The sequence below is a fragment of the Macaca nemestrina genome, chromosome 1, assembly GCF_043159975.1.
Source record: "Macaca nemestrina isolate mMacNem1 chromosome 1, mMacNem.hap1, whole genome shotgun sequence".
In the NCBI taxonomy this organism is placed as follows: Eukaryota; Metazoa; Chordata; class Mammalia; order Primates; family Cercopithecidae; genus Macaca; species Macaca nemestrina.
In genome coordinates this window covers 209,041,573-209,183,676 of record NC_092125.1, presented here as the reverse complement: position 1 = coordinate 209,183,676, position 142,104 = coordinate 209,041,573, and the positions used below count along the sequence as shown (strand labels likewise).

At 52.0% G+C, this 142,104-nt stretch overlaps 1 protein-coding gene and 1 long non-coding RNA gene across 2 annotated transcripts; one reads left to right on the top strand and one right to left on the bottom strand.

The window, feature by feature from the left end:
- Positions 1-31,286: 31,286 nt before the first annotated feature.
- LOC105494458 (RUNX family transcription factor 3) lies at positions 31,287-97,668 on the bottom strand. Its single transcript, XM_024796778.2, has 6 exons — positions 97,178-97,668; positions 62,412-62,674; positions 60,370-60,526; positions 51,957-52,061; positions 38,967-39,125; positions 31,287-34,411 (listed from the first exon to the last, which is right to left on the bottom strand). Exons 1-6 carry the CDS (start codon positions 97,233-97,235, stop codon positions 33,864-33,866), a joined length of 1,290 nt encoding a protein of 429 aa, XP_024652546.1. The 5' UTR covers positions 97,236-97,668; the 3' UTR covers positions 31,287-33,863.
- On the top strand, positions 85,126-88,833 carry LOC139363767 (uncharacterized). Its single transcript, XR_011624680.1, has 3 exons — positions 85,126-85,145; positions 88,024-88,167; positions 88,446-88,833. It is a non-coding gene; the product is annotated as an uncharacterized lncRNA (long non-coding RNA).
- Positions 97,669-142,104: the final 44,436 nt, after the last annotated feature.

Here is a 142,104-nt window from a genome sequence, read left to right as displayed (position 1 = left end):
GCCCAGAAAAGCCGTTCAGCAAGGCCAGGGCACAGCCCACACCCAGTTTCTCACCTGGCTTTACCCTGAGTGTACCTCTCTCTAGGGATCCCACTGGTTTTGTTTTTTCTATTTCTTTTTAGTAACAAAAGAAATCATGTTTGTCTCTAAAACTATAAGCAGCATAGAAATGAAGATCCCGGCCGGGTACAGTGGCTCATGCCTGTAATCCCAGCACTTTGGGAGGCTGAGGCGGGTGGATGACCTGAGGTCAGGAGTTCGAGACTAGCCTGGCCATCATGGCGAAACCCTGTCTCTACTAAAAATACAAAAATTAGGAGGGCATAGTGGCTCGTGCCTGTAATCCCAGCTACTTGGGAGGCTGAGGCAGGAGAATCGCTTGAACCTGGGAGGTGGAAGTTGCAATGAGCCGAGATGGTGCCACTGCACTCCAGCCTGGGAGACAGAGCAAGACTCCGTCTCAAAAAAAAAAAAAAAGAAAAAAAGAGAGAGAGAAATGAAGATTCTTTCTCCCCTTTGGTCCCAATGCTCTCCCCACAGGAACGAGACCTGCATGATGTGCGGAGCAGCTGAAGACCTCTCATCTGCCTCCGTGAATGCCAATTGTCCACGGCCACTACTGGAACCTTACTCATCACAGCAGGAGGCCTGGCTTCTGGCCCAGGTGGAATGAATGAAGGAAGGAAGGAACGAATGAATGAAAACAATGAAACTATGCAGAACAGTCTGTCTCTGAGTGGGCAGTGGATCCTGGAAAACGCATCTTCAGCCATCCAGCATGGGAAGATCTAGATTTGGGATGTAGCCTCTTCCTCCCTGTGTGACCTTTGGCAGATGTCATTTACTTTTTGGAACTTCAGTTTTTCCATCCGCAAAAAGGGGATACTGCCTGCCCAGTTCACGTCACAGACCTGTGAAGGTCAAAACAGAAGGCAGGGGGGAGCGTATTCCCTAAAAGATACAGCAGCTGGGCAGAGTGGCCCATGCCTGGAATCCCAGCCAAGGCAGGAGGATTGCTGGAGACCAGAAGTTTGAGACAAGTATGGGCAACATAACAATACCTCATCTCTAAAAAAGATTATCTAAAAAATCAGCTGGGGCCGGGCGCAGTGACTCACCTGTAATCCCAGTACTTTGGGAGGCTGAGGCAGGCAGATCACTTGAGGCCAGGAGTTCGAGTCCAGCCTGGCCAATATGGTGAAATCCCATCTCTAGCGAAAATAGAAAAATTAGCCAGGTGTAGTGGTGCACACCTGTAGTGCCACTGCACTCCAGCCTGGTTGACAAAGCAAGACTCTGTCTCAAAAAACAAACAAACAGACAAACAAAACCAGCGGGGCATGGTGGCTTACGCTGTATCCCAGATACTTGGGAGGCTGAATGGGGAGGATGGTTTGAGCCCAGGAGGTCCAGGCTGCACTGAGCCATGATCGCACCACTGCACTCCAGCCTGGGCCGCAGAGTGAGACCCTGTCTCTACAAAAGAAAATAAGAAAGGAAGGAAGGAAAGAAAGAAAAATAAATAAGTAAAAATAAAAGATAAAGCATGGGGACATCTCTGAGACAAAGAGCTGCGTGGAAGAATGAAGTTAGGACTCAGCAACGCAGGATGGCGATGCTTACAATTTTAAGCCCCTCCTCTATCTCTTTCGATGAGACAAAAAACAGTCCTGGAAATTACTCACCAAACCAGCAGTGGGTGCCAGGAGCTCATTAGCTTTGTGTGTCATTATAATTTTTGTAATTAGAATGGATGTAGCAACTACTTTGGTAGTAAAAATATTTTAATATCCACTTATGAATAAAGTGACATGAATAACAGTCCCCGTTTACTGGGCTCTGACCCTGTAGCAGGCTGTGAGGATGGCTACTGTACTCATTTTACAGACGAGGAAACTGAAATCCAGGCAGGTGAAGTGCCTTGCCCAGGCTCACACAGCAGAACAGGGTGAAGCAGATTCTGATGCCCAGGCAAGACCAACCCCAGTGGGGAATCATGGGTCCCTAAATGACACTGATCACAGCAACAACAGGCAAGACGGGACAAGTGACTCAGAGCAGACTCCTCACACGAGGGGAGATGCTGCCCATGCCGAGGGCACCGGGGTAGGATTTATGCCTTCACCTGGGAGAGCAAGGAGTTCAGAGCCAGAAAGACTGGGGCTTGTGGTCCCAGCTCTGCCACTTTCTGGTTGTGTAACTTCTGCCAGATCCCTTCACCCCTCCGAGCCTCAATGTGCTCGTACGCAAAAGTAACCACCTACCGTGCAGGCTTGTGTGGACTGAGTGTGTGATGGCCATGAAAACACCATGTGTGCTGTAAGGTGTGCTTTATTCATTCCCGAAATGAGCATTTGTCACACACCCACTTTCATGCCAAGCCCTTCTCTGGGATCTGGGGAGACAGAAGCAAACACGACAGATGAGGTCCTGGTCCCTGGAGTTACTTTCAAGTGGTTGGAGTCACATAATCAACCGGTAAAGCCTGACACAGTTCACAGGGCGGTGGGTGTCGTGGAGAACCCACGCTGGACAGCGCGATGGAGCGGCCTCGGGGCTGGGCTGCTGAGCAAGGGAGGGGCGTCTCTGACTTTGTGATGTCTGCACAGAGGCTGAGCGGCGTGGTGCAGGTCACTGATGGAAAGCTGTTTACAGGAAGTGTCAAGGGACAGCCCCAAGGAAGGGAGGAGCTAGAGCGGGTGAGGAACAGAAGGCCGGGGCAGGGAGAACGGGCAGGGGGCCACTGGGCAGTGCCTGTGCACTAGAGGTGGTCTCTAGAGGCGGGAATGTCTTCGTGGACACGTGTCCTTTGCTTGGGACAGTGGAGAGAGGCTTCCAGGTCTGGACAGGTGAGAAAGAGGGAGGAGCTGTCAGGCAGGACCATGGAGGTAGGTGGGAGGGTGAGGCACCTGCTCTGAGCCCTTTCTCCCTGGGCAGGATGGGGGGCAGGAATGGGGCATGTGGGCAGAGCAGAGGGAAGCAGCGGTGCAGGAATGGCCCTGACCTGCACAGATGTGGGAGGAGGTCCACGGGCCCAGAGAGGGGCTGAGGTCACACCACTGGAGACCTGGTGTTGGTTCCACAGGAGGCTCAGGGACACACTTTCAGAATTGTGAGAGCGCCCCTAGCAGAGGCAGGGACTTGGACTGGTTGACCTGGCTTTCCCACGCCCTCAAAACCTCAAAATGTCCAGCGTCCATCCAGTGATCAGGGCGGGTCTTTCTAGAATGTCATTTTCTCCCCAGAGCAGTTGGTGAGAGGCATTCTCACCTCCTCCCTGGAGAGTGGGGCTCCTCCTTACCATTGCCTGGTGGTTGAGCTCTAGTCCTTCTGTCTGGCTGGCCGCGTAGCCTTGGGCAAGCCGCTCCATCTCTCAGTGCCTCTGTTGCCTGGGCTGTAAACAGGAGTGAGCTAAAAGGCAGGTGGACCGAGGTCTGTGACCACGTAGTAACTCATACTCTGTTCCAGAAATATTCGCCCACAGAGGTGTCTGGGACAAGCCTGGAAGGCCGATCACAGTAACCCTCCGGGTGCTGCTCGTGGCTGAGAGAACAGAAGGGAGCCCTGTCCACCGTGGGAAGCTGCTGTTTCCATCACCAGCCTGGGCTGTGGTGCAGAAAGAAGGAAGGAGAGTCTGGGTGGGGCGAGGGAGGCAGCAAGGGGCCCGGACCTTCGTGGGAGCACGGACACACAGGGCAGCCATCGTCAAGCTTGGACTGACCCTACTTAGTGACATTAAGTTCTCAAAGCTCCGAGAAACAGCAACTGAGTTCTTGAGCTCAATCTTCCCACCAAAGAAAATCATACACAGGTCCATGCGCAGGGCTTCGCGGCTCAAAGCATGGTCTGTGTCCACATCTACTGGGATGGATCAGGCCCCACTGCAGTCCTGAGCCAGCTCTGCATTCCCGCCAGAGCGCCAGGAGATCAGATGCAGGGTGGACTCTGAGAAGCACTGCTCCAGCGCACAGGCGGGCTCACTGCAGCCTTGTCCCTGGCGGGAAAACGCACTGGACCTGCAGCAGTGGGCACCCTGCAAGCTCCAGGAACAGGCAAGACCTGAGACATGTGGAAGCAGGAAGAAGGAGAACCCAGCACAAAACTGATGATGCATATTAAAAACATGCACATGGTGGCCGGGAGCAGTGGCTCACGCCTGTAACCGCAGGACTTTGGGAGGCTGAGGTGGGTGGATCATGAGGTCAGGATTTCGAGACCAGCCTGGCCAAGATGGTGAAACCCCATCTCTACTAAAAATACAAAAAAATTAGCCGGGCACGGTGGTGGGCACCTGCAATCCCAGCTACCCGGGAGATTGAGGCAGGAGAATCGCTTGAACCCAGGAGGCGGAGGTTGCAGTGAGCCGAGATTGCACCATTGCACTCCAGCCTGGGTGGACAGAGCAAGACTCCGTCTCAAAAAAACAAAACAAAATAAAACAAAACAAAAACACATGCACATGGTGCAATGGAAGCTGTATTGTGTCAATGTGAACTCTTCTGAACGTGATTATTGTTCCCAGTTATGTAAGAGCAGATCCTTGTTCTCAGGAGGCCCATGGGGAATGGTCCTGACATGTGTAGATACTTCTGTATGGCTCAGCAAACAAAATTTATGCAGATACTCGGAGAGAGCCTGTGGAGCAAAATGACAATCTGTGAGCCTAGGTAAAGGGGATATGGGAGGTTTTTGTTTGTTTGTTTGTTTGTTTTGTTTGTTTGTTTGTTTTGAGACGGAGTCTCGCTCTGTCACTGAGGCCGGAGTGCAGTGGTATAATCTCGGCTCGCTGCAACCTCTGCCTCTCAGGTGCAAGTGATTCTCATGCCTCAGCCTCCCGAGTAGCTGGGACTATGGGTGCACGCCACTACACCTGGCTAATTTTTGTATTTTTAATAGAGACAGGGTTTTGCCATGTTGGCCAGGTTTGTCTCAAACTCCTGACCTCAAGTGATCCTCCTGCTTTGGCCTCCCAAAGTGCTGGAATTACAGGTGTGAGCCACTGCGCCTGCCACAGTGCAGCTGGGCCCAGGGTGGGACGGTGTGAAGTCCCTCACTGGGAATGTTTCCAGCTCAGCTCCTGGGGGCTCTTCCCCTGTCCTCTGTCCAAGGCCTCATGTCAGCCCCTTGAAGGCGAGGCAGCCATTCCCACAGCCACTTCTCTATTCTGAAATGACCAAGAGGCCTAGCTGGGACGGCAGGTCTGACCACAGATTGACAGATGTTTCCACATGTGGAAGTGAGGTTTGAGCCTCGATGCGCTGTTCCTGTGGTTCCCTTTTCACGCTTTCCTTGGGGGATGTGTCCAGACATGGTCTCATTGCCCTAATACGTTTCCATGTCTGTTGTGCACAGTCCTTAGATTGTTTAAGAGTCCTGTTCACGGGTAGAGCACTGCCCAGTTTGCACACAGCACTTTCTCATGCATTGGCTCAGTGGCTCTTCCCAACAAGCTGGGACTTGGGTTCATTTGCAGGATGGAGGCTCAGAGAGGCTAAGTAACAACAGTGACAACAATTAGTTGCCTTTTGCAGATCTGTCATCATGCCTCGCTCAAAGACAGACAGAAACTGCCCTGTACACAGTGTCTCACTTGGTCTTCACAAGAGCCCTGCAAGGTAGATATTATTATAATCCCTCATTGGAAGTAGGGAAACTGAGGCTCAGAGAGAATAATTGACTTGCCCAAGGTCACACGGTGGCAAATCCAGGCCTAGAACCCATCTCTGGGTCTTGACTCCTGGTTCCGTGTTCTAACCAACTCTTGAGAACATCCATCAAACTTAAAAATATATATGACTATATTTCAACAAATCTATGACATCATTGAATATAGATACACCGCTCTTTTATGTACCCCAGGAAATAGAAATGCTGTCAGCTACAGTAAGACACTTCTCATCACTTAGAATTTTTTATTTTAGACTAATTAAAAGCTCTTTCATATCCATATGCATTATATATATATATGTATATATCACTTGTCCGTACATAAAAGGAAAATTTATCCGAAAATAAATTTATGTGACATGAGATGGATTTATATGAAAATAAACTTCTTCACGTCCAAAATCTGAGTAGCTGGGTGTGGTGGCTCATGTCTGTGTCCAGCACTTTGGGAGGCCAAGGCAGGTGGATCACTTGAGGCCAGGAGTTTGAGACCAGCTTGGGCAATATGACAAAACTCTATCTCTACAAAAAATACAAAAAATTAGCCAGGTGTGGTGGCACAGGCTGTAGCCCCAGCTACTTGGGAGGTCAGGGCAGGAGAGTTGCTTGAACCCGGGAGGCGGAGGTTGCAGTGAGCCAAGATTGTGCCACTGCACTCCAGTCTGGGTGACAGAGTGAGACTCTGTCTCAAGAAAAAAAAAAAAAAAAAAAAGACAAAATCTGAGTGAGCAGTAGAAACCCAGCTCTTTCCCACAATATTGTTCTCCACACCAGCAAATGTTGGTGATGATTTCCCCCTCTCTCTTCAAAAATATGTTAGAGAGGAAAACCGTGTTTACATCTAATAAAGTACATGCATTCTAAGTACACTTTATGAATTTTTATCCGTGTTAATATTCATCTAGACTCACTGGCGGCTTGGAGCTGGCTCACATTAGGATTGTTAAACACTCAGGAATTTTGCAAACTGGTTTTTAAATTGTTGGTCACTTGAAATCAGCCGCGGTCCAGGCGCAGTGGCTCACACCTGTAATTCTAACACTTTGGGAGGCCAAGGCAGGAGGACTGCTTGAGCCCAGGAGCTTGAGACCAGCCTGGGCAACACAGGGAGACCCTGTCTCTACAAAATATTTTTTAAAAAATTAGCCAGATGTGGTGGTGTGTGCCTGTAAGTTCTGGCTACTTGGGAGGCTGACATGGGAGGATCGCTTGAGCCCAGGAGATTGAGGCTGCAGCAAGCTATGACTGAGCTGCTGCACTCCAGCCTGGGTGACAGAGCGAGACCCCGTCTCAAAAAACAAAAACAAAAAACAAACCCCAGCCGCAATGGGAGTATTTTACATCATGGAAATTGGCAAATGCTACACAATTCAGGGCTGTTTTTTTCCCTTCAGCGGTCTGGTGTACTGGCCCGCCACTGAGTGTAGCTACTACCCAGATCAGGAGAGATTCCCAGCATCCTGGAAGCCTCCTCTGTGGCTGCCCGAGCCCCTTTCCACCAAGGGAACGACTACTGGATGCATTTCCTAGAGGTGGCTGAGGGCCGCTGGCGCTGGGCTCCTGTGCCGGGTGTGCCATCGTGCGGGGCTGGCCCGCTTTCGACGCCCATGGGAGGAATGCTGCTAAACACGTCCAATTTACCACCTTCTCCACCCTGTACCCACAGCCATTTGGTTCCTAGAGGTTAAGAGAACACTCCTCTATTGTCTCCAGGATTTCCTTCCAAGCCACAGAATCCCATCGTCGATGTGACGGTGTAAGCGGGCTACGACCACTCCCTGGAGAGGGCCTCCTGCCAACAATTGTTGTAAGACACACCCCGATTTCAGAGACACTAAAATGTGAAAAATCAAGCCTCTTAGAGTCACCAAAATACAGTGTATTGCCTTTTGAAGATCTTTACTGAAGCAGTTTCCTTTGAGAAGCAGTGTGTCTTCATCATTAAGCCCCGGAAAGCAGATGAGCCTGCATTTCCTCTGAGCTAGTTGTCTCAGTGGTCACTTCACCCCCAAACAGGTAGCGTCTGCCCACTTCTGTCATGGGGCAGCCAAGTGTTACTACCTCTGGCCCCAGCCTGGAATAAGCAGGCCAGCAGGCCGTGGGAAACCTCAGCTCTAATACCAGGCCGCTTCTGTACAGTCTTTTCTGGGTGTGGATAAAGACCAGGCTTGTGCTCTCTGGGGACTGTTCAAAACCATCTTCAGGGTCAGACCTCAGACACATTCCTGTGACGATTGCTTCAGGGTCCTAGTGAGTTACTTTCCCAACCTGACTGTGAGCTTCTGCAACTGTGTGTGTTTGTTTGTTGTCGTTGTTATCTTTTTTATATTTTTTATTTTTTGAGACAGAGTCTTGCTCTGCTGCCCAGGCTGGCGTGCAGTGGTGTGATCTTGGCTCACTGCAACCTCCGCCTCCTGGGTTCAAGCAATTCTTCTGCCTCAACCTCTTGAGTAGCTGGGATTACAGGCGTGCACCACCACACTGACTAATCTTTGTATTTTTAGTAGAGACAGGGTTTCACCATTTTGCCCAGACTGGTCTGAAACTCCTGACCTCAAGTGATCCACCCACCTTGGCCTCCCAAAGTGTTGGGACTACAGGTGTAACCCACCGTGCCTGGCCATGCAACTGCGTTTTAATCACCTTTGTGTTCCCAAGACCCTGACATGGAACAAGCAGCCAGTAAGTATTTGAATGAAGGAGCGAATGAATGGCCAGGAAGGGAGAGCCTTTATTCTGAAGCCTGCCTGCCGGGCTGCCCTTGGGAAAGCCACCGTCTGCAAAAGTCAAGGGAGCAAATGAGACAAAGATGCAAAATGGCTTTGCATGAGCTGTGAGGGGTTAACTGTGAATGTCTTCAGGTGACCTTCTTGGAGACCTCAACACCACCCCTCTGTGACTTAGTTCAGGCTGCCTTGCCATGATGCCTGCTGGGGTCAAGGCCTGGGTCCCCGGGTGGGGTGGGGCGGGAGTGGCAGCAGGAAGGATCCGGCTGAGACTTGCCCTGGGGGGCCAGGGAAGGAGGGCGGCAGGAGGCAGACTCCACAAATGAAGTAGATCTGGAGCCAGGCAGACCAGCCCTTGGATATAATCTCAGAAGGGGCTGGGAGAATGGAAGGATTTTGCTGAGGATGGAGTGAGAGGCTTGGAGGGTTGGGTATGTTCCTGAGAGCATGTCCCTGTCTATGGGGAATTCAGAGAGACGCCCACGTTCTCCAGGCCAGTGGCAGAGCCTTCAACGTGGAGCTGGAAGACCTGGGCTTAAGTCCCACCTCTGCCATGTCCTGTCCTCCCTCATGACTCCCAGTAGTTACTGCCTTCTCTGGGCCTCAGTTTCCCCAACTGGAAATTAAAGAAAATTACCCTGTTCCTGCATCAGATGGTTGGTTGTGGATATCACTGAAATCTCCTCATGTGGTATTGAGCCCTTGCTCTTGGCCAGACACATCAATTTACATGCAATGATTTTCGAAGTCTGGTCCAGGGACCAGCAGTGTCAGCATCACTTGGGAACTTGGCCAGAAATGCGAATTCTTGGATTCCACCCCAACTACTCTAAATCCAAAAACAATTTTCATTTTTATTTTTATTTACTTCTTGAGATGGAGTCTTGTTCTGTCACCCAGGCTGGACTGCAGTGGCACAATCTCAGCTCACTGCAACCTCCGCCTCCTGGGTTCAAGTGATTCTCCTGCCTCAGCCTCCCGAGTAGCTGGGATTACAGATGTGCACCATGACACCCAGGTAAGTTTTTTGTATTTTTAGAAGAGGCGGGGTTTCCACCATGTTGGCCAGGTGGTCTCGCACTCCTAACCTCAGGTGATCCACCCGTCTCGGCCTCCAAAAGTGCTGGGATTACAGGCGTGAGCCACAGTGCCCGGCCCCAAGGATAATTTTTAAATGATATAATTCATATCCCCTAAAATTAACCCTTTAAAGTGTGCAATGAGGTGACTTTTAGTATTATTCGCCGGGTAATAGAACCTATTACCACTAATTCCAGAATGCTTTCATCGCTCTCAAATGAAATCTTATACCATTTAGCAGTGACTCCCCTGTCCCTCAGCCCTGCATTCACAAACCTACTTTTCAGCTCCGTGGATTTGCCTATTCTGGACACTTCATATCAATGGAATCATAGAGTATGTGGTCTTTTCTTTCACTTAGCATAATGTCTTCAAGGGTCATCCATATTGTAATATGCATTAGTACATGTTGTACTGATGGAACATATATGTTGTAGCATGTTTCACCCTTTTTAAAAAAATCTTTTTTTAAATTAAAAACATTTTTAAAATACATTCAAAAATTTTCTTAGAGTAGTTTTAGTTTCACAGCAAAATTGTGAGGAAGGTATGGAGAGTTCCCTATGTTCCCTGCCCCCACAACATACGCAGCCTCCCATCATCAACAGCCCCCACCGGAATGGAAAAATTTTAACAACGGATGAACTGATGTTGACACATCATTATCACTGCAAATCCATAGTTCACTTTGGGGTTCACTCTTAATGTTGTACATTCTATGGGTTTGGACAAGTGTATAATGACATGTATCTGTCATGATGGTATCATACAAAGTATTTTCACTGCCATAAAAATCCTCTGTGTGCCACGTATTTCTTCCTCCCATTCCCCTAGCCCCTGGCAACCACTGATCTTTCTACCATCTCCACAGTTTTGCCTTTTCCAGAATGTCATTCTCTTAGTCCATTTTCTGCTGCTATAACAGAATACCACAGACTGGGTAATTTATAAAGAAAAGAGACTTACTAGCCTCGTGGTTGGGGAAATCCAAGATTGAGGGGCTGCATCTGGTGAGGGCCTTCTTGCTGTGTCATAACATGGCAGAGGGCAAGCGAGCACACGGAACAGGGAGAGGAACTCAGACTGAACTCACCTGTTTATCAGGAGCCCACCCCTGCGCTAACTGACCCACTCCCCTAATGATGGTATTAATCCATTTAAGAGGGCAGAGCTCTCATGGTCTAATCACCTCTTGTTTGTTTGTTTTTGTTTTGAGACAGGGTCTCACTCTATTGCCTGGGCTGGTGTGCAGTGGCACAACCATAGCTCATTGCAGCCTTGACCTCAAGTGATCCTCCTACCTTAGGCTTCCAAGTAGCTGAAACTATAGATATGCATCACCATGCTTGTTAAGTTTCAAACTTTTTTAGAGACGAGGGCTTGCTATGTTTCCCAGGCTGGTCTTGAACTCCTGGACTCAAGTGATCCTTCTTCCTCAGCCTCCCAAAGTGCTGGGATTACAGGTGTGAGGCATTGCGCCTGGCCCTAATCACATCCTAAAGGTCTTGTCTCTCAACACTGTTACAATGGCAACTAAATTTCAACATAAGTTTTGGAAAAGACATTCAAGCCATAGCATTCCACCTCTGGCCCACCAAAATTCTTGTCCTCCTTGCATACAAAATAACATTCATCCCATTCCAGTAGCCCCAAAGTTTTAACTCATTCCAGCACCGACTCAAAAGACTGAAGCTCAGAGTCTCATCTAAATCAGATATGGATGAGACTCAAAGCATGACTCATGCTGTGGCAAATTCCTTCCAGTTGTGAGTCTGCAAAATCAAAACAAGTTATCTACTTCCAAAATACAATGGTGGGACAGGCATAGGATAGATGTTCCCATTCCGAAAGGGAGCAACAGGAAAGGAGAAAGGAGTAACAGGCCCCAAAGAAGTCCAAAACCCAAAGGGAAAACAAGATTAAGTCTTAAAGCTGGAGAGCAACCTCCTTTGACTCCACAACCCGCAACCTGGGCACACTGGGCAGCCCTGCCTCTATGGCTTTGCTAGGCTTAGCCCACGCAATTTTAACAGGTTGGGATCTCATGCCTGCAGCGTTCCCAGGTTGCCATCACACACTGGCAGCTCAACAGTTCTGTGGTCTGGAGAGTGGCCCCTCTTCCATGGCTGCAGTAGGCATTGCCCTAGTGAGGGCTCAGTGCAGTGCCTCTGATCCCACATTTCCACTCGGCATTTACCTAGTAGGGCTTTCTGTGGTGGCTCTGCCCCTGTGGCAGGTTTCTGCCTGCGCCCCCTTTTAAATCTAGTTGAAGGTAGCCATGCCCCCACAGCTCTTGCATTCTGTGAGCTTGCAGACTTAATGCCATGTGGATGCTGCTAAAGTTTAAAGCTTGTACCTCCTGGAGTAGCAGGTTGAGCTGCACCTGGGACCACTTAAGGCACAGCCAGGGAAGTCAAGAGGTGCTGCACTGGAATGAGGGGGGCAGAGTCCTGAGATGGCTCTGGGCAGTGAGCCTGTGTAGGATATCCCAGGCATGTCCCCTGAAACCATTCTGCTCTCCTAGAGCTCTGGGCCCGTGATAGGAGAAACAGCCTGGAAGATCTCTGAAATGTCTTTGGAGTCTTTCCTCCGTTGTCTTGATGAGTAACACCTGGCTTTCTTCTATCTGGCCTGATCTTTTAAGCAAATGGTTGCTTGGCCACACCCTTAGTATTCTCTTCCAAATGTGCTTGCTTTTCACTCTTTAGGTGGCCAGGCTGTGAGTTTTCCTTTGCTTCTCTTTTAGCTATAAATTCTGCTTTAAGTCATTCCTTTCCTTTTGCATCTCACTGTATGTGGTTAAAAGGAGCCATTCAGCAACCTGAATGCTTTGCTGCTTAGCTGTTTCTTCCATCAGATATCCCGGTTCATTGCTCTTGAGTCCTGCACTCTATAAAGAAGCCCTTGGACATAAACACAGTCCAGCCAAAGTCTTTGCTACTTTGTAACAAAGATGGCCTCTCCCCTTAGTTTCCAATACCTTGTTCCTCATTTCTGTCTGAGACCTCATTAGAATGGCCTTTACTGTTCATATTTCTACCGACATTCTGGTCATGACCACTTAAATAATCTCTAAGAAGATTTAGGCTGTCCTTAGTTCTGGGGCCTTCTTTTGAGCCCTCAGCAAAATTGCCCTTAATGCTCCATTCACAGAAATCTAGGCTTTTTCTAGCCTGCGCCTACAAAGTCTGCCAGCTTCTATCCATTACCCAGTTCCAAAGCAGCTTCTACATGTTCAAGTATTTGTCATGGCAACAGCCCCTTTTCTCTGCACCAATTTTCTGTCTTAGCCTATTTTCTGTTGCTATAACACAATACCACAGGCTGGGTAATTTTACATATGTATAGAATATATATATATAATATATAGAAAAAATATATATATGTATTTTATATAATAATACATGAGTGTTGACTCATGGTTCTACAGGCTGGGAAGTCCAAGGTTGAGGCACTGCATCTGGTGAGGGCCTTCTTGCTGTGTTATAACATGGCAGAAGGGCCAAGAGAAAGAGAACAGAAATCAGGCTGAACTCATTCTTTTTATCAGGAGCCCACTTCCTAGATAACTAACCCACTCTCACAATAACAGCATTAATCCATTCATGAGGGCAGAGCTCTCATAACCTAATCACTTCTTAAAGGTCTCGCCTCTCAACAGTTACTATGGCAACTAAACTTCAACATCAATTTTTTGAGGGGTCATTCAAACAATAGCAGTCATGTGGTTGGAATCACACAGTATGTAGCTTTTTCAGATTGGCTTCTTTCACTTAGTAATATGGATTTAAATTTCCTCCATTCTTTTCATGGCTTGATAGCTCATCTCTTTTTAGCGCTGAATAATAGTTCATTGTCTGGATGTACCACAGTTAATCCATTTACCTGCTGAAGGACATCCTGGTTTCTTCTTTTGGCAACATGAATAAAGCTGCTATAAACATCTGTGTGCAGATTTTTGTGTGAACATAAGTTTTCAACTCTTTTGTGTAAATACCATGGAGTGTGATTGCTCGATCATATCACAAAAGTATGTTTAGCTTTATAGAATGACAATTCATCTTTCAAAGTGGCTGTACTATGTACTAAGTGGCTGTACTATTTCACATTTACATTTACAACAATGAAATGTAACATTACATTTACAACAATGAAGCAAAGTTCGTGTTGCTCCATATCCACCTCAGTGTTTGGTGCTGTTTGTTCTGTATTTTCACCATTCTAATAGATATATAGTATCTCGTTGTTTTAGTTTACATTTCCCTGATAACATGTGATGCAGAGTATCTTTTCTTATGCTTATTTGACATCTGTATTTCTTTTTTGGTGTGGTGTCTATTAAGGTACATGGCCCTTTTTTAAATTGAGTTTTTTTTTTCTTATTGAGAGCTTTAAGAGTTCTTTGTGTATTTTGGACAACTGTCTCTTATCAGCATGTCTTTTGCAAATATTTTCTCCCAGTTCATGGCATGTCTTCTCATTCTCTTGATATTGGCTTTCCCAAAACAGAAGTTTAACATTTTTTTTTAATGAATTCCAGCTCATCCATTATTTATTTCAGCAATCATGCTTTTGGTGTTATACCTGACAAGTCATCACCATACCCAAGGTCATCTAGACTTTTTCCTATGTTGTCTTCTTGGAGTTTTAGTTTTGCATTTTAAATTTAGATTTATGAGGTACTTTGAGTTAACTTTTGTGGAATGTATAATGTCTGTGTCTAAATTCAGGGTTTTTTTTTTTGTATATGGATGTCCAGTTATTCATATTTTTTAAAAGACTGATTTTTGCATAATATTTTGAAAAGACTGTCTTTGCTCTATTGTATTATCTTTGCTTCTTTGTCAAAGATCAGTTGACTATATTTATGTGGGCCTATTTTGGGCTCTCTATTCTGTTCATTAATCTACTTCTTTATTCTTTTGCCAATACCACTCTGTCTTGATTATTATAGCTTTAAGTCTTGAAGATTACTATAGCTTTAAGTCTTGAAGACTACTATAGCTAGTAAGTCTTGAAGTCAGGTAGTGTCTGTCCTCCAACTTTGTTCTTCTTCAGTATTGTGTTGATTATTTTGATCTTTCCCTCTCCATATAAACTTTAGAATCATTTTTCAATATCCACAAAATAACATGCTGGGATTTTCATTGGGATTACACTGAATCTACAGATTAGGTTGGAAAAAACTTGTATCATGACAATATTGAGTCTTCCTATCTGTGAATATGGAATATCTATTTATTTATTTAGTTCTTCTTTGATTTTGTTCATCAGAGTTTTGTAGCTTTCCTCATATAAATCTTGTATGTATTTACTTAGATTTATACCCAAGTACTTTCTTTTATTGGGTGCTAATGTAAATGGTATTGTGTTTTAAATTTCAAATTTTACTTGCCCATTGCTGGTATATAGGAAAGTGACAGACTTGTACAACAACCTTATATCCTACAATCTTACTATTATCACCTATTAGTTCCAGAAATTTTTGTGTTGATTTATTTGGATTTTTCTACATAGATAATCATGTCATCTACAAAGGCAGTTTTATTTCTTCCTTCCCAATCAGTATAACTTTTATTTCCTTTTCTTGCCTTATTGAGTTAGCTTGGACTTCCGGTATGATGTTGAAAAGGAGTGGTAAGAGGAAACATCCTTGACTTGTTCCTGATTTTAGTGGGAAAACTTCTAGTTTCTCACCATTAAGTATGATGTTTGCTGTAAGTTTTTTGTAGCTATTTTTCATCAAATAGAGGAAGTTCTCCTCAATTCCTAGTTTACTGAGAGTTGTTATATTAATGAGTATTGAATTTTGTGAAATTATTTTTCTTCATCTATTGATATAATCATGGGGTTTTTCTTTTTTAGCTTGTTCATGTGATGGTTATATTAATTTATTTTGAAACCTTGAACCAGCCTTATATACCTAGAATAAATCTCACTCGGTAATGAGGTATAATTCTTTTTATACATGGCTGGATTTGATTTGCTAGTACTTTGTCGAAGATTTTTGCATCTGTGTTTATGAGACATATTGGTCTGTAGTTTTCTTTTTTGGTAATTTTTTTTCTGGTTTTGGTAGTGCTGGACTCATAGGATGAGTTAGAAAGTATTTTCTCTGCTTCTATCCTCTGAAAGTGATTGTAGAGAATTGGTATAATTTCTTCCTTAAATGTTTGGTTGAACTCACCAGTGAACTCTTATCTGCCTGGCGCCTTCTGTTTTGGAAGGTTATCAACTATTTATTCAATTTTTTAGTAGATATAGGCCTTTCAGATTGTCTATTTCTTCTTTTATGAGTTTTGGCAAATTGTGTCTTTCACAGAGTTGGCCCATTTCACCCAGGTTATCAAATTTCTGGGAATAGAGTTCATAGTATTCCTTTCTTATTCTTTCAAAGTCCATAGGATTTGTAGTGATGTCCCTTCTTTAATTTCTGATATTAGTAATTTGTGTTCCCTCTCTTTTTTTCTTAGTCTGGCTAGAGACTTATTGATTTAATTGATCTTTTCAAAGATTCAGCTTTTGATTTCATTATTTGTTAATTTTCTTTTTTCAATTTCATTGATTTCTGCCCTAATTTTTACTATTCTTTTTTTTCTTCTACTTACTTTGGTCTTCTTTTCCTAGTCTGTGAAGGTGGAAACTTAGATTATTGATTTTAGATTTTTCTTCTTTCCTAATATATGCATTTGATGCTATAATCTTCCCTCCAACCACTGCTTTGGCTGTATCTTACACATTTTAAGAAGTTGTGTTTTAATTTTCATAGGTAAAAATATTAAACATTTTTTTGAGATTTCTTCTTTGACCCATGTATTATTTAGATGTGTGTTAATCTCCACATGTTTTGGAATTTTCTAGTTATCTTTCTGTTATTGATTTCTAATTTAATTCCATTGTGGTCTGAGAGCAGATGTTGTATAATTTCTACTCCTTTTAATTTGTTAAGGTGGGTTTTATGGCCCAAAATGTGGTCAAATTCATTCTGTTTTATGGCCCAATAATATTCCATTGTGTAGATATACCACATTTTGTTTAACTACTCATGAGTTGGTGGACATTTGGGTTGTTTTCATTTTTTGTTAATTCCATTGTACACTGAATATACAATTCAGTGGTATTTTGTATGCTCACAATGTTGTGCAGCCATCACCTATATCTAACTCCAAAACATTTTCATCAACTCAAAAGAGATCTTGAATCCATTAAGCAGCCACTCCTCATGTCTCCGCTCTCAACCCCTGGCAACCACTAATCTGCTTTCTGTCTCCATGAATTTAGCCATTTTGGATATTTCATTTAAATGGAATCATATAATATGTCATCTTTTGTATCTGGCTTCTTTTACTTTTCATAATATTTTCAATGTTCATCCATGTTGATAGCATTCCTTTTTAGGGCTAAATACTATTGTGTTGTATGGATATACTATGTTGTGTTTATCCATTCATCTACTGATGGACATTTGAGTTGTTTCCACTTTTGCTGTGTGAATAGTGCTGCTATGTATTTGTACTCATTGTACACATTGTGTACAAACATTTGTTCGAATATCTGTTTTCAATTCTTTTGGAGAATTGTTTTTAATTCTAAGAGCAGAATTGCTGGGTTATATGGTATCATTGTGAGGAACTGCCAAGCTGTTTCCCAAAGTAGCTGAACCATTTTACATCCCCACCAGCAACATATGAGAGTTCCAGTTTCTCCACATTCTCACCAGTGCTTGTTTTCCTTCCCTTCCCCTTCCCCTTCCCCTCCTCCCTCCCTCCCACCTCTCTTTCTTTCTCTATTTTTTTTCTTTCTCTCTCTCTCTCTCTCTCTCTCTCTGTCTTTTAAATTATAGCCATTCTAGTGGATATGAAAGAGTATCTCATTGTGGTTTTGATTTGGATTTTCCAGATGACTAATGATATTGAGCATCTTTTCAGGTGCGTCTTGGCCATTGTATATCTTCTTTGAAAAAATGTCTGTTCAAGCATTTTGACCATTTTTAAATTGGATTATTTTGTCTTTCTGTTGCTGAATTGCAAGAGTTCTTTAGATATCCTGAATTCTAGACTCTTATCAGATATATGATTTACAATACAAATATTTTCTCCCATTATCCCATTATTCATTGTCATTTCATTTTCCTTCTTTTTTTTTTTTTTTTTTTTTTTTTTTTTTTTTTTTTTTTTTTAGACAGGGTCTCACTCTGTCACCCAGGCTGGAGTACAGTGGTGCAACCTTGGCTCACTGCCACCTCCACCTCCCCGGCTCAAGCAATCCTCCCACCTCAGCCTCCCCAGTAGCTGGGACTACAAGTGCACACCACCATGCCCTGCTAATTTTTGTATTTCTTGTAGACATGAAGTTTCACTGTGCTGCCCAGGCTGGTCTCGAACTCCTGAGCTCAAGTGATCCTCCTGCCTCAGCCTCTAAAAGTGTTGTGATTACAGGTATAAGCCACTGTGCCCAGCCTCATTTTATTTTCTTGATAGTGTCTTTTTTTTTTTTTTTTGAGACAAGGTCTCACTCTGTTACCCAGGCTGGAGTTCAGTGACATGATTATAGCTCACTGTAACCTTGAACTCTTGGGCTCAAGCAATCCTCCTGACTCAACCTCTCGAACAGCTAGTACAACAGGTGTGTGCCACCACGTCTGGCTAACGTTTACATTTTTTTTTGTAGAGATGGAGTCTTGCTGTGTTGCCCAGGCTGGATCTTGATAGTGTTTTTTTTATTTGTTTGTTTTTTGTTTTTGTTTTTGTTGTTGTTGTTTTTGTTTTTGTTTTTGTTTTAGATGGAGTTTTGCTTTTGTTGCCCAGGCTGGAGTGCAATGTGCAATTGAGTGATCTCGGCTCACTGCAACCTCTGTCTCCCAGGTTCAAGTGATTCTTCTGCCTCAACCTCCCAAGTGGCTGGGATTATAGGCATGCACCACCATGCCTGGTTGATTTTGTATTTTTAGTAGAGATGGGATTTCACCATGTTGGCCAGGCTGGTCAGGTGATCGCCTGCCTTGGCCTCCTAAAGTGCTAGGATTATAGGCGTGAGCCACTGTGTCCGGCCTTGATAGTGTTTTTTGATGAACTATATACTTTTATTTTGATGAAACCCTGAGACATGGCAAAATGTGTGAAGATGGTACTTGAGTGAGTGAAGTTTGGGCAATGTTATTTCTAGCAAATTCTTTCTCCTTGGTTTCCTCTGGCCTGTGGATATACTTTATTCAGCAAAAGATGCCAGGGCTGAGTGAGGAGATATGGCCTCTGGTCTCCCACCCAGAGGGTAAACTTGGCAAGATGCCAGTCAGGCTCCCCCTCTTCTGCTGTTCCTAAACATGCATTCATGGACAAGGGGTCTCTGGTGCAAAGGAGAGTGACTCCTTCCCTCTCCCGCAACCCTGCCACCACTTACCGGCTAGCCAGCCACTCCCTCCTCTTTCTGTAACTGGGCATTGGTCCAGCTGCCAGGCCCGGCGACTCTCCCATTTAGCCAGATGTAGTTCCAAAAACAACTGCAGAATATTTGGATACATTTTCCAGCCTGGACTAGTGGTGTTCCTGTCCATAGCTGGGACCCAGCTTTGTTTCCTCTGGGTGGGGCTACAGCTCCTTACCTCCTGGAAGGCTATGGAAGTGTGGTTTTCTTTTTCTCCTTTCTCTTTTGGGACGTAAGCATCTTTCCAAGTCCTTCTGGCCAGATGATGATGGTGTGAGCCTGTCGGTCTCCCATCAATGCTGAGGGGCCTCAGATGCTGCCTCTTACCCGTAACCCATATTCTCCCAGGTATGTTTATTTCCTAGAGCTGCCATGACACAGAGCCACAAACTGGGAGGCTCAGAACAACAGGCATTGTTCCTTGCACAGTTCTGAAGGCTGGAAGTCCAAAATCAAGGTGTTGGCAGGGCTGGTTCCTATGGGAGGCTCTGAGGGAGAATCAGTTCCAGGCTCTCTCCTAGCTCTTGGTAGTTGCTGGCAATCCTTGGAGCCCCTTGGTTTGTAGATGTATCACCCCAGTCTCTGCCTTCATCTTTACATGGCATTCTTCCGTGTCTCTGTCTCTGTGTCTTCTTCTCCTCATCTTATTGTCACATTGGATTAAGGGCCTACCCTGCATCGGTATGGCCTCGTCTTAGCTAATTTCATCTGCAGTGACCCTATTTCCAAATAAGGTCACATTCTCAGGTTCTAAGAAGGACATGAATTCTTGAGCGGGATAATGTCCAGCCCAGTGCACCAGGCAATGCCAAGGGCATCGCTAGGTAGGAGGCTGGAGATGACTCCGTTTCTGTGAGCTCCTCCTTGGCTCCTCTGTGTCTTTGCTTCTAATAGCCTGTGCCTGCCACTCTCTCTCGAGGGCTCCCCTTGAGCTATTAGAGGGGCTTTGTGTGCACAAAATTCAGACACACACATGCACACACACACATACACATGCACACGCACACACATGCACATGCACACGTGCACACACACACATATACGCAAACACACAGAACCAGAGTGCCTGGGCATTCATGACCCCTGGAGCTGTCTTACCATGGTGATGACTGACAGGTGGGCGGGGTGCGGTGGCTCACGCCTGTAATCCCAGCACTTTGGGAGGCCAAGGCAGGTGGACCACCTGAGGTCAGGAGTTCAAGGCCAGCGTGACCAACATGGTGAAACCCTGTCTCTACTAAAAATAGAAAAAAATTAGCTGGGCATGGTGGTGCATGCCTGCAACCCTGGCTACTTGGGAGGCTGAGGCAGGAGAATCACTTCAACCCGGGAGGCGGAGGTTGCAATGAGCCAAGATCACGCCATTGCACTCCAGCTTGGGCAACAAGAGTGAAACTCCGTCTCAAAAAAAAAAAAAAAAAAAAGGAACGACTGACAGGTGCACATGAGGAAGTATGGAAGCCCAGATCCCTGGTCAGGAGTTGGGCACAAACTCTGAGGTGTAACTTACACTCCAGAGCCCCCCACAGGTCAGTTTCAACTGACTTCACCCTCCATGTCCAGCTCCCCCTACTCTGACACTGGCTTGTCCTGGGAGCATTTTCTTAAGAAATCACTTCCATGTGAATTCTCTTCTCAAAGTCTGCTTCTGGCCAGCCCAAGCTGAAACAGATCCCCCTACCTGGAGCCTGCTGCAGCCCAGGGAGCCACAAAGGGATCCACCTCCCAGATCTGGGGGTTCCATGATTCATGAATGATGGTGCTCTGTAAATAGCTATTTATCCTGATGCTCTCCCTCCCCACACACCTCCTGAAAGGCCCCAGTGTGTGTTGTTCCCCTCCCTGTGTCCATATGTTCTCATTGTTCAGCTCCCACTTATGAGTGAAAACATGCAGTGTTTGGTTTTCTGTTTCTGCATTAGTTTGCTGAGAATAATGGCTCCCAGTTCCATCCATGTCTCTGCAAAGGACATAACCTCGTTCCTTTTAATGGTTGTATAGTATTCCATGGTGTATATGTACCACATTTTCTTTATCCAGTCTATCATGGATGGGTATTTGGGTTGATGCCATGTCTTTGCTATTGTGAATAGTGCGTTGTAGCATTTCCATTGTACCGTGGGTTGCTGCTGTGCCTGCCTCACGTTAGGATTTGGTGGATGTGGTCATAGCCAGCTCACAGAGGGAAACTCAGCCAGCACAGTTGCTTGACGTCTCATGGCCAGGCTCCGAGTCTCTGTAGGGTTCAGTAGCATATGCCAGCAATTGTTTTTCAAAAGGAGAGTAGTTCTCCACTGCAGAAAATTTTAGAGGTCTGTACTGGGACTCTTCTACTGGGGTTTGTTAAAGGCTCCACCCAAGTTCTTTATCTAGCACCATAAATCTTCTCAGTCTTGTGGCTAGCAGAGCAGCTCACACTGCAGCTTGGACCTATGCAGAGTTCTCTTTTGCTTTGTCTCAGAACTGAAAGCATTCTGAATCGCTTAATAAATAGGTCAGAGTAGTGTTCCCAAGTGTGGTATATGCTGCTTTGAAATTCAAGGAGGACAAAGAAGGTGGGCATAAAACAACAGAAAGACAGTTTCTCGCAGTTTGGGACATCAGAAGTCTGAAACCAAGATGTCGGCAGGGCTGCACTCCCTCCCGGGGCCCGTGTATTGCCTCTTCTTGCTTCTCTTGGGTCCAGACATTCCTTGGCTTGTGGCTGCATCGCTCCAATCTGCGTCTGTGGTCACATGACCTCCTCCTCTTCCCTATGTGCCTCTCTTCTGTATGTCTCTTATAAGGACATTTGCCATTACATTTAGGACCTGCCTGCATCATCCAAGATTACCTCCTCATCTTGAGATCTTTAACTGAATTACATCTGCAAAGATCCATTTTCCAAATAAAGTAATATCCCCACTGGTTGTGGAAATTAGAACATGGACATATCTTTGTGGCGGTGCAGTGGGGAGGGGGGGGGCTTTTTCATCCTACTGTATAGTAGAGGTACTAAATGCAGCAATTTGTCTTTTTTTCTGAGAGGGAATGGCTTGGCATGCCTCAGATCACAGGTTCCTTAAGATCTTCATCAATATGGGGGACCCTGAATTTTCAGAGGATTTGTCTTCCACTCTCTGGTGTGCATACATTTTTGTTTGGTTTTGTTTTGAGATGGAGTCTTACTCTGTCACCCAGGCTGGAGTGCAGTGGCACGATCTTGGCTCACTGCAACCTCCAACTCCCGGGTTCAAACCATTCTCCTGCCTCAGCCTCCCAAGTAGCTGGGATGACAGGCACCCACCACTGTGCCTGGCTAATTTTTGTATTTTTAGTAGAGACAGGGTTTCACCATGTTGGCCAGGCTGGCCTCAAACACCTTACCTCAGGTGATCCACCCACTTCAGCCTCCCAAAGTGCTGGGATTACAAGGGTAAGCCTCTGTGCCCAGCGATATATTTTATTAAGGCATCTTGGGTTCTTGCCACTTCTCCTCCTTAGGTTTAGAACAGCAGGAGCATGGTGGCAACTGTCCAGTGAAGGGGGTCTACTGAGAGGTTTACCCACAGCATCCACTACAGGGTCCTTGATCCTCTTGACACCCCACGCTACCACCCAGGTCCATCATGTTAACATCGTGTGAGCGTTGGCTGCAAACTGCTCACATCTGCCCCCGTCTCTGGAAAATTGCTCTCTGCCAAATAGTAGGCATCTCACCATGGAGGTATGCCCCTTCGGGGGCTTGGCAAGTCTTGCCAACGGACTTACATGAGGAAACAAAAAGTCTGCTCTCTGGAGGGGACAACTTGCTGTAATTCATGCTCCAGAGGAGCCCTCATGAGACCAGAATGAGGCTGGCCTCCAGCCCAGGGATGTCATAGATTACCTTTCTTCCCCTGCTCTGTCCTACTTCCCTCTTTCCACTTCCCCTGAAAGCCCTCCCCGCAAAAATCTCCACCTCTGGATCTGCTTCTAGGGAAACCTGACCTAAGAGAGTCCTTGGGTGTATTAGTCTATTCTCATGCTGCCAATAAAGACATACTTGAGACTGGGTAATTTATAAAGGAAAGAGGTTTAATTGACTCACAGTTCCACATGGTAGGGGAGGCCTCAGAATCATGGTGGAAGAGCAAGGAGTGTCTTACATGGTGACAGGCAAGAGAGAATGAGAGCTAAGTGAAAGAGGAAAGTCCTTATGAAATCTTGTGAGATTTATTCAATACCACGAGAACAGTATGGGGAAAACTGCCCCCCATGATTCACTTATCTCCCACTGGGTCCCTCCCACAACATATGGGAATTATGGGAGATAAAATTCAAGAAGAGATTTGGGTGAGGATACAGCCCAAGCATATCATTCCATCCCTAGCCACTCCCAAATCTCATGTCCTCACATTTCAAAATCAATCAAACCATTCCAACAGTCCCTCAAAGCCCTAACTCATTTCAGCATTAACTCAAAAGTTCAGAGTCCAAAGTCTCATCTGAAACAAGGTAAATCCCTTCTGCCTATGAGCCTGTAAAATTAAAAGCAAGTTAGTTACTTCCTAGATAAAATGGGAGTACAGGGATTGGGTAAATACAGCTGTTCCATATGGGAGAAATTGGCCAAAACAAAGGGATGACAGGCCCTATGCAAGTTCAAAATCCAGTGGGGCAGTCAAATCTTAAAGCTCCAAAATGATCTTCTTTGACTCCATGTCTCACATCAAGGTCACACTGATGCAGGAGGTGGGTTCCCATGGTCTTGGGCAGCTCTGCCCCTGTGGCTTCATGGGGTACAGCCTCCCTCCCAGCTGCTTTCACAGGCTGATGTTGAATATCTATAGCTTTTCCAGGTGCACAGTGCAAGCTGTTGGTGGGTCTACCATTCTGAGGTCTGGAGGATGGTAGCCCTTTCTCACAACTCCACTAGGTAGCACCCCAGTGGGGACTCTGTGTGGGGGCTTCAACCTCACATTTCCTTTCTGCTCTGCCATAGCAGAGGTTCTCCATGAGGGCCTCACTCCTGCAGCAAACTTCTGCCTGGACATCCAGGTGTTTCTATACATCCTCTGAAATCTAAGCAGAGGTTCCCAAACCTCAATTCTTGACTTCCGTGCACCCACAGGCACAATACCACATGGAAGCTGCCAAGACTTGGGGCTTCCACCCTCTGAAGCCACAGCCCAAGCTGTACCTTTGCCCCTTTTAGACATGACTAGAGCAGCTGGGACACAGGGCACCAAGTCCCTAGGCTGCACACAGCAGGGGGGCTCTGGGCCCCAGCCCATGAAGCCATTTTGTCCTCCTAGGCCTCTGGGCCTGTGATGGGAGGGACTGCCACAAAGATCTCTGACATGCCCTGGAGAAGTGTCCCCATTGTCTCGGCAATTAACATTTGGCTCCTCATTACTTATGCAAATTTCTGCAGTAGGCTTGAATTTCTCCTCAGAATATGGGTTTTTCTTTTCTATTGCATCATCAGGCTGCAAATTTTCCAAACTTGTATGCTCTGCTTCCCCATTAAACATAAGTTCCAATTCCAAACCATATATTTGTGAATGAATAAAACTGAATGCTTTTAAAAGTACCCAAGTCACCTCTTGAACACTTTGCTGCTTAGAAATTTCTCCCACCAGATGCCCTAAATCATCTCTCTCAAAAAGTTCCACAGATCTCTAGGGCAGGGGCAAAAATCTCTATGGCAGGGGCGGTCTCTTTGGTAAAACATAGCAACAGTCACCTTCACTCTTCCTTTGTCTTCCACCATGACTGTGAGGCCTCCCCAACCATGTGGAACAGAGAGTCAATTAAATGATACCATGATGGAGGATGGAGTGAGGGAGTCCTGAGGCTGGACCGGGAAGGTGCTCTGCTGTCCTCGCCATATAAACTGCTCTAGTGCCTCTCTGCTGTTGGATATCAGGAAGAAAGGATTTACCAAATTGGTAGCTGCATTCCAAATTCCAGAGACAGTGTTGATCTGCTGTAGTCAAGATGCCACATCTGGCACAGTGGGTGAAACTGGACTATGCCTGGCTATGTTTATGGTAGTCCACAGTCAGCTCCTCTGAGAGACCTTCCCTGACCACCTTATCTAACAATGACTTCCAACTCCCAGTCTTCCTCCATAACATTATCCTTTTTTTTTTTTTTTTTGTAACATCACTATTACTGTCTGCAGCCATGTGATCTATTTATTCGCTGTGGCCTTTCTCCCCTATTAGGGTGTAGGCTCCAGGGGAATAAGTACATTGTGTGACTTGTTCGCATCTGCATCCCAAGCACCCACCACTGTAGTGGATGCCTAACCAATGTGTGTTGAATGAATAAAAGAGCAGAACAATGTTCTTTCGCTTGAAGTAGATAGAGGGGAAGAAATAGGGTTTTCTGTGGAGATTCCAAGGCAGAGGCCATTTCTGGGGGATCACTGGGGTGGGAGAAGGCAGGTCAAGGTGGGCTGTCTTCCAGGCGGTGCGAACCCCCTGGCCTCTGCCAGCCTCTCACTGGCCAGTCTGCTTGTTGGGTCTGGCACTGGCCTCAAGGAAACATAACATTTTTAATAAAACCTCAGAGTCAATAAAGGCGAATGGTCCCGGGTGCCTCTCCTGCCGGCCCCAGCTGTTGACTTTAGAAGTCAAGAGGTTGAGGCATTGCCCAATTCTTGTGTAGTACAGGGAGATATAAGCTGGAAGGGCCTGGCCCATTTTATATGAAAACAAAACAAAACAAAACTCACCAGGCCCTGGAAAGAGTCCACCACCAGCCAGAATCAAAGGTCCATTCAGAGCGACAGACTCCTCACATTTGCCGCTAATGAAAACCAAATTTCTCATCCATCTGAGCATTTCCAGGGGCTACAACTGGAAGGGGCTGCAGAGTTTTTGGCCATCCCTCCCACCACCGAAGGGGCCCCACTGTGTTAAAATAGTTTTATGATAATATAGGCCTTGTATTTTTCTCATTTCAGGCGTCAGTGATTTAGGACGGAGTTGTTTTCATGGAAAAAGAAATAGAACCTGTTTGTGGCAGGGCAAGACTGCCGCCTGGGCAGATACTCCCACTGTGTGCATATTTGGATAGGGGGATGAACCTGCCATGAAGAGGCTCGGACCTAGCTCCAGGGAGGCCTCGTTCATGAAGGGACCCCCACTTGGGTGGGGAAAGATGGACTGGGGGTTCCCAGACAGATTCAGAGACAGTCACAGTGACTTCTGTTTTTTGATTTCATGCTTTGTGAAATCTTAGAATCACAACTCAGAAAGGTAGAGGCATCCCTCTCAGATGCAGAGAAAGGGCCTCTGTTTTTTTAAAAAAGACATTTTCTCATTTCTTTTTCTTTTTTTTCCTCCCCCTTGATCAATCTTTGTAAGCAAGTATGTGTAGCAATGTCACATTTTTTTTTTTTCCCTTAAAGTCAACTTGATTCTTACTTTGAACCTCCAATACTTTTAGTTGGTAGGAGACTTAAACTCAACATTTTCAGCGACTGCTCTGCCTTTGTCAGGATCAGGTGGAATTCTGTCCTTGTTTCTCAGTTTTGTTTTGTTTTGCTTGGTTTTGTTTTCAGATGGAATCTCACTCTGTGGTCCAGGCTGGAGTGCAGTGGCACAACCTCAACTCACTGCGAACTCTGCCTCCTGGATTCAAGTGATTCTCCTGCCTCAGCCTCTTGAGTAGCTGGGATTACTGGCATATGCCACCACACCTGGCTAATTTTTGTATTTTTAGTAGAGATGGGGCTTCACTGCTTTGGCCAGGCTGGTCTCAAACTCCTGACCTCAGGTGATCCTCCTGCCTCCACCTCCCAAAGTGCTGGGATTACAGGTATGAGCTACTGCACCCGAACTGTTTCTTAGTTTTTTCATCTGTAAGATGGGGAGAATGATAATACATACCTCAATGGGCTGGGTTAAAAAATCGCAAAATATTTAGAATAGTGCCTGGCATAGAGTAAGTGTTAACTATTATTATTATTATTCCAGAGAAAAAGAGAAGGCATCAAACCTAGTATGAGGGTATCAGGGAAGGCTACCTGGAAGAGGTGGTGTTTCAGCTAATGACAGATGAGGTAGTCCTTGCATGATCTTGAACTCCTCTGCTTGGACATTTACCAGTCTAGAAGTTTAATATGCTATACCCTGAACAAGTGTGCTAATTTTAGAAAACTATAAAGAAGAAAACAGAAAACAGCCATAATCTCATCTTTGCATTGATTTCATTCTAGATTACTTTTATCTCTATTTTTAACTATATTAATTGATAATCTGTATACGCAGTGTGTGTCTGGCTAGAAAAATGTTATTTCTAAAAAGTATTTGCATATTTATAGGAAATAAATATCTGAATGGGGGAGAAAAGCCTAAAAATATTAACAGTGGGTATCTTTGGAGGGGGGATTATCAGTCATTTTTCTGGTGTGTTTTTTGGTCATCAGAACTGTCTACTTTCCCTCTCAAGATTATATATTAGTTTGTGTCATTTAAAAATGTCATTTAGTCTGGGCACAGTGGCTCATCCCTGTAATCCCAACACTTTGGGAGGCCAAGGTGGAAGATTTGCTTGAGGCCAAGAGTTTGAGGCCAGCCTGGGCAACATAACAAGGCCTTGCCTCTAAATAAAAAATTAGCCAGGCCTGGTGGTGCACACCTGTAGTTCTAGCTCCTTGAGAGGCTGAGGCAGGAGGATCACTTGAGCCCTGGAGTTGGAGGCTGCACTGCACTCCAGTCTAGGTGACAGAGTGAGACCCTGTCTAAAAATAAAAACTAAAAATATTATTTAAAATGTAATATATAGAACTCAGGAACCGCAGATGCAGAGTCTCATAACCTTTACATTTTCAGACCATGAAGGAGAGTGGGGTAGCTCGGCCGGACTCTGAGCATCCTGGACCCACAAGTCTGAGAGGCTGCATGTGACCTCCAGTGTGGTCACACGGTTCTATAAGGAAACCGAGGCAGGACATAAGGCTTCACTGAACACTTGTGAAGTGGCGGGGAGGGAGGGGGCAAGGGCCAACTGGGTGATAACAAAGGCTATTGTTAACACCTTGCCCCCAGTGGCACATGAAATGCCACTAACCATGAGGGACTGAGAGACATTCAAACCTGAGGTTTGGGGCATGGCGCCCTTCCTGTGACTTCAGTGCTAATGATGTCTAAGACACCTCTTAGCTCCTACTTCTGTCTTTCTGCACAGGCTTCACCCTCCTTTGCCCGGACTATTTTAGTAGCCTGTGAACAGGTCTCTGCACCCTCATCCCCAGTCTGCACCGTCGTGGTGCTCCCCTCCTACACATACATCTCCGCTTGGCTCCCCCGTGCCACTGACCCCTGGCATGGATCCTCTCCCGTCTCCCATCACCATTGCTACACCTGTCCCACCATCCTCCCAGCTCAGTGACACCTGCTTCTCCAGGCCTTTGCACATGGCATTCCCTCCTACCACTTCTCTGCTTGGTCCATTCCTACTCATCTTTCCATCTGATCTCAGGGGAGACACGTTTTCTCTGAGGAGCCTGCCTGGTTTGCCCTGATCCACACTGGACTGGCACAACCTGCTTTCCTGTCTGTCTGCCCTGTGAGATCCCCGGGGCCATGGCTGTGACTTGTTCACCTTGTTCTTGGTGTCTGGCACCTGGGGGTGGGGTGGGGCTCTGTGTTTGGTGAATGAGTGAATGAATTCTGGCCAAGGCCTCGAAGACACCCAGCCCAAAGAGCTGAGTGGGGTGGTGTGGCCCAAATGCTGTGTTTGGACACCAGAGAGCCCACATTGCTACCAGCCGTCAGGGTGGGCACAAAGGAGGGTGGTCCAGGCCGGCTCCAGGGCTGCCGCACTCCCTTCCCATGATACGTCCTCCGGGCTGGGCCCAGGGCAGGCCCTTTCTGTGGGTGAATATAAACATATAAAACAAACAGCGCACTCTTAGCTGCAAAACTAAAAATAGGAAGCGCGGAATCCGGCTTCCCAGGCTTCCCCAGCCGCTGGACCACACAGGTGTGGCTGCGGATGTCGGGGCGATGTGGCCCCTCACCCCTCCCAGCTCCAGAGCCCTCATGGGGAGGAATCAGGAGCATTCTGGATTTCTGCCAGGAACAGTTCATTCTTTCACTCTGGCCTCCCTCCTGCCCCCATCCCATTTGACAGCTCATTTCATTTACGACCCCAAAATGAACTGACCCACTGAGGCGTATTCTCTACTCACGTGGTCAGGCTGGGGTGTTTGGGGCAGCTAAGAGCTGCCCTCTGGGCCATGCTGGGGGGCCGCGTTTATGGGGGGTGCAGTCTGGGGCAAGGGAGGGGCCGGGGCTGAGGAGGGAGGCAGGGCTGGGTCTGCAGCCAGCCCTGCCCTCCCCGACAAACAGCACTGGCCCCGCCCCGCACCGCACCATCTCCTCAAGCCCTCACCAGGCCCTCACATGGGAACGTGTCATCTCTGGCCTATAGTCTCACTGCTGGGACACCCACTTCTCAGCATAAAAGCCAGATGCATCCCTATGGCCACAGCCCGACAGTGCAGGGCTGCTCCTAGGGGCCGGCAAGGAGGGTCCATCTGGGCCACTTCACCCCACAGGAGGCCACTTCTGGGAGCTCCCAGGACACCCAGCCGGCTCTCTGGGTCCATCACTGGGTCCTTCAAGCTGTGGGGGCTGGAGAAACTGGAGGGACTCAAAGTCCAGCCCAAATCGACAGGACTCCTAGAGCCTCCAAAGCGGAATTCTGGAGTCCAGGGCTCTCAGACTGTGGAACCAAACGGCTTCCTCAGCCTGGACTGGCTGCTGCATGACCTAAGCTCCTGCTAGTGGCTCAGGGGACACGTGGGACTGGGCCCAGGGTCCAGGAGGCCAGGGTTGTAGGACTATGAAAGTCAACCCTTCCTTCAAGCCAGGTACACCCCTGTCCCAAAGCAGACGATCATGGGGCGTGGGATCCTACTCCACACCTGGCATACAGCCGGTGCTCATTTAGTGTATGGCCAAAAAGGGAGACTCAGAGCGGGACAGGCACCTCCCACCACCACGCAGCTCAGGAAGAGAAAACCTTCCCCACATCAAGACCTTTCGCAGGCCCTTCGGAATGCATCACCTGAGGTTGGGAAGTTCTTCTTAATACCTAACCTCAATTCTTGCTGTAGCTGAGGCAGCCTCTCCTCACCCCTGTCCAAAAGGGATGATGGCCACTCTGTCCACCTGCTGCCCAGTGATGCCGCCCCCTGCCGCCACCTGCAGGCCGCTGTGGCTACTGCAGCGCTTCCTCCCGCAGCCCTGGGACCTCAGGCAGGCCTGAGACTTCTCTGGACCTTGAGTTTCCCCTTGGCAAGCTGGGTGTGCTGGTTCGTGCCTGCTAGGGTGCAGGTGATGGAGATTTGAGTCAGGGACTCTGGTCACAGCTCCTCTCCCATCTGCTGTGGCACCAAAGTGTGCCTGGTGAGGGGTGGCTACCATCCCCTACAAAGTGACCCCAAATAAACATAAATAGAAACGGTCTTGGCCATGTAGATGCCGTTTCAGGACCAACCCTGGCAGAGGCTGCCCAGAGCAGACCCACAGAGAAGTTCTACAGCTGCTGCCAAGGTCCTGTCCAGAGATGGACCTGCTGTCTCTTGGGTGAAAGAGGATGCCGGGCTAGGGAAATGGAAGCTTCTTGTTGGGTGCTGAGTTTCAAGCAGACCAACCAAACTGAACAGGGCAAAGCTTTGGGAGTGATTTCTGAAGTCAGTGGGCATCACTCAAAAATAAGGTCTGTTTCATGAACATTTCCCTTCACAAATCCCAACCAGCCACGCTCTGGGCTGTGTGCTGGTACAAATCTCAAGTGGACCAGGCCTCCTTGCTGGCAAGGTGGGAGGGGGACTGTCAAGTCAGGCCACCACACCATCACACCCAGGCTACCATTGTTGGGCTGTGGTCCCAGTTCAGCCATGGACCACCCCAGGGAGACATAGACCCTGATGACACTCCCTCTTTGTACCTCAGTTGTCTCATCTGCAAAATGGGGGCACTGGAATGGCTGCTTGCTCCCAGTCCCCACTGTTGCTAGCTTGCCACAGATCTTGAAACACGAGCCTCAGAGGGGGGCTCTCACCAAGGCAGCTGGACTCTCCCTCTGCCTCTGCCCCCTCCCCAAATCTGAATCTGGGGAACAGGCAGGAATTCCTCCCACCATGGCTGGGAAGAGAATCACAGCCCGCTCATGATTGGTGGCACTTGGAAGACCTATTTGATGCTCTCCTGGGGTTCCAGTCATACAGGAGCAGGCCTCACCGGCTGTCCTGGAGCCAGGGTGGTCTCTGTGGCCATTCCTGAAGAAGCTGGAAGCAAGGAGATGAAGGCGCTGGGTGTCTCTGTTCCTGTTCCTCCTGGGCGAGAGCAGGAGGTCTCTATCCTCTCCCCAGCCCCACCCCACCTCCATGCATAGCCCTAGAAGCCTGGCACTGGACTCCTTCCACACATCTCAGAGTTATATCATTGTAACAAATCAGTCAAAATTCCATTTTACAGTTAAATAGTACAGAAGACAGTTTACTGTACAAGCAAGTTGTGCATTAAAAACAAACACCAAGCAAATGATAGTGCAAAGCAGTTTCCACCCTGCTCCATCCTCTCGCCAGCTCTGGGATGGTTTTACATGGGATATGAGTGCAGCAGGTGTCATACCTCAGCATGACAATGTGTCACAAAAGATTGGTACCCACTACTGACAGACTCACAGTAACACTGTATCAAAACATCTTCCTTTCCTCCTGCTTCCTATATATCAGTGTGTTTGCCTAGTACAACTTTAAAGCAGCCTTGTAAATAAGGACCTACTTTTACCAGCCCAGGCTGTCTGTACCCACTTTGGGCCTTACAGACTCAGTACGGCTGCCATCACTTTTTGTCAGGGGATGGGGGATGGGGTAGGAAGAGCAATTTATTTCCTATCCCTGCCTCTCCGGGGCTTGGGGATCAGGAAGGGGTAGTAATCTGGGATGAGACTACAAAGTGCTGGGCACTGGGAACCCAAAGGTGCCTCCCACGATGACCTGGGACCAGCTACAACCAGAAAATAGGAGGGAAGAAACTATAAGGACAATGGATTCATCGCTGCTTCCTGAGAAGGTATGGAAAGGCCCCTTGGGTGCAGGGAGTCAGCAGCTATATTGAAGAGATGGAGACTGTTTTTCCAGTGAGGACAGGCCAAGAGGAAACCACAGCAGGAGGGAATGGAATAGGACCACCAGAAGGACTGCCTGACCTGTCGGTGTCTCTGGTGTATGGTTCTGGCCGTTGTGACAAGTTGGGTGGGGACAGTGCTCTCACAGAGACGACCGCTGAAGAGCATTCTGCGGGGCAGATTTCTGCATCCACAGAGGCCGAGGCAGAAAGTTAAAATACCACATGCTGCTAGTCTTTGAGTTCCCTTACACCTTTTCTAAGCCTTTCTAGGGCCAGAGAACTCTGATGTGAGAATCCACGTGGCCTGGCCCTTGGGCAAGCGCCCACCTTCCCGTTTTGCAAAATTCAGGGTCAAGACTTCACCTCGGAACGCAGTGCAGCTGAGCTGTGGCTGGAGAGCCCTTTACGGTGCTTCTGTTCTGCCACGCACAGCCAGTGCTCCCCACCTCTCACATCCTGCCCACCCCCGCACAGCCTCCCGGACAGATGTCCTAGAGCCACAGAGGAGAGTGCCCAGCGTCTCATCAGCATTTCCGTCGTCCTCCCAGGGATGCCTGTGGTGCAGGCTGGTGGGACGCTGCCTGGTGGGGAGTGTAGCCCCTTGAGAAAGTATTGAGACCCTGATAACCCCACACCCTCAGGAGGTAGCTGGGGTTCCGCAGGGGCCGGAGAGGGGGCAAGGGTGGTGCTCATAATCACGGAGCTATACCTGTAGGAGACCTTGTGTTTGAAAATGTTAGATTAAGCTTCTTTTTCTAAAATCAGTTTTAAAAACTGTTTTTTTGCTCAGGACTGTTTGCTTTCAGAGCACAAAACAGGTTAAAGACAGACAGGTGTGTGTCAGGAGTTGCAAGATTTGGCTGGATCCTCCCAGGAGGCTTGGGGGATGAGGCGCAGCTTGGCTGGACCTAGGTGGGACAGGGACATTGACGTCTGACCCAAAGTGACCCCTCACCTCAACGCCTTCTGCTAGGACCTATCTGGCCCCCCGTTTTCTCCACAAATGGAGATTATGAGACCACCTAGGGGAGAGGGGACCTCCTACCCACCCAGCCCCGGCAAGAGAACAAAGGGTGGATGCATTGGGCTGGTAAAGTGCATGGAGGAGTCGGTCTGTAGGTGCTTTCCTGGGTTTAGGGACCTGATGCCATAGACTCATCTTCTCTGGGGCCTGGGACCCATGCGGCTGGGGGAAAGCCAACAGTTAGGAATGGAGGGAAGCTGGGCTGGGGGGACTGGCTTGGATGTGTTCTCAAATCATCTCTGCCAGCATTGTGCTGGGTCCTGCCCCGTCTGTACGAGGGGAACCCCGCTCGAGGGCGGCGTGGGCGGGGGACACTTTCCAGTTCTGACTCAAATCTGTGTAAATGCAGAGAGGGCTGGACCCAGGGGTGTAGGGGCTCCGACGAAGGTGCGGGGTGGGGAGGTTTCCCAGGGCCTGAGGCTTATCCTGTGAGCCAATGCTGCCTCTCTCTGGAAGAGAGATGGCCTCTGTCCCAGGAGACACGGGCCCCATGGGGTACTGGGCATAGCTGGAGACAGTGAGGTCCTTCTGGGGAGCTGGCAGGAGGCTGATTCCCCACAGAAGTGTGGGATGAGATGGCCAGGATCTGGGCGAGGTGGTGTCCTGGGCGGGGGTGGGGGCGGTTCCCTACACCTCTGTACACGGATGTGGTTGGACAGATGCAGCCAGAGCCACCCACCAGCTGGGACCACCCTGGGACCGAGACCACCCTGGAGCGCAGGTCCCATTCCTGCCCGGAGCCTCGGAGCCGGAGCCGGCCCATCATGGGTCTTGAAGGTTGTGAGGGTCCCCGCCTCCAGCGGGAGGAGTCCACCGGGGCGGTCAGTAGGGCCGCCACACGGCCTCATCCATGCGGCCCGGCGTGCTCAGGGCCGTGGGTGAGTTGCTGTGGCTGCCGTCGGCCTCCACGCCATCGCTCTGGCCGCCCAGGCTGGGGTTCATGAGGTTGCCGGCGGCGACAGAGGCAGCGCTGCTGGTGCAAGAGGCCAGCATGCGGGTGGGTGAGCGGTCGCCCCCACTGCTGCTGCCGCCGGCCACCATGGAGAACTGATAGGAGCCAGAGGAGGTCCCATAGTAGAGGTGGTAGGGAGACGGGTTGGTCTGGAAGGGCCCGCTCTGGTTCTGCGGGGCCCCCGGGTAGGGTGGCGGGAGGTAGGTATGGTGGAAGCGGCTGGTGGCCGGCATGCCCGCCACGCTGAGGCTGCTGATGCTCGTGCCCGAGGGCGTGGCGCTGTAGGGGAAGGCAGCTGACATGGCCCCGGGGTAGTGCATCCTGGGGTCTGGGAAGCGGCTCTCCGTGAGGGCTGGCAGCGTCGGGAAGGAGCGGTCAAACTGGCGGGGGTCAGAGAATGGGTTCAGTTCCGAGGTGCCTGGAGGACAGCGAGGAAGAGGTCAGCTGCAGCTCAAGACAACCCCAGGAGGCCTTCCTGAAGAATGCCCTTGGGCTCTGGTTCCCAAGGCCCATCTGGGGGACCCCTAGTTCTAGACCTGACTCTCCTCTTCCTGCCCTAGGCTGCCCAGGGACTCCCCTGCCAGGACTCCGAACACAGACCTGCCGGGGAGCTGGTGGAAGCGTGCCCTGGGCCAGGAGGGGCCACGGGAGCACCCCCACCGGCGGCAGCAGCAGAAGAAGACCGGTGGGGTCTTGTCTTCTCTTTCAATCCTCCTGCCCAGCCTCGCAGAGGACAGGCCTAGGACGAGGCGGTGGGGCTGAGGGCAGGGTCAGCTCAGGCCTCCCAGCAGCCCTGCCCAGGCAAGTTCCTCTCCCCACCGGCCTGTGTTAACAGCTGGCAAGGCTGTGGATGTGTAAAGGGCTCCGATGACCGTGTGAGACTGGGAGTTGGAACCCGCTTTTGAAGACAAGAAAATGGAGGCAGAGAGAGCAAGACTGAGTCTCCGTGGCAGAGAAAGGACTGGTTCTCATCACGAGGCCTCTGCTGGGGCCACACGTGCCTCTCCTGCCCAGGTGCAGGACACGGAGGTTCTGTGCGCTCACACCTGGGTTGTGGGCACTGAGGTCAGAGCAGCTCTGGCCTCCACCTCACCCTGGGCCTTTGTCTCTGGAGCTGACTCGTGGCCACACAGTGACTGGATGCCACCCTCACCTGCCTCGGCAGCAAAGTGAGACAGCAGTCAGACAAACTTGGGGACCCAGACCCCGACCTGGTCACAGTGTCCAGCCCAGACCCTGCCCCTGCTCCCCCGGGAATGTGGCTTCTCAATGGGCTCCAAGGCAAGGGTGTTTCATCCTCTGTCCCCCACTTCTGTCATCACAGACCCCCAAAACCTCAGCACTCAAAAGGGCTCGGGGATTGAGTCTAACACCCTTGGTGGGAAAACTGTGGCCCAGACAGGGTGAGGCACTTGCCTAAGGGTCACACAGCACATGGACCTGGCACACAATCTTAGGGTCTCTGGTCCTGATCCCCAGCACATGCATGAGTGGGAGCTGTCCATCTTTGAGGCAGCACAGGATCAAAGCTTACTGTGTGGCTTCTGGAGCCAGACAGTTATCCTGGTTTGGACACTTACTAGCTTTGTGTCCTTGGGCAAGCCACTTAACCTCTCTGTGCATCAGTTACCCCATACAAAACGCGAGACGATAACAGTTCATTGGGATTCAGTTAATACACATCAAGTACTTAGAATGGCAAGCCACTGTGGCTGTGGTGCTTCTTACTCTGGTTACCCAGGAGAACTGGCTTATTCAGGGCCCTGCCAAGTTGAGGCCCTGGTGTGGGGCCTCCCTTGTACTCTGGCAGCGGGGGGAGGTGGATGAGCCCCTAGCAGTGGTCCAGAGGTGCAGTCTGTCCAGCCAGCAACCCCTCTGTGTCACCCACCAAAGGATAAGGGCCGATGCTAGCCGGGGTGGGCTCTGCCTGCCATGCCGAGGCTTGGCTGAGGACGGAGAGTTATAAGCCTGAGGTGCTGTGTGACTTAGGCTGGGACTTGGAACTTCTCGGGGCTTTGGGGTTTTCCCAAGTCAGCTGGCGTTATGTTTCCCTCAGCAGCGGACTCCGGCCCTGGGCGTGGATCGGAACGGAGCGAGGCTCCTGGCTTAAGGTAAGAAGATGTGGGGACAGCAGTCTGGGTGGCGGGGGCCTTCTGGGATATCTGGGATGCTCCCTAGTAGGTCCCTGCCCCTGGAGGCCGAGAGCCTCCGAGGCGCCTGGCTGCCAGTTTTCATCTGGGGAGCCCCTCGGTGGGAGAGGTCCCGTTGCAGGTGCCGGGCACGTCAGCACAGCTGAGACAGACGGGGTGGAAGTGGGTGCTGGCCGCCTGATGGGAACCCCATTCTCAAGACGAAGGAAACAAACGGAGACCCCAGGATGCAACAGCAGGACTGTGCCCCTCAGAGCTCATGCGGGCTGCAGGGCGCTGGGCTGGGCCTCCCTGGACCTGCCACCGTCCCCTCCAGCCTCTTTCCTGAGGGGCACCACTCCTCCTGTGGGGTGGTGGGGGAAGTACCTGCCCTCAGCGCTCCCTCAGAAGCCCCCAGCAGCTTCCTCAGAGCTCCTGGACCCCCACCCCGCAGCCTCGCAGCCCCAGGAAACCCGAGCTGCCCGGGGCACTGTCGAGCGGCCAATCCCAACAGTGGAAGGAAATGTTTATTTTCTTCTCCAGATGCCCCGGCTGCTGCGTGGTGGCTGAATGAGCCCTTTCAGCTGTGAGAAGCCCCCATTGTGGGCGGCTGCGGCTGGAGGCTGGGGCTGGGGTATGGGAGGGGCCGGGGTCTCTGCACTGCTTGCCAGTGACCAAGGTTGGGGGGTCAAAGCAGTTAACAGGCACCGAGGGAAGTGATAGTGGGGTGTCCCGAAGGGGATCCCCAGGAGGGAGTCTGAGGGCAGAGGGAGGGGGGCCTGTGAGAGTCTTCCCAAGCCTGGGTCTGCCAGCAACCCCTCTTTGTTAGGGACCTCCTTCTCCCCACTTCACAGATGAGAAAACTGAGGCTGGGTTTAAGTGACTTGTCTGAGATCACACAGCCAATGCCTGGCAGAATCTGAATTCCTAGCCTGGTCCAGCTGACTGCAGAGTTCATGCTCCTGCCTGTCCTGGTCATCCAAGGCCCTTTCTCTCACCCAAAGGGGATAGGCCTGAGGACGGAGAGGTCTGGCTGCCTGTGGCCCAGTGCTGTGGGGGGCTAGCAAGGGACGGGGCCAGGCCTCAGGAAGAAGCAGGCAGAGCAGCAGAAGTCAGCCACTGCCCCACACAGGCTGGGGCTCCTTTCCTCCCAGCCCAGGGTGGAAGCAGCAGCTATGCCTGCTGTGGTGCCAGGCACTGATTCCCAAGCTGTGCCCACCCAGCGGTGGATGGGCAGATGTGGGCTCTCCTTCCATGGGGGCTGGTGGACAGGAAGCCACTGTTCACCCCACCTCCTGGATTCTGGCTCCCCCGCTGGGCCCTGATCCCCTGGTCTGGCTCTGTCCATGGCGGGGAAAGGTTGGCTCTCAGGCTACCACACCTCGACAGATGCTGGCCTGTGGGCAGCAGGAGCAGGGGCAGCTATGGGGCAGGGGTGGGCGTGAGCACAGCGTACAGGGCTCCTTCCGATGCCTCTTAAGAACAGACCTCCAACTCATGGGCTCAAGAGCTGAGAGTCTCAAATGCACTAGTTCCTGGGCTCAGAGAGGCTGGGCCTGGGGCTTCTGCCCACCTTGGTGTCTCAGCTGGACCAAGGCCAGAAGTCCTGAGCTCAGGCCAGAAGGGGAGGGGTCCTCTCTTCACACTGAGGGCCTGCATCAAGCCCCCGGCTGCTGCACTATGCCTGGAACAATGTCAGTAGAGGGACCCAGTCGGCCCCCACCTCAGTGTGGCACTGGAGAAGGGGGTGGGGCAGGCAGACCGGTTGGCAGCCCTTTTCCAGGCCCCCTTGTCTGTCCCCTCAGAGGTACAGAAAGTTTTTGGGAACAGGTACTGTGGAGACTCTGGACCTGGTCACAGATGGGCTGTGTGACCCGAGGGTGGCTCTGAACCTCTTAGGCTTCTCAATTCATTCATCTGCCACGGGGTTCTAACCAGGCCCGGGAGAACTGAGAAAGAATGGGCACAGCCAGTGATGGCAGCCAGCCGCCTGCCTCCGTCCACCAGGCCACCAAGCACCCTTGGCACCCCACCTAGCCCGAGGGCCGGTTGTGCACACAGCCTCCCGTGTCCCCAGCTCACTGACTGAGAGAACAGAGGAGAGATGCAGCCAGCAGCCATTTAACGAGTGCCTACTATACGCGCCAGGCACCTCGGTAACTCCAGCAGACCCGCCTGAGGAGTGGCTGCAGCTGTGCTTGCTGTATCCGTCTAGGCAGTGGAGATGGAGACCCCGGCTGTGTCTTCCCTTCCACCTCAGCTCCTCCTGTTTGGGAGGAAGCGCTGGGCAGGGCGGGAGACCTTTCTCAGGAATGCTATGTGCCTCTCTAGGTTGGAATGTCACTTAACAGTGTGCAAAGTTTGTGTGAGTGCAGTAATGTCGTTTGAATGCCATCCCAGCCCTGGGCAGAGGCATCTTTCACCAATCCACTTTCGGATGAAAAATCGGAGGCTGTGGGACAGGGGTGGGGAAACTGTACATGGCAGCGGCGAGTCTGTCACGGCTCCTTGGACAAGTCATGCCCCAATTTTAATAGGGGCACTATGGGGTTAACCCCATTTCCCCAGGCGCAGTGAACTCCTAGTATGCAGATTCCTGGGGCCAGGCACCGGGCATGTGCCAGTAACGTCAGTAAGTGTTTGCTGAGTGAATGAATGACGGCCAACACACAGCAAGCCCAGAGGAACTGTCTGCAGGTGCCAATAAGCACCAGCAGCTCCTCCACAAAACAAGGGGGTGCAGTGACTGATCCTCAGACAGGCTTTTGGTCTGGGGCAGATTGGACCACATCCAGGACCTCCACCCCCACCTCGCCCTGCTGCAGCCCTCCCTCCGTGCCGTACCTTGGATTGGGGTCTGTGGCTGGCTGCTGAAGTGGCTTGTGGTGCTGAGTGAGCCTCGGGGGCTGGGCGTGCTCGGTGTCACCCGCATGCGCAGCCGTTCCAGTTCCCCAAAGCGTTCAGGGAACGGCTTGGTCTGGTCCTCCAGCTTCTGCCGGTGCCCTGCAGAGCACAGGGAGCCCATCAGCTGTTGCTTCCTGAGTCTCAGTGGAGACAGAAATGCCTCACTCTGCTGGGAAGTTCTTCCTGAGGTCTGACCTTAGCTCTCTGCTGGGAGAACCCTGAGGTCACCACCGGCCTCTTTCCAGAGGTTTTCAAACGCCTTTCTGAACAGAGAATGGTTGTTATGTCCTGCCCCACATATCTAAACCTCTACAATACACTGTGATCTAAACCTCTACAACACCCGGTGACCTAAACCTCAACAACACACTGTCATCTAAACCTCTACAACACCCGGTGACCTAAACCTCTACAATACACTGTGATCTAAACCTCTACAACACCCGGTGACCTAAACCTCTACAATACACTGTGATCTAAACCTCTACAACACCCGGTGACCTAAACCTCTACAACACCCGGTGATCTAAACCTCAACAACACACGGTGATCTAAACCTCTACAACACCCGGTGACCTAAACCTCTACAACACCCGGTGACCTAAACCTCAACAACACACGGTGACCTAAACCTCAACACACTGTGATCTAAACCTCTACAACACCCGGTGACCTAAACCTCTACAATACACTGTGATCTAAACCTCTACAACACCCGGTGACCTAAACCTCTACAACACCCGGTGACCTAAACCTCAACAACACACGGTGATCTAAACCTCTACAACACCCGGTGACCTAAACCTCTACAACACCCGGTGACCTAAACCTCAACAACACACGGTGACCTAAACCTCAACACACTGTGATCTAAACCTCTACAACACACGGTGATCTAAACCTTTACAACACCCAGTGACCTAAACCTCAACAACACCCGGTGACCTAAACCTCTACAACACCCGGTGACCTAAACCTCAACAACACACGGTGACCTAAACCTCAACACACTGTGATCTAAACCTCTACAACACACGGTGACCTAAACCTCAACAACATACGGTGACCTAAACCTCTACAACACCCGGTGACCTAAACCTCTACAATACACTGTGATCTAAACCTCAACAACACACGGTGACCTAAACCTCAACACACAGTGATCTAAACCTCTACAACACACAGTGATCTAAACCTCTGCAACACACAGTGATCTAAACCTCTACAACACACAGTGATCTAAACCTCTGCAACACACAGTGATCTAAACCTCTACAACACACAGTGATCTAAACCTCTACAACACCTGGTGACCTAAACCTCAACAACACACGGTGATCTAAACCTCAACAACACACTGTGATCTAAACTAAACCTCAACAACACACTGTGATCTAAACTTCTACAACACCCGGTGACCTAAACCTCTACAACACGCAGTGATCTAAACTTCTACAACACACGGTGATCTAAACCTCTACAACACACGGTGCTCTAAACCTCTACAACACGCGGTGATCTAAACCTCTACAAACGCGGTGATCTAAACCTCTACAACACATGGTGATCTAAACCTCAACAACACCCAGTGATCCAAACCTCTACAACACCCGGTGATCTAAACCTCTACAACACCCGGTGATCTAAACCTCTACAACACCCGGTGCTCTAAACCTCTACAACACGCGGTGATCTAAACCTCTACAACACACTGTGATCTAAACCTCTACAACAACTGTGATCTAAACCTCAACAACACCCAGTGATCTAAACCTCTACAACACGCAGTGATCTAAACCTCTACAACACACGGTGATCTAAACCTCTACAACACACTGTGATCTAAACCTCTACAACACACGGTGATCTAAACCTCTACAACACACTGTGATCTAAACCTCTACAACACGCAGTGATCTAAACCTCTACAACACACTGTTTAGCAGAGGAGGAAACTGAGGGCCAGGTATAGTCGCTCACGCCTATAATTCCAGCACTTCAGGAAATTGAGGTGGGAGGATCAGTTGAACCCTGGAGTTCGAGATCAGCCTGGGCAACTATTGAGACCCCTGTCTGTATAAAAATTTGAAAAAAAAAAACAACTTAGCCAGGTGGGGTGGCACAAGCCTGTAGCCCCAGCTACTGGGAAGACTGAGGCAGGAGGATCACTTGAGCCCAGGAGGTGGAGGCTGCAGTGAGCTGATTGTACCACTGCATTCCAGTCTGGGCAACAGAACGAGGGCCCTAGATCTAAAAAAGGAAACTGAGGCAACACACATGAGACAGTGGCTCATGCCCCCAAGGGAGGCAGGGAGAGAACCCAGGAGCACTGCCCACCTCTGCCTCCCAGCATCCCAGCCTGCCTTGCACACTGTCTCCCATGTCTACAAGAACAATGGGAGGTGGCCCCAGGATGGGACTGCAGGCTTTTCCAGCCCTAAGTCACTCAGGGATCCCCAGAACATGCCTTCTCTCTGGGCTTCCGGCAGAAAAAAACTCCACCAGGATGCTGGCCAGAGGTGTAGGGGGCTTGTGTGAGGGACTAGACGGCCATCTGTGCCTGGAAGCTGGGGTCAGGGACGAGATGTCACACCTGGAGAAAACTGCCAGCATTTCCCACTCCCTATCTGCCAGAGCCCACACAGGAAGAATCCCAGTCTCACATCCGAGGGCTCAGCGGTGCTGGGAGGGTCAAGGTGGCCAGGCCCCCACCCTCCTGCAGCCTGCTGAGGCCGAGGGACACTTCTGGAGTGACGTCAAGCTTGCAGGGACCTCCCCTGCCACACACACTTTTTTAATTACTAATTTTACATTTCACAAGCAACATACGAATATTTACAAAAATAAAAGCATTACAGATAAGGCTGTTTCCACCCCTCTAAGCTCCTCTCCAGAGTCCCCACTGTGACCAGTTTCTTTCCAGACATTTTTCATCTTCCAGGAATGGAAAACGCAGAGTAAGTTTCTCATGGAACTCCCTTGAACGGTCTCAGCCTGGGCATGTCATTCTGTAACTTGCTTTTTTAGTAGCACACCTTGGAGCTCAAACTCAGTATCTGCAAAATGGCGAGGATGACGCTGCTATCCCTCCTTCCTGCTGGCCACTGGAGGCACAGTTCACTCCGCTGTCCCCTCCACTCACACTTCAGTTCTTCCCAAGCTTCCCCTTTAGTTCCCTTACACACCATGCTCCCCGGAACGTCCCTGTTCACACCCCCCAAGTGGCTGCGGCTTCTCCAGGGCTGACCTGAGGAAAGGACCGCTCCCTTGGAGGACTGTGCACTCCAGGGTTCGGCTGATCAACCCTAACATGGTCACAACCATTCTGCCTCACATGACTTGGAGGGAGGCTGCCAGGCAGGCAGGGTGGCCAAGCCCTCTTTTACAAGTAAGAGAACTGCAACTGCAGAGAAGCGAGGAAGCTTGTCGGAGGTCACACGTGGAGCAGAGGGTGGGATTTCCTGGACCTGGGACCCTTTAGAAAAGAAGGTGTGGGCCGGGCATGGTGGCTACATCTGTAATCCCAGCACTTTGGGAAGCCGAGGCGGGCGGATCACCTGAGTGAGGTCAGGAGTTTGAAACTAGCCTGGCCAACATGGTGAAACCCCATCTCTACTAAAAAAAAGTACAAAAATTAGCTGGGCATGGTGGTGGGCACCTGTGATCCCGGCTACTCGGGAGGCTGAGGCAGGAGAATCGCTTGAACTCGGGAGGCGGAGGTTGCAGTGAGCCAAGATTGCACCACTGCACTCCAGCCTGGGTGACAGAGCAAGATTCCATCTCAAAAAAAAAAAAAAAAAAAGATGTGGAAGGAGCTGAGGAGGAAGAGAAGGTTTGCCTAAGGCCTTGGGTCTAGAGGAATGTGTGCATTTTCTAGATTGGCAGAGGGAGAAGAGGCAAGATGTAGATGGGAGGTAAAACAGAACTCACTGTGCTTCCTGGGGCCTGGACATGTGATTCCTGGGGATTCGAAAAGTGGGAAAAGACTGTCAACCACTGTAGGGCATGAGGGGACAGAGCCTGAGGCCTTGCGTGGGCCTGATTTCTGATTTTCAGAATGGGAATGCAATGGATTCTGGTACTTGTAGGCCCCCAAGCTCCCTACACATCCGTGTTGGAAGCTTGAACGGGCATCTGGGAGCCTCAGAAAGAAAGCAGGGGGCCTGGGAGCCACAGGGGCTCAGCCAGTCACCAAGAACAGGGAGCCCCACCTTCTCCTCCAATGAGGCCCCAGACCAGGAATCCAAGGGCCACTTGGTGGCAGGAATAAGACCATTTGGTCTCTGGCCAGGCCCCCCACTGCTGCCTCCCGGGACCCTTGGCAACAAAGGGGAAAACATGGCCTGGGGGCGAGTTCAGCCGGGGTCTGCAAACTCAGATGCCCTTGGGGATGGGGCAAGTGGGATGGGTGGGGCCTGGGCGGATGGGGAAGGGGTGCCTTTTGGAAGGCACCTGACTGCTACCCTGAGGAGGGCAGGCCCAGTACAGCCAGAGCTTCCAATTCCAGACCCAGTCTTCAGCCCTAACAGGGCTTGGAGGAAATGTTGTCCTTGCTCCTGAGGCCACTGGAAATGGCAGGGAGATGTGGATGAGCTGGGGGACAAGTGAGCAGAAGAATCTTAACAGGCATGAAGCCCGCCATGTGGATGTGGGGACCACAGACTGATCCGACGACAGCCTGAGTGCAAAGGATCTGGGTGTCTTAGTCAGCCACAAGCTTGAAGGGAGCCAACAGGGCTGGTGCAAAACCTCAGGCCTTGTCACTTTCGTCACAGGAGAATAAAGTCCCCTGTTTCTGAGTCACACAGTGTACACAGAGTGTTTACAGTTACTCCCGCGGCCTGGCGGAAGAGGGCGGGGTTCACAGCCAGCCTGGGTTCGAGGACGGGTCCTGCCACTTGTAGTCTGGTGGTCTCACTCAAGTCACACTCCCTTCCCCCACCCCAAGCTGCGGTGTCCCCATCACACTGTCTTTGTGGGTTGAGGTGCTGGCCTAAGGTGTGGACACTTTCTAGCCACGTGGGTCACCACCATCATGACCATCGCTTTTATCTCTGCTCATGCCCAAAGGAAGCAGAACTATCATCTCCATGCTGGAGACTGGGGTGCGGAGGCCAGGATGCCAAAGTCATGTGAGGGACACAGAGCATGAGCAGCAAAGCAGGATTCATACCCGGGTCCCCTGACTCCAAGCCCAGGGCTCTTTTCCTGACACTTTCCCTTTTGTTCCCATTGTTCAGAAGGGGCCACTGAGGCTTCACCATGAGACCGACGCTGAGCGGCTGTTCCAGGACCCAGGCTGCGGGTCAGGTAATCTGACCCCAGAACCCATGCTCCCGCCATATGCTCCCTTGCCCTCCACAGGGCAGACTTCCCGGAGGAGGGGAGTCCAGCAGCACTTCGGAAATTGCTTCCTTGTTACTGTGGAATGCTGGAGCCACTGCCAGGGAGGGGCAGAGGGGAGCCAAGGCGGCCCCACGTGGCCAGGGCGCCAGAGAGTCTCAGAGCCACGGGGCTGGGGCCCTCACACTGGGAAGAGGACAGAAGTTCCTGTGCCTGAGGAAAGAAGATGGCCTTCAGAAAAAGCCTCTTTCATTCAGTTACCCAGAGCGAGAGCTGCGTGGGGAGCTCTGGCCCTAACCCACTCCGTCACTTGGGGCCCAGTCCTGGTACGCCTCAGTTTCCCATCTGTACAGTCTGCCCACTGAGGCCCCTTCCTTTTGAAAGTCGCTGATTTAAGGTAGCAAAGATCAGTCGGTGGTCAGAGGGGCTCCAAAAAGAAAAGAAGGCCAGGCTGCTGGCCCCAGGGCCCACCCACTACCACTTCTTCCTGCTGCTGCTGTTCCTAGTATTTCTCAAATAGTCTCTGCCCCCGAGTCTTCAGAGCCTCAGCTCAGGACAGCCTCTGCCAGCAATGCTTTCCTGTCCTGTGAAGCCCAGTCCAGGAGCCCCTCCGCCAGGAAGCCCCCTTTCTCCCACAAGAGAGCCCCCATCGCACCTCTGCAGGCTAGGACTGCCCTTTAAAGCAGTGGCCAGCAGGAGTGGAAGTCATCAAAACGGCAGCAGATGCTCCCTAGGCGCTTCCTCCACTGCAGCGTCTAAGCTGCTGGCACGCACCGTCTTGTTTCGCCTTGCAACATCCTCTTAAGTAACGTCTGCCACCATCCTATCATATGGGTGAAAAAACTGAGGCTCTGGACAGCCAGTGAGCTCAAGGTCATGCAGAAGACACATGGCCACCTGCTCTCCCTAGAGCCTGTGTTTTGACCATCAGGACTCCACAATAGGTGTTAGGGCCCCGTCCAGCCCCAGGGCCCAGAGCCGCCGTCTTCAGGCCCAGGAGAATAAGACTTGGGAGAGGAAGATGAGAAGGTCTCAGTGGACTCCACCAGGGGCCCTTCCCTGCTCTGAAGCTCAGGGTTGAGAGTGCAATTTCCAGTCAAACCCTGCTCTAGCCCAAGTCCCTCTCTGCCTCCGGACCACAGTTTCCACATCTGTAAAGTGGTTATCATACTGTCTAACCCCTGAGGGTGCCGACGAGCTGGAGGACAGGCCACATGTTTTTAAAAGCAGAGGATGGAGACAGCTGGGGAAAGCCCCGTGTTGGCCCTCAGGGCCTGTCCTGGCTGCTGTCAGCCTCCAGCTGCTGGGCTCAGATCAGACAGCAACTCCAGCATGGCCTGGATTAGTGCCTACAGCCCTCACTTATGGAGGGCAGACCCCAGCCTGCCCCTCCCAAGGACCCAGCCGCCCCAAGCTCATACCAGGCAGCTCTCACCCACCCGTGGTCATGGTCTTGGGCAAGTCACTCTTGCCCTCTGGGCCTCAGCTGTCTCATCTGCAAAATGCGGATCACACCTTTAACCCCCGAGGGTCAGGAAAGGTTTCAACAATGACACAGCCCGCCAGGCCTTGGCCTTCGAGGAAGGCGTTCTGGGCTCCCATTCTGACTTGGCCATCTGCTCCTAGGCAAACAGCTCCTTTTTGACGCATCTGTGCAGTGGGGGTGACCAACCTCACAGGCATATGATAAAGGCCAAAGAGGGGGCAGGAATGCTGGGCCGCAGCCAGGCTGGGGACTCACCAGGGTCACACAGTGTGGGAGCTAGAGGACCAGGGCTGGATTCTGGGTTGGGGCTCCTTTACCACTGTCCCCAGGGAATCCTTCACCACCACCAGCCTGGCCAGCCTGGGGTCCCACCCCCACCAGGTGCCTCTGGGGAAACCAAGAGACCATCAGGGTTACCCCCTGCCTCCATGCAGGCCCAACACAAGCCTCTATGATAGGAGTGGCAACCATTTTAGCAGGCATCCATGATGTGCCAGGCACTGTGCAAGGTGGGCCATGCATTTTGTCTCCAAGGGTCTCATCCCTCTGATAGGCTGTGACTATCACCCCCGTTTTACAGATGGAAAAGTGGAGGCGCACAGCCAAGGTCACACGGTGTGTGGCACCTCTGAGATTCAAACCCGGAAAGGCCACACACTCTACGGAGCCCAGCTGCTAAGGTCATCGCTTCCCAAGACCTCCACGAGAGAAGAGCTGGGTCACCTGGCCGTAAGGTCCGACAGGCAAGAGGCCAGCTCAGTGTTCAGCCTCTTGGGAGAAGCAGAGTCGGGCAGGGCCACAGGAACAGCATCGTCGGCTGGGGACAGTGTGGGCTCCAATGACCAGGCCCTTCACCCATCTGAAGCCACTTGGCAGCCTTCTTGGCTGCCTGGTGCGGCTGTGACCCAGACACAGCAGCCACTGTCTGCCCAGCAGCAGGGTGGGGCGCCGGGCCCGAAGCTGGCTCTGCGGCCTGTCAGGAGATTTACACCCGACTCTTAACAGCCTCGCGGAATCGCAGGCGGGTGCCGGGCCTGGGGTGGTCTGCTGTGAATCGGCCCCCTGTGAGCAGATGAAAGCCGGGTCGGTGGCTGGGCAGGGAAACGGGCTGGCCGGGGGCCAGCGGGCAGGGAGGCCAGCGGTTCCCTCCCGGGGCTGCAAGTGGGGCTTCCAGCGGCCTGGGGTTGATTAGGAGAATCCGGGAGGTCTGTGGTTAACCCCTTCCCTCCTGCTGGGCAGACTCCCCTCCCCTGCTCCTGGCCCAGCGGACACTCCTGGAGGTTGTGGGGGTCTTGGGAGCCAGGGACCTGGAGCAGTTGCCTCTCCTCGGCCCAGGAAGAAACTGCAGAAATTCTTAAGGCCCTCAAAGGCCCAACTGTGGGCTTAGGGTCACTCCTCCTGCCCACGCCAAGCCCTCGGCAGCCACTCTGCTGGCTGCCCACCTCAGGCCCCTGGAGGCCACCTTTGAAGGTCACCTCTTCAGGCGGCCTCCCCACCCCACCCCTTGTCCCATCCCTTGCACCCTCCACTCCTTCTCCCAGCTTTGTTTTTCTTCATAGGACTTCGCACTACCCGAAATGACATTAATGAATCATTTGCTTATTCATCAGCGATTTATGGAGCGGCTATGAAGGGCTCCTGCCTGCATTCCCGGGGTCTAGCTATACCAAGGCCTGGCAAACCAGAGAAAAGAACTCTGCCCTTGTAGAGCATAAACAATAGAGGGCTGGGCACAGTGGCTCACGCCTGTAATCCCAGCACATTGGAAAGCTGAGGTGGGCGGATCACTTGAGGTCAGGGGTTCAAGACTAGCCTGGCTAACATGGTGAAACCCTGGCTTTATTAAAAATACAAAAATTAGCTGGGCGTGGTGGCGTGTGCCTGTAATCCCAGCTACTCGGGAGGCTGAGGCAAGAGAACCTCCTGAACCTGGGAGGTGGAGGTTGCTGTGAGCCGAGATCTTGCCACTGCACTCCAGCCTGGGCAACAGAGCAAGACTCCATCTCAAAAAACAAAACAAAACAAAATGGGAGCAATGAATAACAAATGAAACAAATTATCGAACTAGGTAGCACCTTAGAAGGTGGTAGTGGTAAGTGCTCGGGGTGACCTTAAAGCCAGGAAGGAAAAGGGGAGAGGTGAGGAAGGCTGTGTGTGTGTGTGTGTGTGTGTGTGTGTGTGTGTGTGTGTGTGTGTGTGTGTGTGTGCCACTTGAAACAGGGGCGCTGCTGAGAAGTGCAGAAGCTTTAGGGTGTGAAGGAGTGGGCCATGCATCTGGGGGTGTCCGGGGAGGAGTGCTCCAGGTAGATAAAAGAGCAGTGCAAAGGCCTCCGAGGCAGGAGTGTCCTTGGCAAGTTCAAAGACCAGCCAGGAGGCCAGGGTGGCCAGAGCAGGGTGTGGGAGGGAGGGCAGGGGGTAACGGGCACAGGCTAGGTGGGAGTGAGGTCCGTTCCCCCACCGTGGTCCATGCCAGACTTGCCAGGTGTCGCAGCCCCTCCTGCTGGGATCCTGGACCCGGCTCAGCAACCTGCTTCTTAACCAGCCCCCAGTGACTCTGAGGGACACCAGCACTGAGAACCTCAGAAACCAAGGCCACACAGGCAGGAAGCCACCAAGCCAGCCTTCAAACCCAGCTGGCCACCTGGCTGCAGGCCGGGCACGCTCTGCAGGGCACCAGAGGGGAACGACCTGGCCACAGAACCCACAGCCGGCCTCAGGGATCTACAGATTCCCAGTCCTTGGCTTCCAGGACCAGCCCCTACTCCCACTTCACCCCACAGCAGGCTCAGATTTCAGAGGGTCGGAGGTGGCAAAACAGGAAAAAAGCCGAGAAAGGAAGTCCAGGAGCACAAAAGGCCTGTAACAACCCACGAAGGGCCGGGCGCGGTGGCTCAAGCCTGTAATCCCAGCACTTTGGGAGGCCGAGACGGGCGGATCAGGAGGTCAGGAGATCGAGACCATCCTGGCTAACACGGTGAAACCCCGTCTCTACTAAAAAATACACAAAACTAGCCGGGCGAGGTGGCGGGCGCCTGTAGTCCCAGCTACTCAGGAGGCTGAGGCAGGAGAATGGCGGGAACCCGGGAGGCGGAGCTTGCAGTGAGCTGAGATCCGGCCACAGCACTCCAGCCTGGGCGACAGAGCGAGACTCTGTCTCAAAAAAAAAAAAAAAAAACACACAACCCACGAAGGCTGTGGGGCACTTCCTGGGGCCAGGCCATGGTCAACCCAGTCAACCTTCACAGCGACTCCCCGAGGCAGACACCAATACCATGCATTTGACAGCTGAGCGCACTGAGGCGAAAAGGCCCTTCCAAGTGGCCCTCACTTCCCGGAGCCCCCGGTCGGAGCCCCCAGGGTGTGCTGACGGTCACTGTGGGCAAGAGGTTTTACGCCCTGGCCTCTATCTTCTCCTGGGGCTGCCCAGCAGAGCAGTTAATGGGGACTTTGCACAGGGCCTGGCACAAGGGAAGAGGTTGCTCAGTGACCAGGAGCCACCGAGCTGGTCCCTTCACTCTTATAGATGGGGACACTGAGGACCAGAAAGGCCAAGGATTTGTCCAAGGTCAAAGACAAAGGAATGGGGCTGCAACCCAGGGTATGGGGGGCACCTGATATCAGGGCCAGGATATGCCAGGGACTGGAGCAGGCAGGTCCTAAGGATGGGGGACCTAGTAGACTGCCCCCCCGGCACCCCATCTCTGCTCTGTTTTGTAAATAAAACCATTGATCCAGCCCCTGCCGGGGCCCAGAGAGGCAGGCCACCTGTTGCAGGTGGTGCAGCAAGCCTGGCCTCTGATGCCACGGGTCTCCAGACCCAGCCTCTGTCCCTCCCTCTTGTTGCCTCATCCTGAGTCACCCCTCTACCTCTCAGCTCACCCCAGAAAGGGCCATCTCAGGTCTGGGAGACCCAGGCAGGGAAGAGCAGGCAGGGGATTCCGCTGGAATCTCCCACAGGCAGGGCTGAGTCTCCACGCTCATCCAGGGGCCCCAGCAGGGCAGAGTGGGTGGCTCTGGGGTGGGCTGAGCTGAGCATGGAGGGCTGTCAGAGGTGCCAACCTTGCTCGGTCCCTTGGGATCTTCCCACCAAGCCTCAAGACCCCTATCCCGAGCATCTACCAACTGGGTGCTCCCCTCTTTCTGGAGTGGCTCCTGAGTGCCACATCCCCACCCTGAGCCCAACTGTGGCTCCTGCCCATGCTGACCCTGCCACCTCCTTCAATGGAGACTTGATGCCTGCAGTTCTATTACCAAGGCAGCCACCCAGCTGCTGCCCATGGGAGAGCTCACCGTTGACTAATGGTGGTGGTAGGAGTGTAGGAAGGGGGCTGGGTACTGAGGACAACAGAACGCTGCGGACCCAGTGACTCATGGGATCCCTCTGTGCTATGGCCATGTGCTGTCCACTCGTCGCCCCGACCTCCAGGCCCGCAGGGTGGGTGGCATCATCACACTTCATGGAGGAGGGAGCTGAGGCCCAGAGAGGTCAGTGACTTGCCCTAGGTCACACTGCAGATAACAGCCCTGGCTAAAGTGACAGATTACCCGCCAACCCCCACCGCTAAGAGATTTCTATAGAGTTAGCCATTGTTTCCTCGCAATAGCATCATGAGGTAGCTGCTTGTGTGAATCTCATTTTTCAGTTCAGGAAACTGAGGCATGGAGATGACTAGCCCAAGGTCCCACAGCCAGGAAGGCTGACTCACAACCTGCTCTCTGCACTATGGTGGTCTACGGCTCACGAGGGCTTCCCAGCCATCACTGCCTTGAGACTCTGGGAGTCACCGATCCAGTTCTCAGATGACAAAACTGAGGCCACAAAGAAGACATGACTTGCCTAGGGTCATGAAGCCCAAGGCCAAGAGCATGGGCTGGTCCATGTCCGATCTCAGCAGGAAGGAACCGGCAGGAGTGTGGTCAGAGCAAGTGCTGGCTGGGAGCTGACCGTGCAGGCCTAAGGATGTGTGCAGGGGCTCAGGGCTGGCAGAGGTGACCCTGAGAGCCCTGGAGAGAGACTCTTCCAGGTCTGCTGGGCTCAGCTCCAAGCCTTTCCCAAGTGGCCAGATGCTGGGATGGGCCCAGGAATTGGATGATGGGGTGCCAGGCCCAGCTGACTCCCAAGAAGGGAGGGGCCAGCCCAGGGCGAGGCCTCCTGCCCCAGGCCTGCTCAGCCTAGAATCTTGTGTCTGGGAAGACTGAAGCCTGGCGCGCTTCCCTGCACCTTGCACAGCATTAGGTCCTATTCAGGTACCCAACTCCCTCAGGCCTGGATTCTCTCCTCACTAGAACTTGGGTGACCCCTCTGGCTCTGCTGTCCCAAAGATCCCATTCAATAGTGACTTCTAAACTGCAAAGGGTCACATTTCTGAGAAAGAGAGGGGCAGGCCAACCCTCAGTGCACCAAGCTGAAAAATGCCTCGGGGAGGTGGATGGAGGAGCTCAGGAAGCTGGCTGGCTCTGTTTCATTCATTCACTCATTCGTTCTGCGGACACAGAGCCTCGGCCTACCCTCCCACTTCCCCAGCCTTAATCTGACCTTCAGCAAGCAGAGAGAATTAAACACAAACTTGCTTTGATGGACCAGAATTCCCTGCTCGTAGGGTCCGGGTGCCAGGGCTCTGGGTGACCTGAGCGAGTCACACGCTAAGATTCAAAGACCCAGTTTCCAAGGAAGAGACCTGGCCTCACATCCAGGCCAGCCCCTGACTTTTGATTACTCCTGCCCTCCACCCATCTCTCAGCCACCGGCAGAGAAGCTGGGGGCACAGTAAAGCAAGTCTGGCCCAAGCTCCATCCAGAAACACACAAGCACCCCACAAATGCCACATCTGAAAGCTTTCTCCATCCTTTTCCTTTCCTGGACTCCCTCAGCAGTCTCCACGGACAGTCATCTCCACTCCCGGCCTCCTCGCTGGCCTCCCACAGACTCATGCTAAGCCCAGATGGTTTAGGGGTTTGCCAGCAGGCACGCAGTGTGTGGGGGCACAGAGCCAAGGACTGCAAACCCCCAGGAGGGCTCCATCTGTCTGACCTAGCTGCCGTCCTTCCCGCACTGGACCCTCCTCCCCCATGCAGGGGCTCAGGGGCTCGGTGGCACTTACGTCTGGGCTCCCGGGGTCCGTCCACGGTCACCTTGATGGCTCGGTGGTAGGTGGCCACTTGGGTGGGGTTGGTGAACACAGTGATGGTCAGGGTGAAACTCTTCCCTGGGGAGAGTGGGGGATAGAGGCAGGCAGTTGGCACCTGGAGCTTCCACAATACCCTGCTTTCCCACCTGTACCTACTCCTGGAAGGCCCTAACTTTCAAGAAGGGGCACTCTGTCCTCTTTCAACCTGGGCAAAAGATAGGGCTCTGGGTGAAGCTCAAGCTGCTGGGCTTGGCATTCAAGGCCTGGGGGGTCTGATGCCAACTTTGTCACCTCCCTGCCCCATGCCGCGGCCACCCTGGCTTATGTTCCCCGCTTCTTGGCCTTTCTGCTGTCTCTTCTATTCAGAAACCCACAGGATTTTACGGCGGGGAGCAGGATGGGTATATTCTATTTTCTGAAAGTAATTGGTGATCTTTGTAGAAAAATTCAAGAACATAGAAAATACAAACAAAGAAGAAAAGATCCTCCCACGGTTCCACTAGCTGGAGATTGACACCGTTACCATTCGGCGTTTTCCCTTCCAGCTCTTTTTGTATGGGTTTGTATATTTACACAGTTGCAGTGCTACTAAAATACAGATTTTCATGCTTTTTTTTTTTATTTAACATCACATCAGAAGTACTTTCCCACGTCATTAAAACTCCATAAACTTCATTTTTAATGGCTGCGAAATATTTCAACTCAAGGAAGCCTCATCTTTTATTTATCTACCTCCTTACTCTCGGGTATTTACATCGTTGCTAATTTCTTATTGATGTGTGCAGCTGGAGCTGAAAAAGGACTGATTTGGGAGCTGCAGACATTTCTTCTGTAGACACAACTGTTATTTCCAGAATGTTGTTCTATTTTTAGATAGACATTTGGCTCCAAAGTCTCCATTCAAAATTCCTGAGAGGGGAAAAAACTTTTAAAATACTGTTTTTTTTTTTTTTTTTTACCATTTAAAATAAAATGAAAGTGACCTTTTGTTTATAAAAATCTTTGTCTGCATCTCTGCTTATTTCCTTAGAATAGATTCCAAGAAGCGGTGAGTGATTTCACGGCAGCAGAGGGTTGGGACATATTACGGGCCCTGATCCCTCTTGGAGGGAGATGACTCTCTGGAGAGATTTAGTCGTCACCCTCGCGTGTGAGGCTGCGTCACACCCCAGGGACGTGTCTATCAAGATGGAAGATCTTTTACACTCTCTTGATTTTGTTTGGCTTTTTTTCTACTACTAGTGAGACTGAAACTTTTTATATGATTATTATCCATCATAATCCAACACATATTATTGCTTCATGTTCTTTTAGTTTCCTGTGAAGGTTTTAGTGCCTTTTAAAAATCGCTATATATTAAGCTTGTTAATACTTTCCATGCTATATTTGTGGCCATCAGTTTCCCGGGGGCACCGGCCTGCACAGTTTGCCTTCGCACGCCGGGCAGTTTTTCATTTTCACTTCTATTTCTTGTTCTTCTGTCATTTTATGTTTAGACAGGTTTCTCTGTGTAGAAAGCAGTTTATGAAGATTTACTTTCAACAGTCTTCTCTCTACTTTCTACAGTGAATTCTCTGACGTGTCTGGGAGCTTACGGGTCTGGGTAAAAGTCCTCCTCTCACCCTATTCTCTATTATGATCCACAGCCTCATGCTCTGTGAGATTGGTGGCAGGGAGCGGGGGAGATTTGCAGATCCCCCAAGCCAGATTTATCCCCCATCCCTGCCTCTGGATCCCAAGTACAGGTCTGGGAACTCCCTGTGGGTAGGGGCCAATGGTCTCACACTCTCACCTGTACCCCAGGGTTGGCACTGGATGGTCACCGAGGGAGGCTGCCCAAGCGCATCCCTCTGGTGTCCCCCTGACAAGCCTCCAAGGTAAGCAGGTAGGTTTCAACATCCCCATGTTGCAGGTGGGAGATGAAGCTCAGGGTGGAGACCAGTATCTCACAGTTCTCTTTGCATGGCCGGGTACTTGTTGGTCAACTGATCAAGTGAAAAGCCTAGACCCAGAGGCAGGAGAATCCAGAACAAAATTAAACCAGCCAGGTTGCCAGGAGCCATGCCACAGGACTCAAGGCCCTCTGAGACACCAGGGGGAATTTAAAGCTCAAGACCCACTGAGGTGTGACTCTAACTGGGAAACGAGGGGTTCTCTGGAAGCCTTTTCCTAAGGCAGCCGGCTGAGGCAGGGATGGAAATTCTGACTGCACTTGCCCCCGGAGCCCCAGGTCAGAACAGACCTGGTCTCCCACTCTCAGGTCACAGGGCCGCTTTGCATGATTTCTGGAAGCAGAAAGTGTAGATGGTCTAGGGAAGTGCCAGGCAGATGCCTCGGGCTCCCTGCCCGACCACCCGCTACTGCCTTTCCTCACTCTGAGGTCATTTCTCTCCTGGACCCCTTCCTCCTGTAACCAGCCCAGCACTCTCCTGGGGTCCCTGAGCCTCTGACCCTGCCAGCATTGTCCAGCACCTTCTTGGTTATGATGGGGAGTTTAGGCAGACAGCCCAGAGCCCTGGGGGCCAGACTCTGTCCCAGAGGACTAATGGGCCCCAGTGCCCTGTCACAGGGCCTTGGGCCCACAGCAGCATTTGAAAGTTTACTAAAATGCTCCTTCAGGTCACCCACCTTCTCAGTCAGGCCTTCCCTGGTCACTTTATCTACTTTATCTGAAGTAGGCATTTTTAATTTTAATTTTTTTTTTGAGACAAGGTCTTGCTATGTCACCCAGGTTGGAGTGCAGTGGCACGATCATAGCTCACTGCAGCCTGGACCTCCCTGGCTCATGATCCTCCTGTCTCAGCCTCCTGAGTAGCTGGGACAACAGGTGAGCGCCACCACGCATGGCTAATTTTTTTTTCCTTCCCTCCCTCCCTCCCTCCCTCCCTCCTTTCCTTCCTTCCTTCCTTCCCTCCCTCCCTCCCCCGCCCCCTTCTTTCTTTTTCTTTTTTCTGTTTTTTTTTCAAGCTTTTACTATGTGCCCAGGCTGGTCTTGAACTCCTGGGCTCAAGTGATCCTCCTGCCTTGGCCTCCCAAAGCTTTGGGATTACAGGTGTAAGCCACTACGCCTAGAAGGCGTTTTTAACTTGGCTCCATAGAATTGAACGAGCCTGAAAACTGGGATAGGAAAAAATTACAACTGTATTGTCCCTAACCTCTAACTGAAATTTAGCATCACTCTCAAGCATGAGCGTAGGCAACAAACCACAGAGGTATTATCAGCCGTACCTGTGACCTTGTCACCAACAGACGTCACAGATACTTACATATCACATTACAGTTGCTGCAGATTTCTCTAAATATTTTTTATGCTCGTCACAACTTCAAAATTATGGTCGTCATTAGACCCAATGCTAGATCTTATTTAATACACTGAACAAAACAGTACATTTACCACAATTTTTAAAGTATTTTGCTATGTTTTAATAGAATTGGTTTCCATTGTAATACTGTGCATTTGATTTTACACCTTAAAAAAATCATTATTCTGAGAAAGGTGTATGGGCTTCACCAGATATCAGAAGGGCCCGTAGGAAAACAAAAACAAAAACAAAGGGCTAAGCAGCTCAACCTGAAGTACCACAGGCCCTCCTACTCCCTTTCTCTATTCCCTCCACCTGCTGGAATTTTTTCACAATGTGTATGCTTTTAATAATCCATCTACTCATTTTGTCTCCTTCTACTAGATTATAAGCTCCCCAAGGGCCCCAGTTTCTGTCTTGTTCATGCGGTGTCTCCAGCCCCTAGGACAGCATCTAGCACATAGTAGGTGCTCAACAACATTTGTTAAATAAATTAAAGGCGGAGATAATGGCTCCCATTTTGCAGATGAGGACACTGAGGCTCAGAGAGGAGCAGTGAGTTGAGCAGGTCACACAGTATCCAGGCAGGACTCAGAAAAGTCAGAATGTGCCGGAGCCTGCCCCTCCACACAGGTACTAAGAGAAGTGAGAAGCCCCCACTCCCACCAGGTAGCAAACCACATGCCACCCCTGAGGTCACCAGCACACCTCAGCCACTTCCACCAGCTTCTGAACCTGTCACCACCTCTGCCCAAGTACAAAGGAGAGGAGGGTGGGGCCTAAGAGGAGGAGTGAGAGGGAGGGGCAGGCGTCGGGACCTCAGGAGACAGGGAGCCTAGGGAGCAGGGTTGGGAGAAAGCTGTCGCCCTGAGTGCCCCTCAGCTCCCCTGGCCCTGCCCAGCTCTCTCTCTGCCCGGCAGCGGCAAACCCATCCATCCCTCTCTCTCAGCGTCTAGATATAACTCCGTGCAGGAGCCCTGGGCAAACCTGCAATCTGTCAGGAGCCCAGGAAGTGTAAATCCAGGCTCTCTGAAGGCTGGCCCTGGTTGCAAGGGAGAAGTCTCGGTCTCGGAAATGGGTTTCCTTTAGGGCTCCAGAAACTCCTCCAGCACCCACCATGAACAAACCAGGGTGGCAGCGTGGCCTCAGGCAAGTCCTTGAGCCTCTCTGCCTGGGTTCCTATGTGTAGAAGGTCCCCGGCCCACCCACAGGAGCTGCATGGGCGGGGGAGGGGACGGGTCTGTCTCAGGGGACCTTGGGGTTTTCTCAACCTCAGCCAAGAAGCCATCCATCTCTCCCCCAACCAGTGGTTTCCCTCAGCCTGCACCAGCACACCGCACCCCGAATCTCCGTGGACGTACGGTTGCTTTTTAACTAGTTGATCACAGCTCAGGAGACCATGTGCTTTTCATTTTCACCTAGGCCAGTGGCCGCCTGCTAGAGGGGCATTTTTGGGATTTGCAGTGGCGTGTGGTCACCACAGTGCTGGGTGGCACTGCCAGCGTTAGGGGTGGGGTGTGTGTATGTGGTGGGGTACGCCAGCACCCAGCACTGCCCAGGGTGGTGAAGATTCATTCTTCCTAGGAGGGAAAAACTTGCTTATAAAAGTCCTCTGGCTGGGAGTGGTGGCTCATGCCTGTAATCCCAACACTTTGAGAGGCTGAGGCGGGAGGATCGCTTGAGTCCAGGAGTTCAAGACCAGCCTGAGCAACACAGTGAAGAACACCCCCATCTCTACGAAAAATAATTTTAAAAAATCAGCTGAGCGTGGTGGCGCATGCCCATAGTCCTAGCTATTCAGGTGGGAGGACTGCTTGAGACCAGCAGGTTGAGGCTGCAGTGATCGCACCACTGCACCCCAGCCTGGGTGACAGAGCGAGACCTTGTCCCAAAAAAAAGTAAAAGAAAAAAATTCTCTGAGTCATGAACCTAATTCAGTTTTACATAAAATAAGGGTTTTTTTTTTTTTTGGTACTTTTAATATCTACTGAATTTTCCAGAAGGAAAGACAGTTCTTTTTCCTTTTTCTTTTTAAATTTTGTTCCGCGCTTTGCCAAGAGTTGTTGACAATTTCAGAAAGTCATGGTGTTGGCCAGGCCAGGTTCAGATTGAGTTCTGCCACCCTGCCTGTTCCCTCTGCTGTGGGCTTCTGTGTAGAGGGCATTCGTCCACCTCATGCAGCCCTCTGGCCTCAACATTTACATATTCAAATCAGGGTTTTATTATAAACTACTTTTCCTTTTCTTCTCCATCATAGCTATGGAATAACGTAGTTTGCAACTGCATGTAAATAGGGAGGTTACATTATTTACACATTTCAATGTAGAATAGTAAGGTTTGATACAAAATATATATTGTATAAGATAGACTCCTTGCGTCTGGCAGGGCAGGGACCTCGGCCCTAATCACTGCAGGAGACAGCAATGACCTGGTTTTCTTCCCTTCCTTTTCTTGGTTCACACCTTCAGCCCTATCGTAAGAGCTCTGTGGTGTTACTGGGTGCATGTCTTTCATGGAAAGCCATCTTCCTGGAATTCAGACAGAATGTAGAACTTGTTTCTGAGGAAACAGGCAGAGGTTTCCACCAGACTTCTCAGTTCTGGCAGAAGTCAGAGAGCCAGGCAAGGGTTCTGGGTCCCAACCCCAGACCTTAAATCCAAAGTGTCCCATCTCCTAAAGTGGCCCAGATTGTCACTGTCAACCGCTGACTGTTCTCTCAGGTGGGAATTTCCCAGTTGGCAGGATGGGCACTGCAGATGTGTGTCTGCATGCCAGCGGACCCGGCACCCTCCTTCCTCCCTGCCAACCGCCTCCACCTCTCCCACTCAGCAGCTCACACCTTCTGGGTTTCCCCCACCCCCGCCCAAACCACACAGTAATCAGAGAATCAGTGGCTGTCACCACTCAAAGGGACCTCAAAGTCCTCCTCCAGTCCCAAGCATTTGAAGTAACAAAATCTCTAACATGTATCCAGCTCTCAGTATGCGCCAGCTGATACACTTGTATCAATTTCTCTAACCTTCCCAAAATCTCATGAGGTAGGTATGATTATCATCCCCATCTCAAAGCTGAGGAAACTGAGGCACAGACTGGTTAAGTCATTTGCCCAACGTCATCCAGCAAGTCATTAGCAGAGCTAGGACTCAAATACAGGGTGCCCGATACTAGAATGCAGGCTCTCAAAGACCTCGAGCCTCTGAAGGCTGAACGCCTCAGCCACAGTTCCTCAGACATCGGAACTCCTCCTCAGATCACTTCCTGCCTCCCAGGACCACTGAGACTGGTTATGGACCACTGAGAGGAGATGGATGAGAGAATGGTTTATAAACTCAGCCTCTTGCATCTCCCAGAGCCACAATCCCTCCCTCAGCCATTCCTGCTACAAGGGTAAGCTCCCAACCAATGCTTTGGAAACCCGTTTCCCTCCCTGCAGGCCTGGGGAGCGGGGCTCAAAGTCTGTGGGTATGAAAACCACTAAAAAAAATCATTCTCAGTGTGCAGAATGGCCAGACAAGGTCTCGGTAACTCAGAAAATCGTCGTCTCTTCTCTTTATCTCACCTCCCAGGAGAGGGAGTGGGAAGGAAGAATCAAGTTCCTGATGCCTTGTTGGGCTCCCCGATCGACAGCACCTTCTGCCTGCCTCGCAACAGGCAGCAGCTATGGTGCCCCTGACACGCACCTGGGCTAGCAGACCTGGCCACTGCCCCGCAGTCAACAGAGCCGTCAGCCTTGTCTGCCACCGACCAGGGACCAGTGACTCTCCTCTCAGGGCTGGGATTAAGTTGCAAAGGGTTTGAGAGATTGTGGATGACAAAAGGGACTTGGAGACTAATTAGGAGCAGCAATGAAAGCTTAATTCATAAAAGGAAACATTTTCCATCCATCAACCTGCAACCAGTTAAGGGCAGCGTTTGAAAGAAATCTGTGCGTGGGGAAGGGAGCCAACAGGAACAGGAAATGTTTGAAAGAATGTAAACTATTTCAGTTTCATAAAAAGTAACAAGTAAACAGTTATTACATGCAAATAATGTCCTGGTTTTAATTAATGCTGAAAAGTCAAAATATGGTTGACATTTGTATGTATACATTGAATGGCTGGAAAGGAAAAAAATGGTGCCCAGCTGCCTATTTCAGAGCGGGACTAGCGGCTCAGAAGGAACTAGAACCTTGAGAAGGTCCTGTTTATTGGTGATGAAAAGCACAGTTCTGCTTCAGCCTGCGTGGAGTTGGGGAGCAGAGGGAACCCGGCTTACTTCTTAACAAAGCTGGAGGCAGGCCTGATGCTTGGGAAGGGCGACTCCCATGTCTCCTGGTCTTAAAGGGCCAGTGGACCCTCAGGCCTGCATTCCACAGGGGCAGGGTTTCTAGGACTTTCCCACCCAGGAGTTAAGTGATGATGGGTTTCAGGTCCCAGAAGCCTCCCGTTCAACAGCCCCCCACCCCTGTCCCGCCTTCCTTCTACTGCCCAAGGTCGGTCAGACAGGCAGGGTGGCACACCAGCCTTGACTCTGGGGCAGGAGATGGCAGCCTTCGAGCTGTGCTTTCCAACATTCAGCTGCATTAGCTTCCATTCCAGACCACCTAGGGCTCAAAGGGGCTGGGAAGCTGGGTCTGGGAGACCACAGCTGGAGAGACGGAGCCTGAGGTGTGGGGGAGATTCTGCCCCCTATGGAGAGGGTGGCTGGGGTGCTTGGGCCCCACCGACCAGGCACTTGTCCTGCAACCGCCTTGCTGAAAGACCTATAAGCTCCCTTTTTGAGCCTGCTAATCCACCATTTCGTGCCAGCATTTTTTGTGAGACCAGGTGTGCTTCACCAGGAAAGAGGGGGTGGCATGAACGGTTTCAGGAGTTGGTAAACCCTAGAAACTGGGAGAAAACTGTGTCTTTTTCAGGCGAGAGACTATAACTTTCCTCACCCCCTCAAAGCGATCTGTAACGTCCTACAGGATTACAAATTGCTGTTTTTACACAGCTGCGTCTAGGGACCTGTTTTTCGGGATTCTAAGGCCCCTCTTTCAACCTCCTTCCCTGCTGCCTCTGCCATTGCCAATGCTGAACTGGCGAGGCCTCCCTTCCACTTACCTCGCCCACTGCGGCCCACAAAGCGAAGGTCGTTGAACCTGGCCACCTGGTTCTTCATGACGGCCGAGGCGTTGCGCAGCTCAGCGGAGTAGTTCTCGTCATTGCCTGCCATCACGGTCACCACGGTGCCATCTGGCACGTCCCCCAGTGCCACCACCTGAAGACATGGGGCAGGGGGGATGCAGGGGGACAGCTTAGAAAGGAAGAGGGAGCCCAGGGAAAGGAAGGGAGGGGCTGGGCTGGGCAGCTCCCCTAGGTCCCAGGCGCACTGCGTATTTCTCCAATGCAGGGTGGAGAAGAGGCTTAAAAACAATAAAGACTTTCCCTCAAATATCACAAAAACAAGAAGATGGAATCTCAGACTTCCACACCAAAATCCTAGATCAACTGCTTACATAAACCGTGTCCCAAGAAATCATCCTTTCAGTGAAATCTCAGCCAGAGCTGTGAAATCAGCTCAGTCACTATGATGTGGGGTGCAGTTCCCCTGTTGTCTTCGGCTGCAGCGAAAGAGGAATCAACATGCTCCTAGCAACGAAGTCTCCAAGCGAAAAAGAGTATCAACAATAATAACAACAGGGCTGCTACCCCCACTCAATTTATGCAAGAGCTGTTTAGGGCATGAAATTTGGCCCTGAAGTGTGGACGAGGACCAGTTTATTGGCCTTTGCAGAGCCTAAATTCGTTATGCAGAGAAAATGCAGAATGCAAAACTCATTGGTGTTTTGAAAAAGGTCACCCAGAAAACCCCTTTAAAGTGAGAGGGGGTCTTTGGATAACGGAAGGATGCACCTGCTGGGAACTGCAGGATGGGGGTGGCGATGTCCTCCTAAACACCATCTCCCCCAAGTCCCCCACCCCCAGGAGCACGGAGAGGCAAATGCCTTTTGAAAAACAATCAGACTTTAAACACAGCCACAACCATTTAAACGTGGCCGCCGCGTGCAGGGACTGGGGATCCATATGGTAAAAATTTCAAGGAGAAAATGTTTGGGATCTGATTAAAAAGGCCAGATTTCCTGTCAACATCCTGTCTTCTTTTAATTTCAAAGACTCCTTTTAAGCTCCAAGTGACAGTAAAACCTCCGATCTGACGATCTGACGATTAAAGTCACACGGGCCTCCCCCCCCCCCCCGGGGAGATTTCCCCCACTGGTATTTTAAGATGTCACCCGAGAGACCTCAAAGAGCCACTCATCCTTTTTTTCCAATTTGGAGTCGTCTTAATGGGAGCAGGGACGGCCTCAGCTGCCAGCGGTCGCCGCTTCCAGCCACCTCGGGCAGCACCACCCCCAGCCGCCGGCCCTTCCTGCCCTGCCCTTTTCTCACGGCAGCTGTGAGAGGTTTAGGGGAAAACCGAGGCGTTTTCGTTTCATCTCGCTGCCCCCTTAAAAAAATGAAAATGAAACAGTCGCCTACTCCCTGGCATAAAGAAAAAGGTCCTCTAAATGGCTGGGGGCTGCCAGAGTTAGGGGTCCCCCAATCTCAACCTGCCATTCAGGACGCAGAATATCCCCCAGCAAACGTCTGGAGAGCAGTGCCCCGATCCCGGCCTAGCGCCGTCCCGTAAAATTTCGGAAGCCCGAGGGTGTGAGCAGGAAGCGTCTGAGAAGCGGCGCGGGAGGAGGGGTGCTGGCGGCGGAGGGTAGGCCCTTTCACCGTTCGCACCCCACCCGCGGTGTCCTTGCCCCGGTCCCGGGATCCTCTTCTCCGTTACCCGCAGGGCTGTATCTGAGCGATCCGGGTGGGGGGGGGGGCAAAACCCCATCCGCCCATTTCCGCACCAACGTCTCTACGCAGGGCGCCCTAAAACCCAGGTGGAGCGGGGCAACCCCCTTAAAAGTCATCCGTGCAGGGCGCATCCAAAACGGAACGCCGTTGTCCTCAAGCCGAGTGCGCAGCAAGACAGAACCGGGTGCCCAGGTGTCGCCGCGGCGTCTGGGGCACCTCCCCTCCCCACTGCTCCGGAGGCTCTGGCTCCCGCAGCTTGGACGCCCGGAGCCCCAGGGCCGGCGCCCTCCCGCCCCGGGTCCCGCACTCACCTTGAAGGCGACGGGCAGTGTCTTGTTGCAGCGCCAGTGCGAGGGCAGCACCGAGCAGAGGAAGTTGGGGCTGTCGGTGCGCACGAGCTCGCCCGCGTGGTCCGCCAGCACGTCCACCATCGAGCGCACCTCGGGCCGGGCGCGCCCTCCGGGCCCCACGGCTGCCTGCGCGCTGAGCGCGCCGCTGTTCTCGCCCATCTTGCCGCCGCCGCCGCAGGGGAAGGCCGTGGAGGGAGGTGTGAAGCGGCGGCTGGTGCTTGGGTCTACAGGAATACGCATAACAGCGACCGTCAGGGCGCCGGGCGGGCGGCGACGGCGCGGCTTCCCCCGGGGGCGGCCGGCGCGGACGCCTCCTCGGCCGCCGCTGCCGCGAGAAGCGGGAAAGCAGAAGCGGCGGGGCCCGGGCCTCAGGGCGCAGGGGGCGGCGCCCGGCCACTACTCGCCAGGGCCCGCCCGCTGCGAGGCCTCGCTAGCCCGACGGCCGTCCGCAGCCTGCCCGGCTAGTCCCGCATCCCCGGCGCGCGGCACCGCGTGCGGCCGCCCCTCGCGGCTGTTCCGGCTGCCTGGGCCGCGGCGGGGCCCCCGCGGGGCTGTGCCGCCGCCGCCGCCGCCTCCCGCCCCGAAGCTCGCCCGCGGCCGCCCCGACTCCGCGGCCGCAGCCCCAGAACAAATCCTCTAGAATCAAGTGGCGGGGCCGTGGCCGCCCGCGCGGGGTTAGTACCCCCGGGGCCCGCGGGGCGGGGCCGGCCCGAGCGACGCGTCGCACAGCCAATCGGCGGAGCCCCCATCGCGGGCACCTCGGTGGCGTTCGCGGGGAGGAACGGGGCCTGCCGGAGGCCGCCCAACGGGGAGGGGCGGAAGGCGCCACCCCGCGGAGGAGGCCCCCGTGCCACAGCCCAGGGCCCCCGAGAGCTCTGGGAGCCCGGGGCAGATGCTAGAAATTTGCTTAGAACGTCCGGGTCCCACAGAAGGCGCCCTTGTCGCCCTCTCCCGGGTCGCATCTCCCTGACGCTGGGGCGCAAACCCTTCGCTCCTCCTCCCCGCTGGCCGCGGCCGGGCTTCCCCAGCTCTTGCTGCTTCGGGCCTGTGACTTCTGCAACCCCGGGCTGGGGGCCGCGGGAGCCCAGGGCCGGTGACACCGCACTGGGAGCCGCCCCAAAGAGGTTACTCACCTCCCTCCTCCCGCAAATTACTCTGACCCAAGAGCCTCCAACCCACATGGGATTTTTGTGCGCCGTCCACGCCCGGCCGGCGGCCTCTGCCGCTCCCAGCCCTGCGCGGCTTTGGTCCCAGCCTCGGTGGCCCCTGTGCCAAACCGAGGACAGGCGGAAGGGAGTCTCCCAGGGACCCTAAGTGGCCTGGGGCCAACAACCCCTTTCCTCTCTACTCTCCCCTCAAAACAAGTTTCAGGATCTCGCAGGCCTCGCGGCGTCGTTCTTCGTTGTGGCGGCCTGTGGCTCTTTGAAAAACACGACGAGGCCTGCAAAATGCGTTTTCCCGATTTTTTTCCTTTACGCATGTAACTACGGTTACATGCGTGAAACGGTCCTGCATCGTGAAACACTACGCGCGTCGGCGACAAAAGAAAAACTGAGCAGTGGCTGCAAAGCTAAGGGCCCCGGCTTTCAGAGGAGAGAATTTTCTTTCTCCATGCGTGTGGAAAGTGGCCTCCGCGGATCCAATCCCACTTCTTGGGCTCGTGCGCTCTGGCTGCGCTGCAGGGACCGCTGACAGTTTCGCCAAGGCACTGCCTGCCCTCCTGGCTCCGCGTCCCCGCTCCCACTCCCAGCCGCGTGGCCCAACCTCTCCCGGGCTTCACTGCAAACAACCCCTTCCTCTCCCGCCTCTTAAGTCAGTCGAGCAGGCCTAGGGGACGGCTACAGCTGGGAGGGCAACGGGAAAGATCAAGCCCCAATCATTCCGAATTATCGCCCCAGATCCCTCCCTAGACTCTGGGGAACGAACGCGTGCTGAGCCTCCCCGCCGCTCTGGAGACTGGGCTATATTTTCGTTGCCTCCGGCTCTCGACAGGTGCAAAACAGTCAATTCCAAGCCTCGGAAGTAAAGAAGCTTAGGATTCGACGGTGGCCGCAAGATCTCATCACGGATCTGACCCCTGCCCAGCGTGCGCCATTTCGTCGTCGCCAAACGAAATCAAGCCCCTCGTGCGCTCAAGGGGTGAAGGACTCTGGCCTCACCCCGACCGTCGGAAGAGCTGGCCCCTGCCCCGCTCGAGGCCTCATATCACGCCCTCAGGCCATTTCGAAAGCAAGAACGGCAAAGGTCCCTTACTGAACCTTGTAAGAGAGCCTGCGCCTGGCAGTTGTCGATTGCGGACCCAGGCCCGCGCACCCTCGGACGCGCTGGCACGAGCAGCAGAACTAGAGGAAAGCGAGCGATCCAGCCTGGGCGCTCCCATCTCCAGGAACGTCTCCGGGAAGGCCCAGCGCGTCGTGGCCAGGTAGGGCCCGGGCCGGGGGCGGACAACACGTGCTGCCCTGGAGCTGTTGCGGGACCATGACCCGCAGTTTCAGGTGGTGGTAAATTCCATTTGTCGAGTGGTTTGGGTTTGCACCGTGCCCTTTGCTTGTTCCTCCGCCTGATTTCTCCCTCTCCCCTTACGGCGGGTTCACAGACGGGTTCCCAGAGAGTGGGGGACTCTTGTGAGCCCTGGCACCTGGCGCAGGGCCCGGCACGGCTCCGGCCCTCCGTAGAGCGCTGGCTCTCCATGGGCACCAGATCCAAGGTACTGGGGGGCGGGGTGCAGGCCCTTGCGTCCGCAGACCAAGGTCTCCCGGCCGCCTGGCAGGCACGGTGGCGGGAGCTGCCGCTAGTTGGCGCCCGCACCCTGCCAGCCGCGGAGGTGCGGGCCCGGCCAGGCTACAGATGCGCGCCAGCTGCGGCCCCGGGTGCAGGCGCGGTGGCCGCCCCCCAAAGAAGGTGCCCTTTCCTTGCCACCAATGCGGCCAGGTCTCTGACAAACCGATGGCTGTGTGTCAAACCAAGGCCGCCTTCCTCACCTCTGATGAGACGGACGCCTTCCGCCTTCGCGTTTTCAGGCACCGGGGAGAAGACCCACAGAACAGGCTAGCTTGTTCCCAATTTCCACCGATCGCCAACCTGCTTCCTCCCCATCCTGGACCGACAAACTTTGTCGTTTGTTTGATGGGAGGGAGAGCTCCCACTCCCCCACCTGGGGCATGCAGACACCCTCGCCCTTCCCCAGCTGGCATCCCCAGCTGGCATGGAGGTCTTTTCTCCCTCTTCCATCAGATCGATGGACAAACAGCCCAGTTTCTCTCCAGTGGTCCCCACCTAAGAGCATCCTAAGTTGTCCACAGCAGGGTTAGGAAGCGGAAGGTCAGGACACTCCCCTCCCCTACCTTGACTTAGAGCTGGGTAAACCCAGAACCCATCCTAGGAAGGGGATTCGTCTTCCTGCAGCATTTAGGAGTGCACTCTAAGTGCGTTCTTGGCAGTGAGGGTGCCGGCTTCCCAGGGCAGGCATGATTCATGGCGACTCTGTGGCGCCTGGGCAGGGATCCCCAGGTATACCAGACAAGGGGCAGGTGTGCCCTGGGAAGCTGCCTAAGAGGTCCATGGGCTGTGGAAGGAGCCAGGGTCCACAGTCCGTCTGCCTGAGCGTGTCTTCTTCCCTCGCCCGCAGCTCTCTAGGCAGAGTTGCCTAAGCCTCTCTGAGCCTCGTTTCTTTCATCTGTAAAGTGGGGGCACTCATAGTGGCCCCCATAGAATTGTGTGTAAAGTGCTTAGCACAGGCCTGGCACATAGAGGGTGCTCCAGCCATGGGGAGCCATCACTGTCATTATGAAAAAATAAGACCTGTCAATCCTTGCTGGGGGCCTTTGAACCACCCCTCCCCTCTCTGGGCCTCACACTTCCATCTGTGAAATGTCCAGTTCTCACGTTCAAAGCTTGCCAGGACTCCAAGCCAGTCCATGCTGTCCTGACCCCTCGATTCACCCAGGGGCTGCCTGGGGGAGCTAAGGACTGGCCGTGACCTACCTCCACGTGGAGTCGGCTCACAGCAGGGCTTCCAGCAACTGTCACAGGGCGGCCGGAGGTGGGTCTTGATGATTGCCCATCTGACCATTCCTCTCAGAACCTCACTTTGGCCCCCACCCAGCTGCCCCCCCCCCCCGTAGGCAGACGTTTTCCTAAGTAGCAACTGGGCCTCAGCGGACGCTGCTAGGGACCCCATTTCCTTCCCAGGAGGCCTCTGTTTCCCATACCCTGAATCGCATAGGAGCCTAGTCCAGCGAAGAGGACAGAGGACTCTCTTCTAGAACTGAAAATTTCTCCCAGCCTGGCCCTAAATCCCCTGTCCAGAGGGACCCGTGGTGAAACCTATCTCCTGCCCCTAGAACTCAAAGGGGACATTCATGCCCCTCACTGAGCCTCAGTTGCCTCTTCTGTCAATGGAGGTCATTCTAACCTCTCCATTTCACAGGAGGGGATTAAGGATTCCCTCTAGGAGGGGAGGGGCATCGTGTTTCACTGTATCTAAATTGTGATCGATGGTTTGAAGAAACAGAAAGAAAATGCTGCTGAGTAAACTAGGATTCATCTGCTTCCTGATTTCAGATCATGATCTCTGAATATATAAGTGAGAAATGTTAATGAAAAATAGCAATATATCTGGGTTGAGGGGTTGTCTCCTGCAGGTCAGGGGTCCAGCCCTAGAGAGTCCAGCTCTGGGGTCGTCTCTCCTGGCCAGCCTCTCTGGAAGGATTCAGAATGTGTGGGAGGACAAATGTGCTTCTCAAATTACAGAGATCTTTCTTCCTTTTTGGAAAGTGCCAGACTTGGAGGGGAGGGAGAAGGAGCAGGGGAGAGCAGAGTGGTGAGGGTGTTAGGACCCAGTGCTGCCTGTGAGGTCTGAGACTTTTGCCTGGTGTCCACACTCCCCTGAGCCTTGGTCCCGTGGGTAAAATGGGAAGAACAGTAACAGCTGAGGGTGCTGAGGCTTTACCTTGTGCCAGGTGCCACACGTGGGCATTACTCATGGTATTCAATCCCCACGGCGTCGTATGTGGTAGGTGTTATGCCCATGTAAGCAAAGCGGAATGTTGTTTGAGGTCGGCCAGGTTGGAGAGGGCCGGACCCAGGTTAAAAGCCTGCTCTGGCTCAAAATGTGGGGCATGAAGGCATCACCTGGCCAAGCATGTCAGCACTCTCCTCCTAGTGGCTGAGTAATGGGAAGAGCTAGCAGCTAGATACAGAGGAAAGTGCTATTGTGATGGGGAGAGAAAGCTGGGGTGGTAAATCCTGCTAAGCAGCCCTGGACTTGGAAATCAGCAGACTCTTCAAATCTGCAGGGAGTCAGGAAGGACTTGCCAGGGTCATTCGGGAGGGTCCTGTGATAGCTGAGGTGCACCCACCACCTGCTGTCCTTTGGCCTCAGAACCAGTCTGTGAAGAGGCAGGATTGGCAGTAGTCTCCAGTTTACAGATGGGAACACTGAGACCCAGAAAGCGGAGAGGCATGATCAGGATCTGGACTGAGCTCCAGCAAGGCCAGGAGCGAGCACCTCGAGACAAAATGCAGTCAGGCAGGACCTCTGCCTTGCAGGAGGCGGCAGCCCAGTCCCGGGCCTCATACACTAGGGCCCCATGCCACTCTCAGTGTCTCTCTCCCAAGGGAAGTGCTAGTCAGTCGCGTTTCCCTCTGGGCCTCAGTGTTCGCATGTGAACGCTGGGGGTGCACTTACAAGCCCCTCTACGTGCCAGGCAGGTTCCCGCAGGACCCCAGGGTTTCGCTGTGACCCAAGACCCCTCCTCCCCACCCACCTCCTCTCCACCTTCTGTGGGGCGCCAGCTCCCTTGCGTCCACATGACCTCGGATCCTTCCACGCCCACCCCCACCCTGTTCTGCAGGTGGGTGGACAGAGGGTGCTCTGCTTTGGGGATGAGAGAGAGAAAGGGAGGCAAGGGCGGAGAAAAGAGACTTCTGTTGCGGGGGCGTGGAGCAGAAAAACTGGCTCCATCAGTTGCCAGGGAAGGGGTTTCTGGTTTCAGATCACATCACTTGGTGGGACCTTCCTACCCCCCTCCCTGCTACTCACTCTTGTCATCTGTAAATCAGGGAAATATTTCTAGAAGACAGTTATTTGGTCTGTGACTTTGATCATTGGTCTATGACTAATAATTGCCCTAATTTTTTGGACACCTACTGCATGCTGGGAGTTTTCCGCCAATTGTCACTCACCCTCAGGTGCCTCCGCCGGTCAGGGATTTTATTCTCTCCATTTTACAGATGGGGAAACCCAGGCTCCGAAAGTAAAGAGCTTTTCCTCTGTGGGCCTCAGAATCTGAGAAGTTCAATCAAGTTCTCAGGAGCCCTTCCAGCACCCCCAGTCCTCGATTGGGGAGGGGCCATCTGCAGTCTGACAGCTGCTCTCAGGGCAGAGATCTCCATCCAAAGCAGCAGGTGGGTGTAGAGCTACCTGCCAGCAGAGCCATCAAACACAGCACTCTTCTATTGGGAGGCACGGAGTGGTGAGAGGGACCTGGGCAGCTTGGAGCCAAGGGGGCTTCTGGGAAACATGTGCTCTTCCCCCGGCCCCAGGGTGGGGTTCAGCCCTGGCAAGCAGGGAGAGAAAGGGCTCTTCTGAGTGGCTATTGCTTTACACACGTTTTTGCTTCACAGTATTCTTAGAAGGTAGGGACAGTTATCACTCCCACTTTACAGGAAAGAAAACTGAGGCTCAGAGAGCTCAAGTAACTTGCCCAAGTTGGCACCACTGGGAAACCACAGAGGTAGGATTCCAACCAGGCAGCCTGGCCCCAGAGCCCACGTTGCTGCCCACTACACTCTATTCTTGTGGACTAAAACCAGATGCTTGAGGTTACAGTCATGGAATAGAATTAGAATCCTGGCAGAAGAACTGTGGGCAGGATTCAGAATTTTACAATGTCAGACTCGAAAGGGCTCTGAGATATCAAATTCAAATCCCCATTTCTCAAATGGCAGAACTGAGGCCTAGGGAGGAAGAGTCTCACTCAAGGTCACAGCCTATGCCAGGGACAGAGTCTGTACCCCTTCCCTCTCCAGCTACCTCCCGCTGACTCTGCACCTTCCTCTCCTGCAGGCCCTCCTCTCTCCACTGCCCACCCAGCAGCTTCTGGGCCCAGCCAGGCCCATTAGGGATTTTCCACCTCCCCGAAAAGGTCCTAATGACTGTCAGTCCTTGTGAAGACTTAATTAATCTCAGAGGCCGATGGCTCAGAGGAGACTGGGGGCTTTGGCCTTACGCAGATGGAGATTGCGGCTCTATTTCATGTGGTGGTGAAGGAACGCCTCAGACATTCCTGCCAGCAATAAAAGCCACATGGCTTTCCAGCGTCGCCCTTGGAAAAGAAAAAAAGTGCAGCCCTTTGCGGAAAGAAAGCAACTATGTGCTGTACGCATGGCATGAGATACAAATGGGCACACGGAGGTGGGGAACAGTCGGTCTTTTATGCTGCCTCTGATGTCCACTGACAGAGGCAGGGCCAGCGGTCACGGTCCCAGCTGCAGTCCTGGGGAGAGGGAGTGACCCCCAGTGTGGTGGGGGAAGCCTCAGCTCCTCCACCTGAACTGGATTTGAGCCACCGCAGATATCCCAGAGGCAGGGCCAGCTTCCTGGCCTGTGACCCATGCAGTCGCACAGGGCCCTGGTCTCAGAAGGGTCCTGAGCTTGTTTTAATGCCCTGCCACCGCTGCCTTGAACTTCTGAATACTTGCTCAACAGAGGCCCTGCGTTTTCATTTTGTACCGGCCCCCCAAATTATATAGCCAATCCTGACCACAATCCTGACCCGCCCATCGTCAGTTGTCACGTCTCTCCTGGCCCCTGCCAAGTACCCAATCCCGGGGAGTAGGGTTTCTTGAGCGCCTGCTGGCCGCTTTGCTTATATCACCTGAGATGAACTTCAAAACAACTCCGTGAATTGGACAGATGTGGAAAATTGAGGCTCAGAGAGGCTTCCATATGGCAAGGAAGCCTAGATTTGAACTCAGGTCTCCCTGACTCCAAAGTGAGTACTCTTAGCAGCTCTACATTCTGCATGATTTCATCTTCATCATGCCCAGGGGGATGGGGATACACACAGTTAGGCTGCTCTATGCCCAGATAACAGAAGGCATAACTGAGGCCGGAGAAGTAAAGGTTCTCAAGTCAGAGTCAAACCAAGGGCCGGGGCACCAGTGGACCTGGGCCTGGATCCATAGGGCTGGGGATGGAGTCCCAGTTTTATACTTGTTTGTGCCACTTGTAAATTTATTAGCTCTTTCCATGCAGGTCACTGCCTTGAGTCTGGTCTGGAATGTGGTTGGAGCCCTGCCCCTTCCCCCTCCCCAACAGCTCTCCATTCTAAACATCTGGAAGTCCTTCCTTGTGTCTTCTTCCACTCTTTCATGCTGCAGTTTTCCTCTGCCACCCTCACTGGTTGGGAAGCAGTTGGATCTGGCACCTTGATAAACTCAAAAGAGTCCAAATTCTTGATGAAAGTTGGGACTGAACAGAGCCCAAAATTGCCATGTCCTGTAACTGGGTCTGGGCCTGAGGCTCATAGAGCCGGCTGCTAGATCCAGGGGAGCCATTTCATTGTTCCCTGCTGGGTAACCTTGAGCAAGTCCCTTCCCTCTCTGGCCCTGAGACTCCCCTTCAGGGAGATAAATGCATTGGACAGTGCCTGAGCCCCAGGAGGCCTCTCTGTCTTCAACATTCTCGAATTCCATATTAATCTACAACAGGTCTGCTCATTTCCCCAGCTATGAGCTGGGGAAACCGAGGCCCAGGAAGGCTCAGAGACTTGCCCAACATCACAGAAGGTGCTTATTGACAACTGGACTTGACTCTGAGGCTCCTATCAGCTGGCCTGGCTGCCTCTGCACAAACCTTCGGAGGACCTGGCCTCAGCATCAGCTCAGCTTGCCCTTGTCCCGCCCCCTCTAGCCCACTTTGGCCTGTCAGGCGTCCTGAGTGTCCAGGCCTGGAAATCACAGCTAAGGGTCCCTGGCATGCAATAAAGTTCCTCTTCTGTGGTTTGAATGTCTCCCAAAAGTTATACATTAACACTTCATCGCCATCATGGTGGTATTAAGAGGCAGTGGGGGGCCTTTTGGGAAGTGATTAAGTGGTGAAGGCTCTGCCCTCATGAATGGATTAGGCCCTCTTTGCCCTTCTGACTTCAGGACACAATGTTCTGTGTCCTCTGGAGGACACAGCCAGAAGACACTGCCTTGGAAACAGAGAGTCCAGGACCTCACCAGATGCAGAACCTGCCAGAGCCCTGATCTTGGACTTCCCAGTCTCCAGAGCTGTGAGTAATAAGTTTCTATTTCTCTATTTATAAATTACCCAGTCTCAGGTATTTTGTTATAGCGACACAGAATGAACTAAGATAAGACATTCTCTTTAGACAAAAGTGGGCCAGGGGATGGCAGCAACCCTTTTCTCCCCAATTGCATTTAGGCTGTGTTAGCGTTTCCATAATAAAGACCCCTTTTCCAGGGGTTATAATTTGGCTGGAAAATGAGGAGGAAAGGCCAGATTCCAGGACTGGAGAGGCATGTGAAGTAGGAGGCTAGGATGGGAAAGTCTCCACTGGACTGTGGGCACGCAGGGTGCACACACACACATCTATACCTTACATGGGTGCACTCACACACAGCACCCATGCTCATGGGCACAGTCTCACACACTCACTGGCAACTCCCACCCGCATGGACAAGCCCTCATGGAGGACAGCATCGTTACAGTGCAGCCACGGAGAAAACAGTTACGTGCACGTGTGTGCAAAGGTACTCCAAGGAGATGCATCTGTCTGCATCAACATGCACGGACCTATTGGTGTAGCTGCACAGATAGGCCTCATATAGAGTGGTGTGGACACACACACGGGCAGAAACCCACATCACAATTGTGTAAACAACAGACCTTTGTGTGGACAAATCTTTACACACAGAGGCAGGCGTGGAGTCAGGGCTTAGAGCTTTGGATTTGTTCTGCAGATCGGCTCTTGGAGGAGTTGAACCCTGGCTGTGGAAGTTTCTGCTTCTCCTCAATTCAGAGGTACAGACTTTCTGGGTGGTTTGCCCCCCCGGGGCTTCTGAACCATTCCTCAGCATCTGAGCTTAACCCGCTGCCTCATTGTTTGATGGGGACGAGGAGAGCTTGTCCTCCCGGCCCAGAGAAAGGCAGTGGGAGGGGATTAGTGGGAGGGTTGCAGCTAGGGTGCCCCACGGGGGCATGGGTGGAAGGGCAGGGCACTAGCCTAGGGGCCCAGAGACCTCAGTTTGGGTTTAGGTTGAGATGCCCTAGGCCAACACATGGCCTCTCTGAGCTTCATTCTGAGCCCCCTCTGTTAGGGCCATGTGACACCCTCAGGGACCTCAGCATGGGGAAGAGCACTGAAACCGTGTCACATGATGAACTATTAAAGCAACTGGAGACTTTGTCCTGGAGGACAGCAGGCTTGGGGGTAAGAGCTTCTCTGGCAGATCTATGAAGAGCTCCCAGGTGGCAGGGACCACATGGATGCTGGGGGCTCCATACCAGGAATAGAAGTATTGAGAGCTGGCTCGGAATAGAAACACATCCCCTCAGAGGTAGAGAGCTCTCCATTTTGGGAGGTATTCAAGGTAAGACCAGGATATTATGGAGAGAGTTCAAGTGTTGGATGGAACAGACCAGATACTAGTGTCTCAAACGCTCAGCTCATAGCAAACACATATTGAACAAATGAGAGAGCGACTGCAGAGCTCCATTTCTAAGCCAGTCATCCGTGATTCAGAGCATACCAGCTCTGGGTTCCCACCTTGCCATCTGCATGACCTTGGCCCTCTCCAAACCTCAGTTTCCTCATCTGTGAAATGGGGAGAACAAATTATTTCCAAGAGCTCCAGCAAGTCACATCCCCTATTGCTGGCCTTTCAGGTCGTCCCAGAATTTCTGCTCTTATAAATAGAAAATGACATTGAAGGCAAAAAGCAGACAGACAAGCAAGAGAATGGTTAATACAAAAATCACAGCTAGGCGTGGTAACTTGTGTCTGTAATCCCAGCTACTTGGAAGGGTGAGGTGGGAGGATCACTTGAGGACTGGAGTTCGAGAGCAGCCTGGGCAACAAAGTGAGACTCTGTATCTACCAAAAAAAAAAAAAAAAAAAATTCAGGAGAGTGGTCCCCACCCCTTGCCATCCATGATGAGTAGGGAGAGGGATGCAGTCAGGGAGGGGACACTGGTGGGAGCCCTGAGGTCTCATTAGTGCTTTGTTTTTTAAAGCCAGGTGGTAGGTAGACAGATGTCTGCTGTGTTACTCTTCTTTAAACAATACTTATATTTTATACATTCTTCTGTACGTGTATTTTACATGTTTAAAAATATTTTTAAAGGACAGCAAAAGATAAAAAATAGAAAAAGTCCCCCTGCCCAAACCCCTGAAAAAAATGGACAGTATGCTCAAATGTGCATAATGTTGTACAATTATTCATGAAGCAGCAAAGCTGGGCTGTGTTTATTCTCAGCCAAATCACTGTTTCATCCGGAGGGTCCTGTGTACCATCACACTCTCAGCTGAATCTCTACAGGCCTGTGCAGCTGTCCTCATCATGGCAGCTCCCACCTAGGTAAGCACTTCTAGGTAACAGCCCCTGCTGAGCACGCTCCCCGAGCACTCCTCATGGCCGCCAGTCGCCCTCCAGGTATGTGTTAGTGGGCCCACTTTACAGGCAAGGAAGTCCCTTGCACCTACGTAGGAAGCAGCAGAGCTGGGATTCGAACCAGCTCTGTCAACGCCAAAGTTGTGCAGCAACCTCACCCCAGGGGCCAGGCCCCTCGATTATAGTAACTAATGTTATGTACACTGACACACGCTGTTGAATCCCCAGAGCCACTTTTGTATTAGGTACATTTATCATCACCCCCATTATAACAGTAGGAAAACTGAGGCATAGCAAGGTCAGGAACGTGTTCAAGTTCATACTCCAGGTGAGTATCAGAGCTGAGCCTTGAACCTCAGCAGCCTGATCCCAGATTGTGTTTCCTGGCCTGGCTGTGTGTGGGGAGCTCAGACTTCATGGAAACAAAACACAGAATGGTGGCTCCAGGGTCCACAGCTGATCCCAAGGGACCAAAGGCCAGCAGGGTGGTTGGCTGGGGCTGGAGGATGCTGCCTAGGAGATCTGCTCCCAGAGTGATGCCAGCCCCCTGTGATGAGCTGAGTCCCTGCCTCCTTACAGGGTCGTGGCTGCTGGGGAGGTGCTGAGGCTGTGGGTACAGCCAAACAGAGCTAGAGCAGGCTTTGGACTCCCTGCCTGGCAAGTCCAGGTGACAGGCTCAGACACTGGGCACTCTGTCATTTGCTGTTGGCGTAAGTTTCTACTGGCAGGAATGTGACATTTATCACATGAGTGGGCTTCCAGAAGCCCACTGAATGTCCTCAGACCTGGGGTCGGGGTCCCTCTCGCTGCCTCACCTCTGAGCCTTAGTGAAATCCAGGGTGGCTGGATGATCTGAAGGCCCTTTTAGCTTGCGGAGGCCTGGGCTTGCACCTGCCCCCATCCGTGTCCCCCGGGGAAATGGTTCCCAGTCCTGCCCTTAGCAGCTCTGAGCTTAGATGAGGGGAGAGATGAGATGGGAAGGAAAAAGAGAAGTAAGAAACAGAGGAAAAAGAGTTGGCACTAGATTCAAGCAGTCAACACACACTTATCAGGCACCTACTATGTTCCAGGGGCTACTTTAGGTGCTGGGGATACAAGCAATGGACAAGAAAGCCATGGAGCTTCTTGGGGCTTTGATTCCAGCAGGTCAGACAGAAGACAGACAAGGAGGCAAATAAGTAAGCACGCCAATATTTGATAGTGTCTTGGGACACTCAAGGAAACAGATGGGGGTAAAGTCATAGAGGGTGACTGGGTGGATGGGGGGAGAGGGGCTCGGTGCCAGTACTTTAGACAGGGTGGTCAGGGAAGGTCTGTCGGAGCAGGTGACATCCAAGCTGAGACCAGGGGGTTGAGAGGGACCCAGGAAGGGAGAAGGGGGCTGGTAAGAGGGCCCACTGTACAGTGGAACTGTCTTTACCCACCTGCCTTCTTCCCACTCCTCTGCACTTCCAGTATCCCCAGTTCCTAAAACTCTTACTGCCCTTTCTCTCTATTGCTCCCCGCACGACAGCCCTGAGAGCCAGATGGGGTGAGTCTAAGTAGCCTGACATGCAGTTGAGGAAACTGAGGCTAGAGTGGGGGGGGCAGCATCAAGTGGTATCCTAATGCCAGGACCTGACCCCGGCTCCCGCCTCCCAGCCTGGTGCTCCTCGGAGCCTGCCCATTGCCCGGCATGTTATTTAACCACCCAAGTCCAGGCAGGCTGCAGCCACTGTGGAGCCAGTCTGTGGGCACCGCTCCTGAGAGGTCACAGGGCTGGAAACGTGGGCAGCTGGGTAGGGTCTAGGAGGGGGCAGCGGCTCAGGACTGGGCGGGGGTCCGGAGCGGAAGGCGCCCAGCCCTGATTGGAACAAGGTGGCAGCACTGGGAGCTGAGCCGGGCGTCATTGATCTTGCCCGGTGTTCCAGCCACCAGGCGGGGCCAGCGCCGGGCAGACTGCCGGTTTTCCCAGGTGTGGGGACACCCTGGGGGAATGGCTTTTCATGTGGTTGTGGGGCAGGCATGCCACCCAGCACGTGGGGGAGACCAGGGCTTTGGGAGCATGCTGGCAGTGGGGTGGAGGGGGGTGTCTGGAGACTCTGAATCCCACAGCCAGCAAATGTGAGGCTCCTGGAGACAGGGTCATGGACTTGAGGCTCCGAGACCCTGAGGATGTTAGAATCTTCATCGCAGTAGCTCCCAGTGATGGAGGGCTCACTGTGCCAGGCACGGTTCTGAGAACTCACACAGCTTAACTCTTTCATCCTCGCTCCGTCCTAAGACGGGGATTCTATGATCATCCCCACTTACAGATGGGGAAACTGAGGCTCGGCAAGGTTAAGTAGCCCGTCAAACATACAGCTACCAGGTTTTTGTCTTAGGAAATAAGAACCCTGGAACAGCTGGCCAGTGCTGGGAGGGCCCTCGAAGATCTTTGAGGCCAATCCCCTTGTGTCGGAAAAACAGGTCTGGAGAGGGGATGTGATGCGCTGGGGCCCAGGGGAGTCCAAGATCAGGACTCATTCTTCCCTCAGGTCATCGTGGGACCTCTGCTGGTCCCTGAATGTCAGGCTCCTGAGGGCAGGGTCCTCAGCCAGGAGCTAGGCTCCCAGATGCTACCAACCCTGACAGTTTTCTGCTAGCACACAGGAAGTTCTTTTAAACATCTAACCTGGATCCCTCATGTTGCAGGGAAAGCCTCTTCCTTCTCATCTTGCAAACTCTTCTAAGAGGAGTTTGGCCTTTGATGTTAGGGAAGATCACCAGTTCCCTGGTGTTGTGGGAGGTGAGACTGTGCCTCTCCCTGCCATAAAATATCTTCTTTACTGTCCATCGCTGGCCCTAAACATTAGCGACTTAGCCCTTGGGGATTTACATAGTTTCTTATTAAAACGTGAGTACTCGTGGAATGCGTGTCAGCTTAGCAGGACAGGGTGGTACTTGCGGGGCAGAGCTTGGGGGCAGTTGAGGAGCAGGAGGGAGCGGATTCTCCCCTTCCAGCCAGCCTTGATGGGATTCTACATGACCTGCCACCCTCCACCTCTCTGACCTCATCTCCTTCCACTCTGCCCCTCCCTCACCCTGCTCCAGCCACCCTGCCCTCAAATATGCCCATGATACTCCACTGCAGGGCCTTTGCCTATGCTGCCCTTTACCTGGAAAGCCCTTCCCATTCTGTCTGCCTGGCTCAGCTCCCCACTTCATTCAGGTCCCTGCTGCCTCCTCCAAGAGGCCTTCTCTGGTCTCCTGTGGTAGACGGAATAATGGCCCCAGAGATGTCCACATTCTAATTCCCAAACCTGCGGCTATGTTACCTTATATGGCAAAAGGGACTTTGCAGATATGATGAAGGATAAAAACTTTAAGATGGGAGATTATCCTGGATTCCCCAGGTGGGCCCCATGTGATCTCACACATGGAATAGGGAGGCAGAAAAGGACAGTCAGAGGGAGATGGGGCATGGAAACTGATTAGGGAACCGGAGAGATGGCAGCATGGGAAAAACGTGGCCCAAAGCTGTGGGCTTTGAAGGTGGAGGGAGGGGCTATGAGCCATGGAAAGCAGGCAGCCTTTAGGAGCTGGACAAGACAAGGAAACGAATTTTCCACCAGAGCCTCCAGCAAGGAACACAGCCTGCCCTGACCTTGATCTTGGCCAAGGGAGACTCAGAGAATTTCTGATCCCTGGAACTGTAAGATTATAAATGCGTGGTTTTTTTTTTTTTTTTAGACACTAAAAGTGGGTTAATTTATGACGGCAGGCATAGGAAACGAATGTCTCTCCCTTCCTTGATTGACAGTTCCTCAGCACATTTATTAGCGCCTGATACACAATAGCTTGACTTATGAATTGTCTCTTTTCTCTCACAGAAGGTCACCTGCAGGAGGGCAGAGATTTTTTGCTTGCTTGGTGTTACATTTGCAGGTAGAGTTGTCAGATTTAACAAATGGAAATATAAAACAGCCAGTTAAATTGAATTTCAGATAAATAATGAACACCTTTTTAGTGTAAAGTTGCCCCAAATGTTGCAATTATTTGTTGTTTATCTGAAATTTAGGAGTCTTGTATTTTATCTGGCAAATTCATCCCCAGCACATAAAACCATTCCTGGGTACGTATTAGGATCTCAATAAATGTCTATTGAATGAGTGAAATAGATAAGCAAATGAATTCACACTAACTTCTAGCTTAAAAACCCTCTTTGGCTCCCAGAATGCCTACAGGGTAAAATGTAAATCATAGCAAATAGTAAAAGCAGTTTCATAGCTGCTTCAATATGCCAGACCCGGGCTGAGTGCTTTACATTTATTAACTCACTCGGTTCTTGCAATAACCCAATGAAGTGGTTAGCCCATTTTCCAGATGAGGAAACTGAGGCCCAGGAGGCTTAGTAGCTTGTTCAAAGTCACATAACCATCGAGCAGCAGAGCCAGGCAATTCCAGGCCTTTGGCAAACTTGGCTCATTGAATGTTCTAATGTTATCTCCCCACCCATTCCCCTGAACACCGTGGATCCTCTCTGTCTAACAGCCCCCGGTTCCTTTTCAGGGTATGTGCTTCCCCATTCTCTGACTGCCCAACTGCTCCTCGTGCATCAAAGCCCTGTCCTACTTCTCCCTCTTTGTGAGACCATCTCTAAAACTCCCAGGAGGACTTGGCCCCCTCTCTTTCCCCTCCCCACAATGACCCCTTGTCTGAATGCATTGTAAGGACTTGCTGTTGTGTCCTTTACATTGCCTGACTGTGACCTCCCTGAGTACGGAGATGGGCCCCTTTCAGCTCTTTGGCATGGGGCTTCAAACTGAGTCTGGGTTTAGGGGGGTTCCCAGAAGCATTTGAGAATGAATGAATGAATGAACGAATGAGTGAGTGAATGAATGGCTGAGTGAATGAACCAATGCTATTTGTTTCCACTCTGGGCCTCAGTTTCAGAGTCTATAAAAGGGGAAGAACAATCTTGAACCCCCCCATTCCTTAAAACAAAACACATTTTTTTCTGATTATAAAAATAATACACATTCATTAAAGAAAAATTGGAAAATAATAAAATTATGAAGAAGAAAATTAAAACCATCCATAATCCTGCCACCCAGAACAATGGTTCCCACTGAGTGTTCTGCCTTCTGCTCTCCTTACTGTATGTATAGATTTAACTGCTGCTGCTCTTCTCCGCCCTCCCTCCCTTCGCTCCTTCCTTTCTTTTAGAGTGTTGGGAACATACAGTATGGGGTCCTTTAAACCTGCTTTTGAAATCCCCCAACATGTGTGTATGTGTGTTCTCCTGTTTTCTTAAAGCCTCCCTGATGGCAGGGGACAAGTGGCTGCTGGACAGGCCTGGGGGGGCCAGGGTGTGGAAAGGCCATCCCCCCCCCACTCATGCACCGCCATAATTCCCTTGTGATGGGCTGTTTAGGGGGTTTCCGGATTTCTGTCAGGGAACACCCTGCGTGAATGTCTTGGCTGCATCCCTGGTTCCTTCCTTAGGACAGATTCTGGGACAGGGGTTGCTGAGCCCAGTATAGACACTGAGAGGCTCTGGACACCGCCCCATATCCTCCCCACAGCTGCTCTCCAGCCCCACTCCCACCGGCCGCCTGGACTTCTCAGCTCGGCAGAAAGCCAGGGGGCAATATTCCACCTCCTCCAGAGAAAAGCCCTGTCTACGCCCGAGGCCTCACCGGTTCCATCCAATGCTGAAAGCAGCCATTTCCTCAGCTATTTCTCCACGTTATGGTCTAAGGTCTAAGGCCCAGATGCTTAGTTCCAACCAGAACAGCCACAGAGGTCACTGTGGTCTGAGGGTGCTCTGGACCTCAGGCCTGTGTAGACATCAGACTTGTCAATGATTAACCCACGGAGCTCACCACGTGCCAGACCCTCTGCGTCTCTGTGTGTCTTCACGGTAACCCTGAAGCTAGGGATGGCTGTCTCCCATCTTACAGGTGAGAACACTGAGGGTGCTCCAGAGAGCTGTGGGCCCTAGGCCTTGTCACCTGGGGGTGCAAAGGCGCTGCCCCAGTACACCGGCTGCTTGCTACCCAATGGGGCGCAGTCCCAACACTACCCAGAAGCAAGGACAAGCTTTGGCCTAAAAGCTGGGCAGCCAGGTCCTGTCCCTGTTTTGACTCCATATGTGCCCTGGGAGGCCTCTGCTGCTCACCCTCTCCGTCTGTGAAATGGGAGAGCAGGGATTCAGAGACGGCCTCCTAGGCCTGTGGCGGCTCTGAGCACAGTGGGTGCAGATACTCAGTGCTGAGTCAAAGGGAGAGAGAACCCTGCCAGATGGACCAGCTCACCACAGGCAGCCAAACCTGGTCTTTGAGGGTTTGGAGTGGGCAGGTCTTTGCCCAAGGCTGAGCTGGGAGGGACCTGACAGCCCCAGATGGAGGCTGGCCCACCCCACCCCAGCAGATGGGTGGCTATTTTTTAACTAACCCCACAGGAAGAAGAGGACAGAAATGATTGCAGGGGGTTAACCTAGGCCCCTGGGGATGCTCCCTGTTTGCATCCTCCTTTCCCCACAACCCACAGAGCTGTGTGGGCTTCACCTGGAGCTCCCTGAGTATTTCTGGAGCTCCCCGCAGATCACAGCCAGCGCTTGGCATGGCCTGAGTGGCCCCTGCCTGACAAGCGAGGGACCCAGAGCCCAGAGAAGTTTGACCACGACTGGCTTCCTCTGCCCTTTCTGCTGTGTGCTTCCACCGGGTGAGGCTGCCTCTGCCGCTTCTGCCTTTCTTCCTGGGGTGACCTGGGGAGGCCCCACCCTCTCCCAGGCTCAGTTTCCCCATCTGTCAGATAAATGGGACCCTCCAGACATCACTGGGGCTTCTCCCAGCTGGGAAACCTCCTTCTGAGCTGGGGCCCTGACTCTGTCATATCAGTCCTGGATTCCTGGAGGCCTCAGCACTCCGGAAGCATCAACCCAGTGGACAGGAGCTCATGACAGGTGTCTGGGGACCCCCAGGAAGAAGAAGGATTTCCTGGCCAGAGATGGGAAGAGCAGCGTGGGTAGGAGTTAAGCAGCCTCCCGCTGCAGCCTCCCTTCGACCACGCCACCAGGTGGCCCTTGGTCCCCCCAGAAGGAGTTCCTGAAAAGTCTGTGTCTGTTGCAGCAGGTGCGGCCTGTGAAGTGTGTGTATGCTTGTGTGAGGGTGCTGTGTGTTCACACGCACATGGTGGGGGTGGGCACACAGGGCGGGAGGCCTGACATGGTGGCAGGGCCAGACTTTGGTTGCTGAGCTGGGACTGCCTGTGACAGAGGCCCCAGCACACCCGCAGGTCTTACCGGAAACCCTCAGCTGGTGCTGGTCTGACCTGAAGGTGGGCACATGCAAGGGAGGGGTACATGCAGGACAGGGGTGCATGTGGGGGAGGGCCATGAGCAGTACAGGGGTGCATGTGGGGGAGGGCCATGAGCAGTACAGGGGTGCATGTGGGGGAGGGCCATGAGCAGTACAGGGGTGCACGTGGGGGAGGGCCATGAGCAGTACGGGGTGCACGTGGGGGAGGGCCATATGCAGAACAGGGGTGCATGTGGGGGTGCCTGCAAGACAGAGGTGCATGGAGAGAAGGGTTAGTGCATGGCACGGGTGCATTGTGGGGGTTAATGCAGGGCAGGCATGCATGTGGGGGAGGGGCATATCCAGGACAAGGGTACATGTGGGGAGGCCACAAGGCCCAAATGCTGTCAGGGCCTCTGGGAAGCTGGGACCCCAGTGAATGCTTGGGGGGAACCAACTCTGCCTGGCCTCCTCTTATTATTGTCTATTTAAACAATATTGTCAATTAATCACATTAATTGAGCCCCCCACCCTGCCCCCTGCCGCTTGCCCCTGTGATACAAATAATATGAGCACAATGGAAAATCTTGGAAAATACAGAAAACACATTTAAAAAATGTTAAAGCCTGCAGTCTTATAACCACAGTGAACACTGTGAGTGTCTTTGAGGGATGGGGGTCTGCAGGTCTTCTCGATACGATCACATTCATTCCCACATACTCGGGCGTTTCCCATGGGCAGCTGTGGAGCTGAGCACTGCAGGTTTTTCTCAGTGAATTCTCTAAAAACCTGAGAGGGAGGTACTGTCATTCTCCCCATTGTACGGATGAAGAAACAGCAAAAAGGAGGTTAAATATCCCCCTCAGGGTGTAAGCAGCAGAGTCAAGATTTGAATCCAAGTCTGGCTAAATGGAAAACGCAGATCGTCCCCAGCGCCCGGGGCTGCACTCCAGCCATGCCCTCTCTGAGCGGACCCCCAGTTATTCATTCCTCCAGGAGCGTTTACTGAGTACCTCCTGTGACTCAGACCCGACCCAGCACCCGCACTGAGGACTTGGCGGATGTGAACGAGACAGAGAGAGGCCCCAACCTGACTCCCCAAAGGGCCACAAGCTGAGTCCCAACCTTGACCACAGTTTGATTTCTAGTCCAAGTTGTCACCGACCCCCACTGGCCCTCATCACTGACTGAACTGGGACCCGGCCTCCTGCACTCCGCAGTGGCCTCTGTGAGTTTTTCACTCCCCATGACATGTGTGAAAGCCGAGGCCAGGAGCCCACCTCACCCGGCCTATCATCCACACGGCCAGGGCCAGGGAGGCCATCGGGAGCCCGCCTGCCACCTCCGGCCTGCCGCTCTGGGCCAGGACTCTCTGGAGTGGGGTTTTGGCCTTGGCCCTTGGCACCCTGCTTGGCAGAAGGGTGGACCTCAGCTCAGCGCATGGGGTCTCCCCAGGAGGGGTCCGCATAGCTGAGCTCAGGGTACCTGTGGGCGGGGCTTCCATGTCCTGGAGTCCTCACACTGCAGCCTCCTCTTTTTGCCTGGGCCCTGGAACCCCAGGAGACCCCAGGAGCTGTTGCTCCCTCTTCTCACTTGCAGAAACTCAACAGGGCAGGCCTCATCTGAGCTCGCACCGTGCCTTCACTGTATTTCTGGGGGCCCTGCGTGTCTCCCCAATCCTCAGGCAGGACCATTTACCTACTTTATAGGACCCAGTGCAAAAAGAAAATACAGGACCCCTTTTCAAAATGCAGGAAAAAAAGTTTTTCCTTTCTTCTGTGGACTCTCAACCCACGATGTTTTTTATTTGCTATTCAATGTCACACATCCTTGGACCTGGGGAGACTTGTGCAGAGAGGGCAGACCCTCACAGATGCTCAGGGGCCACCCCAAAACTTGGTGTGCAGATTCCATGGCCCTCTCCTCCCCACGCCTGCCTCAGTGGAGGGCGGCAGTGCAGGGTATCGGGCTGCTGAGGACCTATCCCTGGAGGCAGCAAGAGGCAGACTGGACCCGGGCTCCAAGTCCCCAGGCATGCCGCATTAGCCCATCAGACTTCACTTACAACACACTAATTCAGAGCGAAAATGATCCAGCATTTCAATGTGGCAACTGCTGAGCATTAAATTCAAATGCAGGGGGTGGGGGGTGGGCAGGTAGCCCTGGAACATAGCAGTCTCATAGGTGGCTGGGCATGGGGTGGATCTCTGTTCTTGGAGTAGAGAGATGTGGAGTGCCTCCCTCTGCTTGGAGTATCTGGGGTACCTGGACAAGCACAGGGGGGCATGAACAGGGCCATGCCTGTGTGCCTGCCCCTCGCTCAGAAGAGGGCACCTGACAAGGGAATGCCAGGGCACATCTGCACCATGCCTGGGCAGTAGGCCTGGGCATGAGCCTGGATCAGGCAGACCTGCGGTAGGTGGAAGGGCCCCAGGAGAGCTGAGGAGCCTAAGGGAGAGGAACCCAGAGGTCCCCGCCAAAGTGCTTGATGTGCTGCCGTAAGAAGGGCAGCATAGGCCGGGCGCGGTGGCTCACGCTTGTAATCCCATCACTTTGGGAGGCGGAGGCGGGCGGATCACGAGACCGGGAGATCGAGACCCTCCTGGATAACATGGTGAAACCCCATCTCTACTAAAAATACAAAAATTGCTGGGCATGGTGGCGCGTGCCTGTAATCCCAGCTACTCGGGAGGCTGAGGCAGGAGAATCGCTTGAACCAGGGAGTCAGAGGTTGCTATAAGCCAAGATCGTGCCACTGCACTCCAGTCTGGCAACAGAGCGAGACTCTGTCAAAAAAAAAAAAAAAAAAAAAAAAAAAAAAAAAGGCAGCATGGGCGCCTGCTGAGACAGAGAGAGAAAGAAACACTTTCCCTGCATGGGGTTCTGGCCTGGCTCCCTAGGGTGCTCTCTGAGCTCAGCTTTGGCCCTGTCCCTCTCTCTCTGTGCCTCAGTTTCTCTAACTATGCACTGAGCGAGGAGAGGACCACCACACCTCAGGTACCTTCTGCATGGGCCATGCACTGAATTCTATGAATCTCCCCTCTCTGTTCCACAAACGATTACTGGTCCATTTCTCAGATGAGGAAACTGAAGCCCAGAGGAGGCAATGACTCACCCAGTAAGAAAGTGGTGGAACTGGTTCTGCCTGGCTTCCCTTCACCCCTTGAGTCGCTCCAGCCTCTCTAGGTGTGGGTGGAGGACGTGGGAACCAAGCTCATGGGGGCACCACCAGCTCTTACCAGAAAGGGGCTGAGAGAAGACCAAGGATGTTCCTTGACCTGAGGAAACGTCCATTAATTAATTCATGGCTACTGTGCTTTGGCGAGCCACACAGGCTCCGGATGCAGGCTGCCTGGGTGTGGGGGATCTGAGCAGATGCCTTAATCTCTCGGGGCTTCTGTTTTCTCATCTATAAAATGGGCCTCATAAGAACTTTTGTCTTACAGGGGTGTGAGAATTAAATGAGCTAAGGTATATCACTTGAGCCTGGGAGGCAGAGACTTTGGTGAGCCAAGATTATGCCACCGCGCTCCAGCCTGGATGACAGAGTCAGACCCTGTCTCAAATACATATAAAAACAAAATGAACAGAGAAATGTAAAGCACTTAGACAGTGGCTGGCATAGAGTTAAGAGCTATGTAAATGTTTACCGCTAATGGAACTATTTAAGAGTTGAGTCATGATTTATATTTTCTAGACAGTCAATTACGAATTTATTCATTTCAATGTTGTACTTTTCTCTTTTGCATTTAGGATCCAGCAAATTTTCCTTTGAAGTTTCGATACAATTTCCTAGGTCCTTGAAAAGGTAATTTCCCCGCCCCCACAGTGCTTGTAGCCCATGGTGGATTCAACAGCTCTCTCTAGAGCAGCTTTCCCCAAAGTGGACTTTGCACACACCAGCCCCTTCCAGATGCATCATCTCACCCCAAGAGATAACTCAATAAACAGTTGAGCATACACTCTTTTAGATCTCCATGGCCCAACAAGGTAGCCATTAGCATATCAAAGGCTCTGACAAGTCCTGCAGCAAAACACCTTCGAATATTGTTTGAAACAACCAATCCCAACCTTGTTTGACCACAGAGCTCCATTATTTCTGCTCACCACCTGATAACGTCTGAACACACGTTGGGAGAAGCCACCCTCATTTCCTGGTTTCTAGGAAATGGCGAGGGGAGTCAGAGCCGTGAGGAACACCCCCTCGCAGGGATGAGCCGTTCCACCCCTACTGAAATCATCCCCAGTCATGCGCAGCATCGCTAGGCCGTTCCTCCTGTTCTCACCTTCCTTGTCTGATTCAGTCCCCACAGCGGCCTGGAGAGGTCACTAGCATCAATATCCCCATCATACAGATGAGGAAATTGAGGTTCACAAAGGTTAAGTGGCCACACAGCCAGTAAGTGGCAGATCCGGTAGACAAACCCACAGCTTCTGATTCTAAACCCCACATTCGTTCTTCTGTACGTTGATTGGAAAAGTAAAAATAGATCTTATTCTAACAGGATCAATCTTCCCCCATCATAGGCTTTGAAAAATCTAAAGTACATTTTTTTTTCCGGTAGCATCGAATGCTTTAAAAACTTAAAATTTTTAGTACCTTTCTTTTGATTACTAAAGCAGTACATGCTTGTTATGTATAAAACTTTTCAAACATTTTGGGTTGAAAAATGAAAAAAAAAAAACCCACAGATCTGTAGAGCCCTACAAAGTAGCCATTAGCTTTTAAATGAAAATATTTAAATGCTATTTGAATGAAAATAATTAAAATGAAATCAGATAAAAAGTTCAGTTCCTCAGTTACAGTAGCCACATTTCAAGTAGTCAGTATTCACCTGCAGCAGGAGGCTACTGTGTTGGGCAGCACAGACAGGGGACATTACCATCATCACAGAAAATCCTATGGGACGGTGCTGTTCTAGTTTCTTCCTAGACATATCCTAACACCTATACAGGTTGATTACCCCTAATTCAAAAATCTGAAATCTGAAATGCTCCAAAATCCAAAACTTTTTTAGGGCCACCATGGCACTCAAAAGAAATACTCATCGGAGAATTTTGGATTTTGGATTGAAGTATAATGCAACTATTCCCAAATCCGACAAAATCAGAAATCCTAAATTCGAATGCTTCTGGTCCAAACCATCTTGGGTAAGGGATGTTCAACCTCTAATGACTGTTAATGTTGTTAATGTGGGGTGTTTTTTTTTTTTTTTTTTTGAGACTAGGTCTCGCTCTGTCACCCAGGCTAGAGTGCAGTGGTACGATCATAGTTCACTGCAGCCTTCACCTCTTGAGCTCAAGCAATCCTCCTGCCTCAGCCTCCCAAAGTGTTGGGATTACAGGCGGGAGCCGCCATGCCTAACCTATTGATATTCTTGTTGAAGTTCTCAGACATATCTGCGTGGCCTCACACGTGGAGGAAAGAGACCCACAGAGGCAAAAACAAGACATGGGGTAAAAATAGACTGGAAGGAAATACACCGAATGATAGCGGTTTTTTCTGGGTGTTGAGATTACCGAGTTTATTTTTAAATTTCTTAGATCCTTCAGGTGTTCTACAACATAAAATGCAGACAAGGTGGGGACGTTGGTTGGATTCATGTTTTCCCTAATGTTCTTACTGGTTCTAAAATCTTCAAGTTATGCTCTCACCCAAGGCTCCACTTATTATTATTATTTTAAAACTGTGGACTCGTGAAGGATGGAAGCCCACACAAGGCCAAGGAAGGAAGGAAAGGCAGACAGAGGTTTATTTTCAGGCCTGTGCAGTTGCACACGGTCCCTTGCTTAGAAGGGCCTCACGCTCAGTTTCATGTTCTGTGGTTGCTGTCCTGAAATTCTCACTGATTTTTGAACAAGGGATCCTGTATTTTCATTTTGCACCGTGCCCTGAAAATCATGCCAACGTCACTAGCCCTGGGATTCTCCCCAGCACAGGTTTCCCTTCGACTGCTCTGAGCCTTCGCCCTTGTCCTCGTCCGACCACGGACGTGGCCATCCACGGAGCCCTCTAAGTGCCTGAGAGCAAGTGCATTTCGGCTGCTCAGATGTGTGTCTAGAGACTGACAAAAATAGGGCTTGTGAGCGGGTGCGGGAGGCCCCTGTGGTCTCTGTTCACACACGTACCTACCCTCAAGGCCTTGTCTACACTGGCCTATTTCAGAGAACCGCCCTGTGCATCATGGGATGCTTTGCCCCACATCACGGCCCAGCTCAGTTCAGTCCCGGACCCCCTTGTCCTGAAGCCATGACCAACCCCAGGCCTGGCCCACCTTCCTCACCAGTCTTCTCTCCCTCAAGCCCTCCACAGGACCCATAATCCTTCCATCTCCATGTAATCCTTTTGTGTGGTCCTTCTTCCTTTGCCCATGCTGCTCACTCTGCTTGTACCAGCAAGGTTCCTTCCTTCCCAGATCTGCCCTTTCTAGACCCATCTCAGATTCCACCCTTTCTAGGAAGCCTTCAGGAAGTATCTGAGAAGGGCCTGAAGATGCTGTGGTTGCGTAGAGGAGGATATGAATCACTTCACCTAGAGGTATCAGGGAGGGCTCCACAGAGGTGGTGCCCTCAGGCCAAGGAAGAGAAGACACCTTCCAGGCAGAGGGGAGAGTTTGATGGGCTGGTTTGATGTCAGACAGACCACAGGATGACTCAAGGTCCTCTTTCCTCTTCTTAAACATCAGTTGCAGCAAGTCCCACCATCTGCCTGAGTCTGTTTTCATTTCCACAATGGAGGTGATGACGCCCAGCACACGGAGCTGTGATGAGGATGTAATGGGGAATCCGGAGCATTTATAGAAGTCCCAGGAGGCCAAGATTCTACACAGGTAGGAAGGACCTAAGCCAGAGGGGTGTGGGTGGCCAGAAGAGAGAGCCTACCTTAGTAGGGCTGGGTGGGCTAAGGTCTGGGCTCAATCTCGAGGCCCTGGAGCTTAGAACAGCATCTGCAACTCTCTGGCTGTGGAAGTTCAGGCAAGGGCTGCTTCCTCTCTGAGTGTCAGTTTCCCCATCTATAAATGGAAAGCTGCGACACTGAAAAACACTGTGGGGAGGATGGTTCCTGAGGCAGTCTCTCTCCACACATCACTGGAATGTCGGCCCCCAGGGAGAAGGCGTCTTTGTCCATGGTGTTCACTTCTGCATCCCCAGTGCCCAGAACAGTGCTCGCATGCAGCAGATGCTCAATAAATGTTCATTGAATGAATCAGCAACAACCAATTCGCCCACCTCACATCCTAAGTCTGCTGGGGACCTAGGCCCACCTCTCCAGGGAAACTGTCTGCAGATTGGGACCACACCTCAGGTCACAAGCATTTCCTGAACACCTATTGTATGCATGGCTCTCTGCAGCCCAGGGTGGACCCTGCTCCACAGCCCGACAGGCAGAGCCAAGGAGGCAGGCGACAGACACAGTGATTTGGGAAGAAGAACAGAGAGCAGGGCGGCCAGCAGGGCCTCGCCTGGGTGGGAGCAGGCCATTCCCAGGCTGGAGCTCAGGCTGACGGGGGCCTCAGCTTGCCCGTTCCTGGGAGGGTGGGGCTGCCTGTTCCTCTTTCTTTCTTTGAAAACAAAAATTGTTTTCCCTTAAATTTATAAGTATTAAAAGTTTGGAAAATACACAGTCATCAAAAGAATGTAAAATAAAAGTTGCCTGCCATAATGGCACACCATACAGCATTAACCACTATCGACATGTCAGTGTTTCCCTCTAGTTTTTTTTTTTCTGAGATGGCCTTGTTCTCAGAGGTGGCTTCCTCTCCCCCTGGGAAGGGATATAGCTGCTCTGTGGGAGATGTGGGGGCACCAGGCTCTCTCCGTGGGCTGTTTATCACTTCTGACTTTGAGGTCCTTTCTCCATCCCTCCTGGATCCAGCACCTCTTCCCGAGACACAGGGGTGCAAAGAGCTGGGGGAAGCGTGTCAGCAGGCCTCACCTCCTGCCCCTGCTTTCCCCACCGAGGTGGAGTGGGACAGAGCTCAGGCTTGAGGAGGGAGCACTGGAGGCCAAGCCACAGGTGCTGGTCCTCAGCCCTGGCACCCAGGCAAGTTGGGTTTGGGAACAGGGGCATGACCAAAATGGACCCCTCCTTTCCTCCCCACCCCTTTCCACTCCGTCTGCCTTTCCCTTTGCACTCTCCAAGTGTTCAATCCCCCAGATGCCCTCTGCTTTCTCTGCTCCAGCCGTTTAACTCCTCTCAACAAAGGCCAAGGAATCAGGCAGACTGTGGACACTCAGGTGTGCGTGACAGGAAGGACCTACATTTACAAGAGCCCCACCCCCACAGGGACTGCGTGTGCTGGTGGAATCTCAGTCACCATGTCCCACGTTGAAGGATGTTTGGAGGGGGGCCGACTTTGGTCACCCTTCAAATCATAAGTTATACGCGTCTGCCCTTTCCACCCACACGTAAGTCTGAACCTTTTGCCAAACACACTTTTCCCAGACTCGAAAGAAAACCCCAAAGAGGAACCTAAACCTTCACACTGCCTGCACCGATTGGACCGGAGTGCTCAGGCTCGCGCCAACACGTGTTTCAAAGAAGAAGCCAGACAGCGAAGGGGGAAGTGAGGGAGAAGCTGGAAACCTCTCAGGCTGACCAATTGTTAGCCCATTCATTCGTCCATCCATCCATCCGTCCGTCCATCCATCCATCCATTCATTCTTTCTTTCCTCTATCCATTTAGTGACAAGGGCTGAATGTCACCTCTGAGCCTGCCCCTGCTCCCAAGAGCACCCTTTGGACCCCTGTGGGGTGAGGAGTGAGGGGCAGCAGTGGCAGAGCACCCCCAGCGCCTGGAGGGGAGAAAGGGAAGGGCTGGGAAGGCTCCCCAAAGGGGCGGCCATGAAGCTGGGCCTTGAGAAGACAGGCCAGGGTTTCTCACCTTCCACATCCTGCTTAGAGTTAGACAGAAGGTTTTTTGCAGAGGAGGAAGAACATTAAATATTAGTAATTTCTGGCATGCCGTGAGGGCTTGTCTGTGCCAGGCCCTGTGCTGTGCACATGATATATGCTATCTCATTAAACCTACCCAACAAGCCTTGAGGTGGGTGCTATTCATTTTCTCCATTTTACAGGTGAGAAAACGAAACACAGAGAGGTGAGGCACCTCTCCCAAGGCCACACAGCAAGGAAGTGGCAGAGCCTGGCTGCAGCTGAGGCTTATAGCTGCATTTGACATTGCTTCCTCTCCGAAGAGTGCCTTCCTTTATCCCGGGAGCCATTGACAAGGGGTCTGACAGTCCCTCTAGTCTTGTGCCTGCTCAGACCTCTCTAGCCCTGAAAAAACCAGGGCTTGGTGCTGGAGAGAGAGCAGGAGGGTGAGATGTGGAAACATCTGTTGAGTGGCAGGGGATCACGCTGGTGTGGAGAGGCCTGAGCCGATCAGGAGGCCGGCCTGTGCCAGGCCACTGCTCATTCTGTACCAGGTGCCACATGCAGGGCTCAGGGCAGGGCCACAGTCACTCCTCCCAACCACCCTTTGAAGTCAGTGTTACTAGCCCATTTTACAGAGGAGGAAACTGTGACCTTAAGAGGCGAATTAACACATTGGGTCACCCAGCTACCGTGCAGTTTAAACCTAGATTGTTCTGACTCCTAAACTGTATGCAAAGCAGATGATTGGACCCCGGAGAGGCAAGGAAAGTCAGTTTTTCTGCTGCTGAATTTGACGTTTTACAAGACCACATGCCTCTTTAGTCCTCAGTTTTCTCATCTATGAAATGAGGAGGGGAACTCTCTGCCTTCCGGCTCTGACATGCTCTTGGACTGATTCACTATTCCTTGTTCTTGTGACTTCTCAAGGCAAGACCAGAGTCCTACTCCCAGCCCCAGGCCCAAGATTCCCATCCCCACTGTGTCCAGGGGCTCCAGGAGGTGCTATTTCAAGGCAGATGACAAAGACCTGGGCTGTAGATCCACTGAGGGCTAAAGGCAATCTTCCCTCCCTCCCTCCCTTCCTTCCCTCTCTTTTCTTCCACCAGGCAAGGTAGGGAATTACTCGCTGAATCTCAGGGCTGGCCCAGGGACTTAAGCTCAGAGGAGGACAGGGCTCCCCAGTGGCTGCAGGTGTCCCAGCAATGACTCCTAGCAGAGGGCGTATTTGGGTTCAGTCTGGAAGACTGGGTGAGATTCCCAAACTACAGGGGGTGGGGACACACTCTGGGTGGCAGATTTGAGGAAGGGTCTGCAGATGAGGCATCCCCAGGAGATGACAATAAGAGCTGGTGTTGGGGCTGCTCCACTGAACCCAGAGCCCAGGCCTCAGTTTCCCCACCTATGGAGGAGTCCAGACTGGCTCAGTGGCAAGGCTCGGGTCAGAGGCCGCCACTCCCCTCCTGCCTCTCACAGCCCACTGGAAGATCAGGTTTTCAGGCTCTGCTTATCCGTCGCCCGGCCTCCTCCCCCCAGGTAACCGAGGGAGCCTCCTCTTTGATGCGGCCACCTCCAGGCCCAGGCGTCAATGAGCCCTCTATATGACCAGTGGGGCTGCGGGGGCCTCCGGCCGGCCAGAGTGGGTGCGGTAAGGCCTGGACACACAGTCCCGCTGTGTGGGGCCGGCTCATGCCTGCCTAGACCCTGTGGGCAGTGGGGGGCTCCCAGGAATGCTTTTCCAGCCTGGGGGGCACTTTGGACAGGCAGGGTGGTCTGAGGAGACGGGTGTGTGCAGGGCAGCCTCAGAAGCCGCCGTCAAAGGGACCTAGTAGACGTGGCGCCAGGCAAGCGCCATAGTGGGCACGGAAGGGCTAGCGGTCAGTCCGTTCCTCTCCCAGGGATGGCGGGGAGGGGGAGGCCCCATGGACACATGTGCTCAGGGTGACCAGCTGTCCAGGGTTGCCTGAGATGAAGGGGTTTCCTGGGACATGGGGCTTTCAGTACTAAAACAGAGAGTCCCCTGTTATTGGAACTTCCTGGACCTTCGGAAAGGATATGGTGACTGACCTCTCTGGTCTGGGCAGCCTCCTCCCTGTCCGGTGACCTCTGAGTCAGACCATCTCAGCCAGACCTGCCCACGGCCATTTTGTCCACCCCCTGCCTCCACACAGACCCACCTCATACCCGAGAGTCCACTTTCCATTTCTCCCAGGCATCTTCAGGGGAGGAGCTGCCGGCCAACTCCAACCACTGCTGGGGGGACCTTGGCCAGAACCACACCATGCTCCCAGCCCTCCCCGTGGCTCCCAAGCCAGCTCATTCTTTCCTGCATCCACACCTTTGCCCAGGACCTTCCTTCTGCCTGGAACATCCTTTCCCTGTCTTTGTTACCTCTTCACCCTTAGGGACCCAGTTTCCAAGTCACCCCTCCAGAGGACTTGTTCTGTCTTCCACAAGGCTGGGCTAGTACCCCTCTTTGAACTCACATCCCTGGTTCTTCTCCCGTAAAACCTTTATCATGCCCCAGGCCCAGGGCAATTTTCTGTTGACCCATCTTTTTCTCCACCTGATGGTGAGCTCTTAGGATGGAGATCCTGACCCAGTCTCTCCCAAGCTCCCAGTACATGGCCATGCTCATAGTGTTCAACAAATGGAAAACGCTTATTGAGTAACTACTCTGTGCCAGGCATCACACTCCTTTAATTCTCTCCGTAGCTCTGCAAGGTTGGTGTAACCCCTACAGATGAGGAAACCAAAGAAAGAGAAGTGAAGTCACTCACGCAGGTGACGGCAGAGGGCAGAGGGCAGAGTCAGGACTTGGATCTGGAGAGCCTGGCTCTGAAGCCCGAGCTGGAATCTTGATAGTCTACACCGCAATAAGTTTTCGGGAAATGACTGACTGAACGGATGAACACCTTTGCCCCCCGAGCCCCCTTAAAGCCTACATGTGGCAGTTTGGGCCCATTTCCTCAGCTTCCCTCCCTGGAGGGGCGCCCACCTCCAGTGTCCCGGGTGAGCGTTTGCCTGTGGGGCTGTGAGTGAGGGTTCAGCAAAGGTGACCTGGTGTGAGGGGGTGCCCCAGGGGGTGCAGAGGAGGGCCTCATGAGGCAGATTCAGAATGAAGGTGTGGCCCCCAACGGAGCTGTGCATGGGCACTCAGGGGTCCTCAGGGCCATTGGCCCATAATTGTCAGATGGGGAAACTGAGGCCCAGACAGAGGAAGGGACTTGTCCCTAGTCACACAGAGTGTCTGCATTACAGCTCTTAGGTCTCAGCTTCCCCATTTGTCACACAGGGGAAATAAATCCCCCTTGTCCTGCCTGGGAGTAGACCCCAGGGAGCCCCTGTGCACTCTCACACCTTCCATTCCAGCTTCTAGAATTCCACCATCCATGCACCAGCCTTGAGAGTAAACATTGCCTTCTTCTCACCTCCTGCTCGTGTCTCTACTGCAGGATGGAAACCAAATGCCTCTCTACCCTTCTCCCACACCCCTTCTCTCCACAGTGAACTGAGGGAAGTTTCGTATCCCTTAGCACAAAATGAATAGCCCTACTCTTTTAAGTCAGAGAAACCGAGAGGAGAGGGCTCGGCGGGAGTCGTGGGAATGTCGTGCACAAGCAGTCGGACTCTTCAGGGGTCTGGAACTCTCCCTTGCTGCCTCGAAGGCCCCTGTGCAGACGGTGGCACTGGCTGAGTACAGGTGCCTGAAGGCAGGGGCATGGAGGGGATGCTTCATTCTCAGCCTGTTTTTGCCAGTGAAGACAAAAGGGAAGTCATCTTCTGTTGGCCTATGGGGAAATTGAGGTAGTAGGAGCTTGGTGATAATTCTAGGGACCACCCTGGGTTGTCAGGTGGGGGAGACAGAGACACATAGGAGGCACCAAATGCAACTCACTTGTGCCCTTTGACTGATGAGAGAACAGGGACCCAGAGATGCCAAGTGGCTCAGACACAGTCCCACAGCACACGGGCGGCAGAGCCAGGTGGGGGACTGGGCTCCCCTGGCAGCAGTCCCCAGGCCTGCCTGAGAGGCACATCAGAATCGCTTTGGGGGATTTTCAAAACCACACCTGCCCAGGCCCAAACCCTAAAGATTCTGATTCCGCAGTCTGAGGTAGGAGCGGGGACTCCTCTGCAGCCTGAGGTGGGAATGGGGACTCCTCTGCAGCCTGAGGTAGGAACTGGGAATTGGGTGTTTAAAACTCTCTCAGGGTGGTGATCTCAGAAAACCCGCTGGCTCCATCACACTTTGCTCGGGGACTGAGGTGGGATGGCATTTGGCGGGCGCAGGTAGGAGGAAGAGGAGGCAGTGGGGGGCGAAGGGAGACCCTTCCCCTTCTGTTAAAAGCCTATGGACGAGAGAACAGCCCGATAAGAGAACGATTCTGAGAACGTGAGACCCGGATGGACCTGGAGTTTTTGTCTGGCATGTAATTTAGGGGTTCTGTGACGCTGGCCAGAGATAACGGTGTCTTTCCTTTTCCCAGCCTCTAGCTGAAATTTAGCATCGTATTCCACGGCGATTTTCCACCAGTGGAAATCACAGGTGCTCTCTGGTCTCACAGGGCTGTCAGGTATGACCTGAAATATTGCTCATGCTCATCACAACTGCATGGCCCACTGCGGGGTCTTGTCACTCAGTGAGTTCTTGAAGAGGCACAGAGCGAGTCACTCACTATGTCACCAGCTTGCTTTCTGAGTTTGACAACGGTATTTCTGTCGCTTTCTTTTCCTTTGTAATCCTTTGGATTTTGTCTTATGCGTTTAAAAACGCAACTCCGAGGAGGAAGCTGAAGGTTCCCTGAGACTGCCAAGGGTCGGTGGCCCAGAGCAAGTTAGGGGCCCTGAAGGGGCAGCATGGGGTTGGCGCCCTGCAGATAGGACCCTGGGGCTGGGTCTCTTTGAGGAAGGAATTGGCAGCTAGAGCCCTGTGAGCCTCCAGGGATGGGATTTGGGAGACAGGCCCCCACGGCGAGCACGTCGTGAGCAGAACTGGACAGGAGAGAGAAGGTTGAAGAGGGGAGACAGGTCTCCATGAAAGCACAGGGAAGGCCCTTGAACCCCGACCCCAGACTCCAAGCCTCCCCACAGACCCCAGCCTACGAGGTGCCTTCTGTACCACTGCTGGCCAGGATCAGCCCATTATGCCTGGTGGCCTCCTGTCTCTGGGCACATACATGACATGTTGGGCCAAAGCCACCTCTCCCATTGTGCCCTTCGTGCTACGGCCAGCCACCTCCCAGGTTCCAAGGATCAGCACCCAGCCCAGACCGACCGGGGCTCTAGCCCTGTCTCCCAAGGTTTCTTTGTTTTAAACCCTACATTTCTCCATCTTGCGCACGGAAGGAGAAATACAGATTACAAAGACCCGGCAAATGGATTTTATAAACTCTTATTTTCTTGCCACAGAACTGCCTTTAATTAGCTCCAAGGACTACAAAGGGAACAATGTTATAATAGCAGCAACTCTGAGGAAGTAGCCGCGGCTCTCGGCTCTCAGACCCGGGGCTGCCCGTTGTCATTGGCCAAAGCTAGGTTTGATGGGAGTGCCCCCACTTCAGGGCACAGCAGGCCCCCTTCTCTCCCTGACTCAGTCCCCATCGGCAGCAGCACAGCCTTTCTCAGCCTCACCAGGGAAGAGGAACAGGCCCCGCTCTCGGACAAGCCTTCCCAGAAGCCTACGGACTCAAACACCCAAATGTGCCTGGGTCCCTGCCCCGAGCCTGCCGCCCAGGCACCATCCCTGAATCACTCGGTCAACCAGCGACAGCGCAGGCCGATGGGCAGGAGGGCAGGCAGGCAGGCAAGCAGACCCACTTCTGCCTCTCTGCTGACTGCCTCGGCTGAGGAAAGGCAGCACCAGCCCCCAACCCTGAAGTTCTAAGTCTTATGCAGCCCCTCTATTCTGGAGGCGAACCAGTCCGCAAGAACCATCCGAAGGCACTGCCCTTATACACAGTCCACCCTCGGCTCAGACAATGAGAATTCTACAAGCAGAGGGGACTCTATTTGGGGCACAGAGGGGTTAAGTAACTCCCCTCCTAAGGTCTCTCAGCAAGGAAGCCACTGAGCCGTGGGACTTGAGCTCAGGGACTCTTGATCCCCAGTCTCAGGTGTCACAGCCCCATCTGGGCTCCTGCTGGGGAGGAGGAAGGCAGCAGGGGGTGTCTGAGGCCAGGGTGCATCAGCCCTAAATGCGAGACAGAGGCAGGAGAAGTCTCCCCATTAGTCCCAGCCCCATTAGAGGCTCCAGGTTGGGGATCCCAGACTCCCTGTCCTTGCTGGGAGACACAATCCAGAACTATGCGTCCCCGCAGCCACCAAAAAAGGCAAAACCTGCCCAGAAACACTTTTTCCTCTTCCGTGGCCAAATCCACGAACTTTCTCAAGTTCTGTCCCCCAGCCCCGTGCCGGTCCAGCTTCAGTGCAACCCAGCTCTGCGCAGTTTTCTACAAAAGCCTGTGGCTTCCTTCTCCTCCCTTTGTTTCTGATACCCCAGGAGTTACACGCAAAATGTGGGCGGTGGTCTTCAGGAAGACCCCTGGATCCCACAGCTCTCCCCAGAAGCTGCCAGCAGTGACCTCCTGAGCCCAGGTGGGGAGTCCCAGGCAGGACAGGGGCTAGGGCTGCAGGCCTAGGGGCCCCGTTAGCGAAGCAGGAAGCCAAGGGTCCCTGAGAGTTCCCCTTGGCCCCTCTGAGGGCTGCACTTTGAGGTCTTGAGGTCTTGGAGTATCCATCGCCTCCCCCGCTTACTGTCTCCACCAGCGGAGGATAAAAGTGCCACAGCGATGTTCCACGCCAAGAGACCACAGAGGCCACCAACCCCTCTTCCCACCTCAGGCTTTCACAGGCCAGCAGATTTAGGCAGTGCGCTTGAGGGCAGCCGGGGCGGTCGGTGGAGGGACGTGGTCCGGGGCCTGGCCACAGCTCCCCACCCACGGCCCTGGGCAATCGTTACTCACCGCGGATGAAGGTTGGCGAGTAGGTCGGGAAGGAGTCGAAGATGCTGTTCGATGCCATGCCCCGCTCTGAAGAAGGCGAGAATTTTCAGCCCTTCGGGGGTTGAGTTGGGATTCGCTTGGTTGGCTGTTGTTTTATTTTTTTCCCCCCAGCTACTTTTGAAAATAAAAAGGGGGGGGTGTTGCTTTTTGTTGTTTTTTTGTTTTGTTTTGTCTCTTCTCCCCCCCTGCTGCTACGAAAAAGAAAAAAGGAAAGAACGCGAGAGTGTGTGTGAGTGAGAGAGAAAAAAAATCCCCAAGGAAAGTAAGTTTCTGTTTGTACCCAAGAATTTGGATTCCCGGTCCCACAGGAATGTCTAGCCACAAATTCTCAACAGAAGCGAATGCAGAGTGTATCATTAGATGGCGGGAAGGGGCTTTCGGCAGCCAGGGTGGAAGAGCTCCGAGGCTGACAGAGCAGAGCAGGCCCCTCCAGTGCCACAGGGAATGAATGAATGAGGCTTACCCTCGACAGAGCCCAGGCTGCGGTGGGTACGAGGGCGGCCGGGGGTGGGGAGCACCAGGAGCCAACCAGCTCCCGCGCAGGGCCCTGGAGGCGGCGAGGGCCTGGCCTTGTGGTTCTGTGGTTGAGGGACCAGGCCTTCCCAGTGTCAACCCAACCTCAGCTCACAGGATGCGAGGAGCCTGTTCACGGCCTGGGCTCATTGGCTGGGCCGCGGTCACCTGGGCCGTGATGTCACGGCCTTTTAGAAGATCTTGTGGCTGCCTCTCTTTTTGGAAAAGAAAAAAAAAAAAAGAAAGAAAAAAAGAAAGAAAGAGAGAAAGAAAAGTGATGGCTTTTATTTGTGGAGCTGGCCTCAGCACGCGGCCCAAGAAACAGAACTGAAAGCAGTTGGAGCAGGCGTGGCTGGGAGGGTGGTTTGGCTCCTGGGTGGGAGACTCCTTCTTAATTAAGGCCAGCATTGGCCTGGGCGGGCTGGGATCCCCGCGGGCCCCTCACCAAGTGCCTGGAGCCCGAATCCACCAGCGGCCGGAGAGCTCCCTGCCATGCCGCCTCGCCCCTGGGCTTCGGCTGACTCCCTGCCATTATCCACCACTATTGTTGCCAGGGACAGGTGTCCACATGTGTGGCTGGGTGGCACCTCTGGGGCTTTTATGGGAGCTGGGACTAAGTACAATGGGAAACACATGAAGTGGCATTGCCAGCACTCACGCCTGGCCTTGGCCTGCCCACCGAGAAGGGCCTTCCTGGTGAAACCTGGTGGCCTGGCCGCACTGGGAGGTCGTCTATAGGGCTGGGGGCTGAGGCCCCAGCATGTCATTCAGGGCTCTTGGCTCTTATTGCCCCCACCTGCACATCCCCTTGGGGGTCTCTGCCCCAGCCTGATGCTCGGGAGCTTTCCTGCCTCCGGGCCTTCGGTCATGCTGTTCCCCTCACCTGAAGCGCCCGTTGTATCCTCATGTCCTTGAGGAGTCAAGGCCCGGAGAGTTTCAAAAGTAGAAAAGTCATGAAGATGATTGAATCCTACACTTGCATGTTCCCCGAAGTCATGTCAGGATGGGAGAGAGGGTGGAGAGTGGGGGAAAGGTGACGGCTTTTACCATTTCCCTTGTAAGCTCTACTCTCCCATTGCACAGGCCAGGCTTCGAGGCCCAGGGTGGTGACGCCAGCTTGTTTAAGGTCACGTGGTATTCTGGGATGTGATTGGAACTTCAGCCTCTGACTCACCAGCCCTGACCTTGGGCATGACACCAGAGTACCCTTCCATGCCCTTTAAATGAAGGCTTCGGAAAGTCCCTCTGCAGCCAGGCCATCACCCCCTGGCCTGTCCCAGGGAGCCCAGGCTTGGGGCTAGACCCTAGCACCAGTCTCAGACTCACAGTGGACTCTGTAGGCCCTCAGGGGTGGGGGTGGGGAAACTCCTGGAGGAGGATGGGCTGGTCCAAGGTCCCAAAGAGACTTGTTTCCGCCCAGGGCACAGGTGCACAAGATGGCCTTGGAAACGCTCACTCTGAGCCTCATCTCGAGCCTCATGAAGATTCAGTCTTCTGTCCCTGAATGGTGAGTCGATTGGTGTTGAGGGTGGGGGTGGTGGGGACAAGAGTTCTAGCTTGGCCAGAGAGGAAGCAGGTTTACGGTGACAGCCACAGAGCTCTGGAGTCAGATTTGGTTTCCAGCCCCAGTTCTGCTGAATCTGAGCGGCCAGAACTTGGGGCAAGTCACTTCCTTTCTCTGGGCCTCAGTTTTTTTCCCTGTAAAATGGGGATAACACCTTCTTTGAAGGGACAGGCACGGAGTGAGGGCATCATAAACATTGGTTTCCTTGGCTGAGCCTCCATGACGCGATTTGGGCTCCGTTATGAGTCAGCTCAAGTAAGGAGCTATGACAGTCATGCGGGGGGAGAGGCTGCCCTGCCCCCACCCTGTGTCGTAAACTCATCAGCTGGCCAGCCTGCGTGGGACCATCGGGGGTCAGTGGCACGGGGGGAACTTGCCAAGGGGCCTTGACCTCCTGGTTGAATCTGATGCCTTTTGGAGTCAGCCATGTGTGAAACAGATTGGAGAAGGACAGCTGGGAAGACTCCCCTCACAGAGAAGCCGAAACTGCAGCCCCCAGAGGAGCAGAGACTCATCCAAGTTCACCCAATGAGTCAGTGGAACCCAAGCCCCTGCTTCCCAGCCCAGGAGCTGTTTCCACTCCACCAACACCGCCTCCAGTTTCGAACATACCACCCTACGTGCTTTGCTGTTTTTTCCACACCTAAGAGTGGGCCCCCCTAAGCCCTTTTAACTTGATCACCCTGAGGGGCTTCCCCATCCCTGGGAACCTGAGTCCAGGCCCAGGAATGGGAGGGAATTCAAGAGGCTGTGCAGGGCCTAGTGACGCATCTGTGCACCGAGTAGTTCAATGCATTCTTGGGGCAATGTGGCAAATGATAGCCAAGCTTGGTCCTTGCCAAGGATCATCCTTGCCAGGATCATAAGGGGTTTATCATCTCTACATGCCCCCTGATAAGTGTGTGCTAAGCTTTAAACAGCCCTGGGGAAGCAGAAAAGACAAGGAGGCTGAAACCAGCCATACCTGAAGCCTGCTTTGTTTCTTATGAACTGTGAGATCCTGGGCAAGAGGCTTTACTCTTCTGAGTCTTGGTTTCCTAGCCTGTGAAATGGGGCCAACGGTAGTGCCCACCTCCCAAAATCATAAAGAGGATTCAATGAGAAAATAATTGTGAGTGTGCTTGGCACATAGTAGGTGCTCAATTTCCAGGGACTCCCTTCCCTTGAAATTCTGATTGCACATTCCCCTGCCATGCAGTGGGCAGCCAGGCTTCCTCTTGCTCGCCACTGAAAAAAACTTAAATCGGGTTAATAAAAAATGTGGTTGAAGAAGGGAATCATAAGAAATATTATATAAAAATAAAAGGGAATCATAAAAATAGTATCTTAAACCCTTCTTTTAGCTTTAAACTTATAAGTATGCATTAAATGGCCTTCCTCTTGTTCTTCTAGCTTAACAATTTCCAGTTTGGGTTTCTTTTTTCTTTTCTTTTCTTTTTTTTTTAGAGACAGGGTCTTGCTCTGTTGCCCAGGCTGGAGTGCAGTGGTGCAATCATAGCTCACTATAACCTTGAGCTCCTGGGCTCAAGCAATCTTCCTGCTTCAGCCTCTCAAGTAGCTAGGATTACAGGTGTGCACCACCACGCCCAGCTAATTTAAATTTTTTTTCTGTAGAGACAGGGTCTCACTATGTTGTTCAGGCTGGTCTCAAACTCCTGGCTTCAGGTGATCCTCTTGCCTCAGCCTCTCAAAGTGCTGGGATTACAAGTGTGAGCCCCCATGCCTGGCATAGTTTTGATTTATTTAAAGTGGAACATGAATGTAAAGACGCTAAGGAAGGAATGAGCATGCGGCATCATCTAGATTTTACTATTTCTTCCCATCCTTTACAATGCCCCACCCGTACCAAATTCAATTTATTTTTTAGCAACTTGCCTTCATTAAGTCTTCCCAGTTTTCATAGAAACAGAGGCTCCTATTTGGCATCACACGATTGACCTCATGGTATTATCATTAATCAGAGTCCAACCAGGAAAACAGGAGCCACATTGAGTCCTGGAAGTTAATTCAGGGAGTGTTAGCAACACAGGTGAGGGACAAGCTGAGAAGCCAAACAGAGACAGTGAGGAGTCCCAGTGCCGCCCTTTGGGTAAGAGGGACACGGAGAGAGGCAGGGTTACCAGGGCCCCCAGCAGAAGCAGGAACTTAGTGGGCCAGTCTGGCATTTGCTAGAGTCACAGGAGAGACTTAGCCACATGGAGACATCACCTGAGACAAAGAATAGAGGGAGAAACACCCCAGCTTTTCCCTTGCTTTCATTTTTCATCTCCCCTTAGTGTCTCCCATTGGTTGAATGTAGCGGGGACCAGCTGGCCAAGAAGCTTGGGGAATGCAGCCCGTGCCATCAAACACTTGTGTGACAGAGCCAAACAGGGGAATGGGCAGAGCTGATCTGTGGGCAAACTGGCCCAGGACTGGCATAATCTCCAATGACATTCTGTAGCCATGCAAACCCAGCTGGCACCAACCGTTTGGGACGCATTCCAACTCACATCTGGTAAGCTGACAGTTCAGTGGCTGGTGGGAGGAGATGTGGCATTCCAGAGAAGGGCCTGCCAGATGAGGGCATCCATTGGCATTTTATACGAGAAGTACAGGTGAATCCTGGGAGATACCCGGGGGGTCAATTAAGGAGGCATCTTCTGTGAATGGTGATGATATTCATTTCCCTAACCTGCATGCAGGGCTGAGGTTACGTCACCACGAAGAGCACTGGATGCAGACCCTGCCTCTGAATGTTATGGTCACGTAGACAGCACACCCCGAACCACCAGATCCTCCCAACAACCTGCAGGACAGGTGTGGCCCTCCTCACTTTTCAGAGGAGGAATAGACTAATCCGGGGATTAACCCCAAGATTTAGCCTCCAGGAGTCAGCCCGGTCAGCTTGGACTGGGCAGGTAGCAGATTTGAGGTGGACACTGGCCTTGGAGTTCAAATTCTGGCCTTTCATCAGCAGATCCTGGTGTGAGCCCAGGGAAGCTGCTGGAGCGATATCTGCTGCGGGCTGGGGGTGGGGGTGGGGCACTTTCAAGGGCTAGCACAGGGACACTAAGATGCTGCCACTCAGCCAAATCAGCCCCTCCTCGGGGGTAGAGAATGGGGCCTGCAGGGCCATGTAACCCATCCCGGACCAGGACACCCAGACCAAGCCAAGGGATCATCAGCTGAGGACCTACCATGTGGGGTTTACATGCTAAAAGCTTTAGGCATGGTCCCTCCAGGGGTGGGCTCTGAGGACAGGGCACCACACGCCTAAGCGGTCTGACAGTCAGTCTCTGGGGGAGAGCTGGAGAGGTGAAGAGACCTGCCCAAGGCCCCCCAGCTTGCCAGTGGAGGAAGCAGGATTCAAACCCAGCCCGCCCTCCGCTTCTCTTTCCTGTTGTTTTGAGAAACTGCTCTCGGCGCCCCCTTCAGAAAGAGAACCACCTGTCCTCACCTCCTGCCTCAGGCCCTGCTCTTGGCCGAGCCTCGAGCTGCCACCTCATACAGCTGCTTCAGTGTCTCTTGTGCCACAGGGGTGGTGGCACCGAGGACAACCTAAGGACTGTCTCCACCCGCAGCGTCTTCCTCACCAGGGACCCCAAGAGCTCCACCTGCTGCCTCTCCTCCTGCCTGAAGTTCCCTCAGTGCATGTTCGGGTTTGAATACGTTTCAGTGAGAAGTCCTGTGTTTAAGAGGCAGATGGAATTGGGAGAAGGAGCAGCGTCGCCCCAGGGAGATTAGCTGACCGAGTAGGGAGAGTGCAGGCTGGGATGCGTCCTGCTCCCCCAGGAATGGGCTCACAGCCTCCTTCTGCCCAGTGTCATCTTTGCTTAAATAATGATCAGTGATGCTCCTCTCACCCCACAGCCACCTATGCACAAATGCCTCCTACGGGAGTTTCCAGAGCAAGCTGTTTGGGAGGTAGACAGGGTGGAGATGACTCTCCCCAGTGTCCAGCCCCGGAACTGAGGCTCACCGGGAACAGGCCTCACACACGGTCACACAGTGAGTCAGAAGGATTCACCCACAGGTCTGCTGCAGCCACATCCCGTCGTGTCCCCAAGATACCCCTCCACTCCCTGTTTCTCCCTGAAGTCCCTTCCAGGGGGGTGGAGGTGCTGGGGCCGTAGAGTCGAATGGATGAGCCAGGTTTAGATCCCAGCTCTGGCACCGCCTAAGGGTGTGCTAGTGTTTGGGGCTATCAGAACCTCACTGTTCTCACCTGCAAAGTGGGAAAAATAAGCCCCTGTCATCTCCCAGGGACCTCCTGGGAAGAGCATGCAGTGGGCACTCGGCCAGGGTGAGGTCGTGTCTCTGTGTGTAGGGGTGTGTGTGAGCTTGTGTGTATGAAGGTGTGTGGGCACACGCATGTGTAGGGGTGTGTGTGAGCTTGTGTGTGTGGTGTGTGGGCACGCTCATGTGTAGGGGTGTGTGTGAGCTTGTGTGTGTGAAGGTGTGTGGGCGTGTGCGTGTGTGTAGGGGTGTGTGTGAGCTTGTGTGTGTGAATGTGTGCGTGCGTGAGTGTGTAGGGGTGTGTGTGAGCTTGTGTGTATGAATGTGTGTGTGCGTGAGTGTGTAGGGGTGTGTGTGAGCTTGTGTGTGTGAAGGTGTGTGGGTGTGCGTTTGTGAGTGTGTGTAGGGGTGTGTGTGAGCTTGTGTGTGTGAAGGTGTGTGGGTGTGCGTTTGTGAGTGTGTGTAGGGGTGTGTGTGAGCTTGTGTGTGTGAAGGTGTGTGGGTGTGCGTTTGTGAGTGTGTGTAGGGGTGTGTGTGAGCTTGTGTGTGTGAAGGTGTGTGGGTGTGCGTTTGTGTGTGTAGGGGTGTGTGTGAGCTTGTGTGTGAATGTGTGCATGAGTGTATAGGGGTGTGTGTGAGCTTGTGTGAATATGTGTGTGTGTCTGAGTGTGTGCAGGGGTGTGTGTGAGTTTGTGTGTGAATGTGTGTGGGTGTGTATGTGTGTGTAAGTTCATGTTTGTGTGCATGCACGTATGTGTGAGCATGCATGGGTGTGAGTGCGTGTGTGTGAGTGTGCGTGTGTATGAGTGTGTGAACTTGTGTATGTGTGCATGTGTGTGGATGTGTATGTGTGAGAGTGTGAGCTCGTGTCTGTGTGCGTGTGTGTATGTGTGTGCGCACATGTACACATGCATGTAGGGGAGGACAGGGCAGAGGTGGGTGGTGGAAGGGGGCGTGTGTCTGACTCACCACTTTGCCAGGATCTTAGTGTCCCCCAGCAGATTCCTGCCCTCCCACTCACTTCCTCCAAGGTCTGCTGTGAGGGGCACTGAGCTCCCGTGGTTTCTGGAGGCCGACCCCAGCCAAGGGCTGCCTGAACCTGGGTACCAGACTGCAGGATGAGGTGCTGGAGAAGTCACTGGGTGCGACCTCCCTGAGATGCTGTTCAGCTCAGGGGCCTCTCTTGTGTTCTTTGAGACCTGGAGTCTTGCCCATAAGATGCTTCCCTCCCTCAGAGTTCCAGGCCCCTCAGAAGAATAAGAAAAATCCCAAACTACAGCCCTTTTGGCTCATAAAATGATCTTTCTCTGGGTCTTTGGGTGGAATAATCTATTTTTAGCATCAAAAGGTTCTGCCACGGGCTTAGACCTGGTAAGGGAAGGGCTTTGTGTGACCACAGCGTGGCTCAGAGGCAGGCACTCCTCAGCCGGGATGGGGCAAGAGGGCGCAAGGAAGGGAGCCCCACCCTCAGGGCAGGCAGAGTGGGGAGAGAGCCACCGAGAGCCCCACTCTCTGGATGCCTGGCCCAGGGCTCCTTCCCATCCCATTCAGTGAGCATCTGTTTGGGGCCAGGCCTTGTGCCCTCACCGTTTCCTCTTAGTGCATTCTCGATACAAACCTAGTAGTAATAACTAACAATAATCACAAGCTAGCACGTCACTTCTTTAGCACCTACCACGTACTAGGGACTCTTCTAAGAACCTTGCATAAATCCACTTAATTCATTTAACAGATAAGAAGACTGAGGTTCAGAGAGGTCAAATCACTTGCCCAAGTCCAGCTCAGAAGGGACAGAGCCGAGATTTGAACCCAGACAGTCTCTATTATTATTATTAGTCCCATTGACAGCAGAGGAAGCAAAGGCTTGGAGAAACTGAAGGATTTGCTCAAAATAACCTAAAACAAATGTCTAATCAGGATCGTGACAGGGCTGTCAGACCCAGAGCCCTCTGAGCTCTCTCCCATCTCCCAGAGCCCTCTGAGCTCTCTCCCATCTCCCAGAGCCCTCTGAGCTCTCTCCAATCTCCCAGAGCCCTCTCAGCTCACTCCGATCTCCCAGAGCACTCTGAGCACACTCACATCTCCCAGAACCCTCTGAGCGCTCTCCCATCTCCCAGAAGCCTCTGAGCGCTCTCCTATCTCCCAGAACCCTCTGAGCGCTCTCCGATCTCCCAGAACCCTCTAAGCTCACTCCCATCTCCCAGAACCCTCTGAGCTCACTCTCATCTCCCAGAGCCGTCTGAGCGCTCTCCGATCTCCCAGAACCCTCTGAGCTCTCTCCCATCTCCCAGAACCCTCTGAGCTCTCTCCCATCTCCCAGAGCCCTCTGAGCGCTCTCCGATCTCCCAGAGCCCTCTGAGCGCTCTCCCATCTCCCAGAACTCTCTGAGCTCTCTCCCATCTCCCAGAGCCCTCTGAGCGCTCTCCCATCTCCCAGAGCCCTCTGAGCGCTCTCCGATCTCCCAGAACCCTCTGAGCTCTCTCCCATCTCCCAGAACCCTCTGAGCGCTCTCCCATCTCCCAGAGCCCTCTGAGCTCTCTCCAATCTCCCAGAGCCCTCTCAGCTCACTCCGATCTCCCAGAGCACTCTGAGCACACTCACATCTCCCAGAACCCTCTGAGCGCTCTCCCATCTCCCAGAAGCCTCTGAGCGCTCTCCTATCTCCCAGAACCCTCTGAGCGCTCTCCGATCTCCCAGAACCCTCTAAGCTCACTCCCATCTCCCAGAACCCTCTGAGCTCACTCTCATCTCCCAGAGCCGTCTGAGCGCTCTCCGATCTCCCAGAACCCTCTGAGCTCTCTCCCATCTCCCAGAACCCTCTGAGCTCTCTCCCATCTCCCAGAGCCCTCTGAGCGCTCTCCGATCTCCCAGAGCCCTCTGAGCGCTCTCCCATCTCCCAGAACTCTCTGAGCTCTCTCCCATCTCCCAGAGCCCTCTGAGCGCTCTCCCATCTCCCAGAGCCCTCTGAGCGCTCTCCGATCTCCCAGAACCCTCTGAGCTCTCTCCCATCTCCCAGAGCCCCCTGAGCGCTCTCCGATCTCCCAGAGCCCTCTGAGCGCTCTCCCATCTCCCAGAGCCCTCTGAGCGCTCTCCGATCTCCCAGAACCCTCTGAGCTCTCTCCCATCTCCCAGAGCCCTCTGAGCGCTCTCCGATCTCCCAGAGCCCTCTGAGCGCTCTCCGATCTCCCAGAGCCCTCTGAGCTCTCTCCCATCTCCCAGAGCCCTCTGAGCTCTCTCCCATCTCCCAGAGCCCTCTGAGCGCTCTCCCATCTCCCAGAGCCCTCTGAGCGCTCTCCGATCTCCCAGAACCCTCTGAGCTCTCTCCCATCTCCCAGAGCCCTCTGAGCGCACTCCCATCTCCCAGAGCCCTCTGAGCGCTCTCCGATCTCCCAGAACCCTCTGAGCTCACTCCCATCTCCCAGAACCCTCTGAGCGCACTCCCATCTCCCAGAGCCCTCTGAGCGCTCTCCAATCTCCAGGCTTCCATGGCGTGGTGCCTATAACCTCCGCTGATTCTCTTAACAAATGAGGCATGTGTATGTGTGGAGGGAAAGTCCTTCTATCTTGCCCTCCCTCATATTACTGAGAAGGAAACTGAGGCCCAGAGAGGAAAAGGGCCTTGCCTGGGCTTGCATAGGTAGGAAGTGGTGGATTCGATGTCTGAATTCTGCTGGAATTCCCAAAGCCTTTGCTAGAAGCTGACATATCAACCCGCAGCTCCCATGCCGCTCCCAGTCCCTACTGCTTTCCTTGAGGGATTGGGTCCCAGGAAATGTCAGGATTGGGTTGTAATTTAAAAAAATAATTTGATCTTCAGGGTTTTCCCCCCTTCTATCTCACTCTTTTTCTTTCCCTTTCAACAATAATGACCCTGTTTGCAGGGGTGTGCCGGCCAGCAAATTCGCTGACCCAGGCAAAAGGAGGGGGGATGTCATTATGTGGTTGGGAAATGGTGGGGCATTTTGTATGCCACCGACTTAGCATCCCAGGAATTCCAGCAGCCCTCAAGGAAATGACAGAATGAGTTACCATCCAGGATTGTGGCTTCCCATCTCTCTCTGTGTGCATTTTCCTGACATTAAACTAGGATGCTTTGAGCATCTGCACATAAGAGCGTGTGGGAAGAGGAGCTGCCTGGTGTGAGGAGAGAGCCCTGGCCAATGAGTTTACAGGCTGAGGCTGACACTTGGAGGACTCAGGCTCAGAGAGGGGCAGGAACTTGTCCTGGGCCACACAGCTAAGGCCAAGATCTGCATCACCCGACTCAGTCCAGTTATCTTTCTACAATGTCAGGTTCTGGGAGTAACCTGCTGTGTGCACACAGAAAAGTTCTTTTCTCTCTCTGCATAATTTTCCTCATCTGGGAAAGGAGAACTGAGATTGGTGTCTTAGTTTGAGTTCCCCCACAGGCAGACCCTAAGTCTAAACAGTTTATCTGGGGGGTGATCCCAGGAAGCAGGGGTCAGGGAGGGGGGCAAGTGATGAGTGACACAGGGAAGGGAAGGCAGCCCATACAGGGTGCAGGATGGGGTGGCTCACCCTCCTGGATATCTGGAGCTCAACCCCCACCAGGGATGCTCAGAGGGACTGTGTGGAGTGCAATACAGAGCTGCTCCTCTGCGGCGTGGGAGCTGGGGTATGTATCCACCAGCTCCCATGTCTCATTGGTCGAGGGTTGCTCTGGCAATAATGACTCTCGGCAATTCTTGAAGCTCACTCAAAGCCAGAAAACATGCTCAGGCCAACCTGTCCTTATGGGGAGCTGTTGGTTTAGGGCGTATGATTTATCTTTTATCTTTTGAAATAAAAATTAAAAAATTAAATCAATTTTTAAAATAAATTATTTAAAAAATTTTTTTAAATTAAAAAAAGGAAAACTCTGGTTGCCCAGGCTGGAGTGCAGTGGTGCAATCTCGCCTCACTGCAGCTTTGGCCCCCTGGGCTCAGGCAATTCTCCCACCTTATCTTTCAAAATAGCTGGGACTATAGGCATGAGCCACCACACCTGGCTTTTTTTTTTTTTTTTTTTTTTTTTTTGGTATTTTTAGTAGAGACAGGGTTTCAACATGTTGTCCAGGCTGGTCTTGAACTCTTGGACTCAAGCAATCTACCCACCTCAGCCTCCCAAAGTGCTAGGATTACAGACATGAGCCACCATGCCCGGCCAGGGCATATGATTTCTAAGACGTCTCCCAGCTCTGACAGGTGAGGACTCATCATTTCATGTGCATCTTCATTAACATCCTAACTCAACCCTTCTGAGCTGCCCTGCCACCAAGAACGTGATGTGTTGGCACAGTAGATAGGGGACAAAATCACTCCCTCACCCCTGGCCCAGGGCCTGAAATTCTCCTACCCAAGCTTCAGCATGTGAGGCCTTGGTTTTTAAATAGTGTCCCCTGGAACCCTGGGAGGCAATGCTTCAGGGTGCCCCCAAGGATTAGGCTGGATGGGGAAAGCGGACTCTGTCCGCTTCACCACTTTAACCAGAGAAACCTGCTTTGTCTATCTTTTCATTTGTATTTTAGCTTTCATTTTCTACCTCAAAGTTATACATGCTCATGGTTTAAAGAGTCATATATTTCTAGAAGGCTGTCCTTCCCAGCCCCAGAGAAAAATCACTTTCAATTCTTTGAACTGTTTCTTTTAGTATTTCCTTGGTTTCTCTAAATAGCATGTTTCTCAAGCTCATTGTGATTTTTCCATTTTTGGCGTTATCTAATGACTTTCCACCATGGAGGAGGATTGGGCTGCTTTTCACCTGGCTCCCTCCTTACCAAGCACCTTTCCATCCTCACTGGATAGTTATAATTTTGTTTAGATTAACTGTTAGTATTTCTCTTTTTACAGCTGGGTAAATGCTTCCCACAGCTGAGCCATGTAGTATGCTCTGATTTCATTTCCTTCCTTGCATAGCTTTGTTTTCCCTAGAGTTTTTATTTGTTTAGTTTTTCATTGGCATGATTTTCTGTGTACTTACCACTAATACATCCCTACACTCTCTGCTAGCTGTCCAAATCTCCTATTAAGAAATTCATGGCTGAGTACAGTGCCTCATGCCTGTAATCCTAGCACTTTGGGAGGCTGAGGTGGGAGGATCACTTGAGTCCAGGAGTTCAAGCCCGGCTGGGCAACATGATGAAACCCTGTCTCTCCAAAAAAAAAAAAAAAAATTAATAAAAATTAGCTGAGGGTGGTGGCACACACCTGTAGTTCCAACTACCCAGGAGGCTGAGGTGAGAAAATTGCTTGAGCCCAGGAGATTGAGGCTGCAGTGAGTGTAATAGCACCACTGTCCTCCAGCCTGGATGACAGAAGCAGACAGATGGGAGGAAGGAAGGAAGGAAGCGAAAGGGAAAGGGAAAGGGAAAGGGAAAGGGGAAGGGAAAGGGAAAGGGAAAGGGAAAGCGAAAGGGAGGGAAGAAATTCAATAACTTCAGGTATTCTATCAGTTTCATCTTTTTCGAGTCCTCTCTCCTGGAATCCCCTAACTCGATCCAGTCTGTACCGATTGCTCTGAAGGAATCTGTCAACTTGGGAACTCCCTTCACTGTCATCCTGAGGTTCTCTTTGCCTTCTCTTACACTGAGCCCTCTGTTTTCTGGATCCTTTCTCTTTCTTGGTTTACTACCTTTTTTAATGGAGCATATCTTCTGTTAGCTTCCTGAGAAAGCACACATGAGAGGCAGATATATTTGGGAGTTTGTTGCATTTGATGTCTTTGGTCATACATCATAGATAGTTTGGCTGGGTATAGAAATTACGATTGAAATGATGTTTCTTCAGATTTTGAAGATATTTCTGTATTGCTTTCTTGCTTCTTGTGCTGCTGTTGATAAGTCTAAAGACACAAATTCTTAATATCTGAAAATAGCCTACTTTTTCTTTCTTGAAGTTTTGAAGATATTCTCTTTGTCTCAAGTGTTCTGAAATCCCATAGTGAGATGCCTCCATGTAGTCCTGTCTTCTCCATTGTTCTGGACATTCAGTTAATCTTTTTGATCTGGATATTTATAGTGATCAATCCTGGGTCATTTTCATAATTATTTCATTGTCATTTTCTCCCGTGCCTTTTCATTGTTCTCTCTTTTTTTAGATTCTGAAGAATTCTAAAATTCTTGTTCTTTCTTATTTTCTATCTTTTTGTATTTTTATAGTCTTTAGGTGGGGAGAGGGATGATATCTTAATTTTTTTCTTTGAATGCCTCTATCGAGTTTTTAATTTCTATTATAATAATTTGAATTTGTATTTTGTTTTCTAATGATTACGTTTCATACTACTTTTTCTTACTGCATATATGGAGTCCCTTCCCTTACTTTCTAAGGATAGTGTTGATATAATTTTTAAAAATATTTCATCTCACTGCATAGTCTGTTTTTTTCAAGTTACTTTTTTAAAATAAAATTGTCTATTTTGTCTTGTCTTTCTTGGTAGAGGTTTTCTTCATATGGCTGACAATTCTTTGCTATTTCACCTTATTTAATTACAAGGTACTAAACTCTGATCAGAAGCTCTGTGTAATTGTGTGGGACTGCCAGACTCTGGACTTTATAGAGGGAGTCTGGTTAGGTCATTTCCTTGGTGAGTATCTTTATAGCTTTCATCTTATTCTGCTTGGATTCCCTAGGGTAGACTCTTCTGATCTGTTTGGAAGGTACTGGACTGGCTATCAATGTTCTGGAGTGAAAAGACTGTAAAGATATATATGCCACATTCACTGGATCCTTCGTTTCAGCAGAGTAGCCTTTGTCTTTTACATGGCTTGTCCCCTCCTATCCAGAGTCCCTCTGTTTTTCTTTTTTTAGAAAATAAACCTCAAGTATTCCACTGGGGTGGGGAGAAGACCTGGGGATCTAACTGCTTTCTAAGCAGACTTTTACTGTTGTCAGACCCACCTTTACCTCCATTTCCAGATATATCTCTTGTGCTGCCAATCCCCGAGTCTTCAGAGGTTTTGCAGGGTAAGAGGCTGAGTGGCTTTCTGGCTTTCCCCACTGCTGTCTGTAGGGATTTAGATCTCTCAGATCTGCCAAGTCCGTGGCTTCTCATGCCATTGCTTTCCAGGTTCCTATGCTTTGTTGTTGTTATCTTTTCCCTGTTCTCTTTGACTTTGTAGGTTTATGCCTAAAACAACACAAAACACCACCACCAAAAACAGTACTTTATAGAGAGGAAGCAGAGGTGAATGCATGGGTTCAAACCACATCTTTCTGTTTTCTACACCGTGGGGGAAGATTTTGTTTGAGATAAGAATTCCCACTGTATCTTATATTTGGGAAGACTTAATTTTCAAAAGATGCTCTTTCTTCTCCAATTAATTTACAAATTATATTAGCAAGTCCAATGAAAGCCCCAACAAGATCTTTTATAGGAGTTGACACATTGTTTTTAAAGTTCATATAGGAGGCCAGGTGTGGTGGCTCACACCTGTAATACCAGCACTTTGGGAGGCAAAGGAGGACAGACCACTTAAGTCCAGGTGTTCGAAACCAGCCTAGCCAACATGGTGAAACTCTGTCTCTACTAAAAATACAAAAATTAGCTGGGCATGGTGGCAAACACCTGTAATTCCAGCTACTTGGGAGGCTGAGGTGAGAATAACTTGAACCCTAGAGGCAGAGCCTGCAATGAGCTGAGATCAGGCCACTGCCCTCCAACCTGGGTGGCAAAGCGAGACTCCATCTCAAAAAATACAACAAAATAAAGTTCATATAGGAGAATAAATGGCCAAGAAAAGCCAAGACAGTTCTGTAAAAGAGGAGCAAGGAGGCTGGGCACAGTGGCTCATGCCTGTAATCCCAACACTTTGGGAGCCTGAGGTGGGAAGATTGCTTGGGTTTAGGAGTTTGAGACCAGCGTGGGCAACATGGTGAAACCCCATATCTACAAAAGATACAAAAATGAGCCGGGCATGGTGGTGCACACCTGCAGTCCCAGCTACTTGGGAGGTTGAGGTGGGAGGATTACCTGAGCCCCGGAGGTTGAGATTGCAGTGAGCCAAAATTGTGCCACTGCACTCCAGCACAGGCAACAGAGTGAGACCCTGTCTCAAATTAATAATAATAATAATATTAGTAATAATAAACATAGCACCTCGACATGCTGAACGGAAGAAGCAACCTTGAGCTCTCTCTACCTTCCCCACCCTTCCTGGCTGTCAAAGCCCAGGATAAAGCCATTCTCTGAAGTTCCCTTATCTCTCCAGAAACTGGATCCCCCGAGAGAAACACAACTGCCTTCCATCCCTTCTCTGACATTTTATTAACCAGAGATTAAAATTCCAACCATAGAGAAAGCCACGAAAATTAAACACCACATATAGAGCCCAAACTGAACTTCGAATCTTGTCGCAAACCATTGCTTGTTTTCCTGTTCCATTCAGTTTCTAGAGATTCATTCACAAGGTAATGTCTGCCTCCTGGGTCCATTCATTTCATTCCCCCTAAAAACTGTTTACTCCTATGCCCCCTATTCCCTCTTCTCTCATGAAGAAGGGCATATAAGCATCTGGACCTCACTGGGCTGTTGGGTAATCGTTCCCCTGCGATTGTCTCATGCTAAGCATGTTAAATAAATCTGTATGCCTTCCTCCCCTGGTAATGTGCCTTTTGTTGGTTCATTTTCAGTGACCCTTCAGAGGGCAAAGGAGAAGCCTTACTGAATGCCACTCACTCCATCACCAAGCTACATCCTCCCTCACTGTCCACTCCTCATGTTCCGCCTCTTGTCTGGTGGTGTGAGCAACTCATTCCCCACCTCTCATCCAGAGAGATGGACAATCGGTTAGCACCCTGCTGAGGCGTTCACAACTTCCACTTTCTGCAGGAAAACCTGGTCTTTCCTCCACCCACCTCTCCCAGGCCTAGCCCTTCAGATCATGCATGGGGCCTCCAGAGCTCCAGACTTTACACCTGCTGACTTGAATCTTGTGGAGACCAGGCTCCTTCCTGCACCTGCTTCCCAACCATGGAGGAGCTACTGTCTCTAAACCTCATTCAGGCTTCTCACCCTCTCCAGGCTTGTGGTTTGTAGCAGCTTTTGTTCCCATGTCTGGCCCCCTCCACCAGTCTGTGAGTGTCCTGAGAACAGGAAGTGTGTCCCCAGCTCCCAGTACAGGGTTTCATACAAAGCAGACATCCACAAATGTTTGTTGAACGAATATTTGATTGATTGACCCAATGGGGGATCCAATGAATGCCCTGCTTTTCTGAAACATTGAAGAAGAGAGAGCTCAGATAGTTGGGCTTGTCATTCATTTCATTTCTTTGATAGCTATGTACTGTACACTTACTAGGCGTCAGGCCCTGTGCTTGGTGCTAAGGATAGGGCAATTAACACTGTGGAGGGGATGTCTCCCCTTGTGGGACTTAGTCTAATGGGGGAAACAGACTGATATTGTTTGGCTGTGTCCCCACCCAAATCTTACCTTGAATTGTAATAATCCCCACAAGTCCAGGGTGGGGCCAGGAGGAGATAATTGAATCATGGGGGCAGTTTCTCTCATACTGTTCTGGTGGTAGTGAATAAGTCTCACGAGATCTGATGGTTTTATAAAGGGCAGTTCCTCTGCACATGCGCTCTTGCCTGCTACCATGTAAGACATTGCCTTTGCTCCTCCTTCGCCTTCTGCCGTGATTGTGAGGCCTCCCCAGCCACGTGGAACTGTGAGTCCATTAAACCTCTTTCCTTATAAATTATCCAGTCTCAGGTATGCCTTTATTAGCAGCATGAAAATGAACTAATACACAGACATTCAACAAGTAGCTTCACAAATAATTATTTAATTTTAATCATGAAGGCTTCATGGATGATGTGACATTTACACAGAGTCAGGAGTGGAAAGGACCCAAGTAGGGGGAGGTGGGTGAGGTCTGGGAAGTGTGCTCTTTACTGAGGGAACAGCATGGGCAAAGTGTCAGAGGAGGGCAAGAGTCCAGCCTGGTTTAGAAACGGAACAAAGGGGTCGGGGCAGTGAGGAGAAGACAGACAGGCAGGCAGGACCAGCGTGGTCAGGTGGTCAAGGTGGCCACCGGTAAGCAGAGCATTGATGAGCTCCTGAAGGGTTTAATTTGATCTTGAGGTAGGGACATGACATGATCAGTTACATTCTTAAAGTTCTCTCTGGAGAACTCGTTGTAGGGGCCTGGGAGGTGGGGTTAGGGGTGTCCACACATCCACAGGGACAGCCTGCAGCCCCCTGTCACCAAGGGCAGAAGGCAGGTGACTCCCACTTCCACTCCTCCCCTGAGCCTCCCTAGTGTCTTCACAGGGCTTACTTTTGTTGTCTTTTTTTTTTTTTTTTCCTTGTTGTGGAGAATGGGGTCTCGCTATATGGCTCAGGAAGGTCTCGAATTCCTGGGCTCAAGCTACCCTCCTGCTTCTGCCTCCCTAAATGCTGGGACGACAGGCACAAGCCACCATGCCCCGTGGAAGGGCTTAATTTTAAGGTAGCCCTGGGCTCCTGTCCCCACCACCTCTGAGGTAAACCTATCTCTTCTGAACCCCCTGACCCCACATACCCTTCATGAGCTTCCCGCATTGCCCCACATCATTGGAGAAAGGGGTAGTCTTTACCAACTTGAATGGTGACCCCAAAAATGATGGGTTCACATGCTAAGCTCTGGAACTTGTGAATACTACTTTCTATGGCAAAACAGTGAATATTACCTTATATAGTGGCAGATGTGATTAAGTTAGGGATTTTGAGGTGAGATGATATGGAATTATCTGGACGGGCTGCAAACACCATCACAAGCATCTTTATATAAAGAGGCAAAGGAAAGTAACAGACAAAAGGAGGAGGTGATGGGGCCGTGGAGGCAGACATCGGAGAGGTGCAGCCTCGAGTCAAAGGATTCTCCTTTCAAGCCTCCAGAGGGAGCGAGGCCCTGCCTACATCCTGATTTCAGACTTGAGGCCTCCAGAGCCAGGACAGAATAAACTGCCGCTGTCCCAAGCCACCCAGCTTGCGGTGTGATGCCACGGCAGCCCCAGAGAGATACAGGCAGAGACCCGGCTCGCCGGCTGGGGTTTCTGTTAAATGGGTCTGATGTCCTGGACCTCGCTGGCGTGAGGCCTGGCTGGGCCAGTGTCCAGAGTGCCCAGCCCAGGGCTTGCTGCACCTCCATTGCTCAGTGTGCATTTGTTGAATCAAATTGAGGAGAGTTTGCAAGTGGACAAGGCTGGGCTTGTCAACCAACCAACCTGTATTCAAGTCCTGGCTCTGCCAGTTACTTAAACAATGTGACCCCCAGCGAGTGACTCAAGCCCCGCATCTGTAAAATGAGTGTGATGCCAGCACCTGTCTCCTAGACGAGGCGGGGAATGGGAAGGGCCCAGGCCCTGAGGAGGGGACGTCTGCTGCGAGGGTTAGATCACCTTTGGTATCAGACGGCATGGGGTTTGAATGTAGGTCTGCCGCATGCTGGCTGTGCATCTGAGGCCAATGTCTTACCCTCTCTGAAGCTGTGTGGCCCTCTGAGGGTCTGGAAGGCATCAGGGAATTGGATTGGGAGCAGCTATCAGCAGGTGGTTTCAACAGCGTCCCCTGGACCTCAGGGATCAGCCCACTGGCTTGGACGTGCCCATCAACTCACCCCAGGGGTCTCCTCCCTTGACCTCAGCCCTTCACAGGGCCTAGAAGTCAGGGACCCCCAGAAAGTGGTCCTGTCACTCAGGGGGAGCTGCCGTCCAGGCTTCTTGTCGGGGGGTGCTGAGGAGAAGTTGCTCCCGCTCCTCCCTGTTCCTAACTCCCCTCCCCCCCGCCCTGCCCTCTGCTCACGCTCCTCCTCCTCCCTGTTCCTAACTCCCCTCCCCCCCGCCCTGCCCCTGCTCATGCTCCCCCTCCTCCCTGTTCCTAACTCCCCTCCCCCCCGCCCTGCCCTCTGCTCACGCTCCTCCTCCTCCCTGTTCCTAACTCCCCTCCCCCCCGCCCTGCCCCTGCTCACGCTCCCCCTCCTCCCTGTTCCTAACTCCCCTCCCCCCCGCCCTGCCCCCTGCTCACAGAACTTTGATTTCCCCCTTTCGAGGAAACAGATCAAAGAACCTGAAGTTGCCTCCCACAAGAAGGAAAACAGCCTGCCAGCTCTGTCCTCTCCCCAGGCCTCAGAGAGGCAACTATGTGCCTACATGTCCCCTTTTACGTCTCACCCTCACCCTCGTCCTCACCCTCACCCTCACCTGATGACCGAGGCGTCACTATCAGTCACCATTTGCCAAACGGGAAAACTGAGGCTTAGGTCAAGCACGCCAGTGACCCTGGGGGCTGGGGCTGCTCCACAGGCCTGAGCCCAGTCGCTGGGATTCGACCCTCGTGGCCTCCCCCAGGCCTGCCCCGCTGCACCCTCCACCAGCTTTTCTCCCCTCCCGATAGCACTGTCTGTCTCTCCTCCCTGGTAACAAAAGAGACGCATGGTTCATGCTGAACAGCTGAAAAGACTAAAAAAAAATCTTTAAAATCACTCCTGTCCTGTTATCCAGAATGAAACACTGTCAACGTTTTAGGGTGTTTCTTCCTCTTGAGCTCAAGCTGTCTTTTCATCTTTCCTTCTTTCTTTCTCCAAATATCCCCCCATATTTCCAAATGTGCCCCCATACCTAGATTTTCCTGACTCCTCCCCCACAGAAACAGATTCTCTTTTAACACAGCTGGCATCCTTCCCCAGAGCACACCATCTTCAGAGACCCTGAAAACCCACCACAGAAGCATGTCAGTCTCCAGCGAGAGGCTCCCTGGCTTTCATAAAGTTCCCAAAGGGTCCTGGAACCCAAATGAAGGTTAAGAACCCCTCCACTGCCTGGGTTTTTTGGGATGGGCCCCTGCTGGCCCAGGCCACAGACAGGGGCTGTGACTGTGGAAGGGGCTCGCCAACTGGGCCCGCTCGCTCTAGGGAGGTGATCACCACACAAGCATGGTCATGGATGTGCCAGGGGGTTCCCTGCAGTATGACCCCGCGGACAGGAGTGCTTTTTGCCGGGGAGGTCCGTGGGCCCCCTACACTTGGCATTTGTGAAAATACAGCTTCCCCGAATGGCAGACCAGCTTCTGCCCACTCAAGTGCAAGCCGCACCCCTCCAGCTGCTCCACTTCCCTGCACTTGGAAAAGTCAGAAACGTGCCCTCTGGTTTCTGAGCTTTGCAGAGCCGGGGAGGTGCACTGGCCGCTTCCGGAGTGGCTCCCCTGGGCAGTGTGCTGAAACAGAAGCCAGATGACTTTCTTCAGCTCGCAGGTATTTATTTTGCACCTGCTATGTTCTAGGCACAAATCTGAGGTCTAAGATTCACAGTGAACCAGATAAGGTCTCTGTCCCTCTGGAGCTGGGTCCTATGCAGGGATGATAAAGAACAGAGGAGTGTGTGCTATGGCAGGTGGCATCCAGGATCTGGGGAAAATAAAACAGAAAAAGGGATGGAGTGAAGGAGGGCCTATTTTAGGTGGGTGGTCAGGGACACTTCTCTCAGCAGGGGACATGTGAGCAGAGACCCAGAGGAAAGAAGGGTTGAGCCTCATACATGGGGTAGGGGGGTGCCTTCCAGGCCGAGGGAACGGCAGACACAGGTGTGTGGAGGGACAGGAAGAAGCCCCCATGTCGCTTTTTCCCAAGCCCATAGGTCAGCTCCAGAACGCTGGGGGCTCATCTCGCCAGTCCTCAGCTGAGGCCATGGTGGTGGTTTGGGGGCACAGTTCAAGATGACTTTGGATCTAGGATTGGCTGATTTGGTGCATAAAAATGTGGGATGTCAAATATTACCTGGCCCATACCAAATAGTTGTTGCCTTTCTGAAATTCTAATTTAACTGGACATTTTGTATTTTGTCTGGCGATTTCATCTGTATCTGGACCATGGACAGAGGTTGATTTAGAAGGGAAAGCTGCTGTTTCCTGACACAGCATTTGTACTTAGCCCTGGGCAAGCAGTAGGGAGCCACGGGAGGGTATTGAGCAGGGGAGAGGCAGGCTCCAATTTGCATTTCAGAAAAGTCACCTGGGTCACTGCAGGGTGGCATTGGAGGGGGAGTGGCGGGGAGAGAGGACTGGTGGCAGGAGATGTCCAGCCTTCTGTGATGTCCAGGACTGGGGCTGAGGCCTGAGACAGCACAGTGGGTTTGTGGAAAGGGGAGAGATGGATTTAAGAAGGGTTTAGGAAGCTGAGTCGAATGAGTCAAGGCTGGCCTGGATTTGTGGCCTGGAGACTGGACAGTGGTGAGGAGCACAGCAGGGCCTATTGGGTTGTGGTGGGATGAGGGTGGAGCCTTTAGGAACACGGGGGCGGAGCCTGTTAGGGCAGAGTGTGAGGGGCTCACACTGGCCCTGACATGCCTGAGGAGGTCTCTCCTACAGCTCTGGAGCCCACAAGAGAAGACAGGAGTTTGGGCATCCGTCAGTTGTCCAGACGTGGCCATGGAAAAGTTATGCCTAGGGAGATGGGTCAGAGGGCAGGAGGCTGGGATGTGTCAGTCTTTGAGAGTGGGGCGAGGTGAGCACAGAAGGTGACTGGGTGGGTTCAGGGATGAGGGGCGTCCAGGGAGGCCTGTAAGGAAGGGGTCATCAATAGGGTGAATGCTGCATCAGCAGATGCAGTGACCAGGATCAGCTGGTGAGTAATCAGGGGCAATTTCAGGTAGTGAGTGGGTCTCGCAGGAGAGGCCAGCAGAAGGCAGACGACATGCGCTTATTCACTCATGCCTTCCCAGATTCGTTCTTTCTTTCAGCCTGGGGGCAAAGAGGAATATGGACCCCCAGGAGCCTAGGGCTGGAAGGGCTAAGGGGGTGTGGTCAGGGGCCTGGGGAGTAGGGATAGGAAAGGGATGGCCCTGAGGAACAGAGGGCTCAGTGGGAGACGAGAGGGAGAATTGTCTGGGGCAGCATCTGTAAGCCCTTGACAGTGGGGAGTGGATGGAGAGCAACCTCTCCTGGAGGGCTGCATGGAGGTGGTGTCTTTAGAGACAGCCAGGTTCAGACAGGTGGGATGTGAAAAGAAACTCCCAGAAGACCTTGAATCTTCAGCACGCTGGTTACCATGGCCTGGGGACCCAAGGTGCTCTGCGGCAAGGTTTGGTGTGAAGAGGAAAGAGGATGTCAAGGTACAGGAAGCTCCAGAAATCTGGGCCAAAGGGGACAGAGTTTGGCTTCAGAAGTCCCAGGGCCCCCAGTTTGTCCCTTTTCCTGCCTGATGCCTCCTTTTCTCACCCCCCAGAATCCCTATGCTTTTCTACCCATTCCCTGCTGGAATCCATTCCCAGAAAACAATGGAAATGCTTTCCCTATGAGGCCTGCTGGATGGCGGAGCCCCCTGCCCAGGCGCACACTTGGATCCTGGTGAGGGCCAAAGCAGGCCCTGGGCCAGGGGAGGCAGCTATGCTGGTGGATTCCAGGCAGCAGGAAGCAGAGGACAGGGAGAGATCCTCCCAGTGGTGCAGAGCCTGCTACTGCAATTGCACTGGGAGCCTGATTCCCCTATGTTATTCTGGGATTCCACCACACCATGTGACCCAATAATGACAGCAGAGTACTTGCCCCAAACCCTCACCAAAGCTACAGTAGCATTTCCAAGGCAGAGCAGCCAGAGCAAGAGAGAAATCAAGACACTTCCCTCACGGCTCTGCAGACTCTGCACATTCAGGCACATCAGATAAGCTTCTGTTCTTGTATGTGGTCAAAGTGTCAGACGGGCTGGCTGCCGTTTGCCTCCCTCCGTGGTTCTCACTGCTTGCCTGGGCCTCCAGGAAGCCTGGGGAGGATGTAGGCAGAGACCACTCACCATGGATCCTGGGCTGGGGTGGGATCCTCAGCCCCATTAAAGCCCCAGGGAATGCAAAATACCTGGTCCTCTCCTGGTCTACAATCTCCCATGGCTCCCTAGGACCACAGCATCACCACTATACTCCTTAGCCTGGTGTTGGGGTCCTTCTAGGTAACCCTCTTCCTGCTTCTCCCCACACACCTTACCCTGGCCAGGATGGAATATGCTCTGTGCCTTTCAACTTCCAGGTCATTGTCCACAGGGCTCTCTCCTCTCAGAATTCCCTCCCTTCTTCTGCCATTGTCTAAATCCTGCTCATCCTTCATGACCCAGCTTGCATATGCCTCCTCCAGGAAGTCCCCAGCTGCCAGGCTCATCATCTATTCTTTGCAGCCAAGATGTCAGCTTCTAGGAATCTGTTTGCCACCTAGTGCCCAGCACTGTGTGGTATGTGGCACGGGCACCCATAAATGCTTTTGTTGAATTTTTTACCCTGTTCAGCTTAAACTCACATATATTAGGAACCTACTCCAGGCAGGCCTCCCTAAAAACTTCACATACTGGGTTGGGCCTCCTTAAATTCCCATAATGGTGTGGTGATGTCAGTATCACTGCCTCCATCCTCATGTCAGGAAACTGAGGTTCAGAGAGGCCAGGGGACATCCCCTAGTCACATTGTCAAGAAGCGTCAGAGTTGGGCCTATGTCGAGGCCTTTCTGGGTTCAGAGTCTGGCTGTTTCTACTCCCCACTTTGTCTGTCCAGCTGGAACACCTTGTAACTCTTCTATGTAACTGGGTCTTGGAAGAAAGAGAAGGGTGACCTGCTGTTTCCATGCTTACTTTGATTTCAACCACTCTTTATTATTTCTTTTCTTATAACAAAAGAAATATATGTTCGGGTCTGACCCTTGAATCCAGTGCTCTTTCCAAGATACCCCACTGCCTCTGTTTCAGGTGCACTCCCTGAGTCAGAGAAGGCAGGGAAGGTGACCTGGTCCATGCCCCCTGCCTCCAAGCAACCGACTCTATCAGTTAGGACCGATTTGGTTATTGCAAGTGACAAAAACACAACTCTTATGGTAATTTTATGTGTCAACTTGGCTAGGCCAGAATGCCCCCAATATATCATCAAACACTAGTCTAAACACTGCTAGGAAGGTACTCTTTACAGAAGATTAACATTTAAATCAGTCGATTTTGAGTAAAGCAGGTGACCCTCCATAATGTGGGTGGGTCTCATCCAATCAGGTGACGGCCTTCAGAGAAAAAGGACCGACTTCCCCAAGGAAGAGGAATTCTGCCTGCAATCTGCCTCAAGCTGCAACATCAGCTCTTCCCTGGTCTCCGGCCTGCTGGCCTACCCTGCAGATTTTGGACTTGTCAGCCTCCACGATTGCATGAGCCAATTCCTTAAAATAAATTCCTCCCAGCCCTGGCTCCCCTCCACCCCTTTTGTTCTGCTTTCCTCTGTGCTGGCTTCATTCTTGAGAAGGCTCTTCTTACAAAGTGCAAAGAAGGCAGCCAGCAACTCTAACTTACTGCCGAAGCTTAGCAAACCAGAGAAAGGGAGGGCCTCTTTTTCAATAATTCCAGCAAAAGTTCTGGGGCCAACGCTCATTGGCCTGGCTCAGTTCACATGACCATTGATTCCTGAGTCAACTGCCGTGGCTCTGGTGGGCCAGGGGGCCAGGTAGCCCTCCCTTCTGTGATCTGACAATGATTCCTACATGTTTGCCTTGAAGCAGATCCCTGGACTTGGACCAGCCTGAAAGGGGAACTGCAAATCTGAAGGAAAAAAGCACGCGAATATAGTGGAGCCCTGGGGTTGGTGGATTGGGGTTGGGGGGAATCAAGCTTCACATATCCCCCAGGGAGTTTGCTAAAACTGAAACATCCAGGGAACTCGTCCATGATTCCCCCTCCCCAGCAACCCCCAGGCTCCACGGACCTCAGGGCTCCTTTAGTTCCTGCCCTCCCTTAATGCTTGAACTTTCTCTATAGCATTCTGAAGTGGCCACACACTTCTGGTGATGGGGAGCTCATTACCTGTCATGGCAGCCCATGCCATTTCAGGCTAGCTTGGACTGGGAAGAAGTTCTCCTTTATGTCCAGCTGAAGTCAGCCTCTGTATCTGTACTCATCAGTCCCAGTTCTGCCCTCTACCCATCCCCTCTCCCTTGCCGCTTCCTGCCTGCCTCAGCCCAGGCACTCGGCTAATCCCTCATTCACACTATATAGGCCTCTAAGTCAGCTCTCCCATCAGCTGCTCTCCAGATGCCAAACTGAGCACATCGCTCATGTTATCTCATGGCCTCCTGCCTGAGGCAGGCACTGTTATTGTGCCCATTTTACAGAAGAGGAGATGGAGCATCAGCGACATGAAGCAACGTGCTTAAGATCACCCAACTAATACAAGGCTGAGCAGGAGGCCAGCTCTGACTGCAAAGCCCATGTTCTTTGCCACCAGGTACGCTGCCCTCAACTGTTCCTCAAATGACATGGTTTTGAGAACATCCTGCTACCCCGAAATCCTTCTTTTGCTAATGGTCCGGTAGATCAAAGCTTCCCAAAGTGGGGTACCCACAACTGAATTATAAGGGTCAGGATTCCTGTAGTTCTGTATTATGGAAATTCGTTGCAAACTGGCTTAGTCATTGGCTCATATAACTGAAAATTCCAGGGGCAGATGGCTTCAGGCATGGCTGGATCCAGAAGCTCAAACAACACGATTAGGACTCAGATCCTCTTACTCTCTCTTGAAGCTCTCCACAGTGCTCTACTCTGTCTTAGCCTCACTTTCAGGCAGGCCTCTCCCCTTAGTGGCCCTCAGCAACTGAAGCTTTATATTTTATCAGTTTAACAATTCCAGGGAAAAGAGTTTCCCCTCTCCATTCTTCTAGGCAAAGTCTCAAGACTGATTATCATTGGCTGGGCTTGGGTCATGTGCTGTCCCTTAAACCAATGATTAGATACAGGATCCAGTGCTGATTGGCCAGGCCTAGGTCATGTGCTCATCTTCTGAGCTGGGGAGTGACATCATTCCACCCAAATCACATGGATCAAAAGTATGTGTGTGTTTGCTGGGGGAGTTCCCCAAAGGAGAATAAAGGTGCTGTTCATAGAAGAAGTGAAAATGGATGGCAGACACACACACAGAAGTCTACTCCTGAGCCAAAATTTCTCTGTTTCCCTGTTGCTGGGGACTGGGTGTGGGTGTGTGAGCTAAAGGGGACTGGGTGCGGGAGTGTGAGTTTCCCTGTTGCTGGGGACTGGGTGCAGGTGTATGAGCTCACCTCCTTTCTCTGGGTGCCCTTCTTTTAGTAATGCAGTCAAGAATCCCAAAGTCAATTTTCGCAGCCATGTCACCAGTCAATGCCCCTCTAAGTGCTGACTCCTGCCCCACACACCGCAGTTCAGCCCAGCCTCTTCCTGCTGTGCTTTGGACGCAAGTCCAGCATTCGTCCGTGTCCCGCTGACATCCTATCTTGTTACACTCAAATGAAAGACTTATGGCGGCCAAGGTCTTTGTCTGCCTTGTTCACTGTTGTGTCCTCTGCGACCTAGAACAACACCCAGTGAATGTGTGTGGAATGAATGAATGAGACCAGCCTGTGGCACCTTAGCCAGCCCTGCTATGCGGCCACTTCGGACACCTGTAGGCTTGGTGCCAAACAGACCCTGCCTTCACAGAGCAACACTGGTGGGGGAGTCAGAAAAAGATAATAAACCACAAGACACAAACAAAAATGGAATATGTCAGATGGCAGAGAGCATTAAAAAGGAAACAATATTCAGGATAAGAGGACTGAAAGGTACACAGGTGTCAGGAAAGGTCTCTTGGATAAAGGGAACTTTGAGCAGAGGCCTGAATGAAATGGGCTGTGCTGTCATCTGGAGGAAGGACATTCCAGGCAGAGGAAGAGCACGTGCAAAGGCCCTGAGGTGGGAACAGGCTTGGCAAGTTCTGGGAATAGCAAGGAGGCAGAGGGGGAGGGTGGGAGGAGAGGAGTCGGGGAGAAACAGAGGCCAGGGTGTGCAGGGCCTGGATGAAGCCCACTGTGAGGAGTTTTTCTTTTTTTCTTTTTTTTTTCTTTTCTTTTCAAACAGCGTCTCACTCCCATTGCCCAGGCTGGAATGCAGTGGCAGGATCTCGGCTCGCTGCGGCCTCAACTTCCAAGGCTCAGGGCATCCTCCTGCCTCAGCCTCCCGAGTAACTGCGACTACAGATATAAACCACCACGCCTGGTTAATTTTTTTTTTTTTTTTTTTTTTTTTGTATTTTTAGTAGAGATGGGGTTTCACCATGTTGCCCAGGCTGGTCTTGAACTTTTGGGCTCAGAAGGTCTGCCTGCCTCAGCCTCCCAAAGTGCTGAGATTACAGGCACGAGCCACCGCGCCCAGCCTTGTTTTTTTTCTTTTTTTTTCCCATGGTAGTGGGAGCCATTGGAGGGTTTTTAGCAGAGCGGTGACCTCATCAGACTCCTGATCAGGTGATCCAGGTGGACCACCTAGCTACTGTTGAGACTAGGCTGTAGGGAACATATGAAGCAGGGAGACCCTAGGAGGCTCCACCAGTAACACAAGCTGGAGGTGATGGGGGCTGGCCAGGGAGGAAGCACTGGAGGCGAGGAAGCACTGGAGGCGGGGAGCTGTACCTTGAAGGTGGAAGCAGCAGGACTTCCTGACTGCGGGGACCAGGGTGGAGGCTGGCGGGTGGCAAGGCTGTAGGGAGGTTTCAGTTTGAGCAAGGGGAAGGATGAAGTGCCTGCTACCTGAGGAGGGAAGACTGCAGGAGGCAGGCTTGTGGGAGAACAGTCAAGAATTTACTTTTGGGCATGATCCGTTTGAGGTGCAAGTGGAGACACAGGGCACGGTTGGAGATGAGCCTGGAGGTCAAAGGAGGGGAGGTGGGCTAGAGACACAGAGGAGGGAGGGGTCGATGACCGAAACCACTTAAACGCAGGCTCCATTTCAAGTCCGAGTTCTGTGGAGTTTCACCGGCACGGTCACATCCACTACTTGGTGATCCTACGGGGTTGGCAGGGATGGTCACACCCACTTCATAGCTGAGAAACAGAGCCTCACAGAGGTTAAGCGGCTTTTCCAGGTCCACGTAGTGAGCCCAGAGCTGAGTCTGAAAGAGATGCCAGACATTAGCAAGGACTAGGGGAGCCGCCATGTCAGGATAAGTGGCAAGTGACAGAAGAAGTGACTGTCAAGCTGACTCTCACAAAACAAAGCAAAATAAACAGGCAATAGGAATATTTTATTGGTTCATAGGACTGAAAAGTCCAGGAGTAGGGCCTGCTTCAGGCACAGATGGAACCAGGAGCTCAAATGATATCATCAGAAACTCCCTCTGTCCCTCCTTCCATTATGATTTTTTCTGCTTTAGCTGCTTCTTAGGTAGGCTTTTCTGACCCTATGTCATAAAGGGTCACCATCAACTTGGCTTTCATCCTGTCAGCTTCCACCCTCGGTGAAAGAGAACACCTCTTGGCTGACAATGCAGTCACGGCCCCAGGATTGACTGTCACTGGGTAGCCCAGGTCATGAGCCCTCCCCTGGAACTTGATGGGGATCAGCTCCCTCCCACACCACAAGGAGGGACCACAGGGAGGGGCGGCTCCTCACAAGAAATCCAGACGTTGTTTTTAAAGGAGGGAAGAAAGGGACCTGGGGGTGCCCAAACCACAGATGGCCATTGCGGAGGGTGGCCGTTGCCCAGCTCTGCAGAAGAGGATGGGCATAGAGACAAGCGGCTGCCAGAAGACAATAATGGTGTCCGGGAGCACGGGCTTCAGGACCCTCCTCCTCCACATCCTCTCTCTCTTCTGCCAGTCCATGGAAGTCACCCTGCTGGGTGACGTAAAAATGTCCTGTCCCAGTCATTCAGGGATCTGATTTCCCTTTTCCAGCTTGGGCTCTGGATCCCGCCCTCTCCTCCAGACACTCAGCCTCCTCACTCCTTCTGAATATGCTCTGCCCAGTCCAACCCCTGGGCCCTTGCTTGTGCCATTTCTTCTCCCTGGAATGCCCTCCTTACCATCTCCATGTATTGCAATCCTGCCAGCCTGCAAAGGGGGCAACCCTGCACTAGAATTGGCTGCTTGCGGGCCTGTGTCCCCTCTTACCTGAGAGCTCCTAGAGGGCAGGGGAAACACATGTTCTGGTCCTCATCTCTTAGTTTGGGCAGGTGAGCAGGAAATATTGGCTGAATGAATAAATGATGAATGAATACGTTACAATTGAATGATGAAAGAAAGAGGTGAGAGATGGAGGGAGGGGAGAGAAAGGGAGGGAGGACCATCCAGTTCGAACATTACCTTCCTTGGGAGAGTCCCCTGAATCCCATTTTCAAAGTCCGCTGTGATTTATTTCTCAGCACCAGTCATTTCTGGATGCGCCGCCTCATCTCCCTGTCCTGTGATTCCAAGAAACATGTCTTAATCACCTCTTTTCCTCCTGCCTCCTCCTCCCCTCCGAGGCCCTCCCTGGCATGCCGTGCCTACAGGGGCTTAACGGCTGCTGACTTAAGAAGACTAAAGGCCTCGTAAACGTACCAGTGCCCTCTGCTCTCTGGATGATCAGTATGTTCTTACTGAAAGAGGGCAAGGCTCAGCTCCATTATTCTCAAGCAGGAGAACCTCAGGCATAAAAGGGAAGTGAGGAGGGTGAAAGAGGACAGGCTTGTGAGTTCTCCAGGGAAGCAGGGGACATTGGTTGAGTGCCTGCTGTGTGTGGATGCTCCGTACACACTCTGAGTTTATTTTCCCTACCGCCGTGTGAGATGGGTATTGGTCTTCTAATTGCACAGGTGAAGAAACTGAGGCTCGGAGATTTGGAATGACAAGATCAAGGTCACATAGCTGTTCAGAGACATGACTGAAATTGTACCCTAGGCTCTAGGCAATAAATGGTATGCTAGTGGTAAACTGGCTCTCAAAAACAAAACAAAACAGAAAGCCCCAATCTGTAGTGTTTGCCAATTCCTGTGATGTAAATACTCCCCACCAAGGCCATTTTCAAGCTACCAACACGGGCCTGTAAAATTCCCAAATATTTCACAACTGCCTCGTGCAAGCTGGTACAGCCCGGGCCAGCCATGGCCAGCACACCACTGATAGTCTCTCTGACGCCATAGCGAGGCTTCTTCCCACCGTCCTGGAAGAGGTTGGGGGCAGGAGGACTGGCTGCCGCTGGGCAGAGGGAGGTGCTGGGGATGGAGGTGGGGTGGGGACCTCCACCAGCCTCAAGCTTTCCTGTGCTGCTCTGTGTCTCGCTGGCTCCCCATCCTTCTGCCTCTGCAGCAATCTCTCTGCCACTCCCGATGCTCCCCCACACCAGGTCTCCATCCTAGATGCCCTCTCTGCTAGGTCTCTCCTTCTTCTGGTTCCTCATCTGCCTGGTGTGTTTTCCCTCGCGTTTCTATCTGCAGGTTTCTCTATCGTTCCTTTTCTTGAACTCTTCCTCCCTCTCAGGAAACATTTCAAAGTCTGTTTAAAAAACAACACAGCGACTGAATTTACAGGTTTTTTTCCCCTCTTCTTGAGAACAGGACGTGAGAAGGCCAGGTTGAATTTCCTGTGTGAAATGGTGTGTGGGCTTTCTGAGCAAAACAAGGGTCAGGCTGTGGTCCTAAAGGAGCCGATGCCAAGGTCACCTGGAATCCAGTCTCTGGCAGTGCAGCCCCCCGGGATGCCCAGGCCACTCCTGCCCTCCCTGGGGATGAGTTTTCCAGACATGTGCTGGGGAGAGAGCTGGGACGGGCACAGAATGTTCCACCGCACACCACAGTCGCGCCCCATTTATCCAGGTCCTCACCACAGGGCAAGAGGCCCCCCACCCCACTCCCAGCTCCTAAGTCGAGGCCCTGCTCCACCTCCTCCCGCCTTGGGTATGACCTGGGACAAGTCTCTGTGCCTCTGTGAGCCTCAGTTTCCTCATCTGTGAAATGGGGATGATGAAGCTGACTTGGGGGTGTTGCCAGGGGGACTACATGTAGATAACACACCTAGCAGAATGCCCGGTAAGTAGGCAGTATTGAGATAAACTTAGTCCAGGGCGGAGTGGGTGGAGAGGCAGAAGAAAGGGAGGTGCTCCCTATAAATGCTAACTGAAGTCTTCCCTCATTATATGGCAAAACCATGATTAATTGAATTTGTCTTGATGGAAACTTCCAATCATTAGCTGTAGGGCCTTAGGCGAGTTAACCTATTCATGCCTTAGTTTCCTAATCCTTAAAACAGAGTTGATGATAGGACCTACCATGTAGGAGTATTGCATGGATTAAATGAGTTAATAGATGAAACGTGCTTAGGACAATGCCAAGCATGTAGTAAGTGCTTACTCAATGTCAGCTATTATTATCATCAGTTATTCAAATGATTCTAACAGCCATTCAGCAGGAGAACATGTAATAATTCTCAGTTAAATTCAAGAAGGCCTCTGATGGGGACACTTGCCACACATTTTGCTCCAAGACCTCATGATTAAGGGGTTTTAACCTCCTATGCTGCCCTGGTGTTCTCACCGGTGACATGGGCTGGAACAGTCCCCACTTGATAGTAAGCATCTTGGCGTGAGCATCCCTGGGCAGTGCTTAGAAACCATGGTGGGGATTATGTACTTTCTTGTCCCAGGCTCGGATTCCACCAGCGGGGGATGCACAGGGATTTGTCCCTCTGTGGGCATCAGGGCCTGGAGGTCGAGTCCCTGGGGCTCAGGGACCTGCCGCAGCCCCATCTCCGGGTGGCACCTGACCCACGTGGGACACTGGGGCTTCCTGTCCCTAGGCCAAGGTGATTGGTTTGTGGAGGGTCATGTGACTCAAGCTGGACGGAGGGAGCCTGGCCTTCCTTGAGCGTGGGTCGCGTGCTGGGTGCTGTTGCAGACAAGCTTGTACATGACTGTGGACCCTTCGCAACATTGCTCTCCCCATGGTATAGATGAGGAAACAGGAGTCAAGAAGCCTGATTCCAGTTCCTGGTTCTGCCTCTGACTCACCATGAACTTGAGGAAGCCCTTCCATTCACTCAACAGACAGTTGTTAAGCGCGGGTGCTGGGGAGTCATCGTGGCCCCAACATGGAAGCCTCACTGTGTCTCTCTGATCACATCTGAGAGCAGTGCTTACTTCCATCTCACAGGCAGGAATACGGAGGCACCAAAAGTTCACATGGCCAATAAGTGCTGCAATTGGAACCCAGCCATCTGCTTCACTGTCTGTGCTCTTAAACTGCTGACCGTCCCACCCCTCCCGAGCGGGGATGGGGTGTCCTCACCGAGCAAGGGTGGTAAGGGTGCTGGCCTTGGCCCCACTCTCCAGCTTCCTGGTTGGCTCTGGTCTTAAGGAGGCACAGTGGGAATCCTAGCTCTGAGCTCACTCACATGAGAGCCTGGGCAGCTCGTTGCTCTTCTCTGAGTCTCAGTTTTCCTGGTTATGGAGAGATGGGTTCTGGTGCTCCAAGCTCTTTGCACCTTCTGGGAGCACCTAGGCTCTTAGCACCCCTCCACCCTCCAGCCTTGCCCCCAAGGTGTCCATTCCTCCCCGCTCCAAACTGTGACCCCTCCTCTGGTGACTTGCACTTAGAACCAGCGTGTTGCGTTATCTCCTGGCCTCCCTCCTCTAATGGGGGAAGCAGGCAGTCTGGGTGGGTGGGATCCAGAGGTCCTGGGTTGGTATAGATCAGCTGTCCACCAGCCACACAAGGCTGTCTGGCAAGGGGCAGGGCTGTTTCTATTGATCTGCACTGTCAGCACAGGGAAAGCAGTTGTTTTCTTCCCAATCTGAAATCAATGGGACCCGGCCTAGCAGATGGGGGCAGAGGGTTTGGAGCCAGGAAATAGTTCCCCTTGAGTTTTAGAAACATAGGCCAGGGCAGATCAGACTAAGCTTGCTTCGAGGGTCAGCTGGCAAGGTGGGCCTGTAGAGCATGCTGGGAAGAGGCCCGGGCCAGGAGCCCCTTCCGGGTTCAGGGCCCACCCACATGCTCCGTGCTTCAGCTCACGGTTGTCCCCCCTCCAGCCCTGGACCCTGAAGCTGATGCGTGGCCTGGTGGTACAGGCCTGACATCCCTGGGCTGGGTCATCAATCTGGCTGTAGCCCCTCCTTGGACACTGACCTGCTGTGTAGACTAGGGAAGGTCTCTGTCCCCAGGCATCAAAGGATGAGGTCAGACCAATGGTCAGTAAGGACAGTCCAGCTCTGCCCTGAAGGGTGAAGGTGACAATATTTCCTCCTGTCTAGGCACATTGTGCGTCCACCCAGTGATGGCTCATGGGGTAGGCATGGCTCTTCGGGGCCCATTTCACACCCTAGCCCCTGCCATCCCAGTGTCAATTACTGCCCCTTCCCACACACATCTATCCTCTCCTGGCAAAATTCTTTTCCAAAGACCTCATGATATGCCCACCTCATCCCACACACATCCCCAGGGCCTGCCTGTCTCCCAGGGAGGCTGCAGCTCCCCATGGGGTCAGGAAAGGGGCTCTGCATCTTTGGTCTTCTCTATGGGGGCAGGGCTGTCCCTCAGGAGGGGACCTCAGTTGCTGGGCCCACAGACAGGGGCCATACAAAGGCCCCTGGAGCTGGGTTCCAATATTTGCTTTGGCAAGGAACACTGGGCTGGAGATCTGTGCTGGGTCCTAAGCTCTGGGCATACCCTGATCTTTGGCCCTCAGTGTCCCCATCTGCAAATGGGCACCCTGAGCTGGAAAGGGTTGAAGGGCCCTTCCAGGCTGATATTCTCACATGCCCTCCTCTCTGTCTGCTCTGCACATGTCTTTGATTCCCCCTCCATCCTCCCCGCTCCATGCTGCTCCTCCCCTCTTGGTCCCTCCTCCTGTGTCTCACCTGCTGCCTGGCCTCCTGGCCCAGGCTGGCCCTTCTCTCCCCTGTTCCACTCTCCTTTAAGATGAGCCATCAAAAGCACATGTCTGATCAGCTTCTGCCCTGCTCAGCAACCTCCCTGACTCCCTGATGCCCAAGACACAGAGATCCAGTCCTTCAGGTAGCATTTGAGGCCCTCCAGCCTCCTCCTAGTCGTCCTCCCTGGGCCTCCAGCTTCCAGCCCTGGCACACTGTTCCTGTTGTCGGGTGGGCCCAGGGCTTCCCCACCTGCAGGCTCAGTACCTGTCCTTCCCTCTGTCTACAGTGCTTTCCCACCCTTTTGTCTTGGTCAAAACAGTGCTTCAAGACCCACACACGTGTCATGTCAGCCATGGGACCAGGTGTGCCCCCTTTAGAGCTCCCATAGCACTGGCTACAGCCACTCCCCCAGCAGGCCTGGGTCAGATTCCAGGTGACCCCCACAAGAGAGTGTTTGCTCCATGGAGGCTGGTGTCCTCTCCCAAACTCTGAGAGACTGTGGGGTCCCTAAGGGAAGGGGCAGGGTTGTCCCCATCTTTCCTGAGGGGCTCCTTGAATAAAGAAAGGTAGCAACGCAACAGTAGTACAGGTGTTGGAACCTGCTGGGGTACCCTTTGTAGAGAGAGCAGGGGTAGTTTGTTTGGGACTAGGTTGGGTTAAAAGGAGTGAGCTGGATTAGGAGGATTTATCCTAAATGTGGTGGATTTAAGTTGAGTTAGGCCCAACCACCCAGGATGGTTAGGCAGGGTTATCTGGGCTCAACTGGATTAGTTAAACTGAGTTAGATTGGGTTTGTTAGTAGAGTGGGGCTGGATTAGTTGGGTTGTCCTGGTTAGCTGAAATGACCTGTGTGGTTGAATTGGGTTGGCTTATTTGGACTGAGAGAGCCAGGTTGGTTTGAGCTGGGTAAACTGAGTTGGTTTGGCCTAGTTGAACTGGGTTTTGGGGCTGGTTTTGTTTGGGTTAGTTCAGTTGGGTTGGTTTGGGCTTGTTTAATTGGAGTTGTCTGGTTAGTTGCATTCAGCAAGTTAGTTGTGTTAGGCTACTGAGTTGAGTTGGATTGGCCGATTGGGCTGGTTCAGTTGGGTTGGGCTAATCAGTTGGTTAGGCTGGATAGGTAGTAGGGCAGGGCTTCTTGGTTTGGGGTGGGTGGTTACGTTTGGTTAGACGGGTCGAGCCCATTCCTTGGGTTGGGTTAGTTGCTTGGGGGACTGATTTGGGTTGGCTTGGGCAGGGTTAGTTGGGTAGAGCTAGTGGGATGAGATCGGTCACTTGGTTTTCTAGAACTGGACTGGCTTACACAGGTTGGGTTGGTTGGCTTGTCTGTTGGGGTAGGCTGGCTTGGTGGGCTGGGTTATGGTCTGGCTGGGTTCTGGGTTGGTGGGGGGATGGCCACAGCCCTCTGAACTCTGCTCAGTCTCCAGCTCTAAGTCAGAGCGGGGGGTAGGGGGTGGGCGCCGTGGCCACAAATAGCTGTGGGGAACACAAACAGTTTGGTCTTCAAAGACCTCAGTGGTGGCAGCTGTAACTTTCCACACGGTCCCAGCAAGCACGTCTCTAGGCCTTGTGTTCGGGCCCAGCTGCTGCTTCCTCTGTGAGCAAACCACAGTGTTGGGGGCGGGAGAGGAGGGAGCTTGGGGGCTCTGAGTCTCCCCACAGGAGCCAGGCGGGCCTTGCCAAGCATCCCCTAGCTTAGGTGCCAGCTGCTCTCTGCCAAAGGGAGAGATACTGACCCTGCGGTAGGGGGAATATCACCTCCCTTACGGCAGCCCTGGCACCGCCAATGTGCCAGGCCCAGCAGGGGCTTGAGACAAGGAAGGGCTGTGGGGAGGCAGGAGCAGAGGTGGGGGTGATGGTTCAACTTCAGTTCTGGGAGAGTCAAGAGTGTCTGAGACCTTGGTTTCTGCACAGCTATGGCGGGATCTGGGTGGACATTCATTCATTCATTTGTTTATTCAAAAAACTATTTCGTGAGCATTCATTAAGTTCTAAGACCTGCAGATAAGGGTCAAAGGAAGGAGAGATGGGGATGGCCACATAGAGAGGCTGAGGCTTCCTGGAGGGTGGTGTTGCCATGCTGTCCCCTCTATTCTTACTCCCTCTGCTCAGCCCCTTTCTGTTGCTCCTTTGAAGGGACCCAGTGTGGGCAGCTCGGAGTCTGCCTGTGCCCAGACAGGGTGTGCCCTGTGGGCAGACATGATGGTGGCCAAGCCCAGACAGCAGGGCCGACCACTTGCAGCCCAGCACCCTCCCTTCCCCCTGCCCAGCCCTCTAACTTCCCTGCCTCTGCTCTGTGCCACACCCTACCTCCCCACCCATACCAGCTGGGATGACCCTGCCCTAGTCCCTGGAAAGGCAGAGCAGTGAAACCCAAGGGGCCTCAGAGGTTGTCAAATCTAAGCTCACACTGTAGAGATGAAGAAATTGGGGCCTAGAGTCAGAGCATGGCTTGCCTAGGATGCATGGTGCATTGGAGGCAAAGCGAAGGTTGCTGTCTAGAGGCCCTGACTGCCCAGGCGGAGAGCAGCCACCTTCCCACCTGGTTCGGTGGGAAGTCCAGCAGTCCCAAGCTTGTTATTCGCATCTGTGTGGCCTTGGGCAGCGTCTTCATTTCTCAGCCTCAGCTTCCTTCGGGGCAATGGTTCTCAACCCTAGGTGATTTTGCCCCTTGGGGGAGCATTTGGCAATGTCTGGAGATATTTTTGGTTGTCACAACTCGGGGCGTGCAATGGCACCTGGCGGGTAGTAGCCGGGAACGCTGCTAACATCCAACAGTGCCCAGGGCAACCCTCTACAACAAAAAATTGTCTGGTCCTAAACGTCAGTGGTGGTGAAGCTCAGAAACTGTTCCATGCTGACCAGTTGTCCCAGTTAGCCTGGGACTGAAGGGTTTCCTGGGACATGGGACTTTCAGTACTAAAACTGGGACAGTCCAGGGCAACAAGGATTGTTGGTCACGCTAACTTCTTCCTCTGTAAAAGGAGACTATCGTTACCTCCCCCACAGCACTGTCACAGGCTACGTGAGAGTCTGTGTGCTGACAGCTCAGCCCCATGCCAGGCCCGAGTCAGCCCTGGGCAAACACAGTGGCGACTATTCCCAAGACACAGATGCTCACCAGGTCCTCCTTCTATAGGCCTTTCTCCCGGTGGCCACTCCTTTCCCATCTTCTAAGCCTGGCCAGCCTTCCTAAGGCTCCCAGACCAAGCACCTCCAGGGAACTGCCTCTGACCAGCCCATCCACAGAAACCTCTCCCTCCTCTGACTTTCCACCACAACCCTGTCTGTCCCACCCAACCAAGCCCCAGCCCATCATGGGTTCCTACTTAGCTACCAGGTGTTTTGAGGGATACAAGTCTTCTTCTCAGGTTGTTTAATTTATTCTCCAGGAATTCCCTGATTCCCTGCTCATGCTCCGACTAGACTAAGAGCTCCCTGAGGGCAGGGGCCGTGGCAGGTGCATGTCTGTACTCCAATGTCCAGCCCAGGGCCTGATGTGGAGAACAGAAGAGCAAATGTCCACAGAAGAAAGTGAACATGTGAGCCCTCGCCGGGGTCCAGGCTGCACCCTCTGAGAGTCCTGGACACACTGTCTTCCCTGCCTGTCACCCCCGCTGCATGATACCTGGCTCGGTGTTGGTGCACAACAGAGACCCCATGGAGGCCTGGTCTTGCATCCTTGAGAAACATCAGGATCAAAATCAATAATGTGGCAAGAGGTTTGCTGTACACTGAGGGCCGAAGCTGATTACAACACAGTATGCAGGTGTGAGCATGTGGGAAATTATATTCATATGAAGGACATTTTTTTTCTTTTTTCTTTTCTTTTTTTTTTTTTTTTTGAGACAGTCTCACTCTGTCACCCAGGCTGTAGTGCAGTGGCATGATCTCAGCTCACTGCAACCTCCACCTCCCAGGTTCAATAGATTCTCCTGCCTCAGCCTCCCGAGTAGCTCGGACTACAGGTGCATGCCACCACGCCCAGCTAATTTTTGTATTTTTAGTAGAGTTGGGGTTTCGCCGTGTTGGCCAGGCTGGTCTTGAACTCTTGACCTCAAGTGATCCACCCGCCTTGGCCTCCCAAAGTGCTGAGATTACAGGTGTGAGCCACCACGCCCGGCCGGACAAGTTTTCTTGACTAGAAATGCACTTTGACTCTTGAGGGCAGAGGGGACAGCCTGCCATTGGCCTCTACCACTTCCTTGCTGTGGAATGTTGAGCAAGTTTCTTAATTTCTCTGGGCCTCAGTTTCCACGTAAACTGGGCATTATAACCATACCTCCTTCCCAGGGCTTTTGGGGAGGATCTGGTGAAAAGATGCTGCAGGGAGACTACATGGTCAGTGGTCAGCGGGTGTCAGCCACTCTCCAGTCATGAACACTCCAGGAGATGCTCAGGCCGCGTGAATTCATCTCCCTTTCCTTTTTCATCCTGCCTCTTGTTCCTCCCCGAAGCTCCCTCATCCCAGGCACTCCCCAGAGACACAGAGCCTCCAGAGACCCAGCTTGGAGCACTTGTGGTCCCTGGAACAGGCCAGGGCCTGTGGGCTTGTCCTTGGGCATCTGGAAGATGCCACACCACGGCCTCACTACCATCTGCCTGGGCTCGCCCAAGCCGCCCCTCCTGTGCCCCCTGCTCTGGCTGCTGCTGGCCATGGCCCCAGGAGACAAGCTTGGGCTGGGCAGGGCTGGATGTATTTACTCTTTGCCGAGGCTGGTTTCTCTGTTGCTGACATGAAGGCCTGCTGGGTGCCCTTGTTTCCTGCCTGGGTTTTCCCTGGCCGGTGTTGGGTTGCCATGTCTTCCAGCCACCCCACCTGGGGCCCCTCCACCTTGGCCACAAGCTCTCCCGCTACGTACCCTCCCTGGCCACCGGAAATCAGAAGCCTCCGGGGGGGCCTTCGGGTTCTCCCTCAGTAGGAAGTTGGCACCCAAGGGCAACTGGCCTGGGCCAGGTCGTCCCTTGGCCCAACTAGGAAGGCCGCAGACTACACACTGGTCAGCTATTCCGGAACACAGGGAGTCACACTGCCTTGCAGCCCTGGGTCTACAAAGAGATGCTTTATGCCTCGGGCGCTTCTGACCATTGTTAGAGACCAGGATCCTGGATTGGGCTGGGGAGTTGGGGCTGGGGGCGGTGACCCATCTTAAAGACCGTCTTAAACTCGTGCCTTTTGGCTTGATGACTCAGGAAGAAACAGCCACACCCCACAACTTTGAGCGTTGTGGCCACTCTGTGGTGAACTGTCCTCCTAAAGATGTTCTTTCCAAATTTTCATCATTCCAGTAACAACTTCATGACTTTTCTTACCCTAAATTCATACTGTGCATATAAACATGTTATATGTGTTATACTACAGTATATTTATATATTCTATTATATATTATAATAGAACATATATATAAAGTAAGGAAAATATATATAAAGTAAGGAAAATATACAACATATATTATGTTTAATATATGTTATTATATTAGTATAAATATATAATATATAAATATAAATATATAATATAAAATATATATTTTAAAATATGTAAAATATATAATATATTTTAAAATATATATTTTAAAATATGTAAAATATATATTTTAAAATATATATTTTAAAATATGTAAAATAATATATCTTAAAATATGTAAAATATATATTTTAAAATATATAAAATATATAAAATAACATATAATGTATGTTATATATGTAACATAATATATAATGTAACAAATATATATGTTATATTATAACATAATATATAATATTTTATATTGTCACATATTATAACATATATCATAATATATGTTATATTCATGTTAACTCACATCATGAATATTATATGTTATAATATATTATGTTATGTATAATATATATTATACTATAACATATAATATAATCTGTTATATTATATAATATATATTATACATTGTAATATAACATCTAAATTAATGAATTCATTCTTTCTACTTAAACAAATTTATCCTCATCCTAAAAACCCCTTATTTGTCAAATCATAGTTTGGATTCCCTAGAGATATTTTTCTCCTAAAGCAGTTTAGATAACCATGAAAAGAGCAAATTCTGGTTGGTGAGCCATCTATAATGCTGTCCTTGAAGAGTGATTCAAAGGATTATTCATATGAAGGATCCCTGAGTTCATCTCTTCTCAGGCCTCTGAGATGTCACAGCCCAGTCAGTCCCTTCTGGGCCACCCCCAGCTACAAGAACACTGAAAGCTACTCCGTGTCCTGAAGGTTGATGGGCTCTGCTCTGCCCAGCCTTTATGAGTACCCAGAGGAGACACTGAGTCCAGCTTGGCTTGGCTCAGGAGGCGGGACCGATGGTAACAACCCCATATATTGGCACAGGACTTTACAGTTTGCAGAGCCCATTCTCAAATCCTAGGCTTGCCATGATCAGCCTAAGACCACGTGACCGAAAAGAATGGAGCTGAGGTTGATAGACAACGTCTTAGGATGTTATCGCTGGAAGGGCCTGGTGGTTATTTGGCCTTGTGCTTTCCGAGGCTGGTCTATGGGGTGCTTTGGGGCAGCTGCTGATGGGCACTGACTCACTGGGTGAGAGTGGAGTGTGCTTTTCCATTCTTGCTCTTGTCTGTGAGGGCAGAAGTTCCAGCTATGTCCTGGAGGGTCCTTGTACTCTTGGACTTGCTAAGCTCCCACCTAAACAGAGCCTCCCAGGCAGGGCCTTCAACGATGACAGTGTCTAGCTGGGGGCTCATAAAGGTTGTGGTCGGCAGGATTCTAATTTGTCCCCCTCCCTGCTGGTGCTGGTGTATACACCACGTGTAATTCACATCCCTTGAGTGTGGGCAGAACCCATGAACCTCACTTTGAGTCAGTCACAAGGGAGTTTATTCTGGCTGGCCTGACCTCATCAGAGGAAAACTTTAAAAGGTGAAATGTCAAGAGGTGTGCTCTGCTGGCCTGGGAGACAGCCACAGCCTTGTCATGAACAACCCATGCGGGGGCCATGTGGCAGGGAACTTTGAGTGGCTTTTAGGAGCTGAGGGTGGTCCCTGGCTGACAGCTAGCAAGGAAATAGAGACACAGTCCTACAGCTATGACGAACTGAATTCTGCCACCAGTGAGCTTGGAAGAGGACTCTGAGAGCAGGTTAGAGTACAGCTCCACTGACACCTTAATTTCAGCCTAGTGTGACCCTTAGCAGAGGACCCAGCTGACTCATGCCTGGACTCCAGGTCTATGGGAACTGTGAGAGAGTACATTTGTGTTGATGTACGCTGATAAACTCATACACAGTGGTAGGAAAGTAATAGTGCTTTTTGCTTTTAATCTCAGCTCACTGCAACCTCCGCTTCCCGGGTTCAAGCGATTCTCATGCCTCAGCCTCCTGAGTAACTGGGATTACAGGCGTGTGCCACCACACCTGGCTAATTTTTGTACTTTTAATAGAGACAGGGTTTGACCATGTTGGCCAGGCTGGTCTCAAACTCCTGGCCTCAAGTGATCCACCTGCCTTGGCCTCCCAAAGTGCTGGATTACAGGCATGAGCCACTGCACTTGGCCACTGGTAACTGATTTTCTATGTAGTGTGGAGATAAAACGTTTCTTTAACATTTAAAAAAATGAATTAATCCAATTTTAAAAATCAGTGTGGTATATCCAAACACGGGCCATATTTTTTGACATTCATCAAAAGGTGGGCTTTATGCCCCCTCCCATGAATCTGGGCAGGCTTGTGTCTGCTTCCACCAAGAGTGTCATGAAAGTGACATGACGTGGCTTCTGTGGTCAGGTTATAAAAGGCTGTGCAGCTTCTGGCTGGGTGTCTTGGGACACTCCTGCTTGAGAAGCCAGCTTCCACATAAGACACCTGAGTAGGCCCAAGACCACCATGCTGAGAGGCCACGGGTGGGTGCTCCAGCCTCCAGCCAGCCTCAATTGCCAGTGGTGTGACAAGTCAACTTGGACATCCAGCTCAGCCAGGCCTTCAGATGAATGCAGCCCTGGCCAGCCTCTGATGATAACTGTAGGTGACCCCAAGCAAGAGAGACCCTGCCTTGCCTTTCTCAAATTCCTGACCGTGACATCACGAGCAAAATAAAATGTTGTTTTAAGCCATTATGTTTTAGAGTCATGCGTCTTGCAATAGCAACTGGAATAATGAGTGACACATTCATGTGGTTCAAAAACAAAAAAGTATAAGACTATCTGGGATCGGCCGTGGGTGAAGACTGCCCAGAGGTTGTGGCTTTGCTGAGATGCCACAGCCTCCCCATCCCTCCTCTCCACCTGTAGCCTCACCAGCAACAAACATTTGCTGAGCCCCTGCTGGATACTTTGCGTCACAGGCAATTTCAGCATTCCTAAAAGAAGCATCAAGGAGGCGAGTGGGGGAGGTCCCAGCCTAATTAGAGGAGATGACATAGATGAAGCTAACGCATCCCAGCCAGGGTACGCTGCAGGTGCTCAATCAATGTTTCTTGCAATGAACTGGGCCCCTCAGCAGCCGTGCTGAGCACTCTTTCATTCATTCCCACTGATGGAGCACTGTGTTAGGCACTGTGTGGCCTGGGAATTGGAGAGGCGGTTCCTGCCGCGGCGGCACTTGCATCCCAGTGTGGCATGAGTGCTGAGGGATGCAGGCGGGAGGCGGAAGCCTCGGGGGCTGAGCAGTCAGCAGAGGCATGCTGTCAGTGGAGCATTTATGGACCTTATAATTATTTAATAGCTAACATCTTAAAGTTATGCACTTAATATATACCAGGCACCATTCTCAGCGTTTTAGAGCATTTAAATCTCCTCAAAGCCAATGGATGATTTACTGTTATCTCTTCAGACAGGGAATTGAGGCTCAGAGAGGTGCAGTCAGTGGCAGGCAGGAGGCAGAGGCACAGCTGGGACCCAGGCCTTTCCAAGCCCAGAGACCCACTTTTAGCCACCACCCTCTCCTGCTTCCCCAAGGAACAAGATTGAGCCGACAGAGAGGACACTCCCGGTGAGGGAGGCTGTAGGAGCAAAGGCTTGGAGTCTGGAATTTGAGTTCCAGAGCGTGGAGTTGGGGAGGAGGAGGAGTGGGAAGTGGAACAGGGCTGGAACGTCCAGTCAGGACACCTGCAAGTGGCTGAGATGCCTTTGGAGATGCCCAGATCATCAGAGTCGGGTTCCTCTCTCTGTCTCTATTTGTTTCTCTCTGTCTCTCTGGAATGGAGCCTCCCTTTCTTTGGAGAACTTTTTTATTTTTATTTTTACAATGTAACTTACTCTAAATAAATAAATATATTAACAAAGTAAACGTCTTCCATGAGAGCTGGCCCCCTCAAAGGTATTTCTGCTTGCAAAATAGTTGGAGAAACCAGAGCTATCTTCCGGTCTTCCCTTCAGGCATTGCTCTGGCCCAGGAGGTCCCTGTGACAGCTGAGGTTTAGGAGAAACAGCCTCCAAGGCAGCCTGAGACACTCAGCCCAGGAAGTGGGGGCTCAAGCACTAGGGCCAAGAGGCCAGGCCCTCGGAGCACGGCAGGGCGGGCCCCTTCACCCCCAGGAGACAGTCCCAGGCCTGCCACTCTCCTGGGAGGCGTGGATGAGCCTTGTGTGTTAGTGCAGGAGGGATCCTTTGATCTCTTGTGCAGGTGAGCCCAGGGAGGGCAAGGGACCTGTCCGAGGCCATGCAGTCACAGCGTGTGACTTAGATGCTCCCAATCCAGGGCGCTTTCCCCGGTACTGGGCTCATTCACGCCTAGAGATGAAGGATTAGTCAGAGCTCTGAGGTGTCCTTGTGTCCCCCGTCTACCCCACTGGAAGGATTGACATGTGAGTTGACAAATGCCGGGGGCCAAGGGGTTGGGGAGATGACAGTGGCAGGGTTTCAGTCACGGCTTTCCTTCCAGGCTTACTTTCCTTATTCTCGGTCCCACAGCCAGGCAGTAGCCAGAGCATTCTAGGAAGGGGATGGGAGAGGAGAGAGGGCGAGAAGGGAGGTTTAGCTGGCCCTGGGAACCCATGAAAGAGCTGATGTGAATGAAAGTCAGAGTTTCAGAGTAAGAGCTGGGGCTCTGGGAGGAGCACTAGCCAGGGAGTCAGAGACCCAGGGTCCAGCGTGAGGAGCTCCCTGCCTTCTTCTGTGTGCTTCAGCGTTCGTTTCATTGACGCAGTGAATACCGGCTAAGGAACTACAGGCCTGACCCCGTGCCAGGAAAGGGAGAGGGAAAAAACAAGCCGACCCGGTCAGTTACAGAAGCTCACTATTCATCAGGCGAGAGAACACATGGGAATCTTGTTGAGACATAAAATTTGATCAGGACTGCAAGGGAAAACAGAGAGGGAGGGCTGCAGGGCTTTAGGATGGGGGTGGTGGGAGAGGAAGCCCATCAGGTGAGATGTGGGAAAGGCATTCCAGGCACAGACACTGCAGGAGGGAAGGTGGGGAAGAGCGGGTGGGCGTATGGCCTTACTCAGCTGGAACCCAGTCCTAGGGAAGGAAGAAACATCTGGAGTGTGTGCTTGGTACCAGATCAGAGTGGGTCTTGAATGACCAGCTAAAGATTTTGGACTTCATTCTGCAGGTGGCAGGAGCCACGGAAGGTTTTTGAGTACAGACATGCCAATAAGTGTGTGAAGCAGGAAGAGGCACATTTTGAAAGTTTAATGCCCCTTTCTTTCTTTTTCTTTTTTTTGAGACAGGGTCTCTCTCTGTCTCCCAGGCTGGAGTGCAGTGACACAATCACAACTCGCTGCAGCCTTGACCTCCTGGGCTGAGGCAAGCTTCAGGTTTCAGCTTCCCAAGTAGCTAGGACTACAGGCACGTGCCACCGCACCCAGCTATTTTTTTAGAGATGCGTTTTCGCCATGTTGCCCAGGCCGGTCTTGAGCTCCTGGGCTCAAGGGATCCACTTGCCTCTGCCTCCCAAAGTGTTAGGATTCCAGGGGAGAGCCTCTGCACCCGGCAGCCCCTCTATTTCTTTCTTTCTTTTTTCTTTTGAGATGGAATCTTGCTCTGCTGCCA

Coding starts and splice junctions, on each gene's coding strand:
- LOC105494458 (XM_024796778.2), bottom strand. CDS start 97,235: ATGGCATCGAACAGCATCTTCGACTCCTTCCCGACCTACTCGCCAACC. Junction 60,527..62,411: donor CACTGCCCGTCGCCTTCAAG/GTGAGTGCGGGA, acceptor CCATGTCTTCAG/GTGGTGGCACTGGGGGACGT. Junction 39,126..51,956: donor CGGACCCCGGGAGCCCAGAC/GTAAGTGCCACC, acceptor TGTGCTCTGCAG/GGCACCGGCAGAAGCTGGAG.